At 42.4% G+C, this 117,473-nt stretch overlaps 3 protein-coding genes across 7 annotated transcripts; 2 read left to right on the top strand and 1 right to left on the bottom strand.

Annotated features, from left to right (window-relative positions):
• Positions 1-676: 676 nt before the first annotated feature.
• Positions 677-21,090, top strand: RIOK3 (RIO kinase 3). Of its 2 annotated transcripts, XM_045005135.1 has the most exons (13): positions 677-1,058; positions 6,285-6,406; positions 7,235-7,380; positions 7,519-7,626; positions 8,239-8,348; positions 9,144-9,287; positions 10,343-10,470; positions 13,874-14,062; positions 14,627-14,786; positions 17,090-17,170; positions 17,262-17,351; positions 17,776-17,883; positions 19,667-21,090. In XM_045005135.1, exons 1-13 carry the CDS (start codon positions 993-995, stop codon positions 19,766-19,768), a joined length of 1,554 nt encoding a protein of 517 aa, XP_044861070.1. In that variant the 5' UTR covers positions 677-992; the 3' UTR covers positions 19,769-21,090. The 2 variants fall into 2 exon arrangements, with proteins under 2 accessions (XP_044861070.1, XP_044861071.1); XM_045005136.1 differs by lacking the exon at positions 677-1,058 and having other exon boundaries at positions 6,303-6,398.
• An 8,680-nt stretch (positions 21,091-29,770) lies between these two features.
• RMC1 (regulator of MON1-CCZ1) lies at positions 29,771-58,927 on the top strand. 4 transcript variants are annotated; one of them, XM_045003625.1, is made up of 20 exons: positions 29,773-29,962; positions 35,655-35,731; positions 38,479-38,563; positions 39,146-39,202; positions 40,909-40,995; positions 43,343-43,483; positions 45,156-45,259; positions 45,807-45,896; positions 45,982-46,087; positions 49,147-49,258; positions 50,918-50,962; positions 51,607-51,660; positions 53,367-53,495; positions 54,274-54,380; positions 54,970-55,089; positions 55,392-55,469; positions 56,071-56,175; positions 56,281-56,349; positions 56,545-56,770; positions 58,755-58,927. In XM_045003625.1, the coding sequence occupies exons 1-20, from the start codon at positions 29,864-29,866 to the stop codon at positions 58,832-58,834; spliced, it is 1,971 nt and encodes a 656-aa protein (XP_044859560.1). In that variant the 5' UTR covers positions 29,773-29,863; the 3' UTR covers positions 58,835-58,927. The 4 variants fall into 4 exon arrangements, 3 of the variants coding, with proteins under 3 accessions (XP_044859560.1, XP_044859562.1, XP_044859561.1); XM_045003627.1 differs by lacking the exon at positions 29,773-29,962 and adding an exon at positions 30,267-30,332; XM_045003626.1 differs by lacking the exon at positions 29,773-29,962 and adding an exon at positions 30,535-30,599.
• On the bottom strand, positions 58,038-115,591 carry NPC1 (NPC intracellular cholesterol transporter 1). Its single transcript, XM_045003624.1, has 25 exons — positions 115,335-115,591; positions 100,746-100,868; positions 99,419-99,525; positions 94,508-94,683; positions 93,031-93,198; positions 91,188-91,437; positions 86,355-86,431; positions 85,165-85,535; positions 83,728-83,954; positions 82,904-83,004; positions 80,693-80,795; positions 78,224-78,413; positions 77,381-77,563; positions 76,409-76,523; positions 74,837-74,964; positions 74,599-74,736; positions 72,165-72,254; positions 71,038-71,228; positions 68,190-68,305; positions 67,054-67,183; positions 66,367-66,567; positions 64,709-64,940; positions 62,742-62,855; positions 60,254-60,416; positions 58,038-59,447 (listed from the first exon to the last, which is right to left on the bottom strand). The coding sequence occupies exons 1-25, from the start codon at positions 115,416-115,418 to the stop codon at positions 59,371-59,373; spliced, it is 3,855 nt and encodes a 1,284-aa protein (XP_044859559.1). The 5' UTR covers positions 115,419-115,591; the 3' UTR covers positions 58,038-59,370.
• Between the last annotated feature and the right edge of the window lie 1,882 nt (positions 115,592-117,473).

Here is a 117,473-nt window from a genome sequence, read left to right as displayed (position 1 = left end):
ATCTTTGAGGCCTGACTCATTATTTTTGAATTCTGAGAGTTGGCAATGCTGCATTTCAGTCTTCCACTTGCTGATGAGAGTAGCTCTTGTAGACTTTTTTGGCACATAGGGAGAACTTGTCCCTATGGACAAGAACACATACCAGGGAAGAGCTTGTCTGAGCAGGTTTAAGGTGGTTGGTTGCCATGAATAATATCTGAGGCACCTTTGACTCTTTTTCAACCTGTTGAATAGCTGAGCTAGTGTTTGCTGTAATGCCCATGGGTAGCTAAGGGCGTTGTACTGTGCCCGTCTCTGAAAAAATAACAAGGAGTCCGGTGGCACCTTAAAGACTAACAGATTTATTTGGTCATAAGCTTTCAAGGGTAAAAAAACCCACTTCTTCTGTGGGCAGAGTTTCTGTTTTCAGGCTCTGGGGGAACTCTTCAAATTCCCCATTACTCCTTTACCCGCCCTCTACCCCTGCTGCCCCCGCCCTGTACTGAGGGGCTAGTGCCACAGCCCCCCACGCTTAGATTTCCGTGGCAGGCTCTGGGGGATGGGCAGCTCCCAGGGAGGGGTCATAGGGCGGAGCAGAGCAGTAGGAAGTGGAACGTCGGTGACGGAGAGGTCGATGACATCACTGCCAGTAGGCGTGTCAGAACAACGGAAGTACTTTCCTCGACCAATGGGAAGTCTGAGCTGAAGGTCAGGTGGAGAGAGAAGTGGGGCGAAGCCGGAAGTGCTGGTTTCATTGTGTCTCTGACGCTGCTGCCAGCTGCCCGGACTTCAGCCCCGTTGCCATCGCTGCGCCTCATTCGCTGCCGCCTTCCCCGCGCGCCGTGTCTGTCCCCCGCCCGCCGCCGCCTTCCCCGCGCGCCGTGTCTGTCCCCCGCCCGCCGCCGCCGCCTTCCCCGCGCGCCGTGTCTGTCCCCCGCCCGCCGCCGCCGCCGCCGCCTTCCCAGCGCGCCGTGTCTGTCCCCCGCCCGCCGCCCCGCTCTCTGGATGCGCAGATGGACCCGGTAGGAGTCACCGCCGCCGCCCCCGAGACCGGCCCGAGCCCCGCGTGGCAGAACAAGGTGAGGGGCGGTACCGTGAGGGGCTCCCCCGGGTGGCGACGGTCCTGTGCTGAGTCCCCTTCCCCGCGGGAAGCGCTGCCCCAGGCGTTTCTGCTGCGTGCGAGGGGAGAGTCCGGTTCCGCAGAGCCGCAAGGAGCCGCTGATGAGTCACCGTAGGCGGCGGCTCCGGGCTCCGCTTCCCCCTCCTAACTAGCGCGGCCGGATTTGACCGACCGCCCCACGCCCAGGGCTGACCCGGGCCCTGCGGGGAAGGACGGTCCGGGGGTGGGGGCCTCCCTCATCGCCGCCTCCTAGGGCTCGCGGATGGCGGGCCCCAGGCAGTTCCTAGGGCTGGTGTTTCCAGGGTCCCTCCCTGAGCTGTGCCAAAGCTGCTCTTCCTCTCTAGGGACGAGTGAGGTTTTAGGCTTATAGACTTTAGGGCTAGACAGGACTATCATAATCATTTAGTCTGGCGTCCTAATACACCCATAACCTCTGGCTGAGTCACTGAAGTCCTCAAATCTTCATTTAAAGACTTCAAGTTATAGAGAATCCACCATATACTCTAGTTCAGACCAGTAAGTAATCTGTGCCCCACTTTACCGAGAAAGGTAAAAAAAATCTCCAGGGTTTCTGTCAATCTGACCTTGGGATCAGGAAGGAATTTTCCCCAAGATGGTGAGCTGATAGACCCTGAGTATGTAAGCAAGACCCACCAGACAGATGTGGGAAAGAATATTCTGTAGTACTTGAAGCCAGTGATGAGCTGCCAAAATTGTAACAATCGGTTCCCTCCCCACCCCACGAGGGGGTCGTGGCCCACCCCACGAGGGGGTCATGGCCCATCCAACCCCCCGTGTTCCTTGATGCCCCCCGCCCCATCCACCCCCCCTTCCCTGTACCCTGACTGCCCCCCACCGCCCCATCCAACCTCTCCTCTTATTCCTGATGGCCCCCCGGGACCCCTGCCCCATCCAACCACCCCTTCTCTCTGTCCCCTGACTGCCCCTGGAACCCTTGCCCCTGACTGCCTCCCACCGCCCCATCCAACCCCTGATCCTTTCTGACTGCCCCGCTGGGACCCTTGCTCCTATTCAATCCCCCTGTTCCCTGCCCTCTGACCGCCCCAACCCCTGTCCACCCCCCTCCAACTCCCGAATTCCCCTGCCCTCTCTCCAACACCCCCTCCCTGCCCCCTTACCACACTGCCTGGATGTGGCTGGCGGCGCTACAGTCCAGCCACAGCCAGACGTGGGGCCAGGACAGGAGTCGCGCAGATGGAGCCTGGGGACACGGGGCCGGGAGCCTGGGGACATGGGGCCAGGGACACGGGGCTGGAGCCGGGCGGCTGGCCGGCCGGAGTCGGGGAGGGCCGCAGCCGGGGATGCAGGGCCGCCGCCACGCCCGGACCCGCGCTGTCGGAGCCCGGCCACGTTGCACCACAGCAGGAGCTGGGCGGCTGGAGCCACGGGGCCAGGCCGGAGCCGGGGGGGCTGCGTCCGGAGCTGGGCATCCAGGTAGGTGGGGTTGCGGCCGCCGCCATGCCCGGACCCACACTACCGGAGCCGGGCCACGTTGCACCACAGCAGGAGCCAGGCGGCTGGAGCCCCGGAGCTGGGGGGCCGCATCCGGGTAGGTGGGGTCGTGGCCGCAGCTGTGCCCGGACCCGCGCGGCTGGAGCCGGGCGGCCGGGGACTGGCTCGGGCGCATGGCCCTCCTCGTTCCCTCTACCCCTACCTCAGCTCTGTCTTCCTGGGCCTGAGCGGGAAGCCTGCTTGCTTCTCAGCCCTCCCAGGCTTCCCGCACAAACAGCTGATTCACGGGAAGCAGGGGGGGAGGAGAAGCAGGGCGGAGCATTCATGGGAGGACGCGGAGGCAGAGCTGAGGTGAGCTGGGGCCGCAGCAGGGAGCACTTGTTAAATTTAAATGCCCTTTTAGAACCGGTTGTCCCACGTGGGACAACAGGTTCTAAAAGGGCTTCTAAATTTAACAACCAGTTCCCGTGAACCGGTGCGAACCGGCTCCAGCACACCACTGCTTGAAGCCCTTCCTTTCTGTAGCCATTGGAGATATTTGTTGATAGCAGTCATGGGTAGGCCACATAGCATTCCAGGCAATGTCATCATACTATCTCTTTCATAAATTTATCAAGTTTAGTCTTGAAACAGGTGAGGGTTTTGTTTTGTTTTTTGCCCCCACTGCTCCCCTTGGATAACTGTTCCAGAACTTCACTCTTCTGATGGTTAGAAATTTTCATCTGACTTCTAGCATAAACTTATTGATGGCTAGTTCATGTCTATTTGTTCTTATGCCAACATTGGTCCTTTACTTAAATAACTCCTCTCCCCCACTTGTTTACTCTTCTAATGTATTTATAGAGAGAAATCATATCTCCCCTGAGCTTTTGTTATGTTAGGCTAAATAAGACTAACTTTTTAAGACTCCTCTCGTAAGGTAGGTTCTTCATTTCTCTGATCATTTTAGTAGCCCTTCTCGCTACCTGTCCCCTTTTAAATTAATGTTTCTTAAATGTGTGAGACCAGAACTGCACATAATATTCCAGATGAGGGCTTATCATTGCCTTGTATAATGGTAATAACACTTCCCTGTTCCCTGGCAATACCTCATCTGATGCATGTTAGGATTGCGCTATCCTTTTTCATTGCCACATCACATTGATCACATTATACTGTGATTGACCAGTACATTCAGATCTTTCTGCTCCTTTGTTGCTTCCAACTGATACATCCACAGCTTATGTCAAAAATTCTTGTTGTTAGTCCTTAAGTGCATGACTTTGCACTATTAAATTTCATCTGACTTCTGTTTCTCCAGATTTCTTGTATGATATTGTTCTGATACAGTGTTAAGGCAGATGCCCTAAAAACTCCCCTTTCTCTCTCCCCGCCCTTAACTAGGAAGGAAACACCACAACAAAGTTAAACAATAGGCTGTTGCTAGGGCTTGCCTTCAATCTGTGCTGGGAGGAGCAGGGAGGGTTTTATAGGTTACATTTGTGAGTTTGTATCTGGGAAGCTCAGATCTGGACTACCCGGAACAAAGACCATCAAGACAGGTAGTGGAAGACACCATGGTCCTGAGGAAAGGTCTGAGAACCAGGAGCTTCTATGTCCTAACTGTTGCAAGGCCTTGGGCAAGTCATTTTTCACTTCTCTTCTCACATCTAATGCACTAGGGTTCAAATTGGATTCATGTTTGCATGGTGCTTTGAATGTAGTATGTGCCATGTAAGTATTAAGCATGACGACATCTACCAATAGATCCATTTGGTACTTGAGTTAAAATTTGGCATGCCAATGGTAGAGTTCATTTTAGGTGAACATATGCTATACCTCTCCATTACTGTGTATCTGCTCTGATGGGATTATTAAACTGTTCCCTCTTAGAAGTGAAGAAATTTAGCCTTGGGGTCCACTCTCAGGTGCCAGGAAAGAACTAGAACTTGTCTCAAACCTGCTAGCATAGCCTAAAGTGGGACATCTAACTGCTACAGACATGTAGAAATCAGTTTTTGTCTTTGGCTTGAAACCTTTTCCCGAATGTAATTTGGATACAATGTGTCCTAACCAGTCTTGACCTATTGTATTAAACTCTGAAAGATGGTGATCTACTTTGGCCTTTACTAACTTTGTCCTCACTGTAATGACATATGCTTGTAGATATGCAGAAGGACATGTCAAGGCATATTGAGCTCTAACTCAGCAGACTATGTGCATGGCGATGAGAAATGCACATAGATGAAATAAACATCTTTTAACATTTTTAGTGCTCAAATACTTTACTCTAAATTGCCTGAAGAAATTAAGAGTATACTCAAATCTTTTCAGCAAAAAAAAAGGGCTCAGAGTTGGTTTCCAAAACTGATGAGCAGACCTTTGTCTATTCCACTGCAGCCTGAAATCAATTTCAGTTCACTGCTGACACGTTCTTGTTCAGCCTACTGCTTGCTAGCTAATGTTCCTGTTGGACCCCTGACAGGTGGGTCAGTGCACTTAAACCTTGATTCTGGGCAAAACTCTAGCCCCATTTAAGTCAGTGACAAAATTCACATTGGATCCAGAATTTAGACCTATGAAATCTTTTTTGGTTTCATCTCAGAGATGTCTCCTTTAGTTTTGAAGGAATGTGTTATATCTGTTACTGAAACAAACAAGTCTGCTCTCTAGTTTTCATTTTGTTTCAGTCTAAAAAAATATGTTGCTGAGAAATGTATAACACATTCTACTGGATTTAAAAAAAATAGATATTAACTTCAATGTTTTTCCTTAGAGTAAGTTACTTTTTTAAGATGAATTTTGCTCTGTTTAGTGCTTAGCACAATGTGGACCTGACTTGATCAAGTTCTGTAGGTGCCGTGCTATGGCAATACTATCTCTAATAAAACCTCTAGAGTGAGTTGGTGGCCAGTTTAAAAATTGTTCTCAGTGTTGGCGATATAGATGAAATACAGTTCTTGAAAATAACAGATTTCTTTACTGGGACACACTATCTTGGATGTAAAAGTGCCTGAAATTGCATCCACACGGGAAGACTTCAGTTGGACTACATTCAGGTGCAAATGGCTGTATTCGCAGGATTTGGTGCTTGAAGTCTACGAAGTATTTAAACTTATGAGCTAATTTCTCCCTTCTTAGAGGTAGCCCAGCCCAGTGGACTTCATTACCAATCAGTATGCAACTTTTAATTGTTACTGTTTCACTGTGACCTTTCAAACTGTTTTAACTTGGAGACTTGGCTGAACCAATGCATTTTGCACATTTATAACTCAATATTCAAAGATATATTTAACTTTTGTCATTCAAATGTTTGAACAGATAATTTTTCCAAATTTTTGGGGGGAATCCTGAGCTGAGAGAAAATATGGTAAACTTCAGCCCCGAAGTGTTGTTCACATAACTTTCTCAAAAGGGAGGTTTTACAGAAATTCCCAGTTCTGATTGTCTGCTATTATCAGGTGGCTCTTACAACATACTGTGTTGTGAATATATTCTTTAACAATCCAAATCCTCTGAAGTATTGGCACTGCCCTCTTCCCTATTTACCTTATGGTGGTCACTTAAAGGAGTACTGTTGTACTTTAGTCTAACAGTATTTGTGAGTCTGTGAAAGAAAGAGAAATCAAGACTACATCAGTTTGCGCTGAACCTATTAGTAGTTTAACTGTACTAACAAAGAAAGTAGCCTGTATATCTAGTTGCCATATTTCAACAGACTGTTTCTTTGCAGTGTCCATGGGGAACCCCTAAACATACAGCAATATCATGCTCTCTTGCTGATGTGATGAGTGAACAGTTGGCAAAAGAGCTGCAACTGGAAGAAGAAAAAGTTGCTTTTCCTGAGGTGGTTACGTAAGTTAATCACCTTTGAACTTAAATGTTGGGTTAGTAATCTTGATGATTGCCGAGTCATCATAGGTCTTCCTACATGGTATCTTAAGTAAAGGTGTGTAGTTACTGTACCATAGTAAATATTTTCCTCTCTGTCACCCTTTCCTTGGTCCATTTATGGTAGCTCCTCTAGAAATTTATTGTTAAAAACACCTATTCCAGTGGTTCTCCAGTATCTGAATCATGTGGATCTCTTCATGAGATCCACTCATAATCTTGTTCTCTCCCAGTTCATACTACTTTCGTGGAGAGGGCTTTTTAGACCAGTAGCTCTCAACCAGAGGTACGCAGAGATCTTCCAGGGTGTATCAACTCATCTAGATATTTGCCTAGTTTTGCAAAAAGCCGTAGCAAAGTTAGTACAAACTAAAATTTCATATAGACAAAATGAGAGAATAATCTTTCAGTAATAGTGTGCTGTGGTGCTTTTGTATTTTTATGTCTGATTTTGTAAGCAAGCACTTCTAAGTGAGGTGAGACTTGGGGTATGTAAGACAAATCAGACTCCTAAAAGGGATGCATTATCCCCCATTATTTTTAGTAAAAGTCAGACAGGTCATGGGCTTAGGTCGTGGGCAAGAAACAAAAATTCACATATCTGTGACTTTTCATTAAAATAAGCATAACAAAATCTTAACCATAGTTAATTATTGAGAAGTTTTGCATTTAAATGCAGTTTCTCCAAGATTCTGTATTCAGTCTGGAATAAGTTATGGGGATACAAGACTGTGTGTTTACTATGTTAACAGAACTTTTATTTCCTTTTTTTTTTTTTTTTTTTGTGCTTAGTGTTGCCGAAGGGCCATTTATTACAGGAGAAAACACTGACACTTCCAGTGACCTAATGCTAGCCCAGATGCTGCAAATGGAGTTTGACAGGGAGTATGATGCACAGCTTAGACGTGAAGAAAAAAAGTTCAATGGCGATAGCAAAGGTACTACCATCCGACATGACAGTCTTGTTAGACAAACAAGTACATTTATTTTATGACACCTGTTTGAATTGACTGAGCTGTGAGGTAGTGGTGAATGCATGTTAATTACAAACTTTCTAATTTGTTTTGTTTCCCAAGTCTCCATATCCTTTGAAAATTACCGAAAGGTCCATCCCTATGAGGATAGTGACAGCTCAGAAGATGAGGTTGACTGGCAGGATACCCGTCATGATCCCTATAGAGCAGGTATTGATTGAATTTACTGTGTGTACAAAATGTACTATATAGGCCAAGATTCTCAAAAATGAGAGCCTGAAATTAGAAATGAGAGACATTGGGTACTTGGCACTGCTGAAAATCATGCTGTTTGTTTGTTTGTTTGTTCTTTATTATTTAATTTAGGAGTTTAACTTTAGGCTCCTATTTTTAATATATTGGTCTCTGATTACATGTGCCCTTTGTAAAGTTCTTATTTATTAAAAATTAGGTTGCCTATAGGTGGGTGGGTGTGTTATCAAGGCAGTACATTGTAATGAAGATTTCAGTGGCCAATATGCAGCATAGAACACGTTGATTAGTCTTAATAGCTGGGTATTTGAGATTACCTGTTTGGAAGACATATGTGTCTGTCATCTATTCCTTCCTAGAGTATGTGCCAGACTGTAACATAGGATGTATTATTTTAGAAGTCCACGAAGTGTGCAGAATGCTTCACAGAAGGGACTCTTGTTTGCTTTTTTACATTTTTAATTAATTTAATTGATTTGCCTATTGTAGGCATCATGGAATAGTTACAAATATATTACACTTATATTTGTGTATACATAAACTTTGACTTATATTATTCACTATCGGCAGATAAACCCACCACTACTCCAAAAAAGGGCTTTATAGGAAAAGGAAAAGAAATTACCACCAAACATGATGAGGTTGTATGTGGAAGAAAGAATACTGCTCGAATGGAAAATGTAAGGTCCATCTTGTGTGTGCAAGCATAATATGTATAAATGCCTTAAGTCAATCAATATTTGGAGGATTTTAGAGAAATGTATGTTTGTGTGCTGCAGAATGTTATTCTAACTGTCCTTTAAATGAAGACTGTGAAACATTTGGATTAATTTTTTGATAGAGGTAAGTATTGGTGGAAAACTGAACTTTTTTTATTTCTAAACTGTTGTATGTAAGTGATACAAAAATGTTTATGTACAGAAATTACTTTAGCCCAAATATACCAGCAAGTTCAGTAATAAGAGGGGAAAAATCATTAAGCTTACACCGGTAAACATGCCAGTCATGTAATCCAAATGATTTAAAAAACAGAACCAAAAAAACCTTACCTGAGTCAGGGAAACTGAGTCTTAATCACTTAAATTATAAGCCAGCATTCTACACTGTCTATCCACAGCAATAAATATTTGCATATTAACATAGCTGTATCAGAAAATATTGGAAAGAAGGAAATGCACGCCAGTACTATCTTTATAGGGTAAATGATGAGTAATCTACTTACAGAGTGAGTGAGAGCAATTGCTTAGCTCTTGATTTAAAATTATATTGGAACATTTTGTTAGCACCCTGTAAAACTTGCTTGGTGGAATGCTGTCACAGAAGCCATTAACTGAAGCAGCCACTTTTCCAGTTCTGAAGCTAAGCATTATAAAAGATAGTTCTTGAATATTGGAATCAAAATCTTGTTCATTTGCTGTATCTTTGTCTTTCTCAAGTAGTAGTATTATTTTTTAAATACTTCGTCTGTTTTGTAGTTTGGACCTGATTTCCAGGTTGGCGATGGAATTGGAATGGATTTAAAACTATCCAATCAAGTATTTAATGCCTTAAAGCAACATGCATACTCTGAGGAACGTCGAAGTGCCAGGCTCCATGAGAAGAAGGAGCATTCTACCGCTGTATGTCTTGGTGCTAAGCCATTTTAAATCCCAAGCCTTCCATACCAACTTGCATATCATTTTGATACATTTTAGAAAGAGTAATCCATTTTGACTAAACCAAATGAGCAACGTTTGACATGGGGATTACTGGATAAGGTTGTATTGTATTAACTCCTATAGTGGGAAACTCTTTGCCTTCATCTAAGCCATGTGTATTGTGCTCAGATACTGTGGTCACAGCTGCCATATAAATGCATGCAATATTTTGATAGGCTTCCCAAAATAAGAGTAATCAAGTTATTACCAATTTGCTTGGGCTTTCTATATCTTTAATACCTTGGAGCTGATCATCTGCTTCGCAACTATTTCTGGAATTTCCATTAGAACTTAGTTATAGAAATCCTGAGAAAAGAAGGGATTAATCCTAGATACCTGGATTATACTACTTTAAATTATCTTCATAACTAGAGCTTCAAGAAGATAGGTTGCTGTTTGAACTCCCTCAACTTGTCATCTAGAAAACCAATTGGTATTCCTGATTGGTTGAAACAGTTGATTTTTTTTGGAAGGGTGTGGGGGGGAATTCTAGCGTGGTGGTCTTGATTTTTGCCACTGAGTTATGGGAATTTAGAGAGAGGTTAAAAGAGCTGTCCATCTCAGTGTTGTCAGTCAGTAAAATGGGTATAATACCTAAACACCTCTGAGGTATTCAGGCTTCACGTTTGTAAAGCTCTTTGAGACTCAAAGATGAAATGTGCAATATGAAATGCTGATGATGCTCTTCTCTGTGCATAACAGCAAAGATGTGGTCCTTGTCCCAAGGAGCTTACAATCTATAAAAAACAGTGTTAAGTAAAATAAGTCTTGAGATAAGAGGTGTTCTGCTAAAGTGTAGAAACAAGAACAACCTACTTATGCTTTTTCTCCTAGATTGTTCATGAGAACACATTTTGCCAGTTAATTCAAATCAGATGGAAAGGGTATTATCCTCTAAATAATCAGAACCACCACTAGGTTTAAATGAATTTAGATAAATCATTCACATGTTTACTTTTTCTCCCTTTCTCCTGTAGGAGAAAGCAGTGGATCCTAAAACACGTTTACTTTTGTACAAGATGGTCAATGCTGGGATACTGGAGACCATCACTGGCTGCATTAGCACAGGAAAAGAATCTGTTGTTTTTCATGCTTATGGAGGGAAGTAAGTGTGTGATTGTCATGCTTTGGGGTGCAATCCAGACCAGAAAGGGGTTGTCACTACTTGCTCTGCAACCCTGGGGTGCTTTATAGTGCTTTGTGCTGTAGCTCCCAGCCTGGGAGCTCTCTCAGCGAGTATACAAGCATGCAGGTCACACCCTGGGTGTGTGTCAGTGCGCTAGACAGCCCTGTTTCAGCATCCTCTCTGCAACCCCACTCTGGCTTTCACCAGCCTTGGTTACAACCAGCAAGGTGACCCCAACGCGCTCCCAGTACTGAATTTTCCCAAAATTATGGGCACTGCAATGCCCAGCTCTCTTCTGGCAAGTTGCGAGAGAGATAAGGTTCGTTTGTTCCCTTAAAGCGGTGGTTCTCAAACTTTTGTATTGGTGACCCCTTTCATAAAGTAAGCCTCTGAGTGTGACCCCTCTTACCAATTAAAAACACCTTTTAAATATATTTAACGGTATTGTAAATGCTGGAGGCAAAGCGGGGTTTGGGGTGGATGCTAACATCTCGCAATCCCCACGTAATAACCCAGTTTGAGAACCTCTGCTTTAAAGAGACAAGAGCACATTGCAGCTTATTAGCTGGGATGAATACACGCTTCCCTCAAGCACAGCCCTGAGTTGGTTTATAGTAAAAATAAAACAAATTTATTAACAATAGGACATAGGCTGAATGATGCCAAATAAAAGAAATAAAAATAGAGGTAGTTGTAAGCAAATAAAAGTGGGTAAAAATGCATCTACAAGTCTAAAATTTAGTCTAACAAGGTATACAGGCTTTGTTCAAGATGGTGTCTATCACCAGTCTTCCTTCTTCCCAGCCCTGGCTGACTTTCCCTCAGTCAGGACCTTCCACATAAGTACAAAATGCTGGTTTTGCTTAAGCAGGTCTCTCTCCTATATATTCAGTTTTTCCAGAGACTTTAATCCCTGCCCCCTTGGTTGAAGGACCCATCTTTCTCAGCTTCCAACAGCTCTTTTTCCTTGTCTGTCTAGTAATGGATGTGAAAGATGGCTTCTGTCTTTGCTTATATTTCTTGAAGTTCAATGACCTTGTTTCAAGCAGCAGAATGACTTCATGCTGTTCTTCTCTTCCCATCACCCTGCTGATTTCTATGTAAATACATCTTCCATTGTATTTAGTCGCACCTGGCTTAATTTCATTCATTGGAGTCAGGTAGATAGCTGCCTTCCCTCCTGTCTGGGTAAAACCTGTTTCTCCCTTTTGTTTGGACAAAGACTGTAAAGCATGATATCAATGTGTCCTTATATAGTGTTAATACATAGAGCCCTCTTTCCTAGACAGGGCATCTGCCCCCATATTTTCTTTCCCTTTTGTATAGAAGAAACCTGTTTTTGTCACTCTTGTCTGTTTAGTCTTCAGGGTATATCAGAGAATATCCATAATTTCACCTACAAAGTTGTTACACACATTTCACAGCAACATTAATGACCATTGTGGTGGTAGATTTCAAACGATATAATCACATCACCTTTTAAATAAATATCATGACAGCAGTATGTGAGGGGTAGTGAATGTCAGGTGTGACGAGTTGCTAACACAGAGTGGTGATCAGTTACTAACACTGGCCTTAATGGTGAGATGATACGAAAATGGGAAGAAGCAGCAAAACACTTGAGCGGTCTGGGTTTTTGAATTCTGAGATTTTTATGTGTATTTACAATATCTTTGTCCCTGAAGTAAAGGATGTAAATAGCAGTTAAAAAAGTTAACTGATCATCATTTAACTGGTTAACGGTTAACCGATGTAGCTCTCAGGGGCCTCGCTGGGGTTAACGGTTAAGGTTGGTTAACTGGTAAGCCTAATGCTTACCAGTTACCTGTTTCACCTTTTACAGCCCTAGTTGAAGTTTTTATATTTATATTTATATATATATATATATATATATATATATATAAAATGATTAATTGTAAAAAGCCAAAAAGTACATTTAAAAAAAAAATCCCTGATATTTTCCTTCTCCAAAAATAGCCTAGAAAATTAACATAAAACTTTAAGTATAAACCTTCATAGGCTTGTATATGTGTCTTTGTTTTGGGCCCCCCTTCAGTGTTAGGCCTCATGCTCTTACCTGTCTTTTTTTTTTTTTCTTGCCATTATCCCACTCAGGCTGGGATCTGGGTGCAGTACTTGGTCTGTGTCAACCACTTATTCAACCCAGCAGGTCCAGCTAGACATCTGCATTTCTTCCCTTTGGGAGCAAGTGGAAGAGTGACCAAACAGTCTTCTTAAAACAATTGTTTTTATTTAGCAAGAGAAAGAAAGTGTTAGAGGATTTTAAAACTGATATCAACAATTAGGTCTCTTACATAAAGTGCTACAATTCCTGATGGTGATGTAGGCAGTCATAGGTTCTTACAGGTGCCTGAACGGTCCTTTAACCCTGCTAGAGTTCTTTGTTCTCCTGCATCTGGGGTTTGGCCTTTCCTTTTCAAACCAGTTTCATAGGCTGACTGGAGACAGAACCAGGAAAGCTAATTGTTCTGGCATTGTCCCTTAACTCTTAAATGTTTGCTGATAAGTAGGTATCTTGAGCCATCCTTCTCCTTCCTCCCTGTGTTCCAGAATAAACCAATATATTTATATAAGAAATATATTCATATAGTAAACATCATCCCAATAACCAGGCCTACAGTATTCATAAATTATTATAGATAGCTCCATAATTGTCATAAAATGTTATGTAAAAGTGGAGTTAAAATCTTAACCTGGGTTTCAACTCTGTCCACTGTACAGACAAACATCAACAGAGGGAAGAAAGTAAACTGTAAAAAAGGGGCTATTGAGTGATTGGACATACAATGATTTCCACATTTCACCTTTTACAGATGTTGCATTTAACCAAGTAATATTTAAACTGTATCAGTTCCATTTCATTCTAGAAATGGATAATAAGCCTACTTGATAAACTTTTGGTCTTCATAATTGAAGTCCTTCACAAGCTATTAATACTAGAATTGGTTTAAGAACCAAGTTTAGCCAGGGAACTCTGCAGTCTTTTCATGGACTTAACTTCAACGTTATATTCAGTGTTTTGTTTCTGCATGATCTTAAAACACCTTTTTTAGAAACAAACAAGGCCGGCTCCAGGATTTTTGCTGCCCCAAGCAGCAAAAAGAAAAGCGGGGGGGGGAGTCGTGATCTGTGGGAGCTCTACCGCCACTTCAGTCTTCAGCGGCAATTCGGCGGCTGGTCCTTCGCTCCGAGAGGGAGTGAGGGACCCGCCGCCAAAGAGGCGGACGTGCCGCCCCTCACCATTGGCCGCCCCAAGCAGCTACTGGAAACAAACAAACAAACTCAATTGATTGTGCTAGAGACCTAGATGTAGATTAAACATTTAATTTTTGTTCTATGTTGGTTTTTTTTCAATCATAAGAACGGATGAGGATGATAAAGCTGTACCTCCAGAATGTGCCTTAAAGGTATTTAAAACTACCCTTAATGAATTCAAGAACCGTGACAAATATATTAAGGATGACTACAGGTTTAAAGATCGCTTCAGTAAACTGAATCCACGGAAGGTTATCCGTATGTGGGCAGAGAAAGAAATGCACAATCTAACAAGGTACAAAACCAGTATAATTGGTATTAGTGTCTGACCTTTTCCCCCCTATTTTTCAAGGAAGCTTTGCTACATCACTGTAAAGTCCTACTTTGATGTGGGGGCCTTGATGCACATGTGTGCTCCAACTCTCACATCTTATTACATATCATTTTAATTCATACAGTTGAGATACTACAAATGTTCAGTCCTTCCTTATTCCCTATATGCTTTCAAGCTCAGGATTGTATAACTGAGCACATGTATTTTGTAGATTGGGAAATCTTTCAAGTAAAAGTGTCTGTTGGTCATTTTAAATTGTTGCCAGACCTCTATTGTAATCAAGTCTTTGAAGCCACTAGCGTTTACCTCTGAAAATTACAATCTAAAATGAAACCAAAAGGTTTGTAGCCTTCAAGGCATAATGTTTTTGGAATCCACTGTATGGCTTCCAATGCTTTTATGTATATTCTATGTGAATTACTACATTGATCCAGAATAAGCTCGAAAAAATGTTTTCGCACCAGAGAAGAGCTAGTATGAATTTTTGACTTACTCTTGCAATAATATCTATCTTCTGATCTACAGAATGCAGAAAGCAGGAATCCCTTGTCCACAAGTGGTTATGCTTAAGAAACACATCCTGGTCATGTCTTTCATTGGCCAGGATCAAGTTCCAGCTCCTAAACTGAAGGAAGTAAAACTCAGTAGTGAAGACATGAAAAAGGCCTACTATCAAATTCTTCATGTAAGATGATGCTGATGTCTTTACCCAACGTTCTGGTAACAATTCCTGGGAGAGTAGTATAGATGACAATTTGTGTGTGTGTGTGTGTGTGTGTGTGTGTATGTATATATATATATATATATATATTCTTCACAATATATAAAACCTCTGGACCTCCATATCAGCAATGTTTTGCAATAGGTATATTTTGGGGCATATGAATAAATGAGGATAAATCAGAAATGATGCATGAGAGGAAAAATAAGACTTGGAATTAACTTGGATAGAAAACAAACTTAATGCTGAGTGGTGGCAAACTGGCGGTTGGTAGAAAACTGCTATTCCAGGTCAAAGGTCCCAGGTTTTGGAAGAATTACTCCGAGGAGAATTCCGCGCCACCGTGTGTACGCAGAATTCATGTCCCCTGCAGATTCTTTGCTTCCCTGCAAAAAAAGACTTTCTGACGGGAAAGCAAATGGAAGCCACAAGAGCGGTCATGTGCCCCTCCCTAGCAGTGTAAGCACGTCATTTCACGTGCCCGGAGCAACTGGTGGAGAGGTAATCGCCACAGGGGAGGGAGGCTAGGGACATTCTGGCTGGTGGCTCCTACCCTGTGCTGGGCTCAGATGCTACTCCTCACTAGGCTGGCAGCAGGGGAAGATGAGACTTGTTCTTCCCCTGCAAGGAGCCAGTGCTGGGTCAGACCCATCCCCAGAAATCTCTCCTGGCTGCACAAAGCTTTTCCCCCTCCCCGCCCCGCTCCTGCCCCCATCGCTTCTCAGTGCTGGGGAGGGGATCACTACAGGGAACTGTTCCCCCCCCCCCCGCAATCTGCCCAACCTCTGTGCATTTGGCACTTCCACCCTGCTGAGCCTCACCCCCCTACATCCAGACTCTCCACTCTGCACCCAGACAATCCTGCCGAGCCCCAACCACCTTCACCTGGACCCCCTGTTCAGAGTCCCATTGCCCCTTCACTCAGAACCCACCAGCAAGCTCCTGTGCATCCAGATTGTACCACATAGAGCCCTCTCACCCCACAACTAGATCCCCCCCACACACTAAGCCCCTCCACACTTGGATCTTGCCAGGTTGAGCCTGCCTGCCTATCCACACCATGCTGGAGCTTCCACATTTATTTATTGACAAATACAATTTGACAAATTTTAAAATATTGTGCGCAGAATTTTTAATTTGTTGGTGCAGAATTCCCTTAGGAGTAAAGAATATTAGTGATCTAGTGAGTGTGTCTGCTGAATTCGTCTGGTCCTGTATGAATACTTGTATTATCGTTTTTAATCTCTCTAATATACCTTTGCTAAGTAACATTTAAGTAGCTCCATTAACCAAACTGTCTTGTTGATTTGTTTGGAGGGTGAGAGGGAAGTGTGAGGGTAACTAAGGTGAGATGAAAGTTATTCTGGTTTTAAAAAAACAAAACATGGAGGACTTTACTCTAAAGTCCTTTAACTGTCTCAACCAGTCTGATATATACCCATCAGTGTGAGTGCTAAAGAATAAAATTATAGCCCTTGACCTGCAATTGTAAATACTTAGTTGCTTATTCCCCACTTCAGCTGGATCAAATATTTTATCAGCTGTGTGTACTTACACTCAAATCACTCTTATGACTTGTTTTTCTGTAGTCATAGTGAGAAAAGCTAGGTAGAAACTAAGGATTCCTTGCAGTTAAACCCTGAAACTTGTGGAGCTACACATATGTCGTTTAAACTGAATTTAGTCGGTGTTGGGCACTGTTCAAAGGAAGATGAGGTCCTTGCTCAAAGGAACTCAGTTGACATTCTGCAGATATAATGCAGATTCATAAACCCAGAATGAACAATGTAAGATTGAATCTAGAGGTGTCTTTCTCCTACTTAGTGTTGAAGTATTTGGACTCTCACTGTTGAACTTCAACTTTAATTCATTTTGTGTAATTTCTAATGTCATGACTCGGTGAAAAGTCATCAGTGAGTGCTTATCTGTTCGATAGAGGATGAGGTAAAAGAGTTGTCTAAACATGCCTATCTGTCTACTGCAGTTGGACTGGTTGACAGAGTTCAGATAAGTTCACAAGTCTTAATGTTTTTCTTTAGCATAACTGTTTTCCTTGAAATTCTGAACATTTAGTTTCTATTTAACAGGAATAAAAGATGTGAAGTCACAATTCCTCACATTAGCCAACTGCATGTAAACTTGAAATGTGACTACTAGTTGGATGGAAAAAATGCTTTGCTTTACCCTGGATGTACAAACAGTGCTGACTAATTACCACTCAAACAAGTATTCTTTGCTTAATTGTTCATTTTTCTTACCTCTCGCAGATGATGCAACAGTTATATAAAGAGTGCTCACTTGTTCATGCTGATCTGAGTGAGTACAACATGCTATGGCATGAGGGAAAGGTGAGCATATTCTTAAAGTAGAAAAAAAGGTGTATTTAATGTTGAGTGTCTGTCTGCACTGTGAACCAGTACATTTCTCTGTTTACTTTAGGTCTGGTTAATTGATGTAAGTCAATCTGTGGAGCCAACCCATCCTCATGGACTTGAGTTTTTGTTCAGAGACTGCAGGAATGTTTCACAGGTAGGGGTTCTGCAGTTAGTGACCTCTGCTTGCTTGCTTTTTTTTTTTTTAAACTTTGATGTAAAAGGCTTTTTCTGGGGACAGGGAACAGACTTTTAAATATATGAAGTTGATAAAATCATCAAATTCAGTTTTGGAAATGATCACTTGTAAACACTGAGTGATGTGTTTAGATACAGGAAGACCATATTGGAGTGAGATTCAGCACTAGAGAGGAATAAAATGGTGCTTCTAGAATTGAAACCTGCTCTTGGATCATGTTGCTTGGTTGTCTTGGGGGGGGATGGAGAAGGTGGAGCGGAGTCAAATTTAAGTGCTACTTCCATATCTGATTAGTAATTGTAGTTTGTGACATGCACCGCGTGTACTATTTTATAAACTCTGATTACAAAGACACTGTAATACAGTCTTTCATTTTTAACAGTTCTTCCTGAAGGGAGGTGTATCAGAAGCACTTAATGAACGGGAGCTCTTCAATGCTGTCTCAGGTTTAAATATTGCAGCTGACAATGAAGCTGATTTCCTAGCTGAGGTAAGATTCTCTCTGTGGGTGATACCTAATACTAGTAAATTAAGGTCAGCTAGCTAGCGGCCAGCCACAATCCTATTTCCTCAACATTCTTAGTTGTTATGACTAATCCTGTTAGGATAGCTGGTGAAACTATAGTAAACATAAATCTCCAGCTTTTTAAATTCTGATTTTTTCTAGGTTGAAATAGCAATAGCAGAAGCTGATACAGACAAATTACACCAGTTATCTTACATATAACTGAGGTCGTTTTAATTAAGTCACAATGTTTCTTAAACCACTGAATGAAGGTTTTTTTTAAGAAAAATACTAGTGGGGTCACGCAAGGACAAAGAAGCTGTTTAAAAAAAGATATAACTTTTATTGCTTATTTTCAGTCATTTTTAAATGCAAAAGATTAGAACCTAAAAATAAAGCTTATGGTGCTACGATCCTCAAAAAGTTAGGATCCTAAAATTAGACTTCTAAAGCCACATTTTACTTCCTGATTGATTTTATTTATTTTTTAAATTTTGGCTGTAACTCATTTCTTTTAAATGTGTCCTAATGTCATATCAATTACATTCTAAAAAATATCAGATGAAGTGGGAGATGTTTTTAAGCAGGAAATGTCTTAAGCAGGGAGAGGGGATGTGTGTATATAGATAGATGTTTAATGTCTTCAAGCATTCTTGAGTTACTAGGTAAAAGGGCACTTAGTAGTAGTAAAGCATTGGAGAGTTGTCCTGATAGGCCCTAGCAGTGCAGACCCATGCTGGTCCCAGCCATAAAACTGTATTTCCGTATTAATGTAGAAACATGTAGGGGGTGAGAAATTTTAGTTCTGACCAGTGTGCTCAGCTAAAGAAGGAGAGAAATAAGACACAATGTAACATTCTAGGGAACTGCTACCAGTGTTGTTTCAGTTTTTCTCCATTGTCAAATGCTGGTAAGTGTCCATGCTTCATTGAGTTGTAAGATGGTTTTGGCGTTCTCCTACAAAATCCTTTGTTTTATGATTTGCCATAATAGGGAGAGGTGCATTAATATGTGAATGTTGTTACACAATATGATCTTCCAAAGACTAATTGGATAGCCCCTCTGTAAGCTTCAAACCATAACTTCCAAGCTGTTAGTGGGGCTTCACACTGGTGTCCCTATCTCCCTATTTACATTCCTTCTTTTCTCTCAATTTCTTTGTCTTCTCTTCTATGAGTATTGGAGAAAGTAGTGCCCCACACTAGCTCTTTACAGGCTGCAGACCAAAACAGAATAGGACTGTACTATTTTAATCATGTAAAGCACTTGACTGTGACTTTATTTACTGCTCTGCTAGTACCATTGACATCGGGTGCGCTGGGGTGGGCTGTCCCATCAGCATGAGGCTACTCTGGAACTTCCACCACCACTCTTCAGGGGGAGTTGAGATACAGCAGTGGTGTTTTAGGCTTGAGAAAATTAACACTTAAGTGCTTTTGGGGGAAATCTGGACACAGTCTAGACTCTGGGGGATGCCCCCCCTCAAAAAACCCTGTCCCTGAACCTGAAAGCATTTGTATATACTTCTGTTCCATTAATTTGCTCAAGGTAGATGCTGCTTAAAATCTCCTAAACTTTGCATATCACACCCTTGATTAAAGCTAGTGTGGCTGAACCATTGCGAGCGTTAGATATTCAGGAAATGGATCATAATGTGTGAACTAGTTTACTCCTGTAAACTAGCTGTTTTAACACAATATTTTGAAGCACTTGCTTACAGGCCCAGTTTTTATAAAAACTTCAGAGTGGATTTATTTCTATCTTACAGATTGAAGCTTTGGAAAAAATGAATGAAGATCATGTGCAGAAACATGGAAAGAAGTCACCATTTTCAAGTGATGGAGATCCACCAATAATATACAATGAATAGCACTGAATGCATAACTGCTTTAAAAGAAACAAGTTTGCTGCTTCTGACCATGTTAGTGCAGTGGTAAAGGTCACCTTCCAAAGACAAGGAAATCTGTGGTTGTCTTGGAATACCAAAAAGGAAAACACAATGAGTGTACCCTGGTGCTTGTGTTTTTTTACATTGGCCTGCAAGGCAGGCTCTTGGGATTTTAGAATGGCACTGTGAGAATAGAATGTCACCACATCTAATGTTCTGATGATTTAACGAACCTTTAAGTTACATTAGATTATTGTAGCTGAGTTAATCATATTTTGCATGATTTAGAGCTTAAATGTCTTCAATTTTTTTTAAATTGACGATTCCAGATTAGTAGTGGCTACAGTATAAATGGTATGGAAGAGCAATAGTCCCTATCATCCTATCTGGTTTAAGATTCTATATCTGTTTATACACAATATAGGTGTAGCCCATTTTTCCACATTTAAAACAAACAAAAATTAAATTATTATGGACAGCCGTCACAAAAATCTGATTTCTTAATATAACCATCTTTCACGTGTTTTAAAATCACTTTTTTTTTTCCCCCTTCACGTAAATGGAATATGGCTTAAGATGCCAGTCTAAATATAATTGCATGCAACATGGTGGGGAGCAAGCCTGAACTGTCCAGGGGGCTGAGTTGGCAACACGTCAGGGTCTCCTGCTAGCTGCGCTCAGTTTACATAAAATGGAGCAGATAGCTGTCATCTTTATCTTTACTATAGAAATCCTTCAGAGTACAGCTTGAATCAAAATGGATCCTCTTCATTCAGCCTATATTGAAACTCTGGGTTGTACTTTGGACACTTCTGATTCAACTAAAGTCAAATTAGAAATCTTAACAGAACCAAAGCTGATTATCACAATTGATTTATTACACAATGGAACTGAGGCAAGAAATAAAGTTGAACATGTGTTGAGGTTTTTCTCCTACTGAAGTAGAAATTAGAACTCAAGAAAGCGCTTATGCGTTTCATTGACATTTTGACTAAAAAGTATTTAATCTTTTCTTATATATTTTATATATAAAACTTTTTAACCTGTCTAGACCTCACTAGAATTACAGTCTGTCAAAAGATTTATTTCTGTGAAACAATGCATTTAGAAGATGAGCTGATTGAATGGCGTGGTATGAATTAGAAAATCCTGAAGATTAAATCACTTTTTGTATATTTATTTTATTGCCCTTTGTAATGGTACTTGTTACCAGGCAAGATATATTGTTGCAGTGTGTGACATTCTCACAGTGTGCTGTGCAAGTGCTCTTCCTGTTGGAAAATAAATGGTGAAGTAAAAACTTGCACTCTTGTGGCTGTATTCTTGTGTAGTATGTTGTTGAGACATTGCAGTGCTTTGAGTTAGTCCTAAAAGCCTTGTCAGCAACAGATCACTTGGAACTAGTGTTCCAGATGGGACTAAATTGTGTCAGCATCATTTACACAAAACACCATGACCGGGTGGCTGCTACATCAACCACCAAGAAGCCTTGAGTAATCTCACCTCTTAAACTTGGATTTTTCCAACGGTTTAGTGACTATTGCCAGCTGCCTCTTCTCTTTCATAAGAACCAGAGCATTGATTACTCCTGGGGAAATTCTGCACCAAAAAAATTTATTCTGCACACTATTTCAAATTCTGCATATTTTATCAAAATACCACAATATAATCACACATTTCAATTATTTTGGTAATTTTATTTCAAAATAGCTGTCAGCAACTATGTCTACAATGATGCAGACACCAAAAAAGTTTCAGGAAATGTCTTTTGACAAATAGATTCCTTACTAAGCATATTAATACAGAACTTCGAGTAATTCATTTAAACTACAATACAGAAAAAAACAGTTACTCACCTTCTCGTAACTTCTTTGAGATGTGTTCATGTCCATTCCAATCAGGTGTGTGTGTGCGCGCATGTGCATGGTAGCCAGAAGATTTTCCCATTGCAGCATCTGTCGGGTCGGTCTGGGTGCCCCGAGGAGTCACACCTTTATGGCACTCATAAAGAGCCCTGCCGACCTGGCACCCCCTCAGTTCCTTCTTGCCAGGTACTCCGACAGAGGGGTAGGAGGGTGGGTATTAGAATGGACATGAACAACACATCTCGAAGAACAGTTACGAGAAGGTGAGTAACCATTTTTCTCCTTCGAGTGCTTGTTCATGGCCATTCCAATCAGATGACTCACAAGCTCAAGTTCAGGAGATGGGGTCTGAATCGTTCATTGATTGGAGCACTGCTTTTCCAAAGGCCACATTGTCTCTGGCCTGCTGGGTGATTGCATAGTGAGTGGTGAAAGAGTGAACGGAAGACCATGTCGTTGCTCTGCAGATTTCCTGGGTGGGAACCTGCGCCAGGAACACTATTGAAGAGGCCTGAACCCTGGTGGAGTGCGCAGTGATCAAAGGAGCAGGGAACCCTGCCAGGTTGTAGCATTCCTGAATGCATGACGTGATCCACGACCAAATCCGTTGAGAAGAGACAGGACGACCTTTCATTCTGTCTGCCATTGCCACAAATAACTGCACCAAGTTTCAGAAAAGTTTTGTTCTCTCGATGTAGAAGGCTAGTGCTCTATGGACATCCAATGAGTGAAGTGTTTGTCCCTGCTACTCAAGTGCAGTTTAGGATAGAATACCAGGAGGAAGATGTCCTGGTTGATGTGAAACTGGGAGACAACCTTTGGGAGGAAAGCCAGGTGAGGTCTGAGCTGGACCTTGTCCTTATGGAACACAGTGTAAGGGGGCTCTGAAGTCAGGGCCTTGAGCTCAGACACCCTCCTGGCTGAGGTTAACACTATCTTGTATAAGAGATGGAGCAGGGAGCATGTTGCTAAAGGTTCAAAGGGAAGTCCCATGAGTCTTGAAAGGATCAGATTGAGGTCCCAAGCTAGGACAGGCTGCTGGACCTGCGGGCATAGCCTGTCAAGCCCTCTAAGGAAACAATTGGCAAAGACCGAGCGGCCTTCTAGATCTGGATGAAAGGCAGAGATGGTGGCCAAGTGAACCCTTATTGATGACATGGACAGCCCTGCTTCTTGAGATGGAGGAGATAATCCTAATATAAGTGGCACAGAGGGGAGCATTGGGGATGGATGATGCTGCACTGACCAGATTGAAAATCTGTTCCACTTAGCAAGGTAGGTAGCCCTGGTGGAGGGCTTTCTACTGCCCAGGAGGACTTGCCTAACCAAGTCTGAGCAGGAGAGCTCCATTGGGTTCAGCCATGAAGTTTCCATGCCATGAGGTGTGTAGGGATATTAAAGAAGGTACTAACAGTGATTTCCCCCAAGTGACAGTGACCCCCCAGTTTCACCAAGTACAAAAATCTTTTAGTTCTGTTAAAACTTGTAAGCTCCTGTCTGCAGAAAACATTGATTGTATCTTTCACAGGAAGATACACTCTATTACTATGTAAAACTTACAAACAAGTTAATTGACTTTGTTCTTGAAGTGGACACTGTTACCACCCCTGCTGTGAGCCTTAAGCCGTTAGTTAACTCTGCCTAAGATATGGAATGTATGTGAATGGTTAGGGAGGTGCCAGCTAGAAGGGATCCATCTGCTGAAGAATGTGTCAAGTGGACCACCAGACAACCCCCGGAGGGTAAACTGGGATCCACCCCAAACACCTGGAAGGAATGTGCCACTTTAGACAGTGTGGAGCCACCAGGAATGTGCCATCTGCTGATTGAGCCAGCAACAGCAGGATGAAACGGTTCCCATAGACTAACATAGGAATTAATTCCTATAAAAATGGACTCTAAAAACTGAGGACTTTGAGTCTCTCTGGTTCTGCTGCCAGCCTCCAGGAGGATCCGGTGCATCTGACAGACTCGGCTCCATCCTCATGACCAAGATACCTGGCCAGTAACTTGGCATGAGCAACTTCTAGGCTGGCAACTATAACACCTATACAGAACCTGAATGAATGATTGTGTGAATGAATATATATGTGTGTGTGTGTGTGTATAAGGAATAAGTAGTAATAGGAATTAGTCAAAGAACGTTGTTTATTTTTATCTGTTGCTTTATTATATTTGCAATAAATGTGGCATCTTTTCCTTATCCCTCTTAATAAGATCCTGCTGGTTTTTATTATATTGGTATAACAGGTGCAGCGCCTCTAGGTTTGGATGTTGGAGACGGCTGTGATCCTGAGTTAGTAAGTCCAGGAAGAGCAGCAAGGTGACTGTAGCTTTCATGGACAGTTGCAGGAGTGATGTGTATCAGTGCTGGTGGGGCCAGGCTGGAGCTATCAGAATCACCAAAGCTGCTTCTCTCCATATCTTGAGATACCTTGTGAACAAGAGGAAAGGGCAGGAATGCATATAGGAGATGGTCTCCCCTTGGGAGGAGGAACATGTCCACGACAGAGCTCAGGCTGTGATTCGGGAAGGAGCAAAACTGCTGACACTTCCTGTTGTGTCGTGTGGCGAACAGATCTATCTGGGAAAAAGCCACTAATAGAAGATTGAGTTCACGATGTCCAGGCGAAGGGACCACTTGTGGCCATGGAACGACCTGCTGAGAGAGTCCGCCAACTCATTCTGTACTCCAGAGAGGTACAATGCTTGCAGGTGTATCAAGTGTTCTACACAGAAGTCCCACAGCATGAGGGCTTTCTGGCACAGGTGAGAGGAGCGTGCACTCCCGTTTGGTTTGGGTTGGCCAGAGCCCTGGCCTGAGGATGGGTGTGGCTTTTTCCTGCCACTCCTGTTCCTTCTCTGGGAATCATCCTGATGGTTCTGTTGGTAGAAGCGCGGAGGAGGTTGCGGTCTAAAATGTTTCCACTATGTAGCGGGAGTATGGAGGCCCAATGATTTGAGAGTGGCTCTTGATTCCTTTAGGCTATGTAGCCTTCTGTCTCTTTTCTTGGAAAAGAGAGCCGAACCCTCACATGGGAGGTCCTGAATAGTCTGTTGGACCTCATACAGCAGGCCCAAGACCTGGAGCCAGGAGCCTTCTCATGGCTATGCCTGTAGCCATCACATGGGTAGCCACATCCAGTGCAGCTTGTTGTGAAGCTCATGAAATGAGCTTCCCCTCCTCCACTAGAGTCCTGCAGCATCAACTCTGCAAACTGGCGGGGGTATGAATATGGCTGAGGCCACCAGTGTTGCCTTGGAATGTGACCCTTGTCTCCAACCTTGGTTTTGATGAAAAGCTGAGGGAGTCCAAAATGGCCATTGTGTTGGGGGCTGCCATTGCGCAGGTCCCGGTTCCGGGTAAGGGTGCCAGTCCCATGTTGACACAGATCGTCTGATCCTACTCCTTCAGGAGCTATAGAAGTCCGATTCCAAGGTGTCTGAAAAAGAGGACCATGGAGGAGCAGTATTTCTAGGCGCCGACCATTTGCGCCAAGGACTTGGGGACCAGCTGCTGGGTCAGTTTCTGGTGCTCAGGAGTGGCACGGCGGGGCATCAAGGGTGTGGAGAAGAGTTGTGCACAGGGAGGCAGGAGATAAGTTTTCTGTACAAAAGCAAGTGAACTGTACCTATACCCTGACCCTGAATTGCTTCAAATTTGATCTAATATGCTATTTAGTTGTTGTTTTTTTAAAGATGTTTTCTAAACTTTCAACTGGTATAATTTTTAATAGGTAGTTGTTCTCGCTTGGGCTTCTAATGATTTTATCTGGAAGAGAAGCTTTCCAGTCAATAAACAGCTTGTTATAATTTCTGGTCCTGACTTCTTGTTTCTGTAGCAGGATCTGAAATAATCCCGTTTAGCCTAACTGGGGTCATAAGACAATTTTAAATTTGAGTGGTTTTAAAATCTGTGTTAAATTTTTCCTATTAAGCCATTTATCATTCTTGTTTCAAATTTCACCTAAAGTGATAATCTGGGCATTTTGTCTATTCTCAGATTTTTACTATTGCCTTTTGCCTTTGCTTGCTAACCTGACAGCAGTCAATGAAGCCCTTGCCCAATTTAAGCATTCCCCTGTGGAATTTGCAACTCAGAACCGTACCATTGGGTTGGTACATTAAACAAAACAAAAAAGAGTAGTATTTTCATTGCCAAAGATGAATTAAATATCAAAAAAACAAAAAGCATAAATGGTGAGAAGTAACCTACATTTATAAAACTTTTGGTTTTTTAATAATCAATACTTTAGTACAAATAAGGAAAAGATTCTTAAGAGGTTAGATGTTTATATAAAATTTAACATTAATTTCCCTTCCTAAATGTGGTTTTATAATCTGAGTGATTAAAAGTGCTTGAGATGGAAATCTCAGATGAAAATTATGGTCACAATCCTGAAATGAGCTGTAGGTAGGGTGGACTCCTTTTGAAGTCAGTAAATAGTAGTTCTAACAAGAAGTTCACTTGCATGGCAGTCAGGTGAGGTTTTCTTTTAAGTTGAGTTTATTTTTCTGAAAACACTATAGCAAGCAGGAAGGAATGGAGAGAGGTAACTAGTGGTGTTCCCCAAGGGTCAGTCCTAGGACCAATCCTATTCAATTTATTCATAAATGATCTGGAGAAAGGGGTAAACAGTGAGGTGGCAAAGTTTGCAGATGATACTAAACTACTCAAGATAGTTAAGACCAAAGCAGATTTGTGAGATCTTTTTGAAGTTCTTCACAAACTAAGTGATTGGGCAACAAAATGGCAAATGAAATTTAATGTGGATAAATGTAAAGTAATGCACATTGGAAAAAATAACCCCAACTATACATACAACATGATGGGGGCTAATTTAGCTACAATGAGTCAGGAAAAAGATCTTGGAGTCAGGGGATAGTTCTCTGAAGATGTCCACACAGTGTGCAGAGGCGGTCAAAAAAGCAAACAGGATGTTAGGAATCATTAAAAAGGGGATGGAGAATAAGACTGAGAATATATTATTGCCTTTATATAAATCCATGGTATGCCCACATCTCGAATACTGTGTACAGATGTGGTGGTCTCACCTCAAAAAAGATATTCTAGCACTAGAAAAGGTTCAGAAAAGGGCAACTAAAATGATTCGGGGGTTAGAGAGGGTCCCATACGAGGAAAGATTAAAGAGGCTAGGACTCTTCAGCTTGGAAAAGAGAAGACTAAGGGGGGATATGATAGAGGTATATAAAATCATGAGTGATGTTGAGAAAGTGGATAAGGAAAAGTTATTTACTTATTCCCATAATACAAGAACTAGGGGTCACCAAATGAAATTAATAGACAGCAGGTTTAAAACAAATAAAAGGAAGTTCTTCTTCACGCAGCGCACAGTCAACTTGTGGAACTCCTTACCTGAGGAGGTTGTGAAGGCTAGGACTATAACATTGTTTAAAAGGGGACTGGATAAATTCATGGTGGCTAAGTCCATAAATGGCTATTAGCTAGGATGGGTAAGGAATGGTGTCCCTAGCCTCTGTTCGTCAGAGGATGGAGATGGATGGCAGGAGAGAAATCACTTGATCATTGCCTGTTAGGTTCACTCCCTCTGGGGCACCTGGCATTGGCCACAGTCGGTAGACAGATACTGGGCTAGATGGACCTTTGGTCTGACCCGGTACGGCCATTCTTATGTTCTTAAGGAACCAGGGCCAGCTCTAACTTTTTTGCCGCCCCAAGTGAAAAAAAAGAACTCCGCCCTGCTGTAACACCCTCCCCCCCCCGCGAGTGCCGTGCTGCCCAAGCCCCCCGCCCCCTCCAAGCGCCACGCCGTGCCGCCCAAGCCCCTGCCCCCTCCGAGCACCACGCCGCCCAAGCCCCTGCCCCCTCCGAGCACCACGCCACCCAAGCCCCCACTCCCTCCGAGCGCTGTGCCACTGAAACACGCCCCCTCTCCGAGCACCGCCTGGCCGAAACAAAAACAAACAAACAAAAAAAACCCCTCCAGCACCGCCCGACTGAACAACAACAAAAAAAACCCAAGTGCAGCCCTGCCCCAAGGTGCTGCCCCAAGCACGTGCTTGGTGGGCTGGTGCCTGGAGCTGACCCTGGAAGGAACACATTCCTTCAGTGCTGTGTGCAATGTCTTGACCATAAATATTTTTTGTCTGGCAAACTAATAAAGTGACCTTATTTGAAGAGGCCTTTGGCTTATAGGAGAACATTTTAAATTACTACTTTATAGTGAAGTGTTTGGATTCAGGTGCTACCATAAGAGAAACAATTAAAGCTGTCAATTTGAAATGTATGATGTTTTTGTATAGAAAAATGGATAGCCTTATGTAGGAAATCAATTTAAGTTTGACAGGCTGCAGACCCTTCCTATGACAAATGTCATCAACAAATCATGCCCTAGTTGGTTTATTGTACATATGTCTGTTTCATTCCCCAGACAGTTTGTATGTATTGTAATATCTCAGCCTTGCTTTGACTAGGTTCATTTGACTCAAGTGTGAGAAATAAAATGCCATGTTTTTTCCAGATTATGAAAAATGGCACGAGGGAACTGACAGCAACTCCACTGCCTAGCAGTACTTGCACACAGTTTGGCTTGGAGCAGGGGTGAAAGTAACATTCAACACTTAGCAGTATAGGAGCTGGCCTTGGGTGGAAGGGGCAGGGCAAGGGCTCAGCGTCCCCCAGCCAGCCTACCTGGGCTCCAGCAGCGATTTAAAGGGTCTGGAGCTCTGGCCACTGCTGCTGCTGCAGTTGTGGCCTGGGCCCTTTTAAATCACTGGCCCTGGGGCAGCTGCTCCTGTTGGCACTTGGGGGAAAGGGGCAACTGCCACTGCTGACATTAAAGTGCTTTAAGCAGGTCCTTTGCTGCCGCAGTGCTTTAACGTCGGCTGTGTACAGGCCGCTACCAGCGGCTGCTTTTTACTGGTACACGGTACTGGCCCCTACTAGCTTACTTTCATCCCTGGCTTTGAGACAGAAGCTCTTGCTGGCAAAGGCTGTGTGAACCAGCCTTCATAGAATCATAGATTATTAGGGTTGGAAGGGACCTCAGGAGATCATCTAGTCCAACCCCCCTGCTCAAAGCAGGACCAACCCCCAAATCCCTAAATGGCCCCCTCAAGGATTGAACTCACAACTCTGGGTTTGGCAGGCCAATGCTCAAACCACTGAGCTATCCCTCCCCCCATCTGCTTGCCTTCCCCAACAGAAGTCTGTGGCTCAGACCTGTTGACTGATGTGTAACACCAAAGTTGAGTTTGATGTCTGAAAATACTAGCATGGAGGGAAGAAGATGGACAATTGAGTACATCATGTTTTTGGGAAGAAGATGGACAACTGAGTACATCATGTTTTTAAAAAGTTCCTACATTCTGCAGAAGGGTTGGACATAAACGTCTAGTCATTCTGTACCATTGACACAGTGTAAACACCCAAGAACAGATGGTCCCTACTAGGGTGACCAGAGAGCAAGTGTGAAAAATTGGGACAGGGGGTGGGGGGTAATAGGTGCCCATAGAAGACAAAGCTTCAAATATCATGACTGTCCCTATAAAATCGGGACATCTGGTCACCCTAGTCCCTACCCTCAGGAGTTCTTAACCTATGAATGGACAGAACCAGGGTAGGGAACAGGGAGGAATCAGAAGGATTTTGCAGCCAAGTTTATCGCAAGTTGGATTCACAAACTATACAGCTCTGGGTTTTAAAGAGGGGCTTAAATGTAGACAAGATGAGCCTGGGCCACCAAACCAAGCAGGGGACGAGAGATGGATGCCACGAAGCAATGAGGTGAGCAGGGACTAGGGACGGGGAAGGCGAGGTGGGGTGGCCGGGCGGTGGGGGCTCAGGAGTGTGAAATAGCAGAGTGGGGCGAGGCAGTGGTGGTGGGATGCAGGCGGGGAGGTGACAAGGCTGGGGCAGGAGAAGGACTTGCAGCAGCTGGGGAGTGAACGGGCGCTGAGGGGCGCCGCGGCCAGGTCGGAGCAGGACCCGAGGTCGGAGCAGGGGGGGGTCCCACACGGGAGCCTTTGTATCCGCCCTCCCCCCCAGGGGGCGGGACAGCGCCTGGGGGCGGGGCCCATTGGGGCCCAGGCTCCTCCCCGCGCGCCCGGTCTCCCCCGCCTTTCGGGGCCAGCACTTCCCGGGTCACGTGCAGGGGGAGCGTGAGCAGGAAGCGGGCGCGCGGCCGGAGTCGGATTCGCGGAGGCCGCCGGTCGGGCTGCTCGCGCCGCCATGAGCCGCGGCTGTTACCTGGCGCTGTGCGCGCGGCCCGTGCAGTTCGAGAAGGCGAATCCCGTCAACTGCGTCTTCTTCGATGAGGCCAATAAGCAGGTGCGAGACCGGGGGCCCCTCCCCCCACGCCGCCGGGGCAAAGACCCGCCTGTGGGACTAGCCCGGCGGGGCTCGCTGCCTGGGCATCGGGCGGAGGCGGTAGCCCCGGGGCCCGCTCCTCTGTCCCCGCCAAGGCAGGCGGCGCCGCCCTCGCACCTCCCCGGGGCACCTCCCCGGCCCTGTGGCCATTGCAGCGGGGGTGGTGCCTGGGCTTGTCCGGTGCGAGGCTGGCTGGGCCGCGGGGGCTTCGCCCGCCATCGCCGCTGTCGCTGTGGAGAGACGGCTTAAAAATCCGGCCCGGCCGGGCCCTGTGAGCGGGGTCGGGAAAGCGCCGGCTGCAGCCCCAGCCTTGCAGCCCCGTCATGGCAAGGTCCGAGTCAGCGCTGCCCGGGCACAGCTCGGACTGACGGAGGGCTTGTGGCGGAGCGAGCGCGGGGTCCCTCCTCCTCCTCCTCGATAGCTCCTCGCCCACCCGCCCTCAGCGCAGCGGCGCGTTGGGTTTCTCACCCTGGCGCCCGGGTGGTGGTCTTGGTGCTAATCTTTCCCGAACTGTTCCTCTGAAAACGCTGGAATCGTCACAGATGGGAAATATAGAGCTGCCTCCTCCGCTGTGGCACTGGAGACAGGACAGCCCTAGGTGGCGGCAGATGCGGAGTCACGCCTGGGAAATCTAACCGGTGCTCTGGGCTCAGAGTTCTGGGGCTCAAGTATCAGAGGGGTAGCCGTGTTAGCCTGGTTCTGCAGAAGCAGCAAAGAGTCCTGTGGCACCTTATAGACTAAGAGACGTTTTGGAGCATGAGCCTTCGTGGGTGAATACCCACTTCTTCGCATGCAAGAGACTTGCATCCGAAGAAGTGGGTATTCACCCACGAAAGCTCATGCTGCAAAACGTCTCTTAGGGCAGGTCTACACTAAGAATTAGATCAGACGCGATAGTTCGAACTCCCCTTAGTCTATAAGGTGCCACAGGATTCTTTGCTAGTTCTGGGGCTGCTGCTCCTCCTCCATCACGCTCCTTGATTTATAATTTGAAGGCTAACTTCAAAGTAAAGGCTTAGTAACAATGGCCCATGCTTGGAAAAGCTCACTCACCTGTGGTGACTAGGCCGGTTATCCCAGTGAATAAGGCTGGTATTACAATATAGTTGGGTTGGTCCTAGGATATTGGAGAGACAAGTTCGGTGAGGTAATAATATCTTTTATTGGATCAACTTCTGTTAGTGAGAGAGACAAGCTTTTTGAAGAAGAGCTCTGTGTTAGCTCAAAAGCTTGTCTCTCTCACTAACAGAAGTTGGTCTGTTAAAAGATAAAAGATCTTACCTCATCCACCTGGTCTCTGTGATGATCTAAATGATCAGTTTTTACATAATTTAAGCTTTCACTCAAAGGAGAAATTTCTAGCTGTGAACTTCAGTCTCCAGTTTCTGCCACTCTTTGTGGTCACTAAATTTTCCATATGCCTCTGACTGCAGCCAGCATTTTTGTATCCACCTTTTGATACGACTATCCTGTGCCCCATCCTCCTTAGTGAGTGCTCTGTCCCAGGTACTTTTTTACCTCACTTTTGACCTCTAGCGAGAAGTTCTTCATCCTCTTCTTTGGTAAGAGCCACAAAAGGTTATCCTAATATCAGACTAGTTTAAAAAAAAATCTTAAACTAGTTTTTGAGAATAAAGAAAAAATCAAAAGTTAAATGTATTATCTTACATAAAATGTATTTAATAGTCTTGCTAGATAGGGTAAAATATGACAGTAACAGTTAATTGCAACTTACAGACTGAATATTATAAGAAACAGGAACTATGTTTTTACGTGTGTGGACTGTGCCTAGCACAGAGAGGCGTCGGTCCCGAATTTCGGCGCCGCCGCCTCTCGATGATGTCACTTGTCGACGGCAAGTGGCGTCATCGAGAGGCTGCGCCGCCAAAATTCGGCGGCATTTTGGCAGATGCTCTACCGCCGCAGTGGTCCTTCATCTGATGCCAGCCAGACGAAAAGGTTGGGGACCACTGGTCTAAATGCTTTTATACTGGTATAACTGCATCTATGCTAGGACATTTTGTTGCTTTAGTTATGGTGGTTTAGTTAAAGCAACAAAACTTTTAAGTGTGGCCAAGGCTTTAGAGCAGGGGTAGGCAACCTATGGCACGTGTGCCGAAGGCGGCACACGAGCCGATTTTCAGTGGCACTCACACTGTCCAGGTCCTGGCCACCAGTCTGGGGGGCTCTGCATTTTAATTTAATTTTAAATGAAGCTTCATAAACATTTTAAAAACCTTATTTACTTTACATACAACAATAGTTTAGTTCTATATTACAGACTTATAGAAAGAGACCTTCTAAAAACATTAAAATGTATTACTGGCACACGAAACTTTTAAATTAGAATGAATAAATGAAGACTTGGCACACTTCTGGAAGGTTGCCGACCCCTGCTTTAGAGGTTACATGTATGGCCAGGGTTTACACTACCAAGTTTCAGAAGGGTAGCCATGTTAGTCTGGATCTGTAAAAAGCAACAGAGAGTCCTGTGGCACCTTATAGACTAACAGATGTACTGGAGCATAAGCTTTCATGGGTGAATACCGACTTCATCAGACCAAGTTTAGTCAGCATAATTATGTTGGTCAAGGGTGTGAAAAAACCATGCCCCCAGATGACATAACTGTCAGTAAAATCCTCAGACCGCATCTACACTCAAAAGTAAAATTGACCCTGCTATGTTGCTCAGGGGTGTAAAAAATCCACACCCTTGAGTGACATAGTTAAGCCAACCTAACCCCTGGTGTAGGCAGTGCTAGGTCAACCTACCTGCCATGTCTCGGGGAAATTGATTAACTACACTGATAGGAGAACCCCCCTGCTCGCTGCAGTGAGTGTCTACATTGAAGTGCTGCAGTGTCTGCTGTAGCATTTCGAGTATAGATAAGCCCCAAGTATAAATGCAGCTATGCTGATAAGAGTGCTTCTGTCCAAGTAGCTAATGTCATGGGAGATGGAGTTTTTCTGTTGACATAACTCCACCTTCTATCAGCATAAAGTGCATCCACACTAGTGGGTTCTCTCAGTATAACTATCAGTAAAGCATTTGTAGTCAGGGATTTGGAGCAATCAAATTTTTCAATTGCTCCGCTCCAGCTCCGGGCACAAACCTACTGCTCTGCGCTCCAGCTTCGGGCTCCGCTTCAAAGCCCTGTCCTATTGTTAACATGTTAACTGTTAGGCTCCTTTTTATCAGCTGTGACTCTTTTTATTGTTTCAGACCTTGTACTTGAGGTATTAAGCCTTCTTATTGTCTGACTTTTAGAAAAAAAATTGTACAAGAAACTTTGGGATGATGCACAGTTCTCCATTGTGTGCTCCAGTTTTCACAGTATTTGAACTCTGCATTATTACTAAGCCCCTTCCTTTTCAGTTTAAACAGATTAAAAAAAAATCCTGGATTTTACAAAAAGTATTAATTCCTTTTTTTCCGATTTTCACCCTGCTTTTGTATCATTCAAATATATAAAAAATAACTTGCTTTATTAGCAAAATACAATACATTGCATGATATATATATTATGATGATACATTAGTACATTATATATATTACGATAATACATTAGTCTGTGTGTATATGCAAAGCTGCCTGTTGAATTAAGGCTACGTATTAATCTAGAAGATATACACAATAAATAAACAGGCATACACACAAGCCTTTAAGTCCGTGCACATCTGAATGTACTGATTAATCTGACGCCTACCATGTACACATTTCAAGCTGCTAGCACATAGCAGTTTAAAGATCTGACAAAATAAAATGCGAAAAAAACGAAAATCTGTATCAGAATACATTTTGGAGCACAAGGAAGTATTCAAAAGTTTTAAAAAAAAAAAACAGGCGAAAAAGATGAAGTTGAGTATATGTGCTGCAAATGGTGTGGCCCAATTTATTAAATGTAAATATTTATAGGCTAATAGTTCTAAGTCTACAACAGTAAGCTCGTTGTTAAAATGAAAAGTTTTATTTGGGGATTAGAGATGTATTGTTTTCTTACCTCAGATGTGGCATTGTGTTTTGAGTTCTGTTTTAGTTCTGCAGTAAACAACATTGAATTCCATTAATCTGAGCATTAATCTACTGAATACTTCCTTCCCCCTCCCCCTGTCCTTCTATCCACCAAAATAAACCGATATTTGCCCAGAAAAAATGATAGTTTTTTCCACTGATTTTCACCTGTTTTTGTTGTTGTGGTAATAAACACCGATAAATTCCTGGGAAAAACTAAATAAAATAAAAACAGAAAATGAAGGGCCCTAATTATTACTTTAATAGGGGCTTATTTGATTTCCTTTCCATTTGACAGACACAACTTTTCAAGGATTCCTTGGAACCTAGCTAGATACTCGGTGACTACATTACCCTTTTTCCATATCCCTGTATATAGTGCTTAAAATACCTAAATCCCTTGGAGTGCTATGAGTAAATGCCTCTTGTTGCTTAAGGTCACTTTGAATGCTAATTGGTGTCTCTCTTACTGCAGTGTTGAACAAAATATAATTCTCCTTTTAGTTGTAATTTTTAAGGTCACTCTTTACTTCCAAATATGACTTCTCTTGGACACTATGCTGTCTTGCTTGCCCTTATGATTGTAAAGAGACCCTTCCGAATGTGAACATATGTACTTGCCTGTGACAGACAGCTCTAGCACCTCTGCTCTGCCTAGCTTTCCTTAGCCTCAGCAAAGTCAAGTTTGCAAAAGTGATTAAATGTGATTGCTGCAATTCAGCACATGCTGCAGATGTGAAACTGAGGAGTTGTAGCTTTCCTAGTAGTAAAGTGAAATTTTGACCATTAACGGGGGCAGGCACTGGAGCTATTTGTAGGGCAGAATGACCCAGAAGTAGTGGATAACACTATAACCTGATCAAGTTGCCGCTCTGCCTTCTGTTTGATAAGATAAAGAGATTTTATAGGCCAGCCTAAATAGATTTAAGGAGCTCAGACTTGGACTGAAACACAAATTTGAATTAAAATGTGTTTGTTTATTTTGGTGAAAGTTTGTATGATTTTTGGAAAAAGTTGCTAAAGTTGATTTAGCTTTTTATTACAAGTGTCCACACACAGACTTGCACCAAAATAACAAACCTGTTTTAATTCATATAGTTTGCTTTTTCAGTGCAAGTGTATATATAAACCAGCATTCCGTATTTCTAGATCTCAAATTATTGTTGTAGCTTTCTTCTGAATCCTCTCCACTTGTCAATGTCTATTTTCCAGTGTGGAGACTGGAACTGGACACCATATTCCAGTAATGATCTCACCAAAATTGTAGGCAGAGGTAATACCAAATACCTATTTCCTAGTTTATTCATCCAAGGATTGCACTGGGCCATTTAGCTACACTTGGAGTTTTTGACATATGTCCTAATCAAAATATGAATTTTAAGTCTCCAAAGCAAAAATGCACTAACACACTATACTATATGGTCACAATCAGTGTAGAATTGCTGCTGTTATCTACTCTGCATAAGATGAATTTTTTTTAATTGCTTTTCTTTTTAGAGCTCATCCCTTATATTTGGGTAGAAAACCAAATGCATAGTTTTACAGAAATAAGGCTTGTTGGGACCATGATATGATTTGAGTTAGCTATGAAGCTGTGTCTTAAATTGCATTTTAAAAAAAATATGCAATTTTAACTCTTAGGTTTTTGCTGTTCGATCTGGTGGAGCCACTGGGGTGGTTGTTAAAGGCTTGGAGGACAAAAATCCCATTTCATTCAGGTATGATCAGCAAGGTATTTTCATCTGTATTCTGTACTGCTGTAGGATACCATTTGTGATCTTGTAGCTATCTTTTACTGTATACGTCTCTTGGTTGTGCTCTAGTTTGTCATATTGGTGCAACATCCATAAAGTACTGTTGCTTTGTTTTAAGAACGTATTTTCATTCAATAATAAGAATAATAACTATAAGTATACTTATTACCATGTGTGATCAATCAAGTTTTTTTCTAAAAGCAAAAAACCCCATTGAAGAAAATTGTTAATACTACATTATGGTTGAAAATTCAAACAAACCCAGAACTCAAGAGTTTAAAACAAACAAACAAACAAAAAAATGTGACTTAGCATAAGTTGTAATTTGGCATTATTGGACATTAGCAGTCATATGCACTTAAAACATATGAGGGCCAATTTATGGCAGGTGTGGGAACAATAATTTTGAATTTACCTACTTGTGCATTTAAATTCTCAAGCCATAATATTTCCTTAATGTAGATATTGCATTTTAATGTATCTTGTCTAATCTAACTCATATTTCTGTAAAATAGATGGCATCTTTTGTTAACGTGTTCTAAACTTCCATGAATCACAAATTTCCATGTGCCTGTGTGGCAGCAATACCCCAAAGAAACTACTTATCTGTTCTGTATCTGTGGAAGAACATCTGTAAAAATCTCTGATTAAAGCTCTGTCCTTTTTCAGCCTCCTATTCACTAGGAAAACATGTATATTTTTATTAACACATCATAAATTATTAAGATAATGGCATTAAAAGTAAACGTATAAAGTTTGTAGATGATACCAAGCTGAGAGGGGTTGCAAGTGCTTGGAGGGTAGGATTGAAATTCAAAATGATCTGGACAAACTGGAGAAGTGGTCTGAAATAAATAGGATGAAATTCAATAAGGGTAAATGCCAAGTACTCCACTTAGGAAGGAACAATCAGTTGCACACATACAAAATGGGAAATGACTGAAAGAGTACTGTGGAAGTGGATAGTGGATCACAAGCTAAATATGACTCAACAGTCTCACAGTGTTGTAAAAAAACAAAAGCAAGCATCAGCAGGAGTGTTGTAAGAAAGACACAAGAAGTAATTCTTCCACTCTACTCCACACTGATAAGGCCTCAACTGGAGTATTGCGTCCAATTCTGGGTGCTGCATTTCAGGAAAGATGTGGACAAATTGGAGAAAGTCCAGAGAGCATAAAAATGTTTAAAGGTCTAGAAAACATGACCCATGGGGAAAGATTGAAAAAACAGGGTTTGTTTAATGTGGCGAGGAGGAAACTGAAGGGGGACAGGCTTTTAAGTATATAAAGGAGGAGGGTGAAAAATTGTTCTTAACATCTGAGGATAGGACAAGAAGCAATGGGCTTAAATTGCAGCAAGGAAGGTTTAGGTTGGTCATTAGGAAAAACTTCTAACTCTCAGGGTAGTTAAGCACTGGAACAAATTGCCTAGGGAGGTTGTGGAATCTCTGTCATTGGATGTTTTTTAGAAATAAGTTACACTTGTCAGGAATAGTCTAGTTGGGGGGAGGGATAGCTCAGTGGTTTGAGCATTGGCCTGCTAAACCCAGCGTTGTGAGTTCAATCCTTGAGGAGGCCACTTAGGGATCTGGGGCAAAAATTGGTCCTGCTAGTGAAGGCAGGGGGCTGGACTCGATGACCTTTCAAGGTCCCTTCCAGCTCTAGGAGATTGGTATATCTCCAATTATTACCTATGAGTTAGTCCCGCCTTCAGTGCAGGGGACTGAACTAGATCACCTATTGAGATCCCTTGCAGTCCTACAGTTCTGTGATTCTATGATAAAATCCTAGTGTGGACAAGACAATTGTACATCTAACACATGTTAGCAGATCAGGATAAGCACTAGTACACGGGGGCACTATCTTTCAAGGCCATGAGTGCCTTCAATTCTGACATCAGTGGGATTTGCAGGTGTGTGGCAAATTCCAGGAAGTCCTCAGTGCCTTGTAGGTTGGAACCACAATCCATCTCACTCAGTTGACTGTCTCTCCCCTAGTGTTTACCTTGACTTGCTGACACATGTTAAAATTACAACGGCTTTGTCCCCACTAAGATTTTTCTGCTTGTTAGTTAACATGATGATAATATATCTCTCCTCCCCCTCTCCCCCCCCGTGTGGCTGTGCCCTTTTACACTAATTTCAGAATCCACAAGTATCCAAGTGCAGGTCTACAAGTGCTTAGCAATCTATCTTGCCAATTAGTAAATAGTTTTAGAACACAGAGGCAAAATTACTAGTCCTGCAGTGTCGCTGACGTTGAGAGTATACAGCACCTTTGCACAATTAGGCACAAAGTGAGCGTTCTGTTTTTTACATTACATTGAGCAATAGTTTTCTGTCATTCAGTTAGAATTAGAATATGAGCAAAGTTCATAATTCTTCCTTTAATTCCATTTCATAGTAGCAATAAGACAGTCAAGGCAGAGCATTTCTTGGAAGCTATTGAATCTTGTACATTGCTATAATCATTTGTAACTCCATAATAGACTTGATCCATTCAGTAATTCTTCAGGAATATACTGCCTGTTGTATCTTGATGCATTGATATTGGACCTTATATTTGTCTGGCAACTCTTGTAAGTTGTACACAAAAATATCTGCCTTACATTTTGCCTATCTGCTCTCTTTTTTGAGAAATAGCAGCTGTTAAAATTCTGTAACAAATGATTACATGATAGAAATATACTTCTACTGATTTTTGTGTGTGTAGAATGGAAGACAAAGGGGAAGTGAAATGCATCAAGTTTTCCTTGGGGAACAAGATATTGGCTGTTCAGAGAACCTCAAAGAGTGTGGTAAGAAATTTTGCTATAAACACAGAAAGCTGGAACTAGAACTCTGGCCCTTCAGATCCCAAAACACAGGTCTCTGCCATATAAGCTAAAAGAGTTCCTCAGTCTGACAACCAAAGTAATAGTTTCCTGATCCCTTCTGTGACTGAGCCAGGAGAGATCGTCATCCTCACTCTCTGATGCACAAAAAGCCATTCTTTTTTCTGAAGATCTGATGAGATCTGTGAATCCAAATAGTCGCTCTTGCTGTCCAATCTGTGAGGGACAAACTCTTCAGGATGAGTGTCTGACCATTCTGAATTGAAATTTATTTCCTAGCTCTTCTCAGACTTTTTTTTTTTTTCCCTGCTGAAGGAATGATTCAGCCTTAAAAGTGTAAACTCTTAATGAAAATTGATTTCTTCCCATGAAAAATTAGCTAGGAGACAGGATTATTTCTCCAAGTGGAAAAGAAGCATTGTAATGTTTTACACTAGTATATCTAATCCAAAATAGGCAGAGATGGTAAATTTACTTATCTCCTGTTTTGTGCTCATCAGATTCAGTGCTTCATAGTTGCTAATGTTCTAATATTACTTATTTCAGGACTTTTTGAACTTTATTCCAGACAGCCCTCAACTAGAATATACACAAGAATGCAAGGTATGTTGTGAATTCACTTCTTCAGTTTAAATGAAGTGCTAATATGAAGCTGGCTGTTTTGTATAGATTCTCTGAACCATTGATGCACATGAATAGTGACATGAGTGAAGTGTGCTCCCGGATTCTGTTATTAGTAGCATCTGAGATACAGAAGTTAGTTCCCTAGTATATTTTTTCTGCATATGTAACGAAACCCTGTGTGGGCTGCCAGTGGGCATGACTTGGAGACCTTCAGCGCCAAAAGCATGAACCCTCTATTGCTTGATCTACAGGACTAATGAGAGAGACTCCCATTGACTTCGGTGAACATTGGAGCAGGCCCTAGATCCCTTAGCTGAAAGCAGCAAAATGCCATAAATTTTGTATGTGAACCAGCTGCTAGAGGGAATGAAAGGACTATACTTCCCTAGTGTGGGTTACTCCACAGGACCATATACTGCCCCTTAGCTCAGACATCAGTGGGAATAGAGGATGCTCAGCACCTGGCAGAGTTGGATCCGCATTTCCTATTTGACTGCCCCAAAATACAATTTCTCTTTCTGTTTAGTGCTTCCCTCTGCACTTTGATTCTAATGGAAGTATTTGATAGCTTTTGGTAGAATAGTTAATGGCTGTGAAAATATCACTCAAACTAGTAACATTTTACAGTTATGATGGTTGAATATGTTAGCTCTTACAAGCAGTTGTTTTAGAACTTGCACTAGTTGTCCCCTGAGTGGCGACATGTCCTGCTTCCACAGTACACCTCTACCCCGATATAACGTGACCCGATATAACACGAATTCGGATATAACGCGGTAAAGCAGTGCTCCGGGGTGGGGGTTGGGGCTGCGCACTCCGGCGGATCAAAGCAAGTTCGATATAACACAGTTTCACCTATAACGTGGTAAGATTTTTTGGCTCCCAAGGACAGCGTTATATCGGGGTAGAGGTGTATTTCCAGCCCTTTTTGGAGCCAAGCTCAGGGAACTGGAAACAGGAAATTGCTTGGGTATTGGTAATGCTAAGTCGCTAATGAATCCAGACCACTTTAGCACTGTGATCAAATAATTAATGTGAAATGAAGGGGTTTTGGGTGAGTGTCTCTCTCAATCTGGTCTTTTAGGGACTATTATCCATATTACCCAGACCACCACTATGTTTGGCTCTATTGGACATGAAAGCTGAATTGCATGCTCTCCTACAGTTTGTCCCGCAGTCAGGGTTGTGAGGATAAGAGGACAGCATAAGTATGCTTTTTTTTTTTTTTTAAACCATTGCTGTATCTTTTATGGATTTTTTTAACCAAAAAGAGGATTTTAGTACTTTATAAATGTAAGACCATCTCTTCACAATAGCTTTCCAATAATAACAATGAAAGAATGGTTCAGCATGACATCTCTGTAGATAATTATTATAATAATAATGCATGTATTACTCTGTGACTGTGCAAGAGGATGGGTGCAAATACCAACAGATAGGCTGAAGAAGTATTTCAGGTAGTACTTGTGAAAGGTCCCAGACTGAGGGTCATAAAATAAAGACATATTGTTATGATTTGGTACCCTGCATGGCAGTACTTCTTGCAGTTATACAAATAATGGGTCTACTAGGCAAACCAAAGCTGAAATATACTAGGGTAGATGCAAGTTCCCAGATTCTTCACTAAAAGTTTACTAGTTAATAATTTTCTACTAAAATCTGTTTATATCTTCTTTTAATAAAAGACCAAGAATGCCAACATTTTAGGATTTTGCTGGACAAGTTCTACAGAAATTGTCTTCATAACAGATCAAGGAATTGAATTCTATCAGGTAATCCAAATAATTGTCTTGTAAAAATGTGTATATTTGGAAATCTCAGCGTTACATTTTATTGTTGCTTAGAGGTCAAATCTCTTAATTATCTTGCAGTCCCTGGCTCTGAACTTCTTAGTTCTAGCCTTGAACTGTTTAGTATGATTATACAAGGAAACTGACAGCTAGAGATAAGGGAAAAGTTAATGTTTTATCCTGGAGAATTTTTTGATGATTTTGCTTTTAGAGAGTTAAATGCAATTTTTTTTGGACATTGTATATGTTGTAGTTTTACTATCACAACAACCTATTCATGCTATTACTGGAAAATATATTCCGGTGAGAAGGATTTAATTAATCTGTTTAGTAACTCTTGCTAAACCTCTTTAATTCTAGTAAAATTAATATAAATGTTAACAAATTTGAAATAATCTTTTTACTTCATGCAAAATAAAGCAGCAATATTTTTGAGTCATGAATTCAATACTAAGTTTAACAGAGTTAATGCCCATCTGCTAAGACCATGTCACACCTGCCTATCCCTGACATGTTCCATATACCATCTTAAACCCATCTCCCTCCCATCTTGTCCTAATTCCTTAACTGCTGAGTTCTCCTCAGGCTTTTGTATTTAACTGGTGTGCTCTTGGAGTGAGCTACTGGATAAACATTCCTCTTGCTGGTGATTAGGTGAATGTTTTCTGAAAATACTATTGGAGTGTGTTGATCATGTGGAGCAAGTGATAAGGCAGTGGTTGAATTAAATAAATAAATAAATAAAAAACCCATACAATAAACTTGTGCACACTGGACTGCAGAACTAAATCATCTGTTGTTTCTCACTTGACTTCAGTGAGGTCCCACATGTACCAGGAGTCTACCCAAGTGAAGCAACCTGTGGGATCACAGCCCACTATCATAAGAATTTTGGAGTAGGGACTGACTTCTGTATGTACCGCATGAGGTGGATTGATTAAAATCAGTGATATTAATGATTTAAATCAGCAAGCAGGGAATCTTGATTTAAATAATTGATTTTAATCTTGTTTTGTATTTATACTTATTTTCCTAAAGAGAGGTTCATTCTCATTGATTGGTATAACCGCTAAAACTATTGATTTGCTACTAACTATAGTCTTTCCACTAAATTGGCTGGTATTATTTGGTAACCAGGAGGATATACTATATCTGTAAGCATTTATTTAAACAATTATATAACTTAACATACATTTTATTCTGATTCATACTTTTTACATCTTTTATGTTAAAAAAATAGCAAATGACACTGTTTTTTTTTTTACTCATTTGTGTCAAGCTGCATTTGGATGGAAATTTGAATTACATTAAAAATGCACAAAAGCAATATTGTAAAATTTGCTTTTATTAAATAAAACTACCTTAAATGTGCTAGATACATAAGAAAAATAAGCTTATCAAAACGCGTTTTGCATTTAAAACTGATTTATTAAACAAATAAAGTATTAACTTAAGTTAGTGAATTGACAGATTGTTTCTAGTCATGGGACAGATTTTCAAAGTATTTAGGAGCCTAAAGATACAGATATGTGCTTAAGGGTTTTTTCCAAAGCACCTAAACACCATGGGAGATAGGCACCTAACCTGCTTAGGCACTTTTGAAAATTCCACTAGGCTCCTATCCGAATCGTTAGGGGCTTAAAGGTGTTTGAACATCTGGCCACACCGAGGTCCTTAAAAGTGTTTAGAACAGGTATGTCTCATCCTCTCCCAACTGTATTTTTTATCCATAGCTTAGATATGGATAAGCTTTTCTGCTTTTTTCCAACTCCCAGTTTCTGAACTTTGAACTAGTCCAAATGAAGAAAATAGTTTCTCTGCACCTGCTGACTAAACTGAAAACAAAAGAAATTAAGACAAAAGCTTTTTGCACAACAGAAACTGAAAGTATTTGCATTCGGAAAAATGTAAACATAAGTATTTGCTGCATTTTAAAGACTGAAAATAATATAGATACTTACTTAATGCAGTACGTGGCATTGTCATGTTTGTAAATGTTGAGGTGACCTGAAAAGGTTAAAATACTTTCCCCCGATCCTGTATATAACTGAATAAACATCACCCTTTAACGCCTTAAAATTTGAGGAGGGCTCATTTGATACTGCATATTTATTTAAATAGATTTTGTAATAGATGATAAGTTTAGGGTTTAACATAGGATATCATAATTTAAAATTGAAAAAGATTTATTTTTAAAAAGAAAAATGTATCTAAATCTATTTTTATTTAAAAAATCATCAATATTTATCCATCCTGGTAGGGCACCTAACACGGCGCGGCCGCTAGCCGCTACTGGAATAGTAAAGGTGCTATTACTTTGTGTCTCCAGGTATTACCAGAGAAGCGAAGTTTGAAACTGGTAAAAAATCAGAATATCAATGTAAACTGGTACATGTATTGCCCGGAGAGTTCTGTCATTCTACTGTCGACTACAGTCCTCGGCAATGTCCTCCAGCCATTCTATTTCAAGGTAAGGGACACATTCCCAATCTTGAGTTTTGTTTGATACATTGGGTTTTTCAGGTGACTGTCTCCTCCCCCTTTCCTCCTCCCTTCATCCCCCATTGGTCTTTTCTATTTTTAGTTTCCTCCTAGATGTGTAATGGGTCCAGTCCCTCATACAAAACAAAAACGCAGACAAAATGAAATCCTACATACCAGTCTCTCTCTATGAGTAGAGAAGGAAAAGATTTCTATTTGTAAATACTTGGGAGACACTCTAACACTAGATAGATCTGCCTTCACGGGGAGGTGAGTCAAGATGATGCTGGATAGCTGACATTAGAGGAGTAATGCAGCAGAAGCAAAATCCATGATACATACATTTTGGTGGCCCAGTGACTTGGTAAAGGATTATCTTTCCAGAAATTACCCTTTCAGTAAAATACATTTAAACACAACTCTAAAATCCAACCCCAGTAGCAACTGTAGTAGCCTAAGCCTTCAGTTTCTGCAGAAGGTGATCTTTCATTGAAAGGAAAAACTAAGTTTCTAGTACTCTTGCTTGTAACTGTAACCTTCCAAATGTGAATGAATACATTGTTCTCTTCTTGAGCCTGCGGAGACAATTGCGTAGTTGTTCCCAAGCATCACTAATGGTACTGAAAAGATTTGTGTTAGTTCTGCAGCTGGTGTTTCAAACCCTTTGGGCAGCATTTCAGTCTGACAAGAATCAGACCTGTTTCACGCTGCTGTGGCTTGAGGAAAGCTATGACTGAGTTCAGCAACTGGATACTGAAAATATTCCTGGGAGAGGGGGATTCCCTGGGGAGTAGAACTGCACTCCTTTCTTTCTTCCCTCCCTCCCCATCTCCAAAGAAGCAGAAGTCTTTGAGTGGGGTGAAGGGAGCACACCCCTTCCCCATTTTACCTCCTCCCTCTGACAGCTGGAAGGGTTTCCCATGTATCATGCCTACTGGCTCCAGTTTACTTGAAAGAAGCCCCCAAGCAGGATCCTGGGACAGCAGTGTGCCAAGAGTCTTGGCATCTTCCCAGCAGATTGTGGGGTGAAGGCATGGGCTTCTGATCAGAGTCTTGCCAAGGACCTTGCTGGCTAATAGGTACCCACTGATTTTTTTCAACTTTTCAGTTAAAATGTTAATATTGTTATAACTTCCTCAAGAGACTTTTGAAGATACAAAATTTGAAATAAATTTTTCAGGAGAGATCAGTTGTGTAAAAAAAAAAAAAAAAAGTTTCCATGATCAATGTAAGGCTTCTACCCCCACCCCAAAGAGGCTGGGTGTCTATTTGGGTGGTCAGCTCCTCTGAAAATCAGGCCATTCTGGTCTCGAATTCCAGACTCAACTAGAAATGGGTTTGACTATAGATTCTTGTATTAGTTTAATTAATCTGAAAGGGAACCCTAAGACCTCATTCACTGAAACTGGCGCAGTAAAATGTTAAAGTAATAACTCTGCTGTTCGTACAGTGCCTACCAAAACAGGGATGGGGCTACACTACAAATAGTAGTAAATAAATGAGTTGATTGCTCTAAAAGCGCCTCTTCTTTTTGGAACAGTATCGCCCCTTTTCACAACTAGTGGGTGCCATTCATATTATCACAGGCCTTCATAGAAAGGGAAGAAGAAACTTTTTCTAGATTAGACCTGACAGACTGAAACTTTTTTGTTTTAAAACAGGGAGGAACAATGTCAAAATTATCAAAGTTTGAAATTGAATTGCCTGCAGCACCCAAGTCCTCCAAACTCAGCCTTTCTGAAAGAGATATTGCTATGGCTACAATGTACGTACCACTGAATAATCAGTCTTTTCCTTCATTTAAAGGGTATTGACAGCTTTTGTAGTGGAGGTCCAGAGAGGAGGGTACAGTCCAGTGATGGTAAAATACTTGTCTGCTTTTTATCTTATAATAAAGTATTGTTAAAGTGCTTGGTACTGGACTGAACGTAAAGGAGCCTAAAGAAATCTTCTTATAAAAAGATTGAACTGATTAGGAAGTGGATGAGTCTCTGTCACTTGAGAGATGTAAAACTAAACATTACAAAAGGCTGGTAAATGTACAATAGAGAATAATCTTGTATGGACAGAGCTGGCCTGAATGATAGATATTTGTCACCTAATTTAGATTCTGTAAGCAACCTGACTTATGTGTAACTTCATGTGAGTTGTTTTATGAAGGGGAAGCAATGTGACCATGGCAGACTGGTCAGACACTGCAGTAATAGGATAACTTGCTGTCTTCATTGCAGAAAGGGTCTCCTAGGTGCAGTTTTTCTGCTAGTATATTCATTTATTTGAAGAATAACATTTTAATCATGTTGTTTTGTTAGATATGGGCAGCTTTATGTTCTCTATCTGAGGCATCATTCAAGGACTTCCAATAGTGCCGGAGCAGAAGTTGTCCTTTATCATTTACCAAGGTAAGTTGTGTTTTGGTTTTTATTTTTAGATATAAATGACCTTGCTGATCAATGCCTCTTATCTCTGATGTTAATGTTTTCATAGGGAAAGCTCCTGTAAGAAGATGCATATATTAAAGTTGAACAGGACAGGGAAGTTTGCATTGAATGTTGTAGATAACTTGGTGGTAGTTCATCATCAGGACACTGAGGTATGATCTGCCTACAAATTATTTATACCTTGTCTTTAAAGTTTGTGCTAGATTTTCTGGAGGCAATGGGCCTGTTCCTTCAAATACTTTTGCATGTGCTTAGTCTTTCCAAGTAAAGCTAAGGATATGTGTCAGGGTTTTCAGGATCAGGGCCCAAATTTGTAATTTACAGGGGAAAAAATCCCACTCCTATTTGTAATGCGTTAGATCTAAATTATGATTTTCATTCTATCTTCTTTTCAGCTTCTCATTTCTCTCTTTCTCTCCAAAAAAAAAAAATGTTGGGGGGGCATAAAACTGTCTGCTTCTCTCAGCCTAAAGGTTTCTATGTCTACAGCTGGAGCAAAGCTGTTTCAGCCATTGAAAGCCCTGTCTCCCTCTAATGATTAGAAACTTTGTATTCTAATAACTCAAATGGTTGCAGCTGGAAACTGATCTTGATTTTTAAGTCTCAAACAGATCTTAAAAAGCCACGTATGGGGAGAAAATAATAGTTCAAATTAAATTTTTGGTAAGTGTGTACAAAAGAACTTTTCCATCTCTCTGTTTTGGGCCAGGGGCATGTGTTTATAGGATGCAACTAAGCCAGTATAACAAATTTTATTTTGTAGTATAGTGGATGTAGAGTAATGCCTACTACTATTCAGATGGCAAAACAGTTACCATTCTAGAACCCTGTCATTTTCATGGTCTTGACTCTCCAAAAGATTCACCTTTTTGGAGGCAGTCTTCCTATCTCTTGCTTCAAAAGTGATGCTTATTTTTGAGGAAAATTTGAGCAAAATCTTTCTGTATATTTTTGAGTTATAGAAGAATGGCAAAACTACTTCCCTGTTGTGTTTTAATAAAACACACCTTTTCTACAAAGCTGTAGCAAAAATGGCTGAGGTTTAAAACTCCCCATGGATGTACAGGAGAAGATTATCAAAGGGCAATTAGATGGCCACCTCCTACTGAATAGGAGTTGGTGCCAAACTGCCCTTTGTGCCTTGAAAATCTCTCCCATAGTCCTCATTACACACCTTGCTTGGTTTTGGGAGGAAAAACAATTGAAGGTTGCTTGTGATGAGGAGCAAAGTGATATACTTGCCCCAGAGCCTAATAAAATCCTGTCCCTGCCTTCATCATCACTGTACATTCTCACTGACAAGATCTGGAAGCTTGACTAGGCTGCTGCTGCTCTGACAGTTGCTGGAACAATTTACATGAGAAGTTGTAAATGTCTCATTGAAACACAATTTCAGTACTGTTTAGCATAAAATACATGCTATAAAATATACAGGATGTGCAATATGCTTAACTAATGTTCCCATTGGAGCCTTAACTACTCCCTAAATTTTTTGAGCATTAGCTATGTAATCCTAAAATAAACCAAAAGACATTGATACTAATGTAGGTTTTTTAATTACGTCATAGTATTTAACTGAAGTAGAGAGAATTAGTCTTTTAAGGCAGTGTTTTTCAAAGTTTAGGTCGCGACCCAGCACTGGGTTGTTTTGCTCAGCACCCATGGACGCTATCAGCTCTGGTCAGCACCGCCGACCGGGATGTTAAAAGTCCTGTCAGCGGTGCTGCCCAGCTAAGGCAAGCTAGTGCCTACCTGTTCCGACACCGCACTGTGCCATGGAAGGGGCCAGCAGCAGGTCCAGCTTCTAGGCACGGGGGCTATGGGGCTCTGCGCACTGCCTGAGCACTGGCTCCACATTCCCATTGGCTGGTGGGGCAGTGCCCGCGGGCGAGAGCTGCATGGAGCCACTTGCACGCCTCCACCTACGAGCCAGACCTGCTGCTGGCTGCTTCCGGGGCACAGCGTGGTCTGCGGTGCCAGGACAGACGGAAATCCTGCCTCTGCACCCCGGCTGTGCCGCTGACCAGGAGCTGCCGGAGGTAAGCCCGTGTCCCAATCCCCTGCCCCAGCTCTGAGCCCTCCCCCCCAGCCCAGAACCCCTTCCTGCACCCCAAACCCCTCCTCCCCAGCCCCACCCCAGATCCTGCACCCCCAGAGCCCTGACCCCCTTCCGCACCCAACCTCCTGCCCCAGCCCAGAGCCCCCTCCCACACCCCAACCCCCTCATCCCCAGCTCCACTGGATTGCGGGCATCAACAATTTTCTTCAACCGGGTCCTCAGAAAAAAAGTTTGAAAACCGCTGTTCTAAGGCATCTGCAAAAGGGGCCTGAGTTAAGGTTGAGCATTAAATTCTTAACATTGGGAACTTCCTGGCACTTGAGTGTCTGACTTCCCGACCTTAATGTTGCATTGAGGCTAACTTTTAATAACATAGTGCCCCAGTCCTGCAAAAACTCCTAGGCAAATGTTTAATCTTATGCACATTTAGTCCCCTTGAAAGCAGAGGTCTTGAAGATTGGAGCCTCAATAGTTAATCTGTCTGTGATGAAGGACTGCATAGATGGTGGCTAGATCTTTACTTGCACAAAAGGCTTTTGTCTCCTAAATGAACTCCTTCCAGGCAGCTTAAAAGAGTTTGGATAATATGCCCCGTTAGTAGATGTTGCAGAGCAGGGGTTTTAATTGTAGTTTTAGTGCTGTATGTTAATTTAACATTTTGTACGATATGTTTATTCTCCAGTACTAGCTGGGTCAAGCAGCAAGTGCTGGTGTACACATACAGAAGACAGACAGTACACAATGTGAATAGGTTACATGCCATTAATTTTAAATTTGCTATGGAGTCCCTGTAATGCAAAGTGTGAGATCTCTCTAATAACAGGTCTCCCACAGAGAACACACTGTGCTTGTGGCAAAATCACACCATCTGTGTTTTTTAGCTAATATTAACAAAATTCAAACCTGGCTTTAAAGTTTGTGGAAGTCTTGAGACATTACATGAGTCTATAATAATTTTGAGGAAAATATACTTCTGATAATTTTGAAAAACCTATAAACCAAGTGAAGTAACATGATTTAATTATTACAAGAGCAGAGGATGAAATAAATGCAAAAGCATTTGAACATGAATAACTTGAGATGTGCTCTTGTAATTGGTGAATATCTTCTCATGGACATGAAAAATGAGGGGCACTTTCTTTTCAATTTTAGACATCTGTAATATTTGATATCAAACTAAAAGGAGAATTTGATGGGACCGTTACCCTTCATCAACTTGTTCTTCCAGCTCGATCGATACAGCCCTATCAGATCCCTGTGGCAGGTAAAATTTATTACATGACACTTAAACACAGTGAACATGTTTTTCAATCCTAGGTACATATACAACCCCAATCAGCATAGTATCTAAGTGCCTCACAGGCTTCAATGTATTTTTCCTCACAACACCTGTGAGGTAGGGAAGTGCTATTATTCCCTATATTAGGAGGTGGGATGAGGTAGGGTACAAGGCACAGAGAGTAAGTGATTTGTCCAGAGTCACTCAGGACGTCTATGGCAATGCAAGGACTTGAACCCAGTCTTCTGAGCCCCAGCTGAACGTCCTAATCACTGGATCACCCTTCCTCTCCTCTTATGCTTACACTGTGATTTAAAATGCACAAAAGTAACAATTACTCCTTAAAATAGATACTTATTCACCTACCATCGTACCTTGAGGTAAAATTTAAGTGTGGTGTGGGAGTTGTGTTCAGTGCCAGTGAAATGTTTGCATATATAAAATTAAAGTACTGACTTGTTACTTTAACAGTGTGTCTCCTACCATACAGCTGTGGTGGTGTAAAGCACACCTTTGCACTCCCCCAATTCTGGAACTGCTGTGTGTAGCAGGGTTGGTCCCTAGGCATACATTAGAGCAACCTGAGGGCTTCTGTAATTTGCTGTAGTTGCTAACAGCCCCCCGGTGCTGAAACCATGGCAGAGGATCAACACAGCATAGCAATATCCAGGCCCCTTACACTAGCCGTGGGTGGAATAGAAACATCTACTTGCACAAATTCTGCACCACCTGAAGATCCTTCCTGCACTGGGATGCTCACCCCTGGGTCAGATACAGTAGCACCACAGTTACAATTCTACAAGCAGTGTAGCACACAGTGGCTATGTTAGACTGGACTAGAGGCTCTTGTATATATTTTGCCTGAGATGGGATCTTCCACTTTAAAGAGTTTAATTCTGGCCTGTTCTTTTCTCCGAAGTCACAATGGAAATAGTGATTCTGGAAGATGTGATTTGTCAACTGGTGTATGTATTTTGTGGGTATATATGTAACTACTTCACAAATAATATTGTGTAACAAACAGGATTGCTTAATTTCAGAATGTAAAAACCACTGTCCATTTTTTTGAGGAACTAAAAAATACAATAACGTGTTTGCATGCAGTATGTAGCAAACTGAGCAGCATTATTTTTATTGTGTTAGGATGGGTTATGGCATGTTTTTTCTTTTTAACTGAGTTGTGGAATACTTATGTGTAGTGTTGAAATCATAACACCCACACTAATGAGTAGCTTTAAATTTGAGAAATAAGTGGGGAGGCAGAAGGAGCACAGAGCCTCTCAAGAGGCAACAAGTTCTGCAGTCAGTTAACAGTAATACGTAGCTTCTTGTTCATACAGCTACATCAAAGCAACAAGCTACTTAAGTGTATATGGTTAAAAGACTTTTTGCAACACAAGTGGCAAGTTATGATTTCAACACAACACAAGGTGACAAAAGTAAGTGTGAATTGTGACACATTTTACTAAAAACTGAGATACCGCATCTTGACAGGGAAAACAGATGGTAAATTTCTTGCATAACAAAGAATGTGTACACTAATCAGCTAATAAACCTTACCTACTCATGGCAGCTGGAGAAATCCGTCTGTCTTGGAACTTGTTTTTCTTTGTTTCAGATGTTAACTTTTCCCTCCATGTGCAGGTCCAGCCTCCGTGACTAATCAGTCTCCTGTTCCATGTAAACTCTGTATCCTTTGGTTCTATTTTATTCTGGAACTTTGTCCAGATGTAATAGTTTCTCTATGCACCTGCAAATTTAGAGCATTTCTGCTATTAGAAATAAAGTGAAAAGGGGGAATCAAATATTTGTTCTTTCTTGCCTGTTAGACAAGTCTGTTAGTAGCTTTTTGATGAAAGAATGGAGTACTGGAATATTAGAACAAAATATTTGAAATGTAGTCCTACTCTAATGTGACTACGATAGCATTGTGGGGTTCATAGTCTCTCATTTCAGATAAGGCTTCTCTGAGAATTAAATGGTGGAATAAAGCTTTTGAAAGCAAAAGTGTGCTATAGCTGCAATACAGAATCAAAATGTGTGTTAATGTTAAGAGGTCTAGGAATGAAATTCCTTTAATGTATTCAGCTGAAATGTCATAGGGAAATGAGGAAATCATCTTGTGACTGGTTCATAAGGGATGATAAACAACAAAGGGGACAATGTTAGAGATCTGAATGAGGCTGCTTGAATTTGGTCCTAATCAGCAACTTCTGGGGGCTTATTTTATTTAAGCTAATGCTAATATGAGATGAGTGGTTTTATAAACAGATATGCTAGTATCAAAAGTAGGGCTGGTGTTTTATTTCTTAAGAATTTTCTTTAACATTTAGATTCCTCCTCCTGGATTGTCTTTCAGCCTGATATTATAATCAGTGCAAGTGAAGGTAAATTGGATGTGATAAGTTTCCCATTAATTTTTAGATTTAAGTACAGCACCTTTATCCTTCTAATTCCAGTCCCATTAGCTTTTTAATAGTCTAAATCAGTGGTTCCCAAACTTTTTTCCACCAAGGACCCTTTTGGCATCTGCCTACATTTTCTGGACCCCTTTCATTTGTGATATAGAACAACATGTTGTTGTTCTATTGGCTATGTTTATTTAAAAATATATTTTTGCAATTAAAATAAGACTCAACGGAGCCAAAAGTCAACAGTCTGCAATTATTAGAGGTTATTTATTTATTACAACCATTAAACTGTATCAAAGTAAGAATGCCCCCACCAGGGTGACCTCTCATGCACTGTGCATGCAAGAACAAAATGGCATCCTCCATGTGGCAAAAGTACTTGCTGCAGTACGCTGGCTCAAGGGATGGATCCATGGTGGAACTCCACAAGTTCAGGGATCCCACTTTGGGAACCATTGGTCTAAATGGAAGTGACCAATGTGAATCTCACTAATGGACATCAGGGTTAATGAAGCATAACTGAAGGTGATTACATGCTTGTCACTTAAGTAATGAAACTATTTTGGATACCTCTTAACAAGAGGCAGAATGGGAGAAACTAAGGCCTCGTCTACACTACAAAGTTTTGTTGGCAAAAGCTGCCGACAAAAGAGGAGGTGTACACACTACAAAGCTATTTTTGGTAGCAAAACTCTGCTGTTTTGCTGACAAAACCAAACCACTTCAGTGAGAGGCATAGAGCTTTTTCTGGCAAAGTTAGTGACAAAGAATCAGTGTAGACTTGGTTGTTTGTTTTGTCTACATAAGTGGCTTCCACCAGTATCCCACAATGCCTGCTGTGGCTGCTCTGCTCACTGTTTTGATCTCTGCTGCCCTGCAAGCATGTGCCCCTCCCCTTTCAAAGCTCTGGGAAGTATCTAACAGCTGAGCATTCTGCTCTGGGAACTAACCATTAAGGAGGAATGTTCCTGTTCTGCCCTGCACTAGGAACACAGCCCTGAGTCTGCAGAGAGCAGGAAGGAGGGAAAGGGGACAGGACTGCTGTTTTGACATTCCTCAGCACAGAGAGCTCACAGCGCTGCTCCCATCAGCTCAGGAAGAACTTGAAGGGAATCTCAGAACCATAGGCAGGCAGAGCAGGCGCTGATGGTGTGTGTCTGTCCCTCTCTCTGCCTCAGGATCCGTTGGTCAGCCTGCTGTATCCAGCACCCCAGACACACCACTCTCCTTCTTCTCCCCCTCCCCTTTCAGTTGAAGAGCAGCTGACAGTCTACTAGGATTCCCATGGAATGGTAGGATTGAGAAATCTGCATCATGTGACACTGTACCTGACCCATGAAGCATTGCAAAGCCTTCCCAAAGCACCTTGCGGCCAGTTGCACAGTGGGATAGCTACCAGAGTGTACTTCTCTCTGTGTCAATGCAACAGCTGCTAGTGTGGACATGCAACAGTGATTTTTAATTGAAGTGCTTTAATTAAAGCGGCATAACTTTTGCTGATGAAACTTTGTAGTGTAGATGAGGCCTAAGTGTAAAATAACTTGTATGGGTATGGAAGACTGTCATCTTATGACTTTTCATGTGTTAAGTCAAAACTTAAGTGGCCCTCTCTAGTTGTGTAAGTAGTTTTGTTTTAGTTAATATTTTTAATAAGGCTTGATGGTTGGCTCTCTCAAATCTAGGTTATCTCTGGAATCTCGAGGTGAAACTTGAGCCAGTGGTTAACCTCTTGCCAGATAAAGGAAAGCTAATGGATTTTCTTCTCCAGAGGAAGGAATGCAAAATGGTTATCCTATCTGTGTGTTCTCAGAGTAAGTCTTGCTCTTACTGATTGCGTGTCTCCATCTCATTCTTGGAAGCATTTTAGGTGTCTTCCTACACTGTCCTCATTCAAGGCTAGTTCTCCGTTGCCTTGAACTCAGTATCTTATTTTGTGAACTACCAGGGACTAAAATAGGGGAGCATTCTGTGTACCAGTGACTGTACCACATTCTAAATATAGTTTCTCATCAGTGATGTTGCTTATGCTGCCAACAATATCTAAGCCATGTTGCTTTTGAATATCTCCCAGAAAATCATTTCTGAGGGCTATTGTGTGTGCACATGCTTGAAAATGTAAGATGAGTCTGGTTCCTTCTTTGAACCAATTCTTGATTTCACCAAATGAAATTTCATGTCCTAGCAAAAGGCATTTGCATTCCAATTAAGCATAGCGCTTACCATAATCTACACTTAACGTTTATATCTAGCCATGTTGACACACCTGAACGCCATAGTTAACCTCCAGTGTAGACATGGTTACACATACAGAAACATCTTGTTGATGTGGAAAGTGTCTATGCTACAGGTGCTTCAGTGGCATAGGTGCAGCTGTACCGCCCATAGAGCAGACATACCCTTAGTGTAAAGGGAAACTGGAATTTAGGATGTTCATGGGTCAGTTGACCTACTCTTCTGTGGTTAAGAGCATTTCCTGAATGTAACACCTTGTAAAGAGTCTGTGGTAAAACATTACTGGAGTATATACTTCACTAGCAAGGGACAGACTATTTTATCAGTATCTTGTCTTTTATGGCTATTGTCTTTCAGTGTTAAGTGAACCAGACAGGGGAACGTTGGCTGTGATTGCCACTGTTTTTGACAAACTCAATCATGAGTATAAAAAGTACTTGGAAGCAGAGCAGAGTTATACCATGGTAAGTAATCTGCATCAGTGGCTATTTAGACAATGAATTTCAAAAAATACTAACCCTTATGGTTTTCATCACAGAGATGAAAACTGAAGTCAGTTAGCCACAGCAAGTGCACCCCCCCCTTGCATGTGTACAGAACTTCAACTTCACAGCATCGTAGCTGTTCTCTTATATATACTGTTGCAGAACCATGAATTTGAATCTTCTGACTTGTGTTCTAAATATTTCAACCAATCAGTTTTTTTTTAGGTTGCACCTAACTTGAGTATTTCTAGTGGAACTATTGAGTAGCCAGCTACCATTGGGAATAACGTACACTGCAATGAAGCACCATTCTACATTGTATTTAATATATATTATGGGCTAGCTTGTATAGAACTAAGCCCTACCAAAACTTGACTTTCTGAATAAAGCTGAAGATTTTTCATTTTACAGTAAAAGTTAAACAGCATGTTCCCTTTCGAGCAAAGTTAGTGTTCTGATCTAAGGCTAACGTATACTAGATTACTTAGCCCTGTGTACATAAAGCCTACTCAGTACAGAATAGCTTCCTGTTAATGAGACTGTTCGTCTTCCCTCTGCCTTGTTGTAGGTGGTAGAAACAGGCCAGAGCCGAGGCAATCCCCCTCTGAAACGACCAGTCCGTACTCAAGCAGTTATTGACCAGTCTGACATGTACACGCATGTTCTGTCAGTGTTTACGGAAAAGAAGGTTAGTAAAAAAACAACTTGTACGTGTGAGTGAATCAAGTGCAAAAAACTGATAGTGCTAGACAGGGAAATTTTCCTAAGAGGAGGGTAGGGTACGTGGAACTACAGAAAGACTGGTGATACTCACTACAATTCTTCTGAAGGACACAAGCTGTTTTTGGTAACAGAGTAGTTGAATATCAAAATTCAGTAACTTCTGCCAGTACTTGACGTGAGAATCTGGTGCTAATCTAAGCCATTAACCAATATACAGGTTGCCACTTCAGGATGTTAACTACCATATTTTTTCTGCTTGCTGCATAGGAAGCGCCTCACAAGTTCACTATAGCAGTCTTGATGGAATACATTCGCTCTCTTAACCAGTTCCAGATTGCAGTTCAGGTAAAGTTCCTCAAACAGCAATAAGGGGCAGTGCGTGTTTATGCTTTTAAATCCTGTTTCCTGGAGAATGGGAGGGGGATAGTATGGGCCTTGTTACAATAGTAGAGGTGGGAGATGAGCAATATCTCTGGGTTCTAGCTATCAGTTCAAAATACAGTCCAGATTTTCAAAAAGCAGGAAAGGAAGAATCAGCAAGCCTTGGCAGCAGCTTGGCCTTAAGGTGAAGGGTCCAGTCTCTAACCGGCTACCTGAAACTTACATCACTGTGCTTCTAAGGTTGCTTTCAGTACAATTTCAGCACCCACATACCAACCAGAAGCCTGCTGTGAAAGATAAATGAACCATCTCTATTGGCTACTAAAGCTGGCAACCTTAGTCTAACAGAATAAAAAATGGAAGAAACTTCATTGAGCCACACTGCTTACATTTAACTGGGAATAGGGAAAAGCTAGTACTCAAACTGGAAGTCTTATGTATGCTTCTAACTAAAATCTTATTCAGTTCCACCTTCTAGAAAATCTTGAAACTCATCAAACAACTGAAGACTTGATATTGAGTCAAACTGCTTTAGAGTTTCTTTCCCTGTCTCTTGCATCCTCAGCATTATCTATATGAACTGGTCATTAAAACGCTTGTTCAGCACAACCTGTTCTACATGCTTCATCAGTTCCTGCAGTACCATGTGCTAAGTGACTCAAAGCCATTGGTATGTATGTTAATATGGATTCCATGACAGCTGTTTTAAGATTAATTAAGGGTAATACTTTAACTTTTGAAACAGTATTATTAAAGTTGGTCTGTTACTGTTCAGGCCTGTCTGCTGTTGTCTCTCGAGAGCATTTATCCCCCTGCACATCAGTTGTCTCTGGACATGTTAAAGGTAAGAATCAATGTGTAAACAAATATGCTTCAAACATGTCACAGGTAGATAGCAGGCATGAAAACCCTACTGTATGTTACCTGATCAGACAGTATATAGGAGAGGTGGCTGTATTACAATATTATTTATGATTTTCTGCAGTATTAATATAATTGCTTTATGGCTTTAATTTTGTCTTTTTACTTGGCTTTGCAGAGACTTTCGACAGCAAACGATGAAATAGTAGAGGTTCTATTGTCCAAGCACCAGGTGCTGGCTGCCTTGCGATTCATCAGGGGTGTTGGAGGACATGACAGCATTTCTGCCCGCAAGTTCCTTGATGCAGCAAAGCAGGCAGATGACAACATGCTTTTTTATACCATATTCAGGTTCTTTGAACAAAGAAATCAGAGGCTACGAGGGAACCCTAACTTCACCCCAGGTAAAAGGATAGTTACATTAAAAAAAAGTCAGACATATTTTATACCATGTGGTCTACTTAGCAGTGGCTGCCGGTTCAGCAGGTTGGGTCCTAGTTACTGAAGATTACCCTCACTTCCCTCCTTGAGCCAGACAACTATAATGTTTGTGCTAACATCTCCTGGTTTGACTGAAGGGGGCTGGAAATGGCATGCCCTTAGTTAACAGGGTCAATGTTGGCTGTAAAAGCTATTGCATCTCTCCCTCTTGAGAGCTTTCTGGGCCATGGTTCTAACTTGCAGCATGTACAGATACTCCAAGTTATAGGGGTAAGGCAGACCACCACTACTATGTATAAAATCATTCCAGTTATAGATGAAGTGTCTAAGCTCTAGTAACAAGCACTTTATTAACCCTAACATGAGGTAAAGTTGTTTTCTAGCACTAGTCTTTAGTTTCAATGTAGAAGGCAGAGTAATGTCTTGATTAGGATCACAGCTGTGTGTGTTCACTAGAGCTCTTGAGCATGTTAGCTAATTCCTGTTAAGCAGTTGGGCCTGACTAGGCTCTAGGTCTTGTCTACTACACTAGGAAAATGTGCTAAAGATTTCATTACCTTGCTGATATGGATCTGTTTAGCTTGACCACCACCAAGTGCTAGAACTTCAACTTGCCCAGGCTACAGTAAAGTTACTTGTGGGGAGGAGGAGAAAAGGTTCCTAGTGTACACATTCCTGTAGTGCTAGTTGGCTCCTAACATTGGCAGGATTTAGGTTACTATGAGACTGATTCACACCAGCCTTTCATCAGGTGCTTAAAACCAGTGACACTTACCTTAAGGCAAAGAATGAAGAGGCCTGAAAAGACAGATGTCATGACTTCTATTCACTACTTGTAATTTAGCAGATAATTTTGTAACTTGAATCAGTGGCAGGAGTCAAATCATAAATGGGTGTCCCCATAAGTCAAAGAAATGAGTTAATTTATAAAAAGGACAGTGTTTAACAGGCTGTTTTACCCACTATGGCTACACTGCAGCTGAGTGGGTGCCTCCCAACCCTAGTAGAGCACTGGACTAAAGATAGGTAGGGGTACACTGCCACATCAGCTCACCACCCAGGGCCTCAGGCACACTTGTACTGTAGCTTGAGCAGTGGTGATGCTCTACCTGTTTGACATCCCTTAAGACAGCAGCTACTGCTTAGAACTTCAGCAAAACATTCCCTGTATTCCATTCATGTGTTGCTTTCTTTGTCAGCACACACAGCCAAGTTACGTACGCATCAACATATAACAAACAGCTTCTAAGTTTATTAGAAACATTTAAGTTTAGCTCTTCAGTGCCCTTCCCCCAATATCAAGTTTACAAAAGTGTGCATACAGAAGTTTTCAAAATAATTAGTTAAGTGAACAATCATCAACCTAAAGCTATTTGAAATTTAACTCCACTGCATAAAAAAATTGCCTTACACCATCCCTGCTGTCTCATTCCTCTTGGGTGAAGTCACTTGAACATGAGATGGAATTATGGATTAGTGAATAACAAAATTTTGGACTCATAAGGTAACACGCTCAACCTAAACCCAAAACAAAGTAACAAAGGACTATCAGTTTCCATTTAACTGCTTTAATACTTCCCTTCCCAGTTATTGCAAAATGTGTGCTGCATGTGCCTCTAGCCTACTAGAACTATACCCAGATCTTGCAGATTTTACACAGTCTCACCAAGGTGAAAGCACCATTAAAAACAGAAGAAAGCTGATGCAAATGTCCACTTAAGGCTATTCAGCTGACAGGCCTTAAAATGGAAGTTCACTCTAAAAATAGTAGCTGCTTCTAATGAAAAAAGCTAAAAACATAAGTAAAGCAAAAACCACTTCCATGTAGGAAAAAGCTAAACACTACTACTGGTGCAGTTGATTTTGTTCTGAATTTGAATGTCACCCCAGCTGTCTTAGCACAAAATCCTATTACATTAGACCTAAACCTTTTGTCCTGTCTTGCAGGAGAACATTGTGAAGAACATGTCACCTTCTTCAAGCAGATTTTTGGAGAACAGGCTCTCATGAAGCCTACCACTTTCTGAAAGTGTACTGTTTTCATACAAAATGTATAATTTATTGCATTTAAGTAATGAGATTTTGAACTACAAATTTTATAATAAAGTATACATAGACCATTGTGGCAAATATTACTAAAAATATTACACAACCTCTAGAGTGATGGCTTGTTTTTCCCTAAAAATAGAGCCAAAAAGTTGCATTGAGTTGCATTTAAAAGTAGCATCAGTGGGTTGGCAGTCCATTCTCATACACACATCACCTTGCTGGAAAAGGTTTTCAACTTGTTATATTTCTCAAAGAAAAAGATGCAGCCTCTTAAAATAGAGATCCTGTTAATACATCTAGTTTTAGTAATACTAGTCCATGAGTCACATGTAGCATTTCCTGAGATTGAAAGCTTTCAATATCCAAAGCTGCTGTTCGCCTGTAGATGGATTGGTGCACAAGTTTAAACCAGTGGTTACAGTGTGATAGTCATAGAACATTGCTGCAGTTCAGTCTTATGCTGAATGGGGCTTAAGCCACAGTTCATGAAGTCCACTGAATACTGTTAAAAGGGCTAGAAGTAGAGGAGTCTCTCTCGTTCTGTACCTTTGTATCTTTCTTGTGCAGCACGAGCTTTATTTACTGATGGGCCTGAGTAAAAGAAAAGAGTTATATTCTGAAATCCTCCTTCAGTAATGTGGGCAGTATTGTCAGGCAAAGCAGAACTGGTGCATTATCTACTTTCTAGCAAATGTTTCCTCTAAAGGAAATACAGCTTTCCTGAAAAGTATTCCTTTAAGTAGTTAAGATCTCCTCACTTAAACATTCCTTCTTAACACTAAAATCAATATGCCAAAACGTTAACTTTGAGGATTAAATTATTTTGTATACAGCACAACTGCTAATGACCCACTATCGGTAATATACTTTCATAATACAAGTGATGTAGAAAAGCACAGAGTGGAGAGGTTTCCCTTTCTAAATGGGTGAAAGGGGGAAGCAGAATTAAGCATTTTTCATTTAACAGCTGTTAACTTATGACACAGCTCTTTGTCAACATTTCTGTATTCACAGTGCAGTAGATGACGACTCACTTAAAGATGGAAAGGATACTGTACTGAGGGCTTGAGAAGGGAGACTCAGGTGACAAATCACTGAAATTGGTAGCACTCCAGGAATGCTACCAACAAGGTGTGCAACTATAGACTACTGAAAAGGGATGGAAAGTCTGATGTAAACAGCTCTACTTTAACACAACCAAATTACTACAAACTAAACTGTAAGTGGGTCACAATAGGTGAGCCAATGTATCTGAAGTAACTATACCAGTTATCCCTAGCTGTTTAAAGACAGTTTATATAGGCATACAGTTGCCGACTCCTATCCTGAATGAAAGGGATAATTTGAAGGAGAGACTAATTTTAAAATCCATCTTTAGCAGTCAAGTGTATTCTTACCTATATAACTAAGCATAACAGGAAGAAATATTAATCCATGGGTAGCTCCAAGCACCACCATGGCTAGATACATCCTGAAGTAGAAGATCTGAAAGATTTGGGATTTGGAGAAGAACAACACTACAATTCCTCCAAATTTTGTCAGAGTGATGCCACTGAAAACCTAGTAATAGAAGAAGTTAAAAATAAGTGATTTCATACAAAATGACATGGTGTCCCGGAACTCGCTTATTCAATAGCAAACCAGTGAGAATGAATACATACCCCATTCTGCAAGTTTAAATATTGCAATATTCCTTGAAAGTACCATCATCCCTTATACGGCATAGAGCAGGGTTAAATCTAACTCAATAGAGCAGCGGTGGGCAAACTACAGGCCACATCTGGACTGTCTGACCTTTTAATCCGGCCCTCAAAATCCTATCAGGGAGCAGGAGCTTGCCCTGCTCCACACAGCTCCCGGGAAGCAGCCAGCATGTTCCCCCCTCCAGCTCCTATGCATAAGGGGCTCCACACAGTGCCCCACCCCCAAGCTCTGCAGCTCCCATTGCCCAGGAACATGGCCAATGGGAGTGGTGGGGGTGGGAAGAGGCAGTGCCTGCAGACAGGGCAGCATGCAGAGTTGCCTGGCTGCACCTCCACATAGAAGCCGGAGGGGGGATATGCCACTGCTTCTGGGAGCTGCTTGAGGTAAGCACCGCCCAGAGTCTGCACCCCTAAGCCCCCCCACATGCTGCAACCCCCACCCTGAGCCCCCTCCTGCCCTTCAAACAACTCAGTTCCAGCCCAGAGCCCCCCCCGTACCCCAAACACCTATCCACAGCCCCACCCTGGAGCCCCCTCCCTCACCCTGAACTCATTTCTGGACCAACCCCAGAGCCCGTACCCCAATTTTGTGAGCATTCGTGGCCCACCATACAAGTTCCATGCCCAGATGTGGCCCTCGGGCCAAAAAGTTTGCCCACCCCTGCACTAGAGGAAGGATAGTAGGGATATAGCTAAAATAAGTATAATTCAAAAGAGGGTAGCATATAATCAAAAAAGGAAATGAGATCAAGTAAGTTAGTCTACTAGGCGTCCCACTTGCTAAAGAATCCTCCATAACACTACACATCTCTCACTGCCTTAGTAATTTCACTTTATATTTAGATGTTACAGAAACAAAAAACTAGAAGAGGGAATTTTGACTTGGCTTAAAGGTTTTCTGACCACCATTTCCCCTTCCAATGTGACATGGTGTGATCACCACAATAAGGTTCCATTTAATCATGACGTGGCCAGTTGATTCTAATCTAATTTTGAGCATCATGTGCTTGAATTATATTTAAGCCTCTACAGGCCCCTGCTCCCATTCAGGGAGCATCTTCCTTAGAAAAAAAGCAAGTCAAGGTAAACCAGAGGGGGATCCTAACAGGTGGAAAAACTGAAAATGGCCTTGTCTTCACTGAGATTTGAACATGCGTTATTCTGTGGGGATTACTTCACTACAGGTTCTTAAATCAGGTTCGTTCTTAGATGCTGCTCCCATCCACGCACAGACATCTGACCCAACTTCATTGATGTTTCCAACCCAGGCTAGCTGTCTCTCTCAAGCCCAAGTAAAGCTTGCAATCAGGCTGGTAACCTGCCCAGGTTGTAGTGAGGATACAGGATAAACCACTCTAGTGCCGTGGGGAAGGCATCAGAGGACAAATCCCTTTGCATGCCCAGAAGGACAGAAGATTTCTAACACAATTCATTGGGAAAGTCACAGCAGCTCAGCTTACTGCAGCACTAAGAACCATACTCCCAGAAGTCCTAGTGACACACATGGGGGAATGCAACACCAGCGAGGAGACACACTCGGGTATTGCTGTGCAGTGTGGCTGATCACCCAAGTAACTACAGAGACCCCAAAAAGGTATGTGTTAGCTAACATAAATAGCCTATGCAAGCTTCACTCAGGCTTTAGCCTATACCCCAACTAATTTTGGTTGAAAGCACCACCAAAGGTTAACTACATTAAAGAGAGTCTAAGACAAGTCGAAGCTGAAACTGTTTGTGAAATTTGGAGTTCTATAATGCCTGCTGAACACCTGAGCCAATAAATTTACACAAGCATTTTTAAAATTACAGGCTATGCCCTAGCACTGAATAGTCAGATTTAAAAATGAATTTTAGAAAGTTTTATAATCAATTTTAAGCATCACAATTTACAATGAAATCAAACTAATCAGTAGTTATAAACCTTATTTTCAGGCCTATAACAGAAATCTAGACTCATCTGGGGAATTGTGACTGATGGCATTATAATAGCAGGTTAACCATTGCAGAATGACACCCAATATAGGACAGGCAAAGCTGATCCTACAACATAAGCATGTATTAAGTAGCAAGGTATTACTTGATTTAAGTTGCAGTGATGATAGGATGCACTGAACTTGAATTTAAGTCATTCTGTCTACATAGACAAAAAGGAACATATTACTACAAAGGAACAAACACTTACAGAACTGCCCATGCGGGAGAGTGCTTCTTCTGCACGCTCTACTCTGGTACCCTTGGTACTAACAGTGAATGCTCTTGTGACGTGACTGCAGAACTCCACCGAGATACCACAGCTCTGAAAGAAAGAACAGGTCAGTTAATTTCTTGGCACCAAGCTTTCACTTCAGCCCCCATGTATTAAGCACCAAAGAGGCTATAAATTACTATCCACAATGCCAGTCTAGATATACAATATGTCTTTTTTTTTTTAAAAGCTGGGATCGTGGAGATTTCAAGGCAAATTTTGAGAGGGGGTTCTGGTGACAAAACCATGCAGTTAATATGTAAAAAGCACCAGTGTATTGACCCTTAGGAAACTGGCTAGTGACTGGATCACTGACTGTACTGCGGGGCGGAAAGAAACACACAACTGGTCTTGCTGTACAAACATTCTCTTATGTAACAAACTTCTAATTTACTCCATCAGCAGCATTTTGTAGCATGGACAGGACATTAAACACAGCTCATTTTCTGATGCTTAAATATAGTTTTTGGCTGTCTGGTTCTCACTTGCTTATAAGACACTCAATAAAGCCAAGAAGTTTTCACGAGGCCTTCATTAATTTGCTACCTATTTCTCTTACAACAGCCACTGTTTGGCACTAGAAGGCCAATTGCTTTAAAGCAGGCTTGAAAAGAGCATCTCCTAATAGTCACCAGAAAGCAAACAAAACTGGAGCCTCAAAACACATGGCTAGAGTCCTGAAATGGTTCTCCAAGGCCTACACTAGCTTTTTACTCATTCCCCTTCCATTGCACTACAACCTATATATTAATGATGTTACTGTATGATTGGCCACAGCCACTTTTACCCTTGGATCAGCAGCTGTAGTGTTCCCAGTGTGCACAGATCTATTCTGCAGAGGCATCAGTTGGGTAAAACCTTAATCATCATGCAGGATTAATGGTGTAGAGACAGTATGGCATGTGCCTGCACACACAAGATCAGATCTAAATGATGTGATATGCAGCCTGCTTTTACTACTGCTACAATAGATGGAAGTTGCATCAATTGTAATGGAACGATGGAAAAGTTAGTGAAGATACAACCAAGCTCTGTTCTTCCCTGTGCATGCACACTGCCTGTAAAAGAGATGGGTTATACACCTCATCTCACTGTGCAGTTACCTTTCTAACAGTATTTGTACATATGTGGGACTTTGCATTTCTAAAGCACAATATAAGAGATTAACCTTTTCGCTCATGTTGGAATAGGTCTAAGGTTGTGTCTACACTGCAGTTTACATCAGCATAATTTATGTTGCTCGAAGGTGTGAATAAGTCACCCCAAGCAACCTAAGTTACTCTGACAGAAGTGCCAACGCAGACAGCGCTATGTCTCCCGCTGACAGCTTCTGCGGCTCACGGGGGCTGGAGTAGTTAAGTCCACAGGCGCCTGCTTCAACTTTCCCCAGGGGTGCTCAACAGCTCCCGGCCCCCCAGCTCCAGGCACTCTACCCCTTTCCCAAGGCCCCACCCCTGCCCCTTCCCACCCAGTTCCACCTCCTCCTCCCTCCCAGTGCCTCCTGCACACTGCAGAACAGCTGATCCACAGCAGATGGGAGGCACTGGGGGGAAGGGAGAAAGTTGGCTGCCAGTGGGTGCTAAGCACCCGCTAATTTTTTTCCCCCATGGGTGCTCCTGCCCTGGAGCATCCACGGAGTCAGTGCCTATGGTTAAGCCAACAGGAGAGCTCTCCTGCCAGCTTAGAGCGGATACATTAGAGAGTTTATAGTGGTGCACCACTGTAAACACTCTAGCGTAGCCATGCCCTTAGCAAGTTTTCTATACAAAAAACATTATGTTACAATTGTCAGGATGTACAAAATAGCATGTACTGAAATCTGTGACTGGAGTTATGTACATTGCTTTTGCACTGAGAACATTACAGCCCCTTTAAACACACACACAAACACACATACCCCTTACCATAACAAGGTTAACCAGTGAAACAGCATTCAGGCTTATGCCCCAAAGCCACATTATTCCAAACATGTTGGCTAGTATCATAGCAATAGTAATGGATACCATCGCAGCAGCCCACACTTCAAAACCAAGCAGCACAGTCGTCACCAAGAATATTGATCCCAGGGACACGCAGAGGTTAAAGATGGTGTCATGCACAATTGTCAGATATTGTTCATAGAAGACGTAAAACACACTGTGGAAAAAAGAGAGACAGTCATTAGCCATCCATTTGGTTAGGTCACCAAGAATCATCTCCCAAATAGGTCTAAGTGTTTGAGTCATTGAGGTTTGTGTATATTCTTTTTCTTGACTAAGGGCTGCTCTACATTGAAAAAAAAAGTTACATCAGCATAACTCTCTCTCTCAGGTGCATGAAAATCCACACCCTGAGAGATAGTTAAGATGACCTAACCCTGGGTGTAGACAGCAGTAGGTCAACAGAAGAATTCTTCCATCAACCTAGCTACTGCCTCTCAGGGAGTTGGATTAGCTATAGCCACAGAAGAACCTCTTCCATCGCTGTATTAAGTGCCTACACTGAAGCACTATAGAATTAAGTGAAAACAGCCATAGAGTAGTCAGAGGAACCAGACTAAAAAAAAAAAAAAAGTTTTTAATCCTGGGGAACTATTTTCTTAAGTGTTTTTTTTTTTTTTTAAATTAGGAACAGGGCAGTAACAAAAGATATCAAATACAGATAATAGGCTAAACCTTAAAAAACTGAATTTCATGAAACATTAATATTGTTAAAAAAACTTTAAAGAATATGAATGTCCTTAAGGTGGAGAAAGTCAAAGGAATAAGTTTTATTGCAAGATATTGATTCTAATTTAGTTTCATCAGCTGTTTTGAAGAGATCTGAGGAGCAAGACATTTCTCTTCTGGGCATTTAAACGTTGGCTTTTTGTTTGTTTACAAACACAGGGAATTTAAAATGAGGGAAGATTCCTCATAGTTTAGAAAAAGCATCAGGGAAGAGGGTCAGGAAAGTGGACAGCAACAATTAGCAGCAAGAATTTAGAGCACTGAATCACTTGAACTTTTCCAAAGTTCAGTATACTAAGTATAAAACACCAAGGGGTTTTAAAGGATGGGGAATACCAGAAGGTAAAAAGAAGAAATAGTGGCATCTAAGGAAAATCCTTAAGACCTGCACAAGTTCCTGAATGGCTGTTCAGCCTTCCACAGATACAGATAAGAAAAAGAAAAGCAGAGGACATATGGCTCAGAAGAGATGATGGTGCAAGAAGTAGAGAGACAACTCCTGCAGACTGGAGAAGACCAACATTGTCTTTATTGTGGGGTAGAGTGGAAGAATCGCAGGCAGGAGTACTTTGGAAAGGGACTGGCTTCCAACAACATTGTATTAATTGTTTTGGTAGAACCCTTAACACAGAGGTTCTCAAACTGGGAGCTAGAGACATATGCTGGTGGTCACGTGATGCTGGCTTTCTTTACGTCCAGCTGCTAAACCATAGTAAAAAGCAACTAAAATACTTTAAGATCCTTCCTCAGCTCTTAATACATACATCCAGCCAACATGCACTTTCTCCAGAACCCACAACTCCTGCCCAAAGTTACTATACACACATTCCTAGGGCAAAAAAATCCACACATACCTGTAAGGGAACACACGGTAATTCTTTTCTTTGATGCCCATGGTTTCAGTAATGTTATCTGCTATGATCCGTGCTTTTTTCATAGCATCAATGAAGTCAGCTGAGGTTTTTAGTACTGTATGGTAAGTCATAAAGTAAGTAGCTCCAACATCAGAGTTATTGTTTATGAAGTTGACAGCAGAGCTATATGCAGCATGGCCTCTGTAAATGAAGTGCAACTGTATTACTTCATGGTCAAGCAACAACAGGATCAACCACCCTCATTTTGATGCCAAGAATCAGGATTTCTCAATGTAAAGACAAATAGCAGAAGAATCCAACGATCTGCAAATTCTTACGATACAAAACACGGGTTCTACAGCGTTATCAGAAAATATTCTGAAAGTACAAAATAGCACCCCCACAAAAGATGACTTATGTTGTTGATCACTTATGTAGGATGTTCCAGACAAGATAACTAGGACAAAAGAAAATCTGATACTTACAACTTTGCCTCAAAGGAGCACAACAGGATTTGCTGTTTTTAAAGTGGCCTATGTTTCACTATGTTTTTAAATTAAAATGCAAGTGTGCCCACAGAGGCTTGGATGATGAGTATACATTTCATAAACAAGTGTCACTGCTGGATCCTATTTCACCTGCTAATTTTCAACAGAGATTAAACTGATTCAGTCTATAGGCACTTACCCTTTTCCACATTTAGGATTAGGATTATCGGACAAGAACATTGGCAAAAATTTCATGAAGTCTCCACCCTGAGGCCTTTGCTTGCCTTCTTTAGTCAGTGGACGGCAACGCATGCACGATACATCAACAACTGGAAAAAACAAAAAGCAGGAAAAAAAAGCACTCAATGTCAGCCAGACAGCAAGGCTACATCTATAGGACGCTGTAGTATACTCAGTTTCACCTCAGTGACCCGAAGGGCTCATCCATCCCTAAAAGAACTACTACTTTCACTGCTAGAGAAGGTAGCTCTTTAAAATTTCTCTCTCTCTCTAGCCAGAGAGAAGACCCAAAATACAGAGCTAAGTCCTATCTTTTCTGCATCAAATACACCCATTTCTTCGTGCTTGGGATTGCTGTTACATTAGATAAGGCTAGTCCAATACAAAGACTAACAAATAGTGTTGCCAACCTCTGTGTTCTGTATTCAGTACTGTACAACAGATCCCAATACACAAAGCACAGTGCGAGACATTTTCAAGACATGAGGGCAATAAACTGCTGATTGCATTATCTGGAGCAATGCTTCTCAAAGCTGGTCCACCGTTTGTTCAGGGAAAGCGCATCCCTCGGCCTGCGCCACTTCCTGCAGCCCCTATTGGCCTGGGGCGACGAACTGCAGCCAGTGGGAGCCACAATCAGCTGAACCTGCGGATGCGGCAGGTAAACAAACCGGCCCAGATGGCCAGGGGCTTTCCCTGAACAAGCGGTGGTCCGGCTTTGAGAAGCATTGATCTAGAGCTCATAAGGATCAAAGTGGTCCATAAGCCAATTAGTTATTTTGGGAACAGTATTATCCAAAAGGGCATCTTCAAAGAATGCAGCATTTTAACATTTAAATTGCATTAAATTTAGTCTCCTTCCAGAAATGGCAATAAATTCCAGAATGGGAAAGTATTTTAAAGAAGTACATCTCAGCCAATTTAAAAACAAACAACAACAACAACAAAAAAGGGTTGCACAAAGCAGGTTGAACACCGTGATATTAAAAGAAGAGGGTAGATTCAAGTCCTTATTTAGAAGAAAATGTATTTAATCATATTTTAAAAAGCTTTTCAAAGCAACATTGGAAACATGAAAAAGAAAATGCAGAGTACCTGAAGCATTGCAGAACTGTCCAGTAGTGTTGTAGACTCTGCAGCAGGATGACTGTGGTTTAACCCAATCAAAATAATCATCAATCCATGAAGAAGGTGGAAAGCCTATTCTTGTGCTGAAACATAACAAAAATAGATACCAACAGATGGTTCAAGAGACGCACAACCTTAATTATGGTATTTCCTAAAAACCTTCAATTTCACAACTTAGTGTTCTTTTAACATAGGAAATTGCATACAAACTAGGTTTTAAAAAAACCAAACTGAACAAAAAAAATTCCATCATTCTGACATCGACACCCACAGGGTTCAACATCAGGATTGGAACTTTAGATCCACAACACAGACCTCTGCCACTTGAGCCAATGGGAGTAGTGGGCTCTCTGATGTGGACCAGCACTAGAGGGGCAATGAGAAATTTTGCTGGTGGGTTTCACAGATCTTTGCTGACAGCAGACGAACGGTGAGATACAGGAATCTTGGGTCTCATTTCAGGCTCTGGGAGGGGAATGTGTTCTAGGGGTACCTAGTGTGCTCTGCCCCTGTCCCTGTGCTCTCTTCTCGCCCCCCAACTCTAGCTCCTCATGCCAGTCCCTGTCTCACCCACTCCAGACTCCTCACCCCAGTCCCCTAGTTCAAGGCTCCCTATTCAAACCCCAGTCTCCTCATCCCAGTCTCCCCACCTCTGCTGGACTCATCTGATCTCAGTCTCTCCCCCCCAGTACCAGTTTCTTTGCCCAGCCAGTCCTGTCTCTCCCCTGCCCGCAAGCTCCCAGTCCCAATCAACTCCCTCCAGCACACGCCAAATCAGTGGTTCTCCACCAGGGGTACATACCCGTGGGGATACGCAGAGGTCTTCCAGGGGGTATTTCAACTAATCTAGATCAGTGTTTCTTAACCCAAGGGGGCCACAGAACAGGTCTGGGGAAGGGGTCGCAAGTGCAGGGGGCATGGGGCCCTGCAAAGCTAAGTTACATGCTTAAGCCCCAGGCAGCAGGGCTCAGGCTTCAGACTCCTGAAAGGGGTACAGTAATCTGGAAAGGTTGACAGCCACTATCTCTTGTCCACTCTGCATTTGAGTCAGACCACTTCCTCCTCCACACTGCCTAGGCACCAGCAGATGAATCATCTAGAGCACAGGAGAAAGATTCCTCTCTCTCTCCGCTCCTGAGCCCAGCATCACATTACAGGGAAAGTCCTGCTCAGCCCCTGCAGTCACAACCTGGAGCATGCCAAGTACAGATGGGATCTTTGGAGAATTTAAGCTGTCAAGCTCTAACAAGTCTAACTGAGCATGTCTTAACTAAGATTTTTTAAATTTTTGTAACTTGGCCAAATGCGGGTAGTTTTTTCATGGGAACAGCAGGAGAGCATATCCCTGACACCAAAGAAAACTCCTCATAAAATTTCAAGTCCCTGATCCAAAGAATGGAAGCACTATAATTGTAGTGTTTTTTAAAAAACACATGTAAAACGAAGTATTTTCCCCCAATCTTGTTCTGGAAAACTACTGAACCATTTTTGCTAAAGCTTTCCAAGAAGCTCAGTACAAGGCAGAATCCCAGCATGGAAAGTTTCAGCCCAAGCATTTGGCAAACTTATAAGCAACTGAAACAGGTGGTGTTCCTTGTAATAAGACATTGTGACGTTGCACTCCATGTTTTACGGAAATATGCTTATGAGCGTGAATATAATGTAACTGGAATATGCTTCATGCAAAAGGTCTCTCTTGTAAGGTATCATTACAAAGCTTATAATCTACCGAGTGTGTTCATCCTATTTGTATGAATGTATCATTCTTCTATCTGAAGCTAGAAATATGAAGTATAACACTGTGGTCCTATTGTAATTATGCAAAGTGTGGGCCATTAATGGTGGTTCAGAATCTTGATGGCTCCCATTGACTAGGACAATTAATTGTGGATGGTTTATTTACCTACAAGCCTTCCTGCGTGTCTGGGGGCCAGCCTGTGGGTAATGAAGATTGAGGTCTTAGAGTGACATGTGACCATGTCACCTGGTAATGAAATCCATCTTAAATCTGGTACTTTTCCATTTAGAAGGAGGGGTGGGGACCCAGAGAGACAAAAGATTCCCACCTTGTGCCAAAGCTATTAAAGGGGGTGGAAGAGAACAAAGGAGGTTGCCAGTCATAAGAACACCCATTTTCCACCTAAGATGTCTGCTGGAACTAACAAGGACTGTACTGGGGAAAGGATTGGGCCCAGACTAGGAAGGAGTCTAGTCTGTGAAAAAAAGCTTATGGGAACATCTCTGAGGGTGAGATTTTACCTGTAAACAGTTTCTTAATGTATTAGGCTTAGATGTGCATGTTTTGCTTTATGACTTACTTTGTTCTGTCTGTTACGTGAAACCACTTAAATCCAACTTTTTATACTTAATAAAATCACTTTTATTAAACCCAGAGTAAGTGATTAATACCTGGGGGAGCAAACAGCTGTGCATCTCGCTATCAGAGTTATAGAGGGCAGACAATTTATGAGTTTTCCCTGTAAAATGGATTTATTTGGGGTTTGGATCCCATTGGGAGGTGGGTGTCTGGGTGGTGGAGATAGGTGACCTGCTGAGCAGTTTTTGGTTAAAGTCTGCAGCTTTAGGGGCATGGACCAGACCTGGGTCTGTGTTGCAGCAGGCTAGCGTGTTTGGCTCAACAAGGCAGGGCTCTGGAGTCCCAGGCTGGCAGGGAAAACGGGCTCAGAGGTAAATTCAGCATGTCAGGTGACAGTCCCAAGGGGGTCTCTGTGACTGAACCCGTCACAGACATGCTGGGCAACTTTAGCTATACTACTTGCTCTAGAGATCATTAGGAGAAAAATGCTGCACTTACTAGCTGTCAATTTCTCCTGCAGTGAAGACTTGCTGCACAAGTGAATTGTTATTACATCCCACTCCACCACACACCATGTTCTGTCCCTCCAAAGAGGTGTAGTTGTGCCCTTCTTCTAGGACAAAATACACCGGAGGACCGGCATGCAGGTATTTGCTGAGATAATTGAAGTAATTCATTACATAGGAGTCCTTAAAAAAGAAAACGAGTTAAATCTCTGAAACAGCTCAGTCTGTTGATGTTTCTAATCCGTACAGTACAGACCCATTTACGCGCGGTAGCTCCATGCCTCCCAGTGCTACCTATTTAACACGCGAGACTCGTTAACACACGGTACAGGAACTTGCTATGTAGCACTACAAATGTGCTCACTAACTCACTGACATAGAAACTGATGAGAAGTGCAGAGCGGAAACGTTTTGTACGTCTTTACTGCTGATGGGTGGGGGAAGGGGCAGCAACGCTAAAGCGCTGCCGCCAAAGACCCTGCAGCGCTTTAAGGTCCCTGCCCCTTTTGCCCCCCACCCCACCTCGGCCGCCAATGCGCACGGGCGGGGGGGACCTTAAAGCACTGCCCCAGGGCCGGAGCAGCAGCGACATCTGGAGTCCCGGGCTCTTTAAATCCCCATGGGAGCCCTGGGCAGCACAGACCAGGCAGCCTGGAAGGGCTGGCTGGGGAATGCTGACCCCTAGCCCCACCCCTTCTGCCCAAGGCACCGCCCCTTACTGGTAAGTGTCCTGAGTTACTTTCATCCCTGTGTAGTAATAATGTTTTTATTAGATTACACATTTGAATTTATATTCTTGCAAAGCGCCGTTAACAGATAGGCCTGCAGTATTTGGGACGCTTTGAATATGTATATATAGATCTCTTAAGATATTTCAGCATGGCCCTCTTAACCTGCGGTCCGTTAACATGCGATTGGGACAGCTTGACTCCCGACATCCGCATGTAAACAGGTCTGTATTGTACTGTGTTAATACTGAGGAATTGTAACATGACAACTTTTGTCTAGTCAGAGATAAGTGACACGTTTCAATTAATTTTGTACTGATTAAATCATTTCCTTCTGGGAAAAAAAACCCACAAACAACCAACCACACAATTTTTTAAAACAAACACTTACATCTGGCATTGACAGAGACTGATCCAAGCCAATCTCTACTTTGTGAGCAACTGCTATACTGAATGACAAAAGGCCCACGAACAAGGATATCTGTAAGAAATGACACACAAGAACCGTTTTAAAGACTTCTTCAGTCCTACATAGTGACTCCATGTGTTAATACTCATTTTAGGAAATCAATCATCCATTATATTTCTACCATGCAGTAAAGTTCCAGAATAAGTATACCAGGCTGGACTGGGATGGTGATGACAGAAGCACAAAGAAGAGCTACTTTCACCTCAGAGGGAAGGTACAATCAAAACCCAAATTAAATACAGTACCATATTACTGACTCAAGAATGCCAGCTACTAGCAGAGTTAACCATATCAGAGAACCAATCAGTAGCAAATGAAGTTGGGAACTAAGGGTCTAATCCAACTCCTATTCAAGCCAATGGGAGTCTTTCTATTGCATTTAAATGAAAGTTGGCTCAAGTATCAAATCCAAAAGAAAAATGTTTATTTTACTTCTGGTTGCTAAAAATTAGGGCTGTCAAGCGATAAAAATTAATCACGATTAATCGCGCTGCTAAACAATGATAGAATATAATTTATATAAATATTGGATGTTTTCCACATTTTCAAATATATTGGTTTCAATTACAACACGGACAAGCGTCTAGTGCTTACTTTATATTTATTTTTTCTTATAAATACTTGCACTGTAAAAATAAAATAGTATTTTTCCATTCACTTAATACAGGGGTTCTCAGATTTTTGTAGTGGTGACCCCTTTCACATAGCCAGCCTCTGAGTGCAACCCCCCCCCTATAAATATATAAAAAAGTGTTTTTAATGTAACACCATTATAAATGCTGGATGCAAAGCGGGGTTTGGGGTGGAGGCTAACAGTTGGAGAATCCCTGACTTAATACCAGTACTGTAGTGCAATCTCTATCATGAAAGCTGAACTTACAAATGTAGAATTATGTACAAAAAATAACTGCATTAAATAATAAAACAATGTAAAACTTTAATAATGCTGCCTGCTTCTTGTTTACAATGTCACCTGAAAGTGAGAACAGGTATTCGCATGGCAATGTTGTAGCTGGTGTTGCAAGATATTTACGTGCCAGATGCGCTAAAGATTCAGATTCCCTGCTGATGATGGGTTCTGCTCGATAACAATACAAAGCAGTGCAGACCGATGCATGTTCATTTTCATTATCTGAGTCAGATACCATCACCAGGAGGTGGATTTTCTTTTTTGGTGGTTTGGGTTCTGTAGTTTCCGCATCAAAGTGTTGCTTTTTTAAGACTTCTGATACCATGCTCCACACCCCATCCCTCTTAGATTTTGGAAGGCACTTCAGATTCTTAAACGTTGGGTCAAGTGCTGTAGCTATCTTTAGAAATCTCACAGTGGTACCTTCTTCGCGTTTTGTCAAATCTGCAGTGAAAGTGTTCTTAAAACGAACAACATGTTGGGTCATCATCCAAGACGGCTTTAACATGAAATACATGACAGAATGCAGGTAAAACACAGGATAGGAGACATACAATTCTCCCCCAAGGAGTTCAGTCACAAATTTAATTAACGCATTATTTTTTTAACGAGCGTCATCAGCATGGAAGCATATCCTCTGGAATGGTGGCCAAAGCATGAAGGGGCATACAAATGTTTAGCATATCTATCACATAAATACCTTGCAATGCCAGCTACAAAAGTGCCATGCGAATGTCTGTTCTTACTTTCAGGTGACATTGTAAATAAGAAGTGGGCAGCATTATCTCCCGTAAATGTAAACAAACTTGTTTTTCTTAGTGATTGGCTGAACAAGAAGAAGGACTGAGTGGTTTTACATTGTTATGTAACTGCATTAAAAAACAAAACAAAAAAAATCTACATTTGTAAGTTGCGCTTTCACGATAAAGAGTTTGCACTACAGTACTCCTCTGAGGTGAATTGAAAAATACTAATTTCTTTTGTTTATCACTTTTACAGTGCAAATATTTGTACTAAAAATAAAGTGAGCACTCTACGCTTTATATTACTGTATTTGTGTTGTATTTGAAATCAATATATTTGAAAATGTAGGAAAACATCCAAAATACTTAATACATGTCAGCTGGTATTCTATTGTTTAACAGTGTGATTAAAAGTGCAATTAAAACTGCGATTAATTTTTTTAATCACGATTAATCTTTAAATTAAACATGTGAGTTAATGGCAATTAATCAACAGCCCTACTAAAAATGCATCCAATATCAATTGCTAAATATTTAAACAAGTAATTTAAGTGCAACAATTATTTTTGGGAAAGTATGTAATGCTGTAGAAATTAAACATTAGTTCTGTCTTTAAGACAGTTCTGAGTTTTCTTGGATGATTTGTATTTGGTTCAAAAAGATTTTCTTGGCCAAGTCTCAGTATAAGTGAAGGTGTACATACCACAATTGGTCGTAGCCAGTCTTTAAGCAGACATGGAGAATATAAGTCTTTGAAGAACAGCAACAAGATGCTCTCAGAGTGCTGGACTCTTTCTTCTTCCCCGCCTTTGATACAACACAGAATATCCATTTGATTTCTCTAGAAAATAAAACCGAAAAACTTATTAGAATTAATGCAGTCACCACCCAATAGTGTGCAGAAGTTGCAGTATATGGAATTTGAATTAGAGTGGACTCACCTCTTGTCGCTTAATGTCCAATCCCAAGAGACTTACAAAGCAGGTTATTTGAAGAAGGAAGTCTATGAAAACAGCCATTCCAGCAAAAAGGGAGAAAGTGCGCACAGCTGGCATGGTAGACAAAGTCCCTGGGGAGGGGGGAGGAGAGAAAAGGAGGGTCAGAACATTAGGCCTGGCCCAATCTCCGAATGATATGTACATTATTCACCAGTATGTTGGAGCAGCCCTGGAGCTGAGTTGCCAGTGCAAGGCTACCTAATGCCATCGGATGATTTCCCCAGAATAGGGAGATAAATCAAGTGGCATAGGAACTGCTCAGGCAGCTCTATATGCCACCCCCGCCTGTCCAACCCATATTTGCTATGGGAAGAGAAATGGGGCATACCTTGCTCTTCTTTGAACCCAACTGATCCCTGGATGCCAGAACAACACTTTGGGGTCTGCATATAAAAGGTGATTTCAAAAACACCTTCTTGTTAAAATCCACTCCAGTCCCATACAGGCAGATGGAGTTATTCAGCAAGTAACCATGGATTAAAACTAGTTCAGAATGCCATCAACATGACTAAGATATTCCTTGTCTCCCCTCTCAGCAGTCAATGTAAGACAGTATAGAATGCCTGTTCTATTCTATTAAAATATTATTTATGCTGATGAAAGCAAAGCACTAGTGGGAATCAGACATATTGCTAGCAGTCACTGGAAACTTCACAATACAATCTTGTGGCTGCACCTAAAATAGGAGCTGAAATATCCCATTATGCCAGCCAAGACATTCCTGTTATAGTGCTGGAGAAGGCTATAAAATTATGCCAGACTATGTGGGTTTTGTGATGAGGAGGAATATTTAAGTTCTTTAAGACTGAGATTCCTAGACTCCTTATTCCTATCTTCTCACTCTCCCATCAAACTATACATCTAGCCAGTTTCTCTAATCAGAAGGAGATTTTGTGGCTTCTATTTCTAAATCTACCATGTTTTGTAAGTGCAACCATGGGCAAGTCACTTGGAATCATGTGCACCACAGTTTCTCTTTATGCAAATTGGGGCTAATGCCTACCTTACAGAGGTGGAGTTAGATTCATTTTACTAAAAGAAGAACAGGAGCACCTTAGAGACTAACAAATTTATTTCAGCATAAGCTTTCATGGGCTACAGCTCACTTCTTCGGATGCATAGAACGGAACACACAGACAGAAGATAGACATTTATACATACAGAGAACATATGTATAAATATCTTCTGTCTGTGTGTTCCATTCTATGCATCCGAAGAAGTGAGCTGTAGCCCACGAAAGCTTATGCTGAAATAAATTTGTTAGTCTCTAAGGTGCCACAAGTACTCCTGTTCTTTTTGCGGATACAGACTAACACGGCTGCTACTCTGAAACCATTCATTTTACTGTTAGTAGAGATCTCTTAGTTCCTTGGTTGTACTTTTTTAGGCAGTACAGTGAACATTTTTACTTGGTTAAGCATTGTACAAAGAGGATGATGAAAGTGAATAAATAATATACAGAGCAACTAGTACAAAATCTCCAAGCACAGGGAAGAAGAAAGACTACATTTTTACCTAAGAAAAATGCTACGGTCTCTGAAAAAGACGAGAGCAATATACTAGGAGCCACGTCTCCTAGGATTCTGCCGATCTGCTTATCCAGAGTTTCACCTGGAAGACGCTCATCTCTCTGTTTTAAGGAAATGTAATTCACTCATTAGGGATTACAGTAGTATACTTCAGAGAAACTTCTTAAAAGTATGAAACAAAAGGCATGTCAAGTCAACGTTAAGTATTTATAGCAATCAGTGCTACTAAAGTGTGCCAGAGTTACAGCCAGGGAGACAGAAGCGCTCTCTTTACCCACCAAGTAGCTACAAAGCCTGAGTAGCCACAGCATGAGCTTCCCCACACTGCCCTGGCAACGCGTTTCAACCCAAACCTAGAAAGCCCATAGGGTTGAAAGGGTAATTCAGTCTCCCATTCAAATGTTTGTTCTTTGCGGAGATGCCACAAGGGTGCCAGTTATTTCTGGTGGGTTTTGGAGACAACTGTCAGCTAGAAAATGGATTAACCACCACATTGCACAAAAGCACCGTCCTCGTGCTCAATATTATATAAACCAGACAGTATTTCAGCCCCATAATCCAGCTCATGTACAGTCTACGAAGATGATGGTAAAAAGTGTGAGATGATGGTGAAATCTTTCACCGCTCATTGCTATGAGGCCATGAACTGTATCTGCCTATAATTTACAGTCCAGAGGCCAAAAATAATTGTAATTCTAGAAGTAAAGAGCTGCATCAGCAACATTCTTTACACTGAGAAATTGCAAGTCACTAAATGTCAATCCTGAGTATCATCCTGGCTCTTCTCCCCCAAATCAACTCTCAGGACAAACCTCATCCTGCGAGGTGCCAGACACCTTCACCTTCTACTGCGTTCAGTAGAAGTGAAGGGTAATTCAGCACCTTACAGGATGGAGGCCCTAAAGTAGGAGCTAATATAGTACGTACACATTAAAAACACAAGAGATCATTATAATACCTGAAATGTCTGAACTATAATGAAGATGTTGTCTACCCCAACAGCTAGCACCAAAAATGGAATGACTTCAATAACAATCAGTGTTAGTGGGATTCCAAAATAGCTGAAGATACCCAGAGAACATGCTACTGAACTCAATACGATCAGGATGCCTGCAATGCCCAGAGAGATTTTTGAATCCACCTGACAAATGAACAGAACAAAAAACACACAATATTAACTGTAATGAAAATACATCTGTCAAAGCCATTCCAACCAGAACATTTTGGAACATATCTCCCATTCTAGGAGCGAAGTCTTGATTTGTATGATAAATCAATCAAGCAGTTTTACTAATTACACTGAGGCTGCCTACCGCATAGCCCTTTTTAAACATTCAGGATTCTATTATTTGAAACTGAAGAGTAAAGCTGCACCTAATTTGAAAGGTCTTGGTTCAGAAATGACTTAAAATACCTTGTTATTTAATGAAAGAAGTTTTTTTTTTTTTTAAAAAGGGAATGATGATGATGGAAGGAAAGGGAATCAAGTGAGACATGGATTTCCCAGTTCATTCTCTTTCTTAGAAAAAGAGAAGCCATTTGTAACCCACACCACTCTGGTAAGACAGAAATAATGAAAAACTAGGGATGCTTTATAGTAATGCTAACACCACTAGCTAATATAAAAATATTGATCATGAAAACTAGTCAAAATTGAGTTTAGACTATTTACCAAAATAAAGATGTTACAAAGATTAGTGTTTTAACTTATTTTGAACGCTAGGTGCTATATACACACACAAAAATGTAAGACGTCATTATGATGATGATGTATATTATTTTCAACATAAACTAAGCATACCAGAAATCTTTCGCAGCTTTTGATGTGTCCCAGGGCTATTGAGATGTACAGAAACATGACAGCATAGCTAATTATAACAATACTGATATCACTGTTACTTTCACGGTTTATCTCATCTTCAACACTCCGTTCCGCAGAGAATGAAATGGTTAAGTTTGAATTCTGGTAGTTTTTCACAAAGCTGATAAACCTGAAAAGAAAACCAAATGTTTTCTCAAAAACACCAAGCTAAGAAAAAGAAGGAGCCACATCTTTTTCAAACTAACATACAGTACACCTATCCCTCAAAAGACAGAGTTGAGATGGTAGGAAAAGATTTTAAAACATCAAGGTAAGTCTTTACTGTTAAGCAGGCCGTATCAATCCCTTCTGCACAAGAGTGCATGGTAGTTAAGACCACACTTCTCTAGATCAGTGGTTCCCAAAGTGGGGTTTGTGAACCCCTGGGGGTTCGCAAAATGTTACAGGGGGTTCTCAGGGGGAAAAAAAATCCCTAATGGCAGACAGCCAGCAGCCCGGAGCCCCTGGACTTCCAAGAGCTAAGCAGATCAAAGCAAGCATATCTATCACACTGAGGAGATTTAAACTTCAAGACTCCTTATCAGAAATGGAAAGGGAGGTGGATTTTTTTGCTGTTTTTAAAATTAAATAGGCAGCCAGTATTGTTTTTTAAATTATTATGAAGAACAAGTTTAAGCTTTGTTGTACCGTGTGTTGGTTGCCTGGACTGCTCAAGACCTGAATGCTTGTGTAGGAGGAACTCTGAGTTGGCTTCTTAGAATCATAGAATATCAAGGTTGGAAGGGACCTCATGAGGTCATCTATCTAGTCCAACCTGCTGTTTAAAGCAGGATCAATCCCCAGACAGATTTTTACCCCAGTTCCCTAAACGGCCCCCTCAAGGACTGAACTCACAACCCTGGGTTTAGCAGGCCAATGCTCAAACCACTGAGCTATCCCTCCCTCCTTAAATACCTTCATGCTGTTTCACATCTGATACTCCTTGATGAAGGGTAGGAGCCTTGTCTTATAATAGGCTTATTCAAAGTGATACAAGCTATGAAAGTGAGATCTTGGAAGAGTTGCTGTTTTCATAATGTAATTAAAATATTGTAATGATAAATAATTAATAATAGCGTGTAATAAGCATGTCAGAGAAACAAATTTTATATTTCCAAGATCACTGCTTTTATAATTTATACTCAGGTAAAGGAGAAAATCCCTGGAAATATTCATTTTTAAGAGAGTTCACAAGACTTGACATTTTAGTGACAGGGGTTCAGAGGTTGTTAAAGTTTAGGAACCACTGCTCTAGATCTTCCACTCTTATCATGGTGAACATCTGAAACACTTCCCATTCCTACTCCCCTACAATGTAGCTGATGGTGCTATGGAATGAGAGGAAGGCATGACTTAAATAAGCATATGACAGATCTGCATCCCAAAACTTTGGAACATTTCCTAGCACCAAATACCTACCTTTCAGGCAGGTCTATACACAGAGTTGCACCAATTTAAAATAAAGATGTGATGTTAAACTAATTTATCAAAAAAACTGGTACAACTTTGTGTGGGGACATTCATATCACTTTGACTTGAACCTGTAAGCCAGGTTTAAACCAATGTAAGAGTGCCCCCTACACAAAGTTCCACTGGTTTAACATCTCACTTTTAGTTAAAGGAGCACAACATATGTTTAGACAAGCCCTTTGCTCTCCTCTCTGCCCCAGAAACATGCAGCTGAGAGGAATTTATGATGCTAAACCATTAGACACCAATTAGCAATGCATTCTACCCCAACCACCCTCTCTGTCTCATCTTCCACAAATATAGGAATGCTTTTCTTATAGCTTATTCTCTCTCACAGTAAGTTGCCATACAGAACTGGTGCGTGTTTTAGTAAACCCAATCTCAGTCCCTTGACGTGACAATGACTTAATTACTCAAGGAGAAAGTGAGTCTCTACAAAGAAACAGAAGAGCAAATGTTCTCTAGAGTCTGAAAAGAAGACTAATTTAATTTCAAATACAGGCAATTGACAAAAAGTTCACAAGATCGACTGCCACAACTACTGAAGTAAATCTACTTGTGAAACTGAAATAGACTGAACTGAAAGAGTTATTTCAGCGAGACCTACATAAACGTTTTCACAAGGATTTCTCAGTTGCCTGATAGCATTTTGTTGATAAGAGCACAGAGATACAAGTCTTGGTTTATGTGCCAAACAAGGCTCTCATCAGAAACAAAAAGTTATACAGAAAGTGAAAGTTTATACTTTTGATTCAGCTTTGTAGGATCATTGGCACAGTCAATCCTAAATCCATGTCACACTCCACATTTATTTACAGAAGCATTCTGTACTCTCAGTGCATGTTTAAAACATTGTCTTTGCTGTGAATTCTGCTAAGCTCAGAGAAAAAATGAGCTTACTCCAACTGTCACAGTTAGTCTCAATTACAAGAAACTTACTCTTTTTCCCAGGCCAGAGCTCTCATCAGCTTGTGTGTCTCATTGTAGTAATTTTGGACAGGGAAGGTAATAACGAGGGCTGTAGCATTGTTGTAGTTTTCATCTATACGTAAAAAAGGAAGAGGTTGGAGGGAGAAAACACTAAAACCCACTATGAAAACATGACACAGATCTTTCTTTGTGAGGAAGGCAGGGCACTTTTTGTAAAGTTCTCTCTTTGATTTTAATGGGGGTTGTTTCAAGCACCTCATTTCCTGTCTCTGGTGTCCCACTGAATCCAATCTGCTTAGTCACGTGCAACCACTCCTCAGATGTCAGGAGCACCCATAAACTATTAGAGAAACTTTGTCTGCAGGGGACACACGGGCTGATGAGAATATTGGAGTTCATCCAGGAGAAACATTCTTGGTAAGTGTGATATCGTAAAGTATTAAGAAAGGTAATCCTGAAGTAGTTCATAACCTAAATAAAGCAATTCATATAGATATTGTGCCTATATATCTAGTGCAAGGGTGAGCAAACCAAGGCCTGGGCGCTGCATCCGACCCTTCAGATATTTTAATCTGGTCCTCAAATTCCTACTGGGAAGCGAGGTCGGGGGCTTGCCCCACTCCATGTGTGCCATGGCTCTGCATGGCTCCCGGAAGCAGGAGCATGTCCCCACTTTGGCTCCTACGTGTAGGGACAGCCAGGGGCTCTGCACACTGCCCCACAGCTCCCATTGGCCAGGAACCATGGCCAATGGGAGCTGCAGGGGTGGCGCCTGCGGACAGGACACTGCACAGAGCTGGCTGGGCGTGCTGCCGCGTAGGAGCACGAGGGGAGACATGCTGCTGCTTCTGGGAGCTGCTTGAAGTAAGTGCTGCCCGGAGCCTGCACCTCTGACCCGCTCCTGCACCCCAGCCCTCTGCCCCAACCCTGATCCCCCTCCCACCATCCAAACCCCATGGTCCCAGCCTGGAGCACCCTCCTGCATCCCCAACCCTTCATCCCTAGCCAGAGTCCCCTCCCACACTCCCAACCCCTCATCCCCAGCCCCACCCCAGAGCTCACACCCCCAGCTGGAGCCCTCTCCCACATCCTGAAGCCTCATTTCTGGCCCCACCCCAGAGCCCACACCCCCTCCCATACCTCAACCTCCAATTTTGTGAGCATTCATGGCCCACCATACAATTTCCATACCCAGATGTGGTCCTTGGGCTAAATAGTTTGCCCAACCCTGATCTAGCGTGTAAGTGATGAGCACTCCTGTTCACCCCCACTCAAATCATGTCACGATTAAAGAACAGAAATCAAAGTAACGGAGAATACGACATTAATTTGTACACAAACTCTGATCCCTTAGCACTGAAGTTCCAGTGAGTTACCATTTATTTAAATAGAACAAGATTGGGCAATTAGAAAAAAAAAATTAAGTTTCTCAAAGTACACATTTATCACATGTAACATGTTCCTGATTGAAATGACTATGAGATTTGATTCTCCTTGACCCTACCCTATCACTCACATTAAATATTCAAAAGGGACATTGTCAAGATCAATGGGGCCAAATTTTACTTTGGAGGCACCACATAGTGTTCATTTTAAAAATAATCCCGCTTCTCCCAGTTCCGAGTATCTAAAGACTTCCCTAAAATAATTACTTTTCATCATTATTACCCCATCTCCTTTGCTCTATTCTAAGTGATCCAAAAGGCCAGAGCACATCCAACCATCCTTCAAACTCTTGTCTATTTCATTTCTTCCCTCTAAATCTTTTAAATATTTTCAATAAGCCAACACGCACAAACACGGAGAGCTTTCATAGGACAGGTGGAACTCGTGGGACACAGTATGTTCTGTTCTGAATATTTAGCAGGAACTGTAATTTTTTTTCTTAATATGCCACAATATTAATGGCCTTTCTGAAACAGTTTGTTTCCATCCCTCCTCGGTCAAGTCTAGGAGAAAGTCATTACATCCTCACATGACTGTCTAATCTTTCTTGTGAGCAGGCAATTTACCAGACCCCAACTCTCTGGAGTACATGTATACAGCACCATAAGATGTCCATGGCACTTTACAAGTAAATAGAAGGCATTCACACTGGTGAAGAGACAAAGGGACCACAGTACAAGTTGTACAAACCTACAAAGATAGTGATCTAATTTAAGAAGCATAAACCTTAAGTACATGAACAATATTTCCAGCTCTATTTGCAATTACACCTACCATCATATCCTCCCAACACTAGCCATGGAAAGACAGGTCCACCAAATGTTCCCAAACAGGGATCATGAAGCTCGCTTGTATCATTTAGAGATGCTGGGGCCCTGCAAAATATATTCAGATTATTTAAAAAAAGAATCAATAAATTGTGATATTTGGGGGTACAAAGCAGCATTGAAAATTTGTACACTTGCATATTGTTTACAGTGTTTCAGCGATTATGCTGGGTATTAGAGTGATAGAGCAATAACTACGTTTGTAAACTGAACACAATTTGCTTGTTTTGTGATGTAAACTGAAAGGTGAAAGCTTATCTGTAAATTACTTATTGTGGTTTAAAAAAATATTTCAAGCTGAAAAAAAAATCTTCAAAAACCACAACTAGATTTCTCAGGTGAAGCCTTTTAAAATTTCTAATACAGAAGTATTTTACTTTAGAAAAAACACTTTTGTCTCTTTAATGCCTTGAAGAAATAAGCCAGGAATCCTCATGTTGCTGATCTGAAGCAGAAGAACATTCTGCATTTTTTCCAGGAGGTGGGGTTTGCTCAAGCCTCTGTATGAGTCTCTGGTTCTGCATCCATCACTATGACTGTGGAAAAACCCCACTGGAGTGCTGGTAGACATGGAAATGCAGGAAAAAGATGTTATACTACCAATCAAAAGTACACACCCAGATGGCATTCTATCAAATAAACCAGGAAAAAAATTCAGAGGCATTGGATAGAGCATGTCAAATGGAAAAAATAAACAAATCCCAAAACAGTTTTTAGGAGTCCATCAGTACACAAATATTTTTAAAGCATGTATTTAGTGGTTCTGCTTACCGGACACAGTACAAGAAGTGAGTGTGGTAATCAGCATGGACATAGAACTCATCCCCAACTGAATGGTTTAGAACAGAGTAACTGTTCTGAAAGTAGTTGAGCACACTCAGGATAGTGCAGTTGTTATTGTAGGGAGCAAGAGGAGCCAGGCAGATGTCCTTCAGCATTACAGTCTCATTGTCATAAGAAGCAGTTATGTTTTCAATAGCATTCTGCAAATCTAGCACCTGAAACAAAAAACACTAACTCAAACAGAATTGTCAGAAGGCATTTGGTGGCGCGGAAAGAGCATTTGTCTTCTAGGTGTAAGATCAAATACATTTGAAAGTCATGGGGCATTTTTGGCTGTTTCTGAGCTGGGTACCATGCTTTTAATATAAGCACACAGCAAATGATGAAGCAAAACATGTTTTTTATTCTAAATACTAGAGGAGTATTTTTCATACATATTGAGGTTCAAAGCAGGTGGGAATGAAGGTACAGGAGCTTAAAACAGAGGCAGGCAAAGAGGAGGAAGGTGATTAGCCCTTTGCTGCAAGGCAGATTGGAAGTTCTTACAGTCTATGACTGGGTCAGACCAGATGGCTACAAGAGAGCGGTCGAAGGTAGATACGTTAGCTCCAGGTTAAGCAGATCCCTTTTCCCTGGGTAAGGTAACAGGGACTATTCCAGAACACTCAGGAACTTTCTAGAACTAATTAAGGCAGGCAGGCTAATTAGAACACCTGTAGCCAATTGGGAAGTTACTAGAATTAAGGCTAACCAGGACACCTGGTATAAAAAGGCTCTCACTCCAGTTAGTGAGGTGTGCATAAGGAGCTGGAAGTGAGAGGACATGCTGCTGGAGGACTGAGGAGTACAAGCGTTAACAGACATCAGGAGGAAGGTCCTGTGGTGAGGACAAAGAAGGTGTTGGGAGGCGGCCATGGGGAAATAGTCCAAGGAATTGTAGCGGTCATGTAGCTGTTCCAGAAGGCACTCTAAACAGCTGCAGTCCACAGGGCCCTGGGCTGGAACCCGAGGTAGAGGGCAGGCCCAGGTCTACCCCCACCCCAAAACCTCCCAACTCCTGATCCAACACAGGAAGATCTCGGAGGCTAGCAAAATCTGCCAATAAGCGCAGGACCCACCAAGGCAGAGGAGGAACTTTGTCACAAGTCTCTTTGCTAACTCTATAGGACAATACATTTTAGATATTTATAACAGATTAGTTTTTGGTGGAAATTCACATTATATGCTAACCACATAGGTGAAACAAAACCCAGCTTCATACTGATAATTAATCCCTTTTAGGATACTACAAGTATTGCAAAACACATTGCATTCACAAAAACAACAGGAGTACTTGTGGCACCTTAGAGACTAACAAATTTATTTGAGCGTAAGCATTGCATTCACAGCTCTTCCACATTGATAGGCCTGCAAAACCCAGGTTACCTGGTATAGGATGTCTTTGTCAAGCGGAGGCCCAAAAGGCACATCAGCTCCTGATGGGTATGGTGAGTAGATGTGTGGCTTACTGTGTGGGGCTCGGATAATAAGTTGTTCAGTACGGAAGAAAGGTCCAAAGTGAGTGTCAAAGTACTGCTTCTCCTTGCGAGCTTGGCTGCTTGGGGATGACCAAAGCTCTACAGGGTTTGTAGTGATTTTCATATACATCATGCCTGAACAGCACATGGCAATGAAGACCAGAGAGAAGAGAACAACAGGCCGTGGATTTCTAACACAGAAAGCCCCCCAGGACATGAATGTGAGCCGTAAACAGTTCTCAAATCTCTCACCAAGTCTTTCACCACAGGAAGCCTCACCTGTAGGAAGAGGAGATACAAGATCCAAACTATTAAAATGAACTATTTTCTTATCCAGTAATTTCTTTGGGTCAATCAGATGCTTCCAGGCATCCTTACAGAGGAGATCATTTATTGATTCTAGATATTTTTTTTATTACCATAAACCAAAGATAAAGGTCTTATCAACAAAGAGGCTCAAGCAGGAGAAGAAAAACTGCTAAAACACTGTTCTAGCTACAGTAGTTTCTAACAATGTGGCAAGCCAGTGTGGCACAATTAGATGGAGCCATGTTTATTAAAAAACCCCAACATGCTAGGTAGTCCCACGCACACTTGAGCATACCCATGATTGGCAGGATTAGAGGCATCGTGGCTTTAACACTTATTTGTAGTGTGGATGGGACAGGACATTTGTAGAACATTAAAATCATGTTAGGTCATGACCTGATTCTCTATAATTATGCTGTCCTAATCACAGGAGAAAGTAAAAATTATTCCTAAGAATGCCAAACAACTATACATTGGCATGGCTAAATTTTCAAGTGTATGTGGACCCACAACTTGGCCCCATCCACAATGATGAGCCAAATGATGTCAAAAAGTAGTTTGGCTGGGACTGTATTTAAATGTTACTTCCAAATTCTTTATGAAGTCAGCACAGACAATGAGAGTATGAAGAAAGTGCAGAAAAACTGAATTAAGATGCACCAACTAGGGCAGGAATGTTGGACTAGGTGGTCTTTTGGGGTTCCTAAAATGTGTCAGCCTCTTGTGGTCCACATCTCAGAGAAGGAAATAATATCTAATCAAACCCTATCATTATGATTCCAGACATACCGTTGTCATGGCGAGAATTAACAGAGAAGGCTATATTGCTGTCGATTGGAGTGTACTCGGAGACAAAATGCCTTTTTCTGTTAAAAAAAAGCAGAACAAAACAGATCATGTATTCAGTTTGTGGTTCTCTTGCAAAAAATCAAAGAACTGTTTTCCAGCACTGTACTATTGCAATATATACAGTAACAGAGGTGAATCAGGCAATCCAAAGTCTGGATCAGAATTGGTAAGCATTCCACTTACCATCTCTAAACAATATCGTCACAAACAGTATTTCACTATAAGCTTTATGCATCTTAAATTTGTCATATTTTAGAAATGAAGGGAAAATGATACATCTAAACTCACCTTAAACTTAGATCATTAAGAAACTATTTCTGGAAATTTAGGGTTTAATGTTTTAGACTAAAAAGTTTGCCAATAGTTTTTTTTTTTTAAATGCAAGTGTAAAGATTGAAAGACTAGATGCTCCCTCCCGCACCCCCAAACGTGTCTGCATTATTCTCCAAACACTACTACTTAGGCCTTCCCTGAATAGACCCATATGGTCACAACTTCTTTAAACCCCTTTCTCAAGAGCCAATTCTGATGTGACACCTGCAAGAAAACCAAGTCTATACATATGAAGCTAAACAAATAGCCAAGTGTACAGAATATAAAAATATTGTATACATTTCCTTGTGACCTTAGCCATCCACCCTTCATAAGTTGTTCATCCTGTTAGATAACCTCTGCAGGCCAGGAACCACATCTACTTCCATGGTCTTCAGTTTAAATAATATAGTTGATTTTGATAGTCACAAGTGGAAACAAACCTATCTTAGCACAGTATGAATGTTAAAAAGCTCTCCCTTGAAAAGTCTTCCTAACCCCAAAATGAACTCCACTTATATTAGACAGTATTTGGTCCTGCCATGAGGGCAGGGGACTGGACTCGATGACCTCTCGAGGTCCCTTCCAGTCCTAGAATCTATGAATCTATATACACACAAACTGGGGAAATGTAATATTGCAGCATATCCCAAAATCCAGGCTCATGAAAACCACAGGAGGATGTAAATTCCACAGTGAAGGACTGACCCACTACTGAACAGTCACCATCCACATTCAGTTAAATCCATTAGTGAATTGCTGATTCTCTAATTGCATTCAGCAAGTCAGCAAAACCCACTTAATCCTTTCACAGCTGTCAGTCAAGATACTTAGAGCTTTGTAACCCAGAAGTCAACTGGTAGACAGTAGACAGTGTAGATCTGAGCATTAATGTGTTTTGTGGTTTTGTCTACATTAGATGTGTTGCAAGCACTTGCTTCCATTGTAACACACATCCTGTCCGAATACAAAGTTCCTTTAAGATTACTGATCATACTCCATAGATATGTGCCAAGACTTTAGCAGACCTAATGGATCACCACCCCTCTTGGTGACAGGTCTTCTGCTGCAGATGGTTACTCTCACAAGCCCCAGCTTTGCAAAGAAAGCTGCCTGTGAATGTACTTAGCAAGTTTACACCTGTCAGACTGGCTAGCCTGCCCACACCACACTACAGGTTTCAATGATTTGATTATACTGTTGTAAGATGTTACAGTTCTCTAGGGTAGACAAGCCATTTGTGAGAACGCTTAGTAAGCAGGCTATGTTTACCATCAGTTCAACAGCTTTTGTTTTTAGTTGTGTTTGGGGTATTTTTTTAGAATTCAATAGGGATGAGATCAACGCTCATGACCATTTGTCACAAGGCAGTTATTGTTTATTACACTTCCCACTGTATCACATTGTTACGGGTCTGTGTATTTATACTTCCACAGCTACAAGAAGGGCTTTTGTCAAAAGTTATACATGGAGTTCTATTATTGCCACTACTGAGCCTTTGGAAAACCAGCATAGACAAAAGTTTCCTGCTGTTGTCACAGCACTGCGTAAACCAGGGGCGGGCAAACTTTTTGGCTTGAGGGCCGCATCGGGGTTTGGAAATTGTATGGAGGCCGGTTAGGGGAGGGGGTTCTCCCCCCCCCAATCCACCCCCTCCCGGACCTCTGCCCCATCCACCCACCCACCCACACTCCCTGTCTCCTGACTGCCCCTGCCACCCCCATCCAACCCCCTCTCCTTCCTGACTGCCCCCCCCAGGACTCCTACCCCCATTCACACCCCCTGTTCCACGCCCTCTGACTGCCTCAACTCCTATCCACACCCTTACCCCCTGACCATCCAACTGAACTCCCCTGCCCTTTATCCAACCCCCTGCTCCCTCCTCCCTTACCGTGCTGCCTGGAGCACCTGTGGCATGGCGGTGCTACAGCCACGCCACCCGCCTGGAGCCAGCCATGCTACCGCGCTGCACAGAGCACCCGGTCAGGCTGGGCTCTGCAGCTGTGCTGCCCCAGGAGTTCGCAGCCCTGTCACCCAGAGCATTGCGCTAGAGAGAGCTGAGGCTGTGGGAAAGGGGGGACAGCAGAGATGGGGCTGGGGGCTAGCCTCCTGGGCCAGGAACTCAGGGGCCGGGCAGGAGGGTCTCGCAGGCCAGATGTGGCCCATGGGCCGTAGTTTGCCCACCTCTGGTGTAAACCAACCGGTGAAGACAGGCCTCTAGAGTTTTTCCTCCACTGAGTGTGTCTACACAGCAAGCAAACAGCTGAGCTGGGCCATCTACAAACTCAGGCTTGCAAGCTTCAGGCTGTGGGGAACATTTGGGCTCAGGCTGGAGTCGAGCTCTAGGACCCTCCCCCTTTGCAGGGTCCCAGAGCTCAGGCTCCAGCAGAAGTCTGAATAGCTACACTGCAGTTTTTAGCCCCACAGCCTGAGCTCCATGAGCCTGCATCAGCTGACCGAGTCAGCCACAGCTGTGTCAGGGATATTTTATTTCACTGTAGATGTACCCACTATGTCATTTAGACTTTCATTTCCACTGTTGGTATAGTATAGTTAGCAATGGTGGAAGTGCTACTCTATAGTCTAGATCAGGGGTAGGCAACCTATGGCACAGGTGCCGAAGGCGGCACGCGAGCTGATTTTCAATGGCACTCACACTGCCCGAATCCTGGCTACCAGTCCGGAGGGCTCTGCATTTTAATTTAATTTTAAATGAAGCGTCTTAAACATTTTGAAACCTTATTAACTTTACATACAACAATAGTTTAGTTATATATTATAGACTTCTAGAAGGAGGCCTTCTAAAAACATTAAAATGTATTACTGGAACACACAACCTTAAATCAGAGTGAATAAATGAAGACTGGGCACAGCACTTCTGAAAGGTTGCCGACCCCTGGTCTAGATAGAACGGTGGGAGGTTTTTTGAAAAATCCTTGGACACAGGTTTATTTTTATTTGCTTGTAACTTTTCAGAAAATTACTCTTTGGGCTTGAAATGTTTCCAAAGCTTTGTCTCAGGCCACAGGTGATTTATTTATTTTTGAGGGGAAGCAGTAGATAGTAGGAGAGGGCTGAGTTTAAGTTTCTTTAGCCATTTTTGTATTATGGGAGAATGAAAAGTATATACACTTTATGCTGAAAGTTGTAAGATTTAAGCTCCCCTCAAAACAAAAAGACTGAAGAAAAATACTCTGAAGTTAACATCTTGCTAGTTCTCAATGAGGAAGAGTCTCTGCAAAGGATAATACAGGTCTGTCTCATCTTACGCTGGGGTTACGTTCCGCAGTCAGCGCCTAAAGCGAAAATCGCGTATAGTCAAAATTATATTGAGTGTAATGGCGGTCGGAATCGCCTGCACTACAGAAACAGTATTTAAATTGTTATTTTTCCTCTTTTTTGTTTTTGCCGACTGCATAAAGCTGAAATCGCCCATGTTAAATGCGCCTAAGATGTGACAGACCTGTAAACTGATGGTGTACATAATTTTCAAATTCAAGTTAGTAAGCATGCAAAGTAGCTATCTCGTGGGACTTCAGCAGGCCTACCAGAGACTTTTGGGATAAGACATATAGGATTAGATAACTGCACATTCTCCCTGCCTGGCCTGACCTGGCACAACAGCTGCTGCTACATGCATTAGATTGCAAGACTCTTAATGAAATGCACAACAAGATCTTCCACTTGCTTTTGATCTTTCCCTTGCAGAGACAGGTGAAAAAAATCAGGAACATGAAAGTAGTTTATGTAGCCTGCTATTTTCAGCTCTTTGCCACAACTGCATCAGAATTCCACAATTTTCTGAACACTTTACTATACCCCTCCAAGAATTGAGTTCCCAACTTTTCCTGTTAGAAGTATGCATCCATCCCAATGAGAACAGCTGCCTCCAACAGAATCTAGTGTTCTGGTGCTCTGTCAACCCACCCTTGCTGAAAACGGTCCCCAGCCAAAACAGCAGCAAAGCTGTGAACTCATCTCTCTGCATTCACTTCAGGTTCCAAACTTAATTCAGGTGGGCCATTTAAAGTGATAATGAATACAAACAATGTCCTCTCTCCCCAATGCTCTTAAAAATGAAGAAAGCTAAATGCAATAGACTACACTAATAAGTTTAAATGCACAAAGTCGGGAAATGAAGAGATCAAGGTTATACAAATTAATGTGACTATGAAAATATTCAAATGCATATAAATATACACTGTATATGGCTAAGTTACTGAAAACTGACTTTTCCATTTCTAATGTAATGTAAGATTTTTTTTTAAACATATCTATATGGGTAATGTTAACAATTTAATAAGCTATTTCTATACACTGTACATGAAAACAGTACTATTGTTCTTACCACAAAACTCTGCTTACTTTCCCTATAGTGCAAAATAATTTTTGAACATGTTAACAGAAAAAATAAATGAGTTTATCTGCATCAATATTGAGCACTTTAAATTGCCTGTTTACCTGTAACACCAGACTCCAAAAATGACTGCAAAAAATAAAAGTAAAAATCCCATGTAGGCGATCCACATGATGACATACATAGCATCCAAACCAAGCAAAAGCCAAGGTACAGGAGGTGGAGGGGGCTGAGGCTTGGGACCACAAACAAGGGAACAGTCCTGACAGCTGCATGGTCCTGTAACATTATCTGTAGATTCATTACAGCCTTTGGTAGCATTGTTCATAGGACTCATTCCATGGACAGAAATATCTAAAAAAAAAACAAAAAAAAAACAGAAATTAGTTATAAATGTGAAACACTCATTTCATTTGTGTTTTTGTTTTTAAAAAAAATGGTATTGCCATCCCCAAATGTTCAAAATTCACAAGTCAGGCCCCACCAAAATCATTAGATATTTGCCATTTGATTTTTGAGCCTTCAGGATGCACTCGCGTCACATTTTCAGAATTGTCTCTACAACCAGGAGGGCTAGAAACTTACTTTTAAAAATATGAAACCTGAGATTCTCATATGACGACAGGACCAAAGAAGCTGGGGCTTTAAGAAAAAAGTCTCCAACATCATAAAACTAGCAATAAAAGTTGTGAACTTTGGCAACATAGAGGTGATTCTAGAGCAGGGGTTGGCAACCTTTCAGAAGTGGTGTGCCGAGTCTTCATTTATTCACTCTAAGGTTTTGTGTGCCAGTAACACATTTTAATGTTTTTAGAAGGTCTCTTTCTATAAGTCTATAATATATAACTAAACTATTGTTGTATGTAAAGTAAATAAGGTTTTTAAAATGTTTAAGAAGCTTCATTTAAAATTAAAATGTAGAGCCCCCTGGACCCGTGGCCAGGACCTGGGCAGTTTGAGTGCCACTGAAAAATCAGCTCACATGCCACCTTCGGCACACATGCCATAGGTTGCCTACCCCTGTTCTAGAGCAAGCAGTATGAAGTGGTTTTTAAAAAAAAAAAAAAATTAAAATCTATTAATTTTCTTCACTCTTAGCACCAAAATCACACTTAAAAACACATGTAACATTTTACAGTGTGCAAATTCAACATATTTGGAAAAATTTGTACTCAGATATAAAGGGGAAGGACTGCTTACACTACACTAGTAGTTCTCAACTCGCAGACCACTTGCGGCCCAATCAGCACACAGCTTTGGCCCACGTGACATCCTCAGGGCCATACAGGTAGTATATATGCATACAGAGAGCTGTATATGCGGCTCACAATGGTAAATAGTTGGCACAAGCCAGTGGTTCTCAACCTGTTTCTGATGAACTGGGGAACCCCCCACCCCACACACACACACACACACACACACACACTTTTAACACTTGTCTACACTAGAGAGAGGGGGTCACAGTTAGGTCCAGCTTCACTAAAAATGTTAACTAAGTTTAATCACTTTTCTCACTCCAAGTAAACGCTCAGAAATCTAAACTATTAAGAAATACTGCAGAGATTTTTTAAACTGCTTGCCTTTTGAACAGCTCACTCTTAGTACTGAATAAAAGGATCCAGTTAGAAGATAGTGATTAGAACAGCAAATTCTGACTATCGAAAGAGATAATTATCTACCTTGCTATCTTGTTTCAGTGTAATGTGGTGCTTCTCAACACTAACATTCAGCAACGATCACCAAGAAGCCAAAACAATTAAAATCCTCTCTAGTTCAGTATTATTATAAAACTATATAGTTTATACTGCTGTAATATGCTAGTCTCATGTTATTCTAGTACATTATTGGATTTTACTACCACTTGTACCCCACAACAATGCATACAGTGTAAACACTTATTTTTAGGACACGGAACTTTTTTTCTTCTGTGTATGGCCCATTTCTTACCTGAAAAAATAGGAATGATGCTGAAAGGAGTCTGTCCATTATTCTTATTAAACATGTACTCAATCCAATTGGTAGCATTGCAGTCTTTAGCATCTTTCCCACATAGTAGCCCCAATGCTTTATCATTACTTGATGGTGCTTCCACATCTTTGCAGGCATTATACATGGCTAGAAAAAGTGTTATTAGGAAAGTATAAAAAGTCCATGCTATTAAACAAAACAATACAATTTTGAAAGTTTATTTTGCTTTTTGAATTCTGGAAGCAAACAAGTCCAAATTTAGTTCTTTAAATTCACAGAAGATGCCTTAAGCTTTAAACAGCAGATGCAGAATTTACATCGGGGGGAGGAGTAGAGAGAAAACTGATTTTATCAAATCCTAATGTACTTAATGGAGGAACTTCTAGGGATATTCAACCCTGAGTACCCAGAAGAAAGAGGATGTTCCAGGAGGCCCTCTTAACTACCACATGAAGTACATTTTTATTATTCAACCTTTCATTCCAAATAATCTCGAACATAGCATGAAAGAAGCTGACTGAGAGGCCAAATCTACCTTATAATTACAACTGAGTCAGGAGACCCAGTTACAATAAGGTTCAAATTTGTCATGTCGACTGAATTTAACTGTTTAACTGGGCTAAAGCCTTGGACAGCTCACACTACAAACTGGAATTATGTTAACTCAGTTGCAATTATAACAGACAGGGCACTCCACACAGTTTCCTTTCAGAGAAAATGAAGCATTCAAGTTCAATTTATAATTTTTACACTTCTGTAAGAATAACATATCTTAATTTCTTGTGTATACTCCTAAATACTAGAAAAACACTAGGACTAATCTTTTGTCATGTATTTTTAAGTAGTAGCGGTGCTTTATGAAAACAGGAGCAACTTTACTGCACCAGTCTCTAGACTTCATTTGTCACATTGAAATAAAATGCAATTTTCTACAACTATCAAAAATGAAAGCCCTACACCAAACCTTGCAAGACTTCATTGTTTCTCTCAGACTTGAATGACAATACTTTGTAAGATTTTCGTAAGAAGGCCTATTTCTTATTACATGTTGTACAGCGTACAACACAATGGGGACCCAATCTTGATTGGGCCTTTAGGCACTACCATAATATAATAGTAATGCAAAACCACTTCAGCAAAACCAGAGGTGGTCAGTCTAGAACTGAAATTCTACGTTCACGTTAATATTTTAAGCAGCTTATTATTATAAAACTTTTCTAAGGGGTCCGTTGCTATAGTTTTAGGCATTTACCTGGGCCAACAAAGATTCTAAGGTAAGTTACAAGCAAATGTCAAATGATCAAAAGGATAATTTCCACTCCCTTTCTCCCAGTTCCTCTACTGAAAGAAGTCTATGGTCAGAAAGAATGTGTTTATCTGAAAATCTGGATGGAGTATGAGGCATTCACAATATACCATACCCAAGTAGTATAGTAACTGAACTGGGTTTGCTTACCATTGGCAAAACTCTCCCCAATATAATACTGTAGTTCTGTGATGCTGGTTTTGTTCTCTTTTTTGACAGGATCATAATAAGGTACAGTATTTGTAACATTCAAAAAGTCAACTTGATGTGGACTGCAGGTCAACTCACAGAACAGGTTAATTAAATTATAAAAACAAGATGGGCATCTGCAGAAGAAAAAAAGCCAGTTAAACATGGAATTTGATTCATACATGTACACACACACAAATACAAAGAGATTCACTTTGAAGGAAACATTTTACCAGGAAAGTTATGCTTCTTACAATTAAAACTACTGAGGACTCAAAATATTAGTAATTCAGTCTTGCAAACTACTCTATCAAAGACTTAATCTTAAGTGGTGCATCTACTAACTACATAATAATTCTAGATTTTCCTAATCAAATGTCACTCCTAAGAAAACTTGTCTCTCCTAACTGCAATTCAGCAGTGTTGTGAGGATGGAAGAAAGGAGTAAAAACCAACTCAGAAACAAACTTAAGGAGTTGCCCTGTTACCACCAAAAATGGCAGGAGCTGTAAAGGTGATGTTTAAATTAAATAGACAGTAGAATAAAGTCTGGATTGTTTTTTGGGTGGGGCCCAGACACAACAAAAGGGATCCCACATTCCCTTGGTGAACAATAGAAAGAACCACTGTCCCTGAATACAAGTTTCTCCCAACCATTCCCATGAAGTTTTCTTCTTGACAAGCTTTCCCCAGTAACATCAATTTCACTAAGGGCTTGGCTACACTTACAAGTTGCAGCGCTGGTGGAGGCTTTCCAGCGCTGCAATTACACCCCGTCCACACTTGCAGGGCACAACCAGCGCTGCAACTCCCTGGTTGCAGCGCTGGCTGAAAACCCATCCCCGTTGGGGTATAAGGAGTGCAGCGCTGGTGATCCAGCGCTGCTCATCAGGTGTGGACACTCACCAGCGCTTTAATTGTCCTCCAGGGAATAAGGAGTTATCCCAGAATTCCTGTTCAGCCACTCTGCTCATCAGTTTGCACTCTACTGCTCTGGCCTCAGGTGACCCGCCCTTTAAATGCACCGGGAAATTTAAAAATCTCCTTCCTGTTTGCTGCAGCCAGGTGTGGAGTGCAATCAGTTAATCTTTACAGGTGACCATGCCTCCACGCGGCAAACGAGCCCCAGCATGGAGCACTGGCGAATTGCAGGACCTCATTAGTGTTTGGGGGGAGGAAGCTGTGCAGTCCCAGCTGCGCTCCAGCCGTAGGAATTACGATATCTTTGAGCAGGTATCAAGGTCCATGCTGGATAGGGGCCATGATCGGGACGCACTGCAATGCAGGGTTAAAGTTAAAGAGCTGCGGAGTACCTATTACAAAGCCCGCGAGGGGAATCGCCGATCCGGAGCTGCCCCCACGACCTGCCGTTTTTACAGGGAGATGGACGCAATACTTGGGGGTGACCCCACTGCCAATCCCAGGACCACGATGGACACTTCTGAGCAGGGTGGGGGACAGGAGGAGGAGGCGGCGGCAGAGGCAGCAGCGGGGGGGGGGGGAGGAAAACACGAATGAAGCTACTGGGATGGGGGAAGACACCCCAGAGTCCCAGGAGGCATGCAGCCAGGAGCTCTTCTCAAGCCAGGAGGAAAGTACCCAATCGCAGCAGCCAGCAGTTGCAGAAAGACAAGCAGAGCATCGGGTTACCGGTAAGCGGCTTTTATTTTCTGGGTGGAAATGTTTCTGGAGAGGAAGGGGGGTTAGGGCTGCATGCATGCCAGCCTAGATGTGGAATAGCCCATTGATGTGGTCTATCACGTCGCGGTAATCGGCTGCAGTAATCTCCTCAAAAGTTTCAGCCAGAGCGTGGGCAATGTGCCTGTGCAGGTTTATAGGGAGAGCCACTGTGGTCCTTGTCCCAGTCAGGCTAACGCGTCCGCGCCACTGTGCCACGAGGGGTGGTGGGACCATTGCTGCACACAGGCAACCCGCATAGGGTCCAGGGCGGAATCCACATTGCTGTAGAAGAGCCTCCTGCTCTTCCCTAGTGACCCGCAGCAGGGAGATATCTTCCAGGAGTAACTCCTGTGAAAAATGTTGGGAGACTCTTTAGAGATAGGGAGATAGTGAAGATCACCCCTGCAGCTGCATCTTCACTCAACCCCTCTATCACTGCAGCTGTTCGGTGCACTTCCCCGAAGCAACCAGCACCCCTCTATCACTCAAGCCCCACTTCTCCCTCTATGCAGCACCCCTCACTCACCATTTCGTGGCTTCTGTTGTGTTATGTGTGTGGGAAAAGTATGCTAAGGTGAGGACTGAAAACTCCTTCAGTGTGTGGGAATTACTGTCTGGATGAGATAATGAAAACAATGCTTCCCTGTTAACTGTTGCCATTTTTGCTTTCCAAAAGTGACCTTGACTGCTGGACTGACCAGATCTACCACTGCACAGAGACTGCAGAATCTGAGGAAAAAGCCCCGAAAGAGCAAGGAGGACATGCTGAAAACTGTTATTGATCACTCTGCTAGAGAGAGTAAAAACTTGCGGGAGTGGAGAGAAAAGGAAAGCATGATCCGCCAGAGACATTGGCGGAGAAACGCTGTGGCAAAGAGGAAAAGCACAAACCAGCTGCTAGACATCCTGTCGCGCCAAGCGGACTCTCTCCAGGCTATCGTAGCCATGCAGGCAGAGCAGTCCCGTGCTGCCCCACAGCCCCCCCCCCCATCCCAAAGCTTTTTGCCTTGTGCCCCAATGTCAGCTCAAACCCCCTTTCCCCAGCATCCAGGTTCTTACCACCACCAGCTGCCTCCAACACCTGTACGTTCACCAACCAGCCCTGATAACTACAACCCTTACCCTCTGCACTCAACCCCCATCACCATGCAGTATATGCACCCTGAAGTGCAGGATTCATTGCACAGCACTCCAGACAGGACATATGCAACTTGTGACTGTACAGTTCACCAACCCACACCCCTGCCCTCTTGTGTTCATGAAATGTTGTGTGTCTGTCTGTCTGTCTAGGAAGTTTTTTTCTTTTCAATAAAACAATTCTTGGCTTTGAAAACAGTCTTTATTATAGCAGATAGTGAAAGATACCTTAGCCCAGTAAAGAAACAGGCACTGCAAATCATTTTTGGGATAATAGAATAACAGTGTAAACAGTGCACTTCACTCCCATGCAAGGCAGCAAACATTACTGTTGGCTTTCAGCCTCAAATTCTTCCCTCAAGGCATCCCTAATCCTTGAAGCCCTGTGCTGGGCCTCTCTATTAGCCCTGCTCTCTGGCTGTGCATATTCAGCCTCCAGGACTTGAACCTTGGTGGTCCATGCCTGACTGAATGTTTCACCCTTCCCTTCACAAATATTATGGAGGGTACAGCAAGCGGATATAACCGCGGGGATGCTGCTTTCCCCCAAGTCTAGCTTCCCATACAAGGATCTCCAGCGGGCCTTTAAACGGCCAAAAGCACACTCCACAGTCATTCGGCACCGGCTCAGCCTGTAGTTGAACCGGTTCTTGCTCCTGTCAAGCTTCCCTGTATAGGGTTTCATGAGCCAAGGCAGTAACGGGTAAGCGGGGTCTCCAAGGATCACAATGGGCATTTCGACGTCCCCTACTGTGATCTTCCTGTCTGGGAAAAAAGTCCCTGCCTGCATCTTCCTGAACAGGCCACTGTTCCGAAAGATGCGTGCATCATGCACCTTTCCAGGCCAGCCTGTGTAAATGTCAATGAAACGCCCACGGTGATCCACATGCGCCTGGAGAACCATAGAGAAATACCCCTTATGATTAACGTACTCTGATGCCAGGTGGGGGGGGGCCAGAATAGGAATATGCGTCCCATCTATCGCCCCTCCACAGTTAGGGAAACCCATTTGTGCAAAGCCATCCACAATGTCCTGCACGTTCCCCAGAGTCACGGTCTTTCTTAGCAGGATGCGATTAATTGCCTTGCAAACTTGCATCAAAACAATTCCAACGGTCGACTTTCCCACTCCAAACTGGTTCCCGACCGACCGGTAGCTGTCTGGAGTTGCCAGCTTCCAGATTGCAATAGCCACCCGCTTTTCCACCGTCAGGGCAGCTCTCAATCTTGTGTCCTTGTGCCGCAGGGTGGGGGCGAGCTCAGCACACAGTCCCATGAAAGTGGCTTTTCTCATACGAAAGTTCTGCAGCCACTGCTCGTCATCCCAGACTTCCATGATGATGTGATCCCACCAGTCAGTGCTTGTTTCCCGAGCCCAAAAGCGGCGTTCAACGGTGCTGAGCATTTCCGTGAATGCCACAAGCACTGTAGTGTCACACGCGGCAGGAGAATCGATATCGATATCATCGTCAGACTCCTCACTGTCACTTTGGAGCTGAAGGAATAGCTCGACTGCCAAACGTGTTGTGCTGGCGACACTCATCAGCACAGTCCTCAGCAGCTCGGGCTCCATTTCCCACAGAAATCGCGATTCACACAGAGAGTAACAGAAAGACACTCACAATGGCGCCAAACGTTGCCGGAAAGACTGAATGCTGGGATGTGAAGCGATGCACCACGGGGCGTTGGCACAGGAAGCGGAATGACCCACACACTTCCTTCCCCTTCCCACAATACTCAGCGCCAAAATGGGACGAGGTGCTCTGTGGGATAGCTGCCCACAATGCACCTCTCAATACAGCGCTGGAAAGTGCTGCAAGTGTGGCCACACTGCAGCGCTGGTAGCTGTCAGTGTGGCCACACTGCAGCGCTGGCCCTACACAGCTGCATGACCAGCGCTGTAACTCCCAGCGCTGCAACTTGTAAGTGTAGCCAAGCCCTAAGTCACAAAAATGCTATTTTCTTTTTGTCAGCTCATAAAGACAGCTAACAGAACGTGCTTTTATTCATTCATGTTACGAAGTGCTAATCGTTTCAAGTTGTTTGTCAGCATACCTGGAGAGAAACTGCAGAGGCAGCTGCAAGTTATTTTTCAAAGTCTGAAGCTGCTGAATATCACAACAAACACTAACGTTATCAAAGAATAGACCCGGGCAGAGTTCCTTAAATAAAAAAAGGTCACAAATTATAATCAAGTGGGGGGAAAAAGTAGGATTAAGGCATTTAACAACAACTCCATACATAGATGTCAGTAGAAAGTAACTTAAGAAAACACTAGTCATTCTGCTTCTGTGACAAAGAATTCATAACATTACCATCTTAATTAGAAAGTTGTCAGGATACTGAACATGATTTGTTATGGAAGAGGGGAAAAGAAATTTCTTCTTGTCTGCAAGGGACTGTGTGTCTTTATAGACCTGCATGAACACGGTCTAGCTCACCAGTTCACCCGTACGTAAATATAGTACAAGAGTACTGAAGGAGCACACAGGATGGTATGTACACATCCCAACTGGAATGATTTATTCCTGCAGTTTGTTAGTGTACTTTGATGATAAATCTCAGAAGAGATTCCAAAAGGCAAATTTATGAAACAACAGTCCTGGGCCTACCCCCATCAGCCATTAAACATGAAATATATATACAAAGCAATTTTGTTCAGACTACCTTGAACACTTGGGTTACGTCTACACAGCAAAAATAACCCACAGCAGCAAGTCTCAGACACCAGATCAACTGTCTCGGGCTCAGACTGCGGGGCTAAAAATAGCAGTGTAGACATTTGGGCTCAGGCCCTGGGTACTCAGACCCTCCCTCAGTCTCAAAAAACTAGGCTCCAACCCTAATCTGAGCATCTACATGGATATTTTTAGCCCTATGAGCCCAAGTCAACTGAATCAGCCTCTGAGACTCATTGCCATGGGGTGTGGGTTGGGTGGGGGGTGGGGGGGGGGGTTGTTATTTTTTTTTTGGTCACTGTGTAGACAATCTACCCCAGAGAACAAAATTTAATCTGAAGATTTGTTACAGAAACTCAGAAGTTTTAGTTCAATGATATACAAGGTACTGGCATGGATTTGGCAGGACCTAAATCATAGAAGGCAGTGACATGCTTGAAAGTGTGCACCGATTTTTTTAGGCATAATGCAGAGTAACAAGTATCATGGGGCTCACCTAAACACTATTAAACAAAGATGTGAAGTCACTGGTGCCATTGCTTAGGACCAGCATTCAGTTCCATAATGTGTGCAGCCATTTCATTTTTTAAGGCCCAAGAACTTAGATTATTGCAGAAAATTATATTTAGGTCTTATTATGCACATTCCAGCCCATATTCTATTTACCTTCTAGTTTCTAAAAGAAGAGTCCAAAAGAAACATACCTGCATTAAGTCATATCCATCCTTTGGTAATGGTATTGGTAGTCCTGTATATTTGCAGTTATATCTTTTACCTTCAGGATTCATTCCGCACTCCCCATACCAAACACATGATTGTGAAAGTACCTAAATAGAGGAAGTTGTGTTAGATAGTTGCATGGTAAAGAACTATTTAAAACAAAGAGACTTCGTACCAAAATGGCAAATGTTTCAAATCACGGAATTTCAGATAATTTTTAAATATTTATAATGGATACAGAAAATATAAAGTAAATATTAGGAGAAAGGCCTCCATCTAGACATTTTTCTTTTAATAGTACCAAAAGCCAGAGTACTATCAAACTAGAATCATATCAGTTCAGTAGATACTAGACAGTGCAAGCTTTTAAATAGCACAAAGGAAAAAGCTAAAACAAGATCAGCAGACAAGATAAAATCAGTTTAATTTCTCTCTCACACACACTATCACTTTCCTCCTCCAGCAATACATACACATTTTCCTGGCTTGGCTAGTTAAAACACACACACTTGCCCATTTGTATTCCCAAGGAAAGCACATTTACTACCCTGTTAGTACACAGTGATAGGATAGGTGTGGGAAATCACATTGGCAGGGCTATAATATGCAAGGGTTCTAGAGAACTCCCTATCCCACACAGGTAGTACTTTTCAATCAAATGCTGGGTAATATGGAAAAAGCACTTGCTCATACAAGTTAAAATGCTCACAGATGACAGAGCAGTTTGTAACCGTTACTGTTATAAACCCTATAGAGAATATTTTGAATCAGTAATGTATTTGTATGCTGCAGAAATGCATCAAATTAATGTGACAGGTTGATTTATTAAGATGGGAAAGCTGAAATACAAGTTTGCCATCAGTAATTTGCTATAATTACAAATTCAGAGAAGACGCAGCATAAACATTACAGAAAGAGCAAGGATTATGTAATGCAAAAGTTTCTCAAGAATGTCTCATTCATCACATGAGTCATCTGGTCATGGCAAAATTCAGGGAGTTGTGCTATCCATCAGCAGCACTCCCCTCCCCCTCCTAGCTTAAGCTGATTGTTTGCCACCAACATAAGAGCAGTGCAGCATTCCCCTATTTCTATAGCTGTAGTGCTTTTAATTAGCTATAGAAAGGAATCTGAGGTCACTGTTAGCAATGCACTGTTAGCAAGAAAGTTTACTGCTAGCAATGAAGAAAATTGACTTGGTACTAGCTCAAAATTTACACTGCAGTATATCAAGGGTAGAAAAGTTGAAGGGATCTCTTTTTGGAAAAAACTTAGCTTGAAATGCTCAGAAGACCACATCTGTATGCCTTTCTTCCTCCTTTTCATTTTTTTTTAAAAGAATTAATACAATTTTTTACTAGTCCTTTGGATTCTACCATATGTAACAAACTGTAGAATTTCTGGTCTCTTCTACCACCATCAAACAACTAAATTGACAATCCAAAGTTCATCTACTCTGGCAATTTCAACACATGTATCAATGTACAGTACTGTACACTATCATCCTGTTATTCCAAAAAAGTATTTTAAACAGTCTCTAATCCTTGCAAAAAATGCTTATATAATATATTTGCACAAGTAACACTTGAATGACATCACAAACATACAGTCAGTACATATTTCTGCAAGCTTTTCCGTTCTGAAAGTTACATAGGACAGTTTTACAGATAAAGATGGGGCAGAAGTTTTCTAAACCTTTACTAGTGTTTGTCAAACATCACATGCTTATACTGCAAGGACAAACTCCTATGTTTTGTGCTTGACCATGAATAACTTTATTCACTAATCCAAGTGACCCCTGACGGTCGCCAAACATAACATCTAAGGACTACAGAGAATTACAATAAATGATTCCACAGCATCCAATACACTAAACATTTCTGTACTGGATGACAGACACAGAAACACACCCAAAAGATGATGGAAAAATGATGGGACATTTGTCAGGGAAGAAAGAAACTGTACTTACATTACAGTAACTGTGGTTCTTTGAGATGTGTTGTCCATATATATTTCACTGTTGGCATGCAATCAAGTCTAGATTATTTTGCTCAGCAGTGTCTGTTTGGGGCTGCATTTGCACACCAAGTGTCTCCAAGTCTCCAGCTAAGGGCATTAACGGTGAGGCAGCCCCAACCTCCCCTCAGTTCCTTAGTATCTGGGTTCTGTATGGCTATCAGACTCCATAATAGCAGGGAAGGGGGGCTGATCATGGAATCTATCTAGATATTATGTCTCAAAGACCCACAGTTACTGTAGATTAAATATCAACTTCTTTTTTGAGTGATTGTAGGATGGCCTTGCCAAAATTAGGGTCTAATCAAGATGCTTCCACAATAGAGTAGCACTGTACAAACACAAAGCATACCACTTCTGAAAGGTTGCCGACCCCTGTGTTAGGATGAGTCTTCATTTATTCACTCTAATTTAAGGTTTTGCGTGCCAGTAATACATTTTAACGTTTTTAGAAGAAGGTCTTTCTATAAGTCTATAATATATAACTAAATTATTGTTGTATGTAATGTAAATGAGGTTTCAGAATATTTAAGAAGCTTCATTTAAATTAAAATGCAGAGTCCCCTGGACTGGTGGCCAGGACCTGGGCAGTGAGAGTGCCACTAAAAATCAGTTCGCGTGCCGCCTTCGGCACCCATGCCATAGGTTGCCTACCCCTGTCCTAACACCACATAGCTACTCTACAAGCACCCAGAACAGGAACATTTCTGAAAGAAGCAATAGAGGTCGCTTGTGCCCTAGTCAAGTGAGCTGTGACTCTTACAGGCGGGGTTAAATAAAAAATAAAAAATTCAGTCAATTCATAAAGTTTGATACAAGCCATTATTCAGGTAGAGTGTATTGAAACAGCCTGTACTTTAATGCATATGCTATGAATGACCTAGGGCAGTGGTGGGCAACCTGCAGCCCGTCAGAGTAATCCGCTGGCAGGCCACGAGACAGTTCGTTTACACTGACCATCTGCAGGCACGGCCACCCACAGCTCCAGTGGCCGTGGGTCACTGTTCCTGGCCAATGGGAGCTGCGGGAAGTGGCAGCCCACACGTTCCTGTGGCCCACACTGCTTCCTACAGCCTCCATTGGCCAGGAACAGCGAACCGCAGCCACTGGGAGCTGCGGGCAGCCGTGCCTGCAGACAGTCAGTGTAAACAAACTGTCTTGCGGCCTGCCAGCAGATTACGCTGATGGGCCGCAGGTTGCCCACCACTCATCTAGAGGATGCTCTAAACGGCTTAGTTCTGTTTATACAGAAAGGAAGCACTCTAAGGAAATCTGCATGTGGTTTTGAAAAAAAGAGGTGGATAATCTGATGTAAATGAAAGACTATTTTGGGTAAGGTCTTAATGACATCCTGTCCTTATGAAAAATGATATACTGAGGCCCTATGATCAAAGTTTGTACCTCCTCTGAACTCCTGGCTGATGTTATGACCAAGACGACTGTTTTAATGGAAAAGAGGGACAAGGACATGTAGCCAAAGGTTCAAAAAAATAGGCCTATTAACCCCTTGAGGGCAATATTCAGATCCCAGGGAGAAAGATTCCATAACTGTGCGCCAGAGGGAAAGGGGCGCGGGGGGGGTGGATTTGTAAACTGTCATAAACCCTTTAAGTGTAGAGTCATAGAGTTTAAGGCCAGAAAGCACTATTAGATCTTGTCTGCATCTGCCCACCTGTGTTGGAAGGTGGAGAGCTGCAAGATGTACCCTCAACAAGCTCATGGAAAGTTCAGAGTTCTTTAAAAATTCAGGAGATAGTCAAGTACGTTTGGAATCTATGCTCAAGATTCCAACAACTGGCCTTGTGGCCAGGCCATGTGGTGGACAACTGTGTAGACAAGGCCTTAGAAAATGATTTACAAATGGCCCATCTCTTTAATGTGTTCCTCTCCCAGACATGATAAACATCAGGTATGCCCATCATTTAGAGGCATTACAGCTTCACATGAAAGGCAATGTTTTGAAGACTGGAGATTAGTGTTCAGTCTTAAGCAATTGATCCCAGTACTAATGGTAATTCACAGGCAAACAGAGCAGCAGTTTCCTTACAAAAAGGGAAGAAAGGAAACACTAGCAAATTACTAACGCTAAACCTAATCACTAATTAGGTATTCATTAAGTACCTATTTACACAATAAACAGGCCACACCCTGTGCAAAAAGGCTGGTAAACGTAAGTGGTGAGAAAGAATTGAGGGGTAGTTGGGGTTGCTCCACCCTTGATTAGAGGCAGAAGGACATAGAAAGGGTAAGGCATAGCCCCAACAGATTTAAAGTTTATTAGAGAATATTTAAAAATAAACGATATAAAGTGTTTGAGGCATCAGTTATTGTGTCATTGGGGGTAACATACAGGTTGTAGGGGGATGTTAGCGTTTTGGTATTGGACGGCATATACATATACACAGTCTGTCATGTCCCCAATGCGGGGTATACGGTGGGTGAGTTCAGGGTACAGCCAGCAAGCCGTGAGGGTACATCACTCATACAAACAGGTAATGGATAGTCGTGGGCATGAATAAATGAGTGGACTGGGTAATGATGATAGGATGACCCTCACAGACTACTCATCAAAATAATCTAGATTCGAGTACACTGCGCACCAACAGTGGAATATATACATGGACAAACACTCTGAAGCATTGTCTAGGGCTAGTCACCTGCAGGGCTGGATTTCCAACTAGGCACAGTAGGTACATGCCTAGGGGCACCGGCGTTCTAGGGGCATCTAAAAATTCAAAGCTGCTCCCAGGTCCTGGCAGGGGACAGGGCCAGCTGAGGGGGAGACAGCCCCACACAGCCCTGCTGATGCGCTCCTGCTAGCAGGGAAGGCAAAGCACACCCCCTGTGGCAGGGGAAGAGCTCAGCAGTCCAACTCAGGGGGCCATGCCAGGCAAGTGGGTTCTGAGGGAGCCCGGCCTGGGCAGGCAGGCACCACTCCTGGTCCAGCCTGGCTGATTGTGCCACTCCCAATGGGCCAGAGCAATCTCTGACCAGCCCCAGCCACACTGCCAGCTCAGTCCAGCAGACACAGTCACCTCCCAGCAGGGCCAGTGAGTGCGGCCAGGGGGCAGGGCACGGGAGAGTGGATCTCTGGGGAGGGTTGTGGAGCATGCTTGGCAGTGCAGAGTGGGAAAGTCTGTGTGTAAATCCAGCCCTGGCCACCCGAGTACATACGTAGCTAGGATCTTGAACAGCCAAAGCAGCCACCTTATTACCATGGCCACACTATTTCTAGCACATTGCTCAAGCAGAGCTAGTGTGTGGATGTCTACCTGACCTTGGAATTACACCCCCAAGCTGCACTGTAGACACAACATTATGTAGTAGTTATACGAATGCTTTGATGCCAGACTATAGTCAGCTCTGCAGAATTGACTTCACCATGCAATAAAGAAATTTTCTTCTCAGTGGTGCTTTAAAACGAAATGGTGTTGCCACCTTTTTAATTTTGCCATCCTGGTACCCATTCTTGATATTTTTATTATATTCTTTACTAATGGATTTGGGGTTGGAGTTTATTGGAAGAATTTGGTCAGGTAGATCATGAACCTGGCTACCCATCCAGATTTCATCCTTCCAAAAGGGAAAAAATTCCCACAAGCTAAAGAACCTCCATCCTCACAAATCTTTGCATCCTTTATCCGTTGACATAAAGAAAAGTTTCCCTCCCCATGTCGCAAGTATTTTTTTGCTGACTTCATATTCCAACATCTCATTAATTGTATTTCTTCTATACAAGTATACCGTGAAGAGTTCTAGAAGAGTTAAGTACAAAAGATATTTTTTCATGAATATAAGTTAGATTGTGTGCATATATGGTATGTAGGCAACAACTGATTGAACCAAGCATCCATGTGCATTATGCATCTTCAGCTGGAAAGTTATCTGGGTGAATTCACAATCCTTAAAATACATAATAGGTCATGGAGACTGCAACAGGAGGTCCCAGATTCAAGTATAGGAGTATAATAAAATAAAGGCAAGGCCATACTACACAATGTGTGCTCAGTGGAGAGAGTAGAATTGAGATTTATGTATAAGAGGCCCATTCATTGCACACCAAAAGCTCCAATTTAATGGGAACTTTGGTGCACAAAGAATGCAGGATCTGGCCCAAAGAGTTTACAGTTCAATTCTACCCACACATCATATTTTTGCATGATGTTTCTGATAATTTCCAAGTGCATGCTGACCATGGCACCAAAACAGATTTAGCAAAGACAGTAAAGAAAACAAGCCATTCGATTGGCTTGATAGTTTAAATACCACCAATGTGATTTTTATTATATTAATTTATGCTCATTTTGGAGTTAACTGTGTGACTAGGGGAACCTCAATTTTCAGAAAACGGTACAAAGTAACAAGTGTTACATATATGTAAAACTTAATACGTAGAATTATGAATCAAATACAGAAGTTAGGAGTTGTATTTTTTCTAGTCAAAAACAACTTGTATCTATCATTTAAATAGTGGATCATAGTGTTGCTGAGTCATGTTGGACATTAGACAAAGTACATGAGGTAATATATTTTATTGGATCAACATCTATGGGCAGAAGGGACAAACTTTTCAGCTTCACAGAGCTCTTCCTCAGGTCTGGAGAAAATAACCAGAGTGTCTTAGCTGGTTACTTTCTCCAGACCTGAGGAAGAGCTCTGTGAAGCTCCACAGATTGTCTGTTCTACCAATAAAAGTTGGTCCAATAAAAGATATGACCTCACCTACCTTGTCTCTCTCAAATGGTCATCGTCACTACTAAAGAATCAAGCACAATTACACGAAGACCAGAAAAACCCAGTAACTATTTTCATGGCAGTCATAAACAGCCTGTTCTCCCACCCCAAGCAAGTCTGAGTGGAATACAGTCTAACATTTAAGCCATGGTCATGTCTACACCTAAAACACTACAGCAGTGCAACACTACCACTGCAGTTGTAGCACTCCTGTCTATACCCTACATCAGGGGTTCCCAACATGGTGCCCACAGGGACCATGGCGCCCGCCGGGGCATCCATGTGTGCCTGCCTACTAGCCGCCGGACAAGCAGCCGCCAAAATGCCACCGAGAAGCACTACCGCCAAAATCCCGCCAAAATTTGGCAGGATTTTGGTGGAGACACCTCTTGATTACATTCCTTCAAGGTGGAATTTCGGCGGCTGCTTGTCCAGCGGCCACAGTCCTTGGCGGCTAGTCATTCGGCGCCCGCCCCACGGAAAAGGTTGGGGACCACTGCTCTACATATTCCAATGGGAGGGATGCTCCCATCAGTGTAGATAATCCATCTCCCCAAGAGGTGGAAGCTAGGTCAACAGAAGACTTCTTCCATCAACTCAGCACTGGATTTTTCACATCCCTGAGAGATACAGCTATACCAAAGTACCTAATGTAGACCAGTCCTATGTGTACCCTTAAGACAATATAGTAGCGCAGCTGTAGCGCTTCAGCGTAGACACCAAATACAGAGGTGGAAGGGGTTCTCCCGTCTCTGTAATAATCCACCTCTCCAACAGGTTGTATCTTGATTGACGGAAGAAGTCTTCCATCCACCTAGCACAGTCTACGCAGGGGTTAGGTTGGCTTAACTACATCTCTCGGGAATGTGGATTTTTCACACTAGAGAGATGAAGCGATGCCAATGTAATTGTCATTATAGACCATCCCTTAAAGTGGGTATATTTACACTACAATCTTTATTAGAGAGATCCTAACCAATGAAACTCGAAAGAAAAAAACGGCCTTTTTTAAAGTCTTGTCAATTCCTGCTATCATTTACAAGAAATTTGCAAGACCTTTTTGAAGTTAGTAGCATGAAGCCACTGTTAAAACGTTCAACCATTAACAAATGACTAGCAAATTGATTATGAGTATTCCATCTAGCTACAATTATGGTAAAGAGGGCTCATTTCCTCTCCATTCTCAATCAATGTTCAAGTAACTACTTAATTCTCATTGATAAGATGTTGCAGGGAATTTCTCAAGTAAGTTCCACACATATCAAGGGAGGCTGGATCTTAAGTATTGAAAAAAGAAAAGTTATAAAAAAAAATAAAATACCTTACTCTTGTCTCTGTTACAGGTATACAAACTAAAGGTCTTATTTAATCCTCTGATATTAGTAGGATTTCTGTATGTGTATAGCAAGGGGCATACACAGCTTTAAAAAAATAATGTGATGATAAAAAAATCATTAATTGTCAAAAGTAGTTGTCGTACAGTACCTGAAACTACTTACAACTTATTTGAAACTGACCACATTTCAAGTTGACACTGTACCTTTAATCCTGGAAAAGTCAGACTCATCCAATTAACTAAAGCGGGTGGAGGGGTTAGGTTTGCAGAATGCTCTGAAATTAACCAAGTTCAGCCAGAGCACTACAGGAATTACTTTTAGAAATAGTGCCATTGAGCTGTCTGATACCACCACATGGTCAGGACTTCACTTTTATATCTAATCTGAAATAGAACATCCACAAGAAGAGCTTACACCATGCTGGTGCCTTGGTTGGATATCACAGAGAGAAACATATCACCTACTAAATCACTACTTCCTTCAGCTGTTTTGGCTGAGAGAGCTGACTGGGTCATAGCTCAAGCTAAAAGAAAATCTATTTCATGAAGCAGCAACACAACGCAGTTATCATTGACTTTACTACACTTTCAGCATTATATATGCAGTGCAGAAATAGTTACCACAAAAAAAACAGGTTAATATTTAGCTCATGTTGACCTAAACATAGTTTTCGTCTTACTAATACAAGATAAAGTGCTAAAAGAATTCACCACATTTAAGGAAACTTGTAGTTAATACACCCTATCCATAATTCCAAAACATACACCCACCAACCCCCACTCCAACATAAGGTCAGCATTTCTCCCATGAACTAAATGGGTGTCCTATATATCAAACTCAGAGACCAACCTCTTTAATGTTTCAGACAGGCTTGACCACCACAAAACAAAAAACTATGATGGACCCCTGAACTTCAAGGCAAACACAGAGAACAATAATTGTGTTGTACGAATAACAACGAGGAATTATTTGTCATCCTGCACCAAACACTGGATGGTTATCAAAGATCGTATTCAGCTTTCCTTATCCTCCTTATCTTGCATTTCTAATCTAAAATGTTTGAAAGAAATTCAGCGAGTAAGATTACAGCAGCACCAGTGAGACAGAGCTGTATTTCCCTCCTTCTGGGCTGCCTTCTCCCTCCTCTCCCCCAATACACATACAGACCCGGATATGTACTGTACCTAACCTCCTGTAATGCACAATCAATACTTCTGTTGGAATTTCTAATTACACCTTCCCCTCTCAATATTCATATTTGCTCCAAAATAGCTTGAAAAAAATCCTCTAACAGGACGTTTATTCACTGGGAATTCATTCACTATTTAATAGATCAAGTTTCCCAACACAACCACAGGATTGGAAATTACTGCCAAGTGTAACTGATAAGCATAAGCGTCATGGCCTTTCAGGGTTAAATAAAAAAGCAGACAAAAGTTGTAACTAAAGGTTAAGAAGACTTTTTTAAAGTAATGTGGGCGGACTAGTAGATGCACTGGTTACTGTTTGACTGGGTTACTGTTTGATTGTTTCAATTTGACTTGGTCACAAGTAAAAATTACTTTAGCAGTGGGAATGTTTACATGCATATCAAGGGCAGTACCTAGCTCCTAGCTAAAATTTTTCTACAACCACAAAAGTACCAAACAATTCCAACAGTTTTTTGTCCCTCTTCAGATATCCTGCATTTGAGTAGTGGGGCTGTTGCACAACAGGAACGAAGGACACTCTCAGGAGATAAGTAGGAAAGATTGCAGTTTGCCAGGCTGTAACCATATCTATGAGGCATTAACTTTCCCAAACACAATTTATACATCGCCCCTTGCCTTATAAAAATCCTTCTCTCCACCTTCCATCAGAACACTGCAAAGCCCAAATCAGAACCTTAATATACAGAAGTAGCACCTGTTTTTACTGTTTAGCTCTGGAAACATTTGTCTCTTCAGTGACTCCCTTTGTTTTTACACCCATTTTGAACAATATGTTTTGACAACTACTTTAGGAATTACTTTCACATTATATAGAGCTTTTCATCCAAGCATCTCAAATAACTTTACAAAGAGGGGTAAGTAATGTCTCCATTTTACAGCTGGAGAAACTGAGGTAGAGGTTAAGTGACTTGTCCAAGGTAACAAAGCAAGTCTGTGGATGAGCAGGAACTGGAGAACAGGTCTCAACTCAGTTGTGATATGAAACACTAAACCAATAGATCCCAAGGTTACAGAAATGTTTATTAAATAATTGTGTTGGGAAGACAGAAATGCAAACCATTTATTCAAAGAGCTAAATATTTATTCTGACTGCTTCCTCTTCACACTTCCATGTAAGTAAAAACCATATACCATTAATAAAAAAAGGACTGCCACCATCCTCAAAAACCATTTCCTGAAAAGCACTAAGTTTATACCTTCATATACAGACCGCAACTAAAGATGGCTGCAATCTGCTAAAAGGAAGGCAAAATAGACCCTTTTTTACAAAACCAAAGGAAAGCATACAATATTAATAAACAACCTTGATTACGGAGCACATCTATCCATCTGGGTTGTTCATTCTTTCCTAAACAAAACTAAGATCATCTGCACCAGACCTCAGTTACAGTGCAGAGTTTTCACTGTAAGCAGCAAATACTGAGTGAAAGGCCTGCAATTAACATATCTCCTCTTTTATTAGAGCTGGGCAAGGCTTGGAAAGAAAAAAAAAAGGCATTCCTAATACCTCCTAGCTTAAGGACTATAGCCACATCCACACCCCTGAGCAACATAGTTATACCAACCTATCCATCAATGGGAGGGGTTCTCCCCCCAACACAGGTACTGCCTCTCATGGCTTAACTTTTCCCTGTCATTGGCACAGAAACGTCTTCACTTAAGTGCCTCAATGGTGCAGCTGCGCCACTGCAGCATTTTAAAGACCTACCCTAAGTTAGTTTAGAAGTGAAATAATATACACTACAGACCCGTTTACGCACAAACCCACTTAACATGCAGTACCGCCATGCCTCCCAGTGCTACCTATTTAACACTCGATACAGGCATTTGCTATGTAGAGCTACAGATTTGCTCACTAACACTGAAATCAACACGAAGTGCAGAGCGGAAACGTGTTGTATGTCTTTACCGCTGACGGGGGGGAGGGGGAGGAGAGAGAGAAGGGGTAGCAATGTTAAAGCGCTGCTGTGCTTTAAGGATGTTCCTTTGCTGTGGCAACGCTTTAAGGACCTCCCCTCTCCCCGGTCGGCAACCCCACTGGTAGGGACCCTACCAGCAGGGCCACTGACAGGGGAGGCAAAAAGGGTAGGGCCATTAAAGCACTGCCATGGCAGAGCTTTAAGGATGGTCCTTCGCCGTGGCAGCTCTGGGCCGCCACCGGGGGAGGGAATTCCCGGGCCCTTGAAATCGCCATGGGAACCCCGGGCGGTGCAGACCAGGCAGCCTGGAAGGGCTGGCTGGGGGATACTGACTCCTAGCCCTGCCCCTTCCGCCAGAGGCCCTTCCCCTTCCTGAGGTCAAGCCACTCCCACCCTGGTAAGTGTCCTGAGTTACTTTGACCCTGTGTAGTAATAATAATGTTTTTATTAGATTACATGTTTGAATTTATATTCTTGCAAAGCGCGTTTAGCAGACAGGCCTGCAGTACTTGGGACACTGTGAATACATATGTAATCCTAGATAATTATACAAGTATATACAGTATAGATATTTTAAGATATTTCAGCATGGCCCTCTTAACCCGTGGTCCGTTAACCCGCGGTCGTGACGGCTTAACTCCCGACATCCGTGTGTAAACAGATCTGAACTGTATAATGAATCTTAGGTTACAGAGGCCATTAAAATAATTTTTTCTTGCATTGTTTAAAGCTTCATCTTACAGCATTTGTGCTGTGTTTCATAGAGGATCTCTAACCTACATCTGTACCATGACACATTACATGATGTGAATGATCATATCCTTTTTTATTATAAAATGAAAGAGCCCTTAAGTGTAAAATAGTATATTTGTATGCACTTTTTACACTGAGATATTATTCGAACTTAATTACACTGTACCCCTGCCAAAGTTTGCCTCAGGCTCCCCAAGAGATTGTTCAGTTTAAGAAGTTCACAGTGGACCCCCATATAGAAGTTTTACATTGGTAGAATGAATTATCAAGAGATAGATATAAACCAAGGGTTCTCAAACTGGGAGTCAGGACCCCTCAGGGGGTCACAAGGTCATTACATGGGGGGTCGTGAGCTCTCAACCTCCACCCCAAACCCCGCTTTGTCTCCAGCATTTATAATGATGTTAAATATATTTAAAAGTATGTTTAATTTATTGGGGGGGGTCGCACTCAGAGGCTTGTGATGTGAAAGGGGTCTCCAGTAAAAAAAGTTTGAGACCCACTGATATAAACACACACACACCAAGAGAGAAAAGATGGTCCAATGATTAGGGCAATAGCTTAGGACCTAGAAGATCTAGAGGGTCAATACCCTGCTCCACCACATACTTCTTGTGTAACCTCAGGCAAGTCACTTAGCCTTTCTGTGCCTCAGTAAAAATTAAGATACTTCCCTACCTCACAGGTATGTTGAGGATAAATATATAAATAACTGTGAAGCACTTTGAAATCTACTTATGAAAAGTGCTAGGTATTATATATTATTACAGCGGTTCTCAAACTGTGGGCTGTGACTCCAAAGAGGGTCATGACCCTGTTTTAATGGGGGTCACCAGGGCTGGCTTCAGCCTGGGGCAGTGTAGCTCAGGTTACAAGCCCCCTGCCTTAGGCTGAAGTGGTGGGGCTGGGCTTTGGCTTTGGCTTTGTCCTGACCCTCACCCCCGACCTGGGGTGGCAGGGCTCAGGCTTCAGTCTCCCCTCCTGAGGCCCCGTAGTAATTTTTGTTGTCAGAAGGCAGTCACAGTGCAATGAAGTTTAAGAACCCCTGCATTATTATATACTAAGTGCTAGTACAAAGGTGAGCAAACTACGGCCCACAGAACTGTCCTGCCCAGCCCCATAGCTCCTGGCTGGGCAGCTAGACCCCGGCCCTCCCCTGCAGCCACGCAGGCAACACTCTGGGCGGCATGGCAGTGTGCTTGGCTCTTGCCGGGAGGCGCAGCTCCAGATATGCTGCTCTGAGCAGCATGGTAAGGGGGCCAGGGGTTCTGGGGGGCAGTCAGGGGACAGTTGGATGGGGCAGAGGTTCAAGGGGGGGGCAAGGGACAGGGGATTGGATGGGAGTGGGGTCCCGGGGGGCCTGTCAGGGTGTGGGGGAGTGGATAGGGGTCAGGGCAGTCAAGGGATGGGGGGGGTTGGATGGGGGTAGGGTCCCAGGGGATGGTCAGGGGACAAGGAGGGGGGGTGGATGGGTAAGAGGTTCTGAGGGTGGCATTCAGGGGGCAGAAAATGAGAGGGGTCAGATAGGGGGTGGGTATAAAGTATTTGCAGAACAAGGGCCCAAAACATTAAAGCAGCAGTCAAGTCCAATTAAATCAATAGGACTAATAGTGCATAAATGTTTGCAGGGCAAGCTTGGAGCATAGTCAGTTTCAGTGTTCTCCTAGTATGGAGAGTCAGCTTCTCCTGTTGTGAGACTTCCACACAGCAACAAGTAAAAGAAACTCTTAGCAACGGAGGGAAAATGTGACTATAAAACCACAAAAAATTAGCAGGGGAACAAAAGTGTCAACTTTTAATTTGGCAATGCCTTTTAAATAAAAATGATTTTTTTTACAAAAAACTAGTTCAGTCATCAGATCTCCGTTTCCAGACATGCAGATTTTTGAGGGGCTGGGAGAAGAAAAGAAATAATTTGCTCCAACAAGAGCTCAGATGAAAATCATCAGGTCTCTCATCCCAAGTGAAGTCGCGTCTCCTGCCTAACCTGAGCCCCATTCCACCAACATGTGGCCCGGCATCACCCATTGAAACCGCAGCCGAGCCCCAGTCCAAAGAACAACAATTACTGTTACTTCCTTACCGCCCAGCGGGGCCCGCGTGCATTTCCACAGGGCAGAGAGCTGCACTTGTGGGAGCAGAAAGCCCACCAGAGCCACAACCGCAGCCCGGTTACAGGATGATGGGAGGACGGGGGTGTCACGCAAGCAGAAGCACAAAAGACAACAGCTCCCATCTTAACAGCCCCACCTGGTCCACATCTAGGGTGACCAGATGTCCCGATTTTATAGGGATAGTCACGATTTTGGGGTCTTTTTCTTATATAGGTTCCTATTACCCCCCACCACTGTCCCAATTATTCACATGTGCTGTCTGGTCACCCTACCCACGTCCAACCGCTTCCACCCTGGGGGCTTTCCTAGCCCCTGGCTCCGTCTCGCAGACTGGGGGGCGAGGTATGATGCCGGCGAGACTACAGCAGAGGACGGGCCTCAGGGCAGAGGGGAGCCCGGAGCCCTGGGCCGCGCCGCCCTTCCTCCCCCGCCCAGGGGGTCGCCCCGGCCGGGAAGAAGCCGCCTTGGCCGGGAAGGCCCCTCGCTCACCTGCACCGGGGGCAGCACCAGCAGCCAGGCGAGCAGGCTCAGGCTGCAGAGGCCCCACCTGGGGCTGCGCCGCTCGCTCCTCATGCCGGCCCGGCGGGGTGTCTCTCCTGGGGGCGCGGGGACCGCTGCTGCCGGCCGCTCCCGTAGCTCGTCAGAGGGCAGCCGGGCCGCTCCTCCCCGCGCGGGGCGGTGCCGGGCGCCGCGGGGCTCCCTGCGAGTGGCTGGAGGCGACAGCGTCTCCGCTTCTGCCTGCCTCGGCTCCTCCTCCCCGTCCCGAGCCGGGCCGCGACTCCGCCTTTTCCTGCGCTGGGGGAGGCGCCGCGGCCTGTCACGCCACCTGCGGGCGCGGCCTTTCCCCGCCCAGTGCTGCTCTGTCACCCCGCGCGCGCGCTGCTGCTGCTGGGCGGCGAGAGCCGGGGCCTGGTAGAGGAGCGCGGCCCTAGGCGAGGCCGGACCCGCCGCTGATCTCCCCGCGGGGGCCTCTCACGCGCAGCGCGAGCCAGGGGCTGCCCAGGGAGAGGCCTCGGGCCTCTTGGCGGGCGAGGGCGGGAAGGGAGCTTGCCCAGCTGGTGCTAGGGTGACCAGACCGCAAATGTGAAAAATCAGGATGGGGTGGGGGGTAATAGGAGCCTATATAAGAAAAAGACCCCAAAAATCAGGACTGTCCCTATAAAATCGGGACATCTGGTCACTCTAGCTGGTGCGCTTGCCACAGCGGAGGCCCTGACATCCCCTGGGCTTTGGATGGCGGCAGCTTGTTCAAAATATGCCCCTTAGCCCCCTGGCAGGAGCAGAGCTTTTGTGGTAGATGAGGCAGTTTTGAAGGGAGGGCCTGGAACACAACCACAAACCCAAACATGCCTGAGATGCAGGTAAACACAGATCCCAGTCTTGTGGCTGGGCCCTGCAATGGCCAGCTCAAAATCTCACAGTTAAACGCCCCTGAGCTTTAGGGTTCTTTGGATCCAAAGGTTGCACTGTGGGCTGCTCTGTATTGATTGCCTGATTTGTGAGAACAAACATAGGCTTGGTCTACACTACATACTTCAGTATAACTGTCACTCAAGGGTGTGAAAAATCCACACTCCTGAGTGACATAGATACACTGAAGTTAACTCCCCATGTAGGCAGCGGTGTGTCAACGAGAGAGCTGCAGCCAACATAGCTGCCACGTTTTGTGGAAGTAGAGTTATTAAGCCAACGGGAGAGCTCTCTCCCATTGGCTTAGAGCATCTTCACCAGATGCACTATAGCAGCGCAGCTGCAAATTTGTAGTGTAGACCTGCCTTTAATTTATGCACTGACTACTGTCACTCTAAATCTAACTTCTCAGTCCTCATCCTCAACGGAAACCTGCACAACACTCAAAAGATGAACATGAAAGCTTAAATTCATATCTGCTAGACACTAAAAATCATGGATTTAAGTTTATTACAACAATCTGTAACCCACGAATCCCCCTTTTTTAAAATTTATGACTACAGTGGTGTTAATGGGCTACTTCACTGTAAATGGTTTCTTACAATATGTGTTAACTACTTATGCTAAACAATCTGTTCCACCTGTGACACTGGATATGTCAGACCTGTAAAGCTGGGAGGGCCATATTACTCCAAAAAAAACAGCTGAGGGCTGAAACACCCCACCCCCCCAGCGCCTCCAAAACACTACCCACCCCAGACCCCCTGAAACACAACACCCACCCCGCCAGCGCCGCCTGCCCCATGGAAACAAATCATCCTTTCCCAGCACTGCCCCGCCCCACCCCACCGAAACAGCTGTGGGCCGAAAAGGAAGGTTGTGGGGTTGGGGATGGGGGTGATACTTTATTAAGAATTTTTCAATTAAAGCAAACAATTGTATGTATAAAGAACAGGAGTACTTGTGGCACCTTAAAGACTAAGTATCAGAGAGGTAGCCGTGTTAGTCTGGTTCTGTAAAAGCAGCAAAGAATCCTGTGGCACCTTATAGACTAACAGACGTTTTGCAGCATGAGCTTTCGTGGGTGAATACCCACTTCGTCGGATGCAAGCACCCAGGAAAGCTCATGCTGCAAAACGTCTGTTAGTCTATAAGGTGCCACAGGATTAGGGTGACCAGACGTCCCGATTTTATCGGGACTGTCCCGATATTTGCTTG

This window comes from Mauremys mutica, chromosome 2 (assembly GCF_020497125.1).
Source record: "Mauremys mutica isolate MM-2020 ecotype Southern chromosome 2, ASM2049712v1, whole genome shotgun sequence".
Lineage (NCBI taxonomy): Eukaryota > Metazoa > Chordata > Testudines > Geoemydidae > Mauremys > Mauremys mutica.
The sequence above is the reverse complement of the archived record's forward strand: the minus strand, read 5'-3'. Positions and strand labels throughout refer to the sequence as shown.

Bases quoted from the DNA above. Each gene is read 5' to 3' on its own strand.
- RIOK3 (XM_045005135.1), top strand. From the start codon at position 993: ATGGACCCGGTAGGAGTCACCGCCGCCGCCCCCGAGACCGGCCCGAGC. The intron at 7,381-7,518 runs GTACTACCATCC...TTGTTTCCCAAG, and splicing joins GTTCAATGGCGATAGCAAAG to TCTCCATATCCTTTGAAAAT. The intron at 17,884-19,666 runs GTAAGATTCTCT...TCTATCTTACAG, and splicing joins AAGCTGATTTCCTAGCTGAG to ATTGAAGCTTTGGAAAAAAT.
- RMC1 (XM_045003625.1), top strand. From the start codon at position 29,864: ATGAGCCGCGGCTGTTACCTGGCGCTGTGCGCGCGGCCCGTGCAGTTC. The intron at 29,963-35,654 runs GTGCGAGACCGG...TTTAACTCTTAG, and splicing joins TCGATGAGGCCAATAAGCAG to GTTTTTGCTGTTCGATCTGG. The intron at 39,203-40,908 runs GTATGTTGTGAA...TTTTAATAAAAG, and splicing joins AATATACACAAGAATGCAAG to ACCAAGAATGCCAACATTTT.
- NPC1 (XM_045003624.1), bottom strand. From the start codon at position 115,418: ATGAGGAGCGAGCGGCGCAGCCCCAGGTGGGGCCTCTGCAGCCTGAGC. The intron at 94,684-99,418 runs GTATGCTGACAA...TTTCTTCTGCAG, and splicing joins CCTCTGCAGTTTCTCTCCAG to ATGCCCATCTTGTTTTTATA. The intron at 74,737-74,836 runs GTGAGTCCACTC...TTTATTTTCTAG, and splicing joins TGGACATTAAGCGACAAGAG to AGAAATCAAATGGATATTCT.